Genomic DNA, 100,971 nt, shown 5'->3' on the forward strand with positions numbered 1-100,971 from the left:
TGTCGTGGCCTACATATTACTTTACATGTGTTAGGTGAGTGAGAAAGAAAATTTGAAGGTAAATGTAGATGTGATGATATAAAATTGTAGAGAAGGATTTACAGATGCCTTAATTTCTTAATGCTTCTGCTAAGAGGACTTTTGTGTTGGGACACACACACACAAACAAACAAACAAACACACACACACATGTTGTTTTTTGTGGTTTATGGGGACTCTCCATAGGCGTAATGGTTTTTATACTAAATGATGTTTTATTAACAAGGTTCGGGAGGAGCACGTCAGATACTTAGCCTAATTAACACAGGAGGTTCCCACTCCAGTTAATCAATGTCCGGCTATAAATACAGCTGACATACCTCTGTTCACTCGACGGATAATCAGCGGTTTGCACCTTTTACCACGACATCTCAGACTCAACGCGTCCCGTCCAAACAACGAGGCAGATACTGAGGATTTTTTCGGATCTTCGGGCCAATCTGCCGGCCCCATGATCGGTCTTTTTCCGCCAGACACGGCCGCCGAGCTTCAGTGCTTTGCCGCGGCCGCTGCTTTCTGCTCGACGCCGAGGCTACCTCACCTCCACTGGCGTCGCTTCCATCCTCTTGCAAATATCCGTGCCAACAATCCCTCCGATCGGAAAGTGGTTCGTATTTAAGCCTGTGGCAAACGCTGATTAATTCCGGCGCAACGTCTTCGCGAGAGTAAACAAATCGGATTTACAATATCTACTCTTCACCGCGCAAACCAGCCTCACTCCTAAATCCACTCCAGCCGACAAGGCGGCCAATAGATCGAGAAAAGTAATTCTCAGGTAAAATCGCTAAAGGCAAGTAATTTGTTGATCAAAGTGTTAAAAGACGTCGCGACATCATTGGATGTTAATGTCACTATGTAACTGTGACACCCTTGGGTATCGTGATTTTGTAAGAAAAGGTTTATTTTCCATATACTGTGTCGTATCTTACATATATTTTATGTCAAATGTATTGGGAAGCTGAAAACCGCTGTCTATTGTTGAGTGAGATTGGGACTTTTAATTTGAAAATGAGGACTCGTACAGGGCAGTAGCGTTGTGCTTGCGCCGGCGCTCTCACAATTTCTGGAGATGATGTGCGACACAGACGCACTTGCTTCGGTCTCCTCAATTTCTCCTGTTTCTACAGGACTTTCTGATCTGTCAACACGGCCTTCTGTGTGGGGTGCGTAACATAACCATGACACAAGTGCTCAGGATACAGACTGGAATTACTCAAACTTTCCTTATTTTTCACCAGCTTTTTTTTTACCTGTAATTAATTTACACATTGCATTTCAATAAATGGACATAAGATGGATAAGATTAATTTGTTTTATGGTTAAAACCAACAGTGGAAAAGAGAGAATTTCTCACAGTGGACCAACAGTAAATGATTAACAATCATAGGTACAAACCAAAAATTAAGGCAACAAGCACAACTGCATCTTAATTCATACGTGAAACGTGTACTGCTAGGCACCTCTCCCAAAGAGTAAGTTACCAGCCGATGTGCCACCTGGCTGGCTAGCGGTTCCAATATTTTTCCATGTGTGATTTAAAAAAAAAATAAAAATGCTTTACCAAATAATTTTTAAATCACATTTGTTGCTTGGTAAACAAGTTACTAGGCTAGTGCAACAAATGGCTAAATCGGCAACACTGCAGGCTACCTGGACATTCCAGCATGTCCAGCTAAAAGTCTCAAACCACTTTCGTGGCTGCTCCCGCAGGAGCCCTATCCGTGTTTCCCCACTGCCGCGACTGCTCCCACAGGAGCCTTTTCTATTTTCCTCCACTGCCGCAGCAGTGACTGCTCCCACAGGAGCCCTATCTGTATTTCCCCACTGCCGCTGCAGTGACTGCTCCCGCAGGAGCCCTATCTGTATTTCCCCACTGCCGCTGCAGTGACTGCTCCCGCAGGAGCCTTTTCTATTTTTCTCCACTGCCGCAGCAGTGACTGCTCCCGCAGGAGCCCTATCTGTATTTCCCCACTGCCGCTGCAGTGACTGCTCCCGCAGGAGCCCTATCTGTATTTCTCCACTGCCGCTGCAGTGACTGCTGCCGCAGGAGCCTTTTCTATATTTGTCCACTGCCGCTGCAGTGACCGCTCCCGCAGGAGCCTTTTCTATAGAAACTAACAACCCCCTTTTTATTTTGTTTTTTTCAGTGGCCTCCAGCTCACGAAGCAGACACTAGCGTGAGGCTACCTCCGCTAGCAGAGCAGGCTTCTCAAATTATTCAGGACTCTCTTCCCATGGCTTATAGCTATGGCCGGTGAAGCAAGCACCATATGACGCATGAGGCTGCCTCTAATGGAAATTTGGGCCCCCGCTTCTCTTCCTCTCAGCTCTTTATTTCATTTAAAGTCACAATATCCTCTTTTACAGCAACATCACTGCCCGTCCCACCAAATGCTGTTACCTCGGAGCCACCGCTAGTGGCTTACAACATCCGAGTACGGATCCAGGCAGGTGCGGCCATAGACCCCTCATCCAAGGCCATCACTAACAAGCAATTCGGTAACAGATGCATTGCAGGCCACAATAGGCCATAATCGTTTTGAATAAAGTATCAAAAGTAAGTAACTTATGGTTCCGTTGAACTAACTTAATAAAATATCAAACAATATCATCAAACATGCATACGCATTTCATCAAAGCCTACAGAGGACTCAAATAGCCCGACAATCGTCTAATTGTCACTGTGTGATCTAATCGTTCAGCTGTTTCACCGTTATAATCTGTTCAGCTTTTCCTCTATAGGCGGAGCAACTAAACAAGGGTTCATGATCAGCCTTTTCAATGATCACCTTCTCAGCATTAGCCCGTCGGTGTGGCTGCTAGGAAAATTTCCGGGGTAAGAAATGCATTCTAATCGATCTATCAGCTCTGCATAACTCTCCGTTTCAAGCATAAACGCCTCGATTTCCTCTCGACGATTCTCTCGCAATAGTAGGACATTGATCAGTTAATCCATTTGATAAAATCATGGGTCAGTGCCTGGCTGTCAAAAGTTGACATCACCTCTGCTTCCAAGCCATGCCTATCCATCCAAGGCATTTATTTGGGCTACGCTAGCACAGGAAGTCCTATTTTGTCATATGCTTAACTTCGAACGCAAGTAGCACCAAGATTTGACGTCATCAGAAGTAGCTTATTGGATTGTCTACATTTGCGCAAGTAATCCTCATAGCGTCTCCCCTTTTAGTCGACTCAAATTATCCTGAGTATCGAACTCACCGTCAGATGCTCCAAGAGCGCTCCCGTTGGAGCATATACGTTTCTGTCAACTACCGGCAAGGCTCACCTCCAACGCTTTGATTATTGAATTCCTACCAAATGCCAGCGAGAGCCTCCCGGCCGAGCGCTTAGCCGTCCAATGCTGTGAGTATTGATCTCCCATCGAACGTGGCCAGAACCTTCCGAATATGTTTGTCTTTTAACAACCGGCGACGCCTACCCGCTCGTGCCATGAGTATTGAACTCCCGTCAAACGCTACAACAGCCTCTCGGTCAAGCAACCCGTGCCCTTTAGTCGGTCTACCGGCGAGGCTCAACCATCCGACGCAGTGAGTATTGATCTCCCGTCGGATGCCGTAAGAACCTCCCGGCCAGACAACCCTAACCTTTTCCATCCCACGGTCGGCGAGGCTTACCCGTCCGACGCCGCGAGTCTTGTTCTCTAGTCGGACGTCAGCGAGAGCCTCCCGACCACACAACTTTACCCTTCCGTCCTACGTTTTGGCGAGGCTTGCCCATCCAACGCCGTGAGTATTGATATGCCGGCGAGAGCCTCCCGGTCGAGCAACCTTGCTTCTCCGGCCGACTACCAGCTAATCTTATCCATCCGATGCCGCGAGTATTGAACTCCTGTCGAATGCATCAAGAACGTTCCGAAGATGGTTTTCTTTCAACTAACGGTGAGGCTTACCTATCCGGTGCCGCGAGTATCGAACACCCATCAAACGCTTCAACAGCCGTCCAGTCAAGCAGTCTTGGCTTTTCAGTCAGCCTACGAGCGAGGCTTAACCATCCGATGCAGCGAGTATTGATCTCCCATCTGATGCCGCGAGAGCCTCCCGACCACATAAACTTTGCCCTTCGCTCGGCGACGTATTCCCGACCGACGCCGCGAGTCTTGATCTCCCGTCAAATACGACAAGAGCTTTCAGAATAAGTTTCTCTTTCAATACCGGTGACGTTTTGCCTACTTGCGCCGTGAGTATCGAACCACCGTCAAAACGCTAAAGCAGCTTTCCGGCCAAGCAATCTTGGCTTTCAGTCTGCCACCGGCGAGGCCTAACCATCCGATGCAGTGAGTATTGATCTCCCATCGGATGCCACGAGAGCCTCCCGGTCAGACAACCCTAACTTTTTCCATTTTTACGTTCGGCGAGACTTACCCGTCCGACGCAGCGAGTATTGACCTCCAATCGGACGTCGGCGAGAGCCTCCCGATCATATAACTTCGCCCTCCTGACCTTCGCTCGGCAAATCTTTCCCGACTGACACCGTGAGTCTTGATCTCCCGTCGGACGTCGGCAACAGCCTCCCGGCCACTCATCTTTACCTTTCTGTCTTACCTATCCGATGCCGTGAGTCTTGATCTCCCATCAGACGCCGGCGAGAGCCTCCCGGCGAGACAACCTTACCTTTTCAAGTCCCACGCTCGGCGAAGCTTTCCCGTCCGACACAGCGAGTCTTGATCTCCCGTCGGACGACGGCGAGAGCTTCCCAGCTAGACTAAACTACTCTATCCTTTGACGGTTGGCGAGACTTACCCGTCTGACACAGCGAGTCTTGATCTCCCGTCGGATGTCGGCAAGAGCCTCCCGACCACATAAACTTTGCCCTTCGCTCGGCGACGTATTCCCGACCGACGCCGCGAGTCTTGATCTCCCGTCAAATACGACAAGAGCTTTCAGAATAAGTTTCTCTTTCAATACCGGTGACGTTTTGCCTACTTGCGCCGTGAGTATCGAACCACCGTCAAAACGCTAAAGCAGCTTTCCGGCCAAGCAATCTTGGCTTTCAGTCTGCCACCGGCGAGGCCTAACCATCCGATGCAGTGAGTATTGATCTCCCATCGGATGCCACGAGAGCCTCCCGGTCAGACAACCCTAACTTTTTCCATTTTTACGTTCGGCGAGACTTACCCGTCCGACGCAGCGAGTATTGACCTCCAATCGGACGTCGGCGAGAGCCTCCCGATCATATAACTTCGCCCTCCCGACCTTCGCTCGGCAAATCTTTCCCGACTGACACCGTGAGTCTTGATCTCCCGTCGGACGTCGGCAACAGCCTCCCGGCCACTCATCTTTACCTTTCTGTCTTACCTATCCGATGCCGTGAGTCTTGATCTCCCATCAGACGCCGGCGAGAGCCTCCCGGCGAGACAACCTTACCTTTTCAAGTCCCACGCTCGGCGAAGCTTTCCCGTCCGACACAGCGAGTCTTGATCTCCCGTCGGACGACGGCGAGAGCTTCCCAGCTAGACTAAACTACTCTATCCTTTGACGGTCGGCGAGACTTACCCGTCTGACACAGCGAGTCTTGATCTCCCGTCGGATGTCGGCAAGAGTCTCCCGACCACATAACTCTGCCCTCCCGTCCTTCGCGCGGCGACGCATTTCCGACTGACGCCGCGTGTCTCGATCTCCCATCAAACGCAACAAGAGCCTTCAGAATATGTTTCTCTTTCAACTACTTGTGACGTTTGCCTTTCGTGCCGCGAGTATCGAACCATGTCGAACGCTAAAACATCCTCCGGCCAGGCAATCTTGGCTTTCAATCTGCCACCGGCGAGGCTTAACCATTCCGATGCAGCGAGTATTGATCTCCCATCGGATGACATAGAGCCTCCCGGCCAGACAACCTTACATTTTCCATCCTATGGCCGGCGAGGCTTACCCGTCCAATAAACAGCGAGTCTTGATCTCCCGTCGGACGTCAGTAAGAGCCTCCCGACCACTCATCTTTACCTTTCTGTCTTACCTGTCCGATGCGTGAGTCTTGATCTCCCGTCAGACGCCGGCGAGAGCCTCCCGGCCAGACAACCTTACCTTTTCAAGTCCCACGCTCGGCGAAGCTTACCCGTCCGACACAGCGAGTCTTGATCTCCCGTCAGACGACGGCGAGAGCTTCCCAGCTAGACTAAACTACTCTATCCTTTGACGGTCGGCGAGACTTACCCGTTTGACACAGCGAGTCTTGATCTCCCGTCGGACGTCGGCGAGAGTCTCCCGGCCGCCCTACTTAACCTTCCGTCTGACGGTCAGCGAGGCCCAGCCGTTTGATGCCAAGGGTCTCGTCCCGCCTGCCGAACGCTGTCCGAACCTCTCAGCCAAAAACCCACACCTTTTACCCCGCCTGGCGAGGATTACCCGTTCGATGTCTCGAGTCTTGATCTCCCCATCGGATGCTGCGAGAGCCCTCCCAGTACCGGTTTTCCTTTTCTCCCTACCTGCCCGGCGAGACTTACCCATCTGACACAGCGAGTCTTGATCTCACGTCAGACGTCGGCGAGAGTTCTCCCGGCTGGGCTCCTATACTCGACGCCCGCAAGCGAGGCTCATCCATCCGATGCCGTGAGTCTTGATCTCCCGTCGGATGTCGTGAGAGCGTCCTTGCCGGGCGTCCCAAACTCTTTTTATCTTGTCAGGCCGATAGGACCCACTCGTCTGACATCCGGAGTCTTGATCTCCAGTCGGAGGCTTCATGGGCTCTCTCGGTCAGCTACCTGCCCTCTGTCCTCTGATTAGCAGGGGCTAACGGCCAGCAGGGCCCACAATGACGCTGCTCCTCCTCCTCCATCGGCCAGTAGGGCTCACCCGTTCCAACTCAGTGAGCACACTGTCAAGCATTGGTTCGAGTCCTCCCGACCGAGCACCAACCACGCAATCCACCAGCGGCCGGTCGAGCCTACCCATCCTATGCCAAACCGCTCCCACGGAGCACGCAAATTTGGCCTATCATACAAGCGATTCTCAAAACTATCTCCCGCCAGACCTCAGTGCGTATTTGGGGGGTTCTTAGTCTGGCGGCTGTCTATTACAATTGCTTTTTGGGGGGTACTCTGGGTTCGGGCCATTCCTGAGCCCGGAGCCCTTCCCCAGGACAGCACGCCAACTACGCATTACTATACACTCCAAATACTCATTACCTTACTCGTGCTAAATATATGTAAGTGTGAACTCGTGAAATTATGTTTTATTAACAAGGTTCGGGAGGAGCATGTCAGATACTTAGCCTAATTAACACAGGAGGTTCCCACTCCAGTTAATCAATGTCCGGCTATAAATACAGCTGACATACCTCTGTTCACTCGACGGATAATCAGCATCCCTCCTCCACCCCTTCTCCACTCAAAGAAGGTATCACTAGAGTTCTCACCACACTATGGGGGGGTACTCTGGGTTCGGGCCATTCCTGAGCCCGGAGCCCTTCCCCAGGACAGCACGCCAACTACGCATTACTATACACGCCAAATACGCATTACCTTACTCGTGCTAAATATATGTAAGTGTGAACTCGTGAAACAAACTGTGTGTGCTATTGCCCTACACCAACCCTACACCTAGGCTTAGCCCTCACAGGAGACTTTGTGCATTTTTAGATTTTCAAAAAAAACACCATTTAGTATGTTTTTTAAGACTTTTGAATTACGGGGACATAGGCAGTGTCCTCATAAACCACCTTCATATTGTAATTACCTCTGTCATGCCCATGTCATTATACAAATTTGTGTCCACATAAACATGCACACACACACACACACAAACCTTGAAAATGGAGTCCAAGTTCTTCTTTCCTATATATGATTCTGATATCTCCTGTTTTTGTCTAAATTAAATGTACATATTTATAAATGCATTAAATACACATTAGTAAATTAATATCATATATATTTATTATACTGTAAACTAAACAACACCTCAGATCAGCAAATGAGTCTTGCAAACTGAATTCAATGGGGAGTTTCTTTGACCAGTCACTCTTCATGGACACACAGCTGGGTTCAGGAGATTCATTCTGCCATAGACTGAAACACAACAGCAATATAAACAGTGTCTGATAATCTCACTCTGCTCTGAGAGAAAAACACATTTTTACTGTTACTGTTTAAACCTCTTTTAAAATCTCTTTCACTAGAGGAATCTTTTTTCTTTTTCTTTTTTTTTGACACACAGGTCAGAATCGGAGGATAATATGAACAAGAGCACAAGTGATTATGTGTTTTGGAAAATGAATCATGGTAGTGGGAGACAAAGAGGAATAGGAGGAGAACAGAAAAATGAAGGGGATTAGGTCAAAGGTCATTTGTCCCCGATGAAGTACAAAACACTATGGTTGACCACATACTCAATGAGTAGGTACTTAATTTCAGTAAGTACTTACTTAACGAGCCCTAAAAGAGTTCGTACTCTACAGCCAAATCTTGTTAAGTATGAATGCGATGTTGTCATGTGACCTATTATGTTATAACAAGCGCAACAACTTAAAAGATAGAAGTGACAGGTTTAATTCAGGTTTAAATCTGTAAATATGTTGATGTTTCTTGTTGAATTTAAGTCACGTTTCATCCCTCAGGCTTATAAATAACAAAAACAACACCACCAAAAATGATGTATTATGATCAAATGAATATTAAGATTATTCAAAGATATTTAACCTTGTCATTGTGCTTTTTTTCCTGTGTATGTAATCTCAAACTTTGATGCACGCAAACCCATTATATTTATGTATTCCTTTTTGTCATTATGATTGTTTATTGTTAAAGATACAACCATCTTTCCCTGATCTCGTATGCAATTATAAGTCGTGCAATAAAACTTCCTCCCTCGTATCATCAGTTCATATCATATGTTAACCTCATATCATCAGTAACTCGACAACCCTACCTAGTACTGTTTTCCTCAGCCTTTGCAGTGTCAGAAATGTCTGCGTAAAGGAGATGTAGTGCAGCTGCTCGAAGATCTCGCCTTTGGAGAATACTGTATATGTTATACTGGACAAATGTAAGTATTACTACTTAAAAAAGATGATTACCCCAGAATGCATTAGTAACTATTACCAACACTACAATAATAATGATAAATGCTGATCTCAATTAATGCATAAGTTAATGAAATAATTATTTACTGACAACAACAGAAAACATGAATAAATGAGTAAAAGAATAAATAAAGGTAACAATCACAATAAACACATACATATACAAGTTAACAACACATAAAACAAAGCTTCATTCAAACGTATTGTTCTAACAATTATGTATTTACAGGCGAACCCATATAAAGTAAAGTCGTGACGTATTGTCAAGTATGGTGACCCATACTCGAAATTGGTGCTCTGCGTTTAACCCATCCAAGTGCACACACACAGCAGTGAGTAGTGAACAAATGCACACACACACACACACACACACACACACCGTGAACACACACACACACACAGCAGTGAACACACACCCGGAGCAGTGGGCAGCCATGCTGCAGCGCCCGGGGAGCAGTTGGGGGTTCGGTGCCTTGCTCAAGGGCACCTCAGTCGTGGTATTGAGGGTGGAGAGAGCGCTGGACATTCACTCCCCCCACCTACAATCCCTGCCGGCCGGGGACTCGAACCCTCAACCTTTCGATGACGAGTCCGACTCTCTAACCATTAGGCCACGAATCCATACTCAGGATTCAAACATACTCTTTTGCTCGCTTCCTGTCTTTTGCCTACTATATAGTATGGAAGTATGCGGTTTCGACGCACCCATTGTGTTTAGAGTTGTGAGAAAATAGTGAATTGTTTCATGAATTGTGTGTTAACAATCGAGAAAAACTGTAATTGCAAAATGTTTACTACATACAGTAAACTTTCTTTTGTAACTACATGCACTGGACACTGTTCTCCATTTTTTTATGTAGTGTCTAATGAATGATCTGTAGTGTGTATATTATTGACTAATGTGTGTTTGATTTGAAAGCTTTGTTTGATATTGAGTACAGATGAAATGGTTTTGAAGCGATTGTTTGATTTTGCCAGAAGAGTCAGGGGTTCTGTGAATTTAGTTTGAAGATTTGGATTTGTGTTTAAGGTTTTGAGAAAATGAGTGATGGTTTTGAGAAATGTGTTTTAGCAGTTCAGAAAAACTGTAAAAGAGTGAAGTATTCTCTTTCTGTAAATAAAAGGAATCTGCCCTTTCTGCCTTTTCATTCAAGCAATATACAATAAAAACACATAGATACAGATTAACACAGAAACATCCAGCAGCAACAGGGACTCCTTGTGATAATGTTTATAATGCACCACACCAACAGAATATATGACACTAATAATATCTCACCTGGGCTCAACAGAAAAGTCTTCCTTTCTGCAGAGATCTGAAAGTTCATTTTGTTGGTTTCTCTTCACAGACAAATTGCTTTGTTCAGGTAAATCTGGTTCAAAATGTTGAATCAGACTAAAAATGAAAATACCATATTTATTTTCATATTTAATTAATTGATATTCATTATTGTTTCTGAATGTTAAATATGTAAAACAAGTCCTCTAACCTTTTTACTGTCTTTATCTTAGTGTCCTGTTCTTCAGAGACATTCATTCTGAAGGCCATGGTTTCATCTGAAAGCAGATGCTGATGCTGATACACAGAATGAGTTATGAATAATCTCAGAATTCCTCTGTCAAATCTACCTCTGTCTCAACAGTCAGTCCACATTCATGACCTGCACGCATAAAAGTCAATGTCATATCAATATTTCCACATAATCAAAACATTCACATATTTCTCTCTCTTTCTCTCGATGTGATTTAAACTCTTTCAAAATATGTATTTATGTTGTACTTTGCTTTAAACCAGTCTGAAATGTTATTGGCTAATACTGTGAAATCATGATACTATGTTTTTAATCTTTTCTTAATATGTGAAGGGGGAGGTGTTGCTACAATTTATAGCAATATTTTAAGTATTTCAGTATTTCTCAGAGGGCAGGCTTCAATTATATCTCTTTTGAAGTAATGTGCTTCATATAACATTATCCAGAGAAACAAGTGTTAGTGATAAATCCCCTGTGATGTTTGTACTGGCTACTGTATACAGGCCACCAGGGCACCATACAGACTTTATTAAAGAATTTGCTGATTTTCTATCTGAGTTAGTACTGGCTGCAGATAAAGTCTTAATTATTGGTGATTTTAATATCCATATCGATAATGAAAAAGATGCATTAGGATCAGTATTCATAGACCTTCTGGACTCTATTGGGTTTAGACAACACATGTAAGAACCAACTCATTGTTGAAATCATACTCTAGATTTAATACTTGCACATGGAATTGATGTTAGTGGTGTTGAAATTCTGCAGCAAAGCGATGATATCTCAGATCATTATCTAGTCTTGTGTAAACTCCATTTAGCTAAAACTGTAAATTCTACTCCTTGTTACAAATATGGTAGAACCATCACTTCTACCACAAAAACTGCTTTGTAAGTTTAGTCATTTAGTTGTTTAGTCACTGCTTTGTAAGTAAGTAATCTTCCTGATTTATCTCAATTCCTCAGCATAACCAACAGCGCAGAAAAACTCGATGATGTAACAGAAACTATGGACTCTCTCTTTTCTAGCATTTTAGATATGGTTGCTCCTTTACGCAAGAGTTCTTACTAGAACCAGGAAGGAACATATTAGCCCAGTTCTGTCAACACTGCACTGGCTCCCACTGGCTCGTACAGATTTTAAAATCTTGCTAATTACTTATAAAGCCCTGAATGGTTTAGCACTTGAGCGAGCTCATATTGCATTATAGTCCTCCATGTCTGATGTGTGCTCAAAACTCTGGCAATTTGATAATACCTAGAATATCAAAATCAACTGCGGGCAGCAGATGCTTTTCCTATTTAGCGCCCAAACACTGGAACAATCTACCTAACACTGTTCAGGAGGCAGACACTCAGAGACACTCAAGAGTTTAAATCTTGATTAAAGACCCATCTCTTTAACCTGGCTTACACATAACACACTTATACATTTCTAATATTCAAATCCATTAAAGGATTGTTAGGCTGCATTAATTAGGTCATCCGGAACCGGAAACACTTCTGTAATTCAATGATGGACTGCCTTTAACTGAAAACTGAGTGTGTACTATTGTCCTTTTGCATTATTGACACACTATTTTCCTATTTGAAATTGCAAAGATGCTTTGACACAATCTGTGTTGTTAAAAGCTCTATATAAATAAAGGTGACTTGACTTAATATTACATTTTGTTCTTTATTTATCTCCCAGACAGCTCTCTGTAACATGTTAAACTCTGTAATCTGCCTCAACACTTGATCCCCCTGCAGGGTATGGGTGGAAGATTCAAACCAATCACCAAAAACAAGTTTATTTATACCGCAACACAAATTGTAAAACTCTCACCAGTCATATTATTGTATTAGTTTTCACTACATTTTTTTTTTTTACTTGTAATCTTTTGTTCACAACACAAAGTAACCATAGTGACTATATATTCCTGGGTAAAATGTTTGGAGCACACCTCAAATTGTCTATAAACTAATGAGAAATTCAGTTAGCTAACATGCTTTTGAGAGATGTCATCTTTTACATTTTGAGTAGCCTATTTGTTCTAAACTGAAGCCTAGGAGTTTAAATTTTAGAGTTTGCTAACTAACATAATTCTGCTTACCTGAAAATGATGACTACAGGGCTGGCTTGATTTCCTGATAAACTGGACTATGGACCTCACAGTAACAGACTTCATGCAAGTTTAGCCAAAATGCCAAAATGTTACTTATTGCCTATAGACCACAGACAGTGTATCTTGTGAATCCATTGTACTTTTCCCTTTCATGTTTGCTATCATTATACATGTTAAGTCAATTAACATTTATTTATGTTGAACAATACAAATTGTAAAGCAGCTTCACGGTGATAAACAGGAAAATAAAAGTGTTGTAGAAGGGATAGAAAGTTATTAAAAGTTATAATTGCTTTACACAAAATGGAACAAAGCTATTCCATCTACTCAACAAATCCTTCTTGCAAATCCTTCCTGCTCAGAAAAGACTAAAATGTTTTCTCTGAGACAAAAGATAACTCAGAACAAAAGCAAAGAAAAGCAGACAAAAGGAAACAAGTAAGATCTGCATGAAGTGCATTCCAGGGAGTTTGGAAACAGGAAGAGGAACAACAACCATAAGCTTATACCCCCCAATTAATCACTTGTCATTTACCTTCAAGGCTCTTTGCGTCCAGACAAGAATCTTCTCTGTCCTCTAGGAGTTCTGGGACCATATTAGCAAAAACATTTTAAGGCTAAAAGTTGCTTCTAATGCTGAAATTTAGGAACAACTCTTAATTGTAAGATTTAAAAGAATAAATCACATCATTTTAATACTGAAAGAGGCTCTTAAATATAAGACTGTTTAAATGTCCTACTGAGGACTTCTAATTCCGTAAGAGACACTAGACACACAATCTGAAGTACACTGTAAAAAAAAAATTATGCATTGTACCAAATGTTAACCATTAATGCAAATAATGGTTAAAGATTGTTTAAAAAACAAAAAACAAACAGTCAATGACTGACAGAAGTTGATGCCAAAAAAACTGTAAAATTAAGGTAAAATATATTCATATATATACTAAATATTCTAAAATATACTCAAAATACACAGATTATTATTGTGAAACACTGTCTGTAAAATGTAAATCACTTGCAGTTATCCATTAGCTAATAACAGCACACATGTATGAACTAATGTAACCACTGCCTTTAAATAACGCAACATGTGGCATATCAATGTTTCTTAGTCTTTTCCTGGACTAAAGCACAGACTCTACTCTTCAGCACAATGGTCACACACAAAACTCAGACAACAGTAACCCTTTAAATCCCAACAGAACCTTAAAACATTAACATATCTCTCTAGATCTCAGCATCTTCACTTATTGCAAACCAGTCTGACTTTATTTATTAGATATTGATGTTTTATTGAAAATAATAAGGTTTGAAGTTGTGGAGATAAGCATTTCCTTTAGTTGGGCCCTTGACCCTTGATTTTTTAACATTATTTTTTCTCTGGCTGCTGTAACAGTTTCTAAAGTACAGCTTGTACAGTTACAGCATGAATTGCAAAAGAAAATCTGATCAGGTGAAGTAGATTATTTACTGATGAGTCAAGCATCATGTGGTCTAATTCACTGATCTCATAAAGAATCTAATCTGTGTGTGGATTATTTATAGGTATCACAATAATATAGATCTCGAATACTACTGGAAAAATATCTTCTCCTGCTTTGATGTTTTCAACATACTTTTTAAACACAAGATTAACAAAAAAAGACAGAAGAATTAAACATATGCATATCAGATTTATGCTACACAGCATACGAAACCATAATCCTATGCATACATCTCAGTGCATAGAATTAAAAAAAAGCCCACACACAACATAACAATGTCTCATTTTTCAAATGATGTCCATTGTTCAGGAAATTCAAACAATAAATGCTGTTTTGTCACTCTTTGATGTGGCATGACAGATCGCTATAGTTCAAACAGCAGCACAGAGCGTGATCATCCCTTCCCTGTTTACTGCAAATTTTAAGTATAAACATGAATGCAAATCTCATGTAATCACTTAGTTGGCGCCAGTGTTGGCTTGCCGTCTGCTGTGCTCTCTGCCTCTGGCATTTGTTGTTCTTTTATTTATTTAGTTTTTAATTACAAACTGTAATTCTACCCTGGTTTATGGCCGCATAACACTGCTTAAAATCCGCAGTGCGGTTGCTGATTTTACCAAGAGTGATGTTCGTGGACCCAGCCTATTGTCTCCGCCATTCATGATCTACCTCCCTGCACACCTGCGTAGACATCCTATGGATCTACCCAGAAGAAAGCGCCCCAGGCTTGGCAAACGGAGAGGCCTCGTTGCTCGACTGAAATCTGGATTGGCACATGAGAACGGTACACAGCATTCATCACTCTCGTGGGGAAATCAGCTCCATGGATTCGGCGTAGGAATGGGCTTTCCTGAGTCTTAGTTTCAGCGGCCACGCGTTGTCACCACTTCCTCTTCTTCGCATCGTTGTGGGTTGTATCATTGTGACCACCGTGATGGAGTGAATCTTTGTAATCTCCGACCGCTGTGCCGTGCAACACAGCCGGAAAGTGACTCATCCTTACTGAAGATGGCTCTCATCAATGCACGCTCCTTGGTAAATAAAACCTTCATATTAAACGACTTTTTCACTGCTCAAGCTTTGGATTTCCTTTGTGTTACAGAGACATGGATTAAGCCTGGCGAATTATGTTCGCTTGCTGAACTGCTACCGCAGGGCTGTAGTTTTTTAAACACTCCGTGTTTGTCTGGTCGTGGTGGGGGCCTCATGACTGTTTTTAAGAATGCATTTCCCTGTCGAGCTCTCTCTACTGCTCTGAACAGCAGTTTTGAGCTGCAACTATTTCAAATACTGCTACCAAACCCAGTCACTATTGTGTTGGTATATCGTCCTCCCAAACAAAACATGTAATTTCTTAATGACTTTGCTGCATTTGTGGGGGATCTCGTTACTGCTCATGAAAGAATTCTGCTGTTGGGGGATTTTAATATTCATGTATGTTGTGCTTCCAAAACATTATCCATGGAGTTTTTAAATCTAATTGAGTAATTTGACTTTGTTTAGTGGGTATCTGGCCCAACGCATTCACAGGGCCATACACTGGACTTGATTTTAACTCGTGGACTTTCTGTATTGGACATTACAATTAGCAATGCAACCTTCTCTGATCACATGCCTGTATCTTTTTCTGTGCCATACCTTGGTCAAACTCCTAGAAATCAGCCCATGGAGCGTATTTCTCGTATTTTCACCACACGCTCCAGTGAAAAGTTCATTGCAGTATATCATGAGGTATGGAATTGCTCAGAAATGGAATCTGTATTGCACAATTTGGATGCCAATGAACATCTCAGTTACTTGAGCTCTACTTGTGCCTCTATCTTGAACAGTATTGCACCATTGAAGCTTAGATGTCATAAGTCGGCACAAGTGTTCTGGCATAATGAAACAACGCGTTCTCTCAGACAGGCTTGTAGACAAGCTGAGCGCAAATGGAAAAAGGATAAATTGCAGGTTTCATATGAGATCATGAGAAATTCTCTTACTATGTTCCAAAGGGCAGCTAAGGCTGCTAAGTGCAATTACTTTCTGATCTGATCACTAAAAACCGGCATAAATCTTGTGTCCTTTTTTCCACCATTGACTCTGCTTTAAATCCCCCTGTCAAACTCTTCCCTGTTTTCCTTTGTGAGAGCTTTGTAAAGTTTTTCACAAACAAGGTTATGGCTATTATATCTCAGATGTCTCATACTGATTATACTTTGCTCAATGCTCCTTTATACTCCTTTACATGGTCTGTGTTTGAGCCACTCAACTTGCACTCCTGTAAGGAAATTGTGGATCATCTCAAGCTTACATCATGTCCACAAGATATAATTCCTCCGTTTTTTCTTAAACAAATTATGAATGCAGTTGGCCCAAGTCTGTTATCAGTAATTAATAAATGCTTACAAATTGGTACTGTACCAGTCTGCCTTTAGAAGGCTACTGTAACACCATATCTTTAAAAACCTCGATCCTACATCTCTTTCCAATTTTCGGCTCGTCTCAAATCTTCCTTTTATTTAAAAGATTATGGAGAAAGTTGTACTGGCTCAACTACAGTCTTTCTTGGCAGAAAACTCCATTAATGAAGTCTTTCAATCAGGTTTTAAAGCTCTACATAGCACTGAATCGGCTCTGCTAAGAGTTTTTAATGACATATTTCTCATGACAGATTCAGGGAAACCCATGGCTCTTGTCCTCTTGGACTTAAGCGCTGCATTTGACTTAGTCGACCACAACATTCTTCTGTCACGTCTGGAGTCTTGTGTAGGACTTTGTGGTATGGTTTTACAGTGGTTTTGTTTTTATTTGTCAAATAGGTATTTTACTGTTCAAATAGGGCACTGCGTTTCAACTGACATTCCTCTTGGTTGTGGTGTTCCGCAAGGTTCGATCCTTGAGCCTGTGTTGTTTTCAATATATTTGCTCCCCTTGGCCTCCATTTTTAAAAAAATATATGATATGATATATATGATACTCAGCTTTATCTTCCCCTGCAGCGTAATAATAAGTATTCTCTTCAACCATTGTTAGATTGCCTAAATGAACTTAAGCTATGGCTTTCAAGCCATTTTATACACCTGAACGAAAACAAATCAGAAATGATTTTGTTTGGTCCTAGGGAAAATGCTGATTTATTTGACTTGTTTTTATCAACTTCGCCTTCTCAGTAAAGTTAAGCCCTTCCTATCTAGGAAAAATCTTGAAATAGCTATCCATGCCTTTATAACATCTCGGCTTGATTATTGTAACTCTTTGTATTCTGGTTTTTCTCATTCTTCAATTTCTCATCTTCAGTTAGTTCAGAATGCAGCTGCTAGATTGCTTGAAGGGAAGTGAACATATTACGCCTATTTTAATGTCCCTACACTGGCTTCCTGTCAAGTATAAGATTGATTTTAAAATTGTATTATTTGTTTACAAAGCCCTCAATAATCTGGCTCCTTAATACTTAGTCAATACTCAATACTACTGATTTGTTGCTTCCGTATACCAGGTCTAGACCCTTGAGATTGTGTGACCTTGGCCTAATCATAGTCCCTAGAGTTAAACTTAAAAATCGTGGTGATCGCGCCTTCGCTACTGCGGGACCGAAGCTTTGAAATAGCCTTCCTCCCTTTATCAGATGTGCCCCATCTATTAGTATTTTAAAATCCTATTTAAAGACATATTTTTTCACCTTGGCTTATAACATTCCTTAGTATGTTTCCTGTTTTTTTTTTACTGTACTCTGTTGATTTTATTTGTCTGTTGATGTTCTTGTTTCTCTTATTTTATTTGTGTTTTATTCTTTGTAAAGCACTTTGGTCAACCTTGGTTGTGTTTAAATGTGCTCTATAAATAAACGTTGTTGTTGTTGTTATTTCAACTACAGAAAGACATCAATAAAACGTAGTGGAAACAAAATGTGACGTAGCATTTAATTTACCTCAGGCAAGTCATCACCCCTCTAGAAATGTTATGTTCCCAGAACATTTTCAGAACATCCCCGCTGGTGTCAAGGATGTTCCCAAAACGTTCTGAGATGGTCATGATGTGGAGTTCTTTAAAGAGTTGGGGGACATTATTTGGAGGACCTTCAACACTGCTCAGAGTGTGTTTGGTCCCACTCTATAGACTGTTAAATTAACACTGAAGCAGGGTTGAAGTTAATGAGAGAATTAAGTGATTAATTAAGAAACAGAAAAAAAAAGAGGCCAACACCACAACTACACAGCAAAATTCCCGGTGTCAAATTAACACTGCTGGGTGTCTATATGTTTGCCTCATTTATAAAATGTTGAGCAGAAACCATCCTAAATTTTATCTAAAAATCATCTCCAAAATATGCGTAGGTGTGATTCATAGAATGAACGTACTCACAGAAAACACACGTATGCCTTTATTTCAGATGTGACTTTTTTTGTGTCTTGTTTTTAGAGCTGCTTTACAGCAGAATCTGTATTGTACAAAGTGCTATATAAATAAAAGTGACTTGACTTTATAATTGTAAAAGGTATATAAAGTATCAGTATCATTTCAATTTATGTAGCATTGTGTGATTTACAACCACAACTATTGATGTCTGGTACTTGGTGCTTTTGTATGTGATATTAATATTAAAATTGTGGAATCTTTAATGCCTTGCACCCTTATCCCACATAGCAATTGACATCTGGCCCAGCTCTGGGCCAAACAAGCAGTTACACTTGGCCCACATGCAGCAAAGAATTACGGCCCTTGTTTGGCCCAGATCTGGACTACAGACATGAGCTACATGAGCCATAACTGGCCCAAATCTCAGCCAAATTGTAACTTATAACCAGCCCTTAACTGGACCAGAACAAGTTTTAATAGTGCTACCCAATCTCAGCCTTTAGTCAACCACATAGAGACCAGTCTTTAACCACACTGTTAAGACCTTTCCACACTGAGCGCGATGCAAAAAAGCGAGGCGAATTGCCGATGAATAGTGCTTTCACACCGAGTACGAAACGATTGCTAACTTTCTGCTAATTCACGCCTGCACGATAGGTGGCGCCCACTAGCAATGCATTTTTCCTCAGAAATGTATCTCGTATATGATTTAACATCTAAATTAAGATAAACAATATTTGCTTCTACACCAGAAACACAAACTATACATCATGCTTACAAGAATAGGCTATGTCGTAAAATATAATTAGAAGTACAATTAGCATCCAGCTACACTTGAAAATTTATGTAATTATTAATGTAATTGCTTACCCACTTTAAACCATCATCGAGTGCTTGTAATAACTTCCGATTGTGATTTATAGTTGATTTTGATTCTATAATAAGCAGACACTCTTTGTAAGTTTAATAACGCTACACTGCTAATATCTGTCATAAACATCCTTTATTGCTATAAATAATACCATGAGCTGCATACAAAAAAACATAAAGAAAATATATTGTCATAATCATATGTCTATTTGCTTTCATATTTAATGTGTAGAAAAATATTTCACTTGATTTTTTTAAATACGGAAGATCTAGACTAGAGAGTGAATGCACTCTGACTCATCACGCGCACATAGAAGAACAGACGGTGCTCTATAGATCACATGATTCAGTGGAGAATTATTTGAAATGTTTCTGTACATGTGATAATAATTCTGTTCTCCAGTAACAACGATAACAAGAACTCAGCATCCACTCTCTTATCTGGGAGACTCTTCTTTTGTGTTTGTTTTCACTGGTTTTTGAAACAGCGCCACCATTTTCACCCTTTTGTGCAACAGGAAAAACACCCCAGCAACAAAAGCACATAATCATAATCATTCTCTGCACTGGTCACAGACCCGCTTGTCAAACTGACGGTACAAAGCGGCGAAGATGAGGGATCGGGGGTGTGGAGGTGAATGCATATCTGTATATACGTGCAAATGTGTGTGTGTATGTATGTAGAGTTCGGGAATTTGTAGGCCTGGAGAGCCGCCCCGCTGGTATTCAAATCAAGTTGGTCTCAGTCCGCAGAATGTGATAGCAACACAGCAAGTTGCCATGGCGACAGCCTTGATCAGGACCCAGACAGAGTCAACAATCAGCAGGTGTCTGTGGAAAGGGGGAGGAAAACAAGAGTGTCTCACTGCAGTGCTCTTCCCAGGGTTGTTTTTCCAACAGCGACCTTGACCGAGGCAGTGCTGGTTGAGGGGAGCCGAAAGAAGATAAGATTGCGATTGTTTGGTCTTGGGGCGAGTAGCCGCATTCCAATTTTCACGGCTACTCTCTTTGTCCATTCTGGTCTCCAAATCCATCAATTTTTCTTTGCAAAGCCGTAAGCTTCTCCGTGATTTTATCCATATTGCGGTTAATAGTCTCAGTCTCAGTGTTGACCGATCTGCCCACTGCTTCATTCATGACGGGCAGCCTTGTGAGGCTTTTGACAGCTGTTCCCGTTTCCTGAATTTTTCGATAACCCAGGACAAAGCCTAATCCAATCAGCAGAAGACCTGTTATCATGGTTCCGAATAGGTAGATATCTTCAATGTCCTCCATGGAAAGAGCCGCCAGACACACGACCCGCCACCTTTCCCATGCGTCCATCGTGTAGCCAGCTGCAAAAGTTCCGGCAGGGCAATCAGGTTCCCCCGAACCCAAACTTCTCGTCGAGAAGATGGTGTCAATTGCGTTGAGAGACCAGTTGATCAAATCCATGATTTATCAGTTTGGAGAGCAGTGCAGAGAGAGTCTCTCAAGTAGAGACAATAAACGAGACGAGATGAGAGAGCAAAGCAGGGAGGTGAGGGGTGGAGAGGGAGAGAAAAATGCGACCGCCTTCGTTGAGAGCCAAATAAGAAACACCAGCGATGAACACCAGCTTAATAAAAAAGAGACGAGCAGAGAAACAACAACTACTATTGACTTCCAGCCACAGCCGGCAAAACAACTGCAAATAAAAGACATTAAATCTCTCAAGATCTCAGCAGAGGAGGATTAAACAACTCCACAAACGAGAGAGAGAGAAGTTGTGTATATGTGCGCATCTGTACTGTTTTTGAAGTAAACGCGCTCATTGTAAAGAGAGATGTACGTACCTCTCTCTTTACAATGAGTGCGTTTACTTCAACAACAGTGATTTTATCCTCTCGTTGCTGGAAAATATGGAAATGTATGGAGCAAATTTTGTGACAATATTCATCAAATAAATCCAGTGTATTGCAAATAAACCAAATCTGCTTTGTAAAGAAAAACTCGACTTTCAAAGAAACACAAAGTGATTTGCAAATACAAAACTCTACTTGAGAGAATGCAGAGGTATGGACAAATATATGTATTGTGTGTTACAGCTTGATTTTCTCACAAATGCATGCTGGAAGATTTTATCACAAATGTGTGCTGGCAGATTTTCTCACAAATGCAATTAAGCAACTTCCTTTTCCAAAAACAGCAGATGGCGCTGTTGGTCAATTTACACTAGTCTGGACAGGAAACACCCGTTTACCTTTTCAGGGAATACAGCAAACCAACATGAGTGGGGGACAGGTGAGTTTCTGTCTTACTAAATCTATAACTAACCATTTAGAAGTTTTCACAAAGGGATCCTACTACAATGTCAGTGAAATTCAAAGTAAGTGCTGTAAAGTTGTTAACATGATTTATTAGTTCAAAAATCAGTAGTGACATGGCTAAACATTTAACTAGGCAGTCTTTCCCTATAAAAACCAATCCATTCTCCGTACCTCTTATCCACCGTTGGATCACGGTATTTAAAATAGGCTACATATGTTGATACAATTGTTCAACATTCAAAACAATGCAGGGGTATAACAATATATTGTGTCACAATATATTGTTATACTAAGATGCAAATGTATTGTGGAGAGCGACAACTGTGTAAAAAAATGAAAGCGTTTTGAATTGTATTTTTACATTTAGACAAGTAAGATTTATTGTCATTCTGCTATAAATAACCTACTGAAAGGAGTAGGCTAATCGAATACAAATAGGCTACTATAATCAAACTACTGTAGTTTAAGTTCAGGTGAGCTTTATTGTGATTCAGCTATATAACTGTACCGAAATATAATCTAAACGTTAAAATTCCCTTACGAAAATTAACCATTGTTTTACTAAATAAATACCATGGTATTTGTATTAAAGCTGCCGTTATAGAAATGGTAACCTGCAAAAACACATGGTTACCATACTTTAACTATAGTAAAACCAACTTTAATTTTCATAAGGGATAGGATATCATAGTTTATGATCATATTTATGTTTATATAGCATAGTTTATATACACACGTTGTAAAAAATTTAAAATTAAATGTGGCCTGTAAGGATATATTTCATATTTCAACAATATTTTACACAGAATACCGGCAGATTTTAGTCTGACAATAGCCTGTTTGGAAAAATCAGTCTAAAAATATATAGCTTTTTATATATAGCCGAGCAACATTTTAACTCATGAAGTTAAGAATAAAAGGCTACTGTCAGGAATTATATTAGTCGCTCTTAAAAATGCAAACGTCCATCATCTGAGTCACTCCAAGATGGTCCTCGCTGTCCAGAGTGTGTCTTCACCCGTGTATCGTGCCATCATCCAATGCGCAGAAAAAGAAAGTAGGCTAAATTATATGATGAAGCTTGATATTTTGCTCAACAGAAGAGAAATATTCATCATTTTGCTTAGCTAAAAAAAACACAATTATTTTAGACACAAATGATTGCAGTGTTACAACATTTTAAAAAAGTTTTAGATATTGTAATTGTACTAAATAATGTGATTTGTTTTCAATTGTTTTTTATTTATAATTAATGACCTTTTGGGTGATATTATTATATCTGATACTAAATTAAATTGTCTAAGCTTTCATTTTTGGTACACAATATTTTCACTATCCATAATACATTTTGTATTTTAGTATTACAATATATTGCGGCACAATACATTTTTATACCCCTGCATTGTTTTGAATGTTGAACAATTATATCAACATATGTAGCCTATATATTCTATATCCCCAATTGGATAAGAGGTACAGAGAATGGAATGGTTTTTACAGAGAAAGACTGCCTAGTTAAATATTTAGCCGTGTCACTACTGATTTTTGAACTAATCAATCAGGTTCACAACTTTATAGCACTTATTGTGAATTTCACTGACACTGTAGATGTTATGGGGAGAACAAGACGTGAGGCTTGCGGATCCATGTGCAAGTTTTTATTTATAAACAGTCAATACACAGGCAGGGTCAAAAAACGACAAACAGACATGGCACGGGCAAGACACACGAGTGATCTTAGGGCAAGCGTGGGTCGACGATCGGCGAACAATATCCAATAGGGTAAGGCAGAGAGATAATCCAGGTACACAAGCAATAATCCAAACGAGGTGCAAACGGAGTCCGAACGGTAAGGTAAAGGGTTAATCCAGGAAACACGGGCAGATATCAAAACACAAGAAAACAGGCAAGGCAAGACTAGAACAACTGAGTGGGCTCTGTAGAGTAGCTATCACTAGGATATGCGCTATACAATACTCGGCCATGACAGAGAGGAAGTCCAAGGCTTATAAAGCGTGTGTGATTTTGTGATCAGTGAAATCAGCTGTGTGTGTCATCAGTGCAGTGGATCATGGGAACTGTAGTCCAATGGCAATATGCGCACGTGTGATTCACAGAATGAACATACAAACAGAAAAATCTGATTGTTGTCTTATGTATCTTGTTTCTAGTCTAGAAACTACAGTATGTAGGTACCTCACTCTCTTTTACAGTTTTGAAAATTACTCATTTACATACTGGTGTTTGTCGTCTGGTGTTTCTCTCACTGAGGATTACTCTCATTGAGGATTATTATGGTTATCTCACTGACTGTTTGTTTTGATTCATATTTTAATGAATGAATGACGATGGACAAACAGCTGGCATTACATTTGGATGGACTATATTAATGGATCAGTCTACAGTATTAAACAACATAAAAAAAACTTCATTGTACTCATTCTATATACTCCAAGTACCTAGTCTTTGGAATAAATCTAGAATATGTTAATACTGTTCTGTTCTTTTAAACTGCTGGATCAGTATCAGCATTTGTCCAGGTGACAGTCTTGTTCAGAGCATGTTGTTTTGATTCACTTGTTCAGAGTTTGTGGAGTTTCCTCTGTCAAAAACTGTACAATACAGAAAAACATAAAATACACAAAAATCCGCTTTAATACAAGATATGATATGAAAGCTAGATATGAAAGAATTGACTCAAAAACTTACTATAGTTTCTCTGGTTTACGGTGTGGATCTTCCAGTAGAGCAGAGAGAAGCTTCACTCCTGAGTCTCCTGGTTTATTATTGCTCAGATTCAGTTCTGTCAGGTGTGAGGGGTTTGATATCAGAACTGAAATCAGAGCAGCACAGCCTTCCTCTCCAATACTGCAGCGCCACAACCTGCAGAGAGTGAAGAACATGATCTCTGTGTTTAAGCTTTAGGCTGAGAGTCTGTTTGTGTGTTTGTATGAGCACTATTTCTATACAGCAGGATTGGTGCTATAGACATTTTAACTTGCCAGCACAACACGTTTCCTGATTGTGATACTTAAAAAAAATTCTAGATGGGAAACAAATTATGTTCTGGGAATGTTTTCAGCGGCATGTTTTATTTTTGCTCGCAGAATGTTCTGCTAAAAGGTAGGATAACATTCTCTAAAAACATAATTTTTTTTATTGGTAACATTATTAGAAAATTATCCCCTAACTATAAAGGTATTTTTGGTTCAAAACAACTAAGCGTCGGTGACAGCGGAATTTGTAGTTGTGTAATGTGTAATAGTCAATTTGAAGTCACTTTTTTTCTCTCTCCCACAAACACAACACAACAGTTACACCTTCTCGAATCCTTCATTGCAGGTGCACAAATCCTATTCTATGAATGACAAATAAAGAAACTTGTATGCTCACATGTTTTGCTACGATTGCTGCTCAATATCTCACAGCAACCAGCCGATTCATTGCTGAATGATTGCATGTTTTGAATGAATCTGTTGAGTCAAAGTTTCTTTATTCCATGCATAATCATCTGATGAATCAACTGTTTGAACGAATCGTTTGAATGAACGACTCAATGACTCACTTATTAACCCTTTAACGTGCATTGTAACCGCAAGGTTGACCTTTTTTTGCGATCAAATTACTGTAATTAAAACTCGCCAAACCCCATTTTTGGTGGTTTGTCCATATACCCCTCATTGAATAGAGTTTGTTACTGCAATTATATCCACTGGGTGGCACTGCAGCAAAAATATATTGTTATAAAAAATATATAAAAGCCGCGACAAAACCGGGAATCTATTGATGTGATGCCTCCCTTCTAACACTAGCTGCAAATGACGTTAAAAGTTGAGATTTAATTTTTTTTTTATCGGATTTCATGTTCTAGACCTCCTAACGGTATATTTTGTTAAATGTGGTGATAAAATGTATCTCTGTTTTTACTTCAGAAAAAGTGCTCAACTGCTCAGTTGAGTTGCCCAATCAGGGTAAAATGAACTGACCGCTAGCTATACTCAGCAACGCGATCATAACTCGGTATAGCACTGCACAAGATCATAGATGAAGTTCTTCCTTTGTTTGAACAAAAACCAATGCTTTGTTACATATCACACCATATTATTTTAATAATTTATTCTATTATATTTCTGTTATATTGACTATACATATATCTATATATATACATATATATATATATATATATATATATATATATATATATATATATATATACACGCACACACACACACACACATATCTATATATATTGACTATATGCCTTTTTACCTTACATTTTATCCAGATTGTCACTAATCTATTATTTATTATTTGTAATGTAATTTAATAATTATTTTATTATGTTTATTGTTCTTTTTTTTTTTTTTGAAGTATTTGTTTATTTACTTTAAATTATTAGATTTCTATTACATTTAATGTTGAAATTTTTTTTTTTCAGTGGATTGTATTATAATAAGAACAGGGTTTTTTAATATATATAATCATGGGTATTAACATATTCTACTGTCTGTAATGTTTTTATACACAAAAACCTTAAACTTCAGTTGCACAAACGAAAAATTCCATTAATGCATTATACTTTTTAGTTCATGCCGAGAATTACCCTAAATGGCCAAGTCAACCGGCTGATTGACTTGTGTATCCGCTTAGTGAATAGGTCATCTATAAAAACAAAACTGAAAAGTTGCTCAATGTGGTGTCAGGAACACAATTTTAACAATAAATAATTTTTAGCAAATGTATTTCTTAGTGTGACTGTTGAAGGGTTAAATGATCACTACTGGCACCTAGTGGCATTTTAATTTACTTTAAAACAGGGGTCTCAAACCCATTGCTCGCGAGCTACCAGTAACTCGTGGCCTGATTGGAGGTAGCTCGCCGAGACATGACATATCGGCAGCCATGAAGTTATTTTAATTATCCCGTTTCATATTTTAACCCTCTAAGCGCCAAAGTCGCAAAATTGCGACAAGACGTCATACTTCATGAAACAGACTGTAGTTCCTAATATGGTGTAATATCTCATTTGTATTCCCTTCCACTAGATGGCAGACATGTAGTACTTCGATTCTAGACCAAAATTGTTTGAGGAAATAGCAGAGCAAGTGAGCTATGGTGTCATTGATGCAGAAGCAATTCAGTTCATAGCGTGTGAGAAAATTGTGAGATTTGTGAGAGAAAATCGCCAAATGGCTAATAAAAAGTTGTACTGTGAGGATGTGTTGCAAATGTCATTCGCCGATTCTGACTCTGAAGGGGAATATTTGCCTTTTGGAAATGACGATTGGTCGTCTAATGATCGCGCTTCTCCCGGTACATCTTTTCCGCGCAATGGTGCCGCTGCGCAAGGCGCGATCGTTCACAAAGCACAAACAAGTGATCATTTCAACACTTTGCCCAACGGGGATGGGGGTGGCAGGGGTGGACGTGGTCTTAGTGTCCATAGGTCGGCCAGATTGATGATCGGCCAGATTGCGTCGTTTGTTATGATCGCGCGCGCTCCAATGGCAGCCGGCAGACAGTACAGGTGCAGTCAGTTTGGGGTAGGTCTGTGCGCTGTGCCATGCAATGAGAGGTACCATACTCTCAAGAACTATAAACTGTGTCACATAGATACCTGATTGGGCAGATAGCTGGTCAACTGATCAAAAAATAGGCACATGTATTTTACTATGGCACAGTAATATAGTAATAATTTACTACTTTCTCCTGTTTTACTGTTGATTTCCTCTTTTCCTGATCATTTGGAATGAGGATAAAAAGACAAAAAATAACAACAAGATGCAAATAAGTTCAAACATCCATTCAATATCTATTATTTCCTAAATATTACTGATGAACTTATCAAAAAGTAGGCTACTGTTCACATGCGTTTTACTACTATATAGTATAGTAATATAGTAATAATGTATTACTTTCTCCTGTTTTATTGTTGGTTTCCTCTTTTCTGATTATTTGGAATGAGGAGAAAAAGACAAATAAAACAAACATCAATTCAATATCTACTATTTCCTAAATATTATGAATGACGTCATAATATGCAAATTAGATGAGTATATTTAGACCCCACATAAACTTTCGGTCATGCCCAACATTTTTCTAATTTACAGTAGATCTCTATCTTTAAGCCCTTTCAAGCCACAAGCTTTTGAAACCTTGATGTCAAAATCCAGCATTTTTCCCAAAAAACCCTGGCGCCTAAAAGGTTTTAATTATCATTATTTTAAATAATTTAGACCCGTATTTGATTATCTCGATTTGAAAAAACTCACAGTAAATACTGCTCAGCTTTAATCAAAGTTAAGAGTCTCACGCAGACGCATCACACAGAGTATAGTTTTGTTTTGTGTAAAAACATGACTGAAGGCAGACTGCTGAGGGAAATTATATGAATGAATGTACTGTACGATTGAATTATTTGTATGAAGGTATAATAGGAAATCGACTTTCTTCATAAAGTTTCATGGCATTTGCTTTCCATCTTCCCTCTGTGTAATCCGTGATAAAGCCGTGTTTAGGTAGCACAGCTTTGTTTACACAGGTTACCGTGGAAACAGCACTGTTCTGCAGTTCATAAGAGCCACCTGCTGTCAAACTGTTGTTACACCTGGCTCAAAGATGTAACATAAAGGGAGACGACACGGCGGAATCAATTTCAAACATAATATTTATTACAACAAAACATAATGACACAAAATTGGATCACGGCTCTGGCAAACTGCTTGAGCAACAAAGGAGCAGCCGCCCCAACGAATTCTCGCACCAGGTTTAAATAACAGCCAAAACGAGCATCAGGTGTGCTCCAATCACGCCTCAATCACAGAACCTGCCAATGAAAAGAGAAAACAAAACACCCAAACCAACACAATCCTAACACACCCCCCTTAAAAAAAATATCCCACAACAAAAACAATCTCACTCCACCACAGGGGCACGTGACAGAGTATCCGCCAAAGCATTCTCAACTCCCTTAATGTGTTTAATCGTCAAATTATAAGGCTGTAAGAACAGTATCCACCTCATTAAGTGTTGACTCGGACTCTGCAATGAGTGAAGAAATGTCAAAGGATTGTGATCCGAATAAATGACAACTTGGGACCCTCCCCCCACATACACATCAAATTGTTGTAGCGCCCAAATCAGTGCCAGCATTTCCTTCTCAATAACAGAATAATTGAATTGATATGAATTAAACTTGCGTGAGAAGTAACTAATTGGATGACTGATACCACCATGATGAGTCTGGAGAAGAACCGCTCCTGCTCCCACTTGACTTCCGTTTGATATTCAGGTAGATGCAAGACCAATTTGAGGCACTGCCAAGACAGGGGCAGCAGTCAACAGCAACTTCACATTCTCAAATGCCCTTTGACAATGTGAAGTCCACTCAAATTTAGCAGAATTCTTTAAAAGATTAGTCAATGGACAAATGACTGATGAAAAATTGGGGCAAAAACTGCAATAGTAACGGGCCATCCCAATAAACCTCATAAGCTCTTTTTTTAGTACATGGAATAGGGAAATTTTCTATCGCGCTCACCTTAGTGCGCAACGGGCGCACCAAACCTTGGCCCACCTCTTTTCCCAAATAAGAAACCGTTGCTCGTGCAAAATCACATTTAGCTAAATTCACGATCAAATTAGCCTCCTTCAGACGACAAATCTTGTACCCGTGTCACATGCTGATCCCAGCTATCGCTGTAAACTATAACATCATCTAAATAAACCGTGCAGCCTTCTAAACCAAAGACTACCCGATTCATTAATCTTTGAAATGTTGCAGGAGCATTGCGTAACCCGAAACTCATAACAGAATAAGAGTACAACCCCGAAGAAGTTATAAAAGCAGTGATTTCCTGTGCTCGAGGTGTCAAAGGCACCTGCCAGTACCCTTTAACCTGTTAACCTTCGCCCACATTTGGGGCCTCGCAGGTGAAAATAACCTACCTAAATTAAAATGGTAACAGTTAGTGACAAAGTGTGCTACACAAACAAATTAGGTATCTTTGGAAAGAAGACACTCTGGGCTTTACTATCTATCATCCGGAGTTGATAATGCTCAAAAAGATAAAAAGTTATAGGCACTGACGTGCCTTGAAAAATATTTTTCCACACTGAATGTTTTTTTATTTCATATACAAATACATGAAATAAGTCCTGGAGCAATCCAGAAAAGTAATGGATCGAAAGCCACATGTCTCATGAGTTCATATTTCAAATTTGAAGAAGATACCATGAAAAATGAGATTCCTGCAATATTTTTTCTGAAACTACTTATAGTCCCCCCACCCCCCTGTTTGAGGAAAAATAACCACCAAATGGATTGCAGAATTATACAAGCTATTTTAGTCATTATACATGTTCCTGCATAGTTTCTCAACTATAAATTAATAGACATATTTATTTGAGCACAAAAAAATACAAAAATAATTATTTGAGTAATAAAAAATAGAAAAAAATGCTTTGTATATAGTATGTATACTGAAGTATTCTGATTGCCAGACATGAAGTGATATTGCCAGACATGGTCATAGAGTCAGTAATCACACGCTGATGTGCTTCCATTCAGATGATAATCAAACAGATGGGCCATATAATCAATAATAGCTGATCAATGAATCACAATGATAGCCATCATAGAGTCGGTAATAAACACGCTGATGTCCGTCCATACATATTATAATCATGCAGATACGGCCACATTCCCCACACAATACACACACACACATATAAAAAATGTAGAAGAAAAAAAAAAGTTTTTTTATGTAAAAAGCAGATCGCTAAGTTACGCCCCGCTCAGATGACAGCAGCGTCATAGCCTGCGTCACACGCTGGCAGGAGGGAGCGCCAAATTCAAATAATCTATATTCCGCTTTTCTGAGACTTTTTTTTCCGTGGACGGTCTCATTCTGTTTGTAAAACTGTATGCTACAACACCGTGTTGTTTTTTTTACCACCAAGACGCTGTTTTTGAGCGTAATTTATTCCATAACGGACGCGAACAATAACTCTCTGAAGAAATGAAATGTAAACAAAGGAATATTCATCCTTATTACAACGTTATTGTTTCGCTGGACTAAAAGTGCTCGCTGGGATGTTGTTCTGTGGACCCTTACCTCTCTAACTAAACTGGGATTTCAGCAGTGGACGCGTTTGTGACTAGTTATTACAATGATAAAGGTACGTACGGCTTTTTTATTCTGCCTGTTTTGATGTGTACTGCTTACACAAATGTAGCAAATACATTCCTTATAAGCTTTCCATCGAAAAACAGCGATCTGTCGTCGATGCTTGAGGCTTAGACCTTCAGAATGATATATAGTTTGTCAAGATTAACGATATTCTTTCACGTTAAATTCATTCATAAACATTAAACTAGTGGGGAAAAAAACGCTTCAGTGCGCTGTCGCTCTGGTTAAGTTAACAGGTTAAGTAAATCAAATTTACTGACATATCTCGCTGAGCCCACTTGATCAACGCAATCCTCCATCCTCGGGAGTGGAAAAGCGTCAGGTTTGGTGATTTTATTAATTTTTCTATAGTCCGTACAAAACCTAAACGTTCCATCTGGTTTTCTAACCAGCAAACACGGCGAAGCCCAACGAAGCCCAAGAAGATGGTTTTGCAATATTATTCTTCAACATATACTGAATCTCTGACTCCAACTTCAAACGTTTTTCAAAAGGGACACGATAAAAGCGCTGGCATATGGGTGAAGCATTACCCACATCCACGTCGTGCTCTATTAAATGAGTTTTTGATGGAACATCCCCAAATACTGATGGAAACTCACATATTAACTGTGACAGCTCTTCTCGCTGCAAAACAGATAAATGAGACAAACTCTTAAAATCTTATAGTCTCAGAATTTTTTAATCGAGGGTGCATTACAGCATTATCTAGAATCGTAACCTCTTCCTTCTCTCCCCCCAAAAACTGACCCTGCTCATCAGTCACAGGACTGACCACCGCGGATGATTTAACATCAGTTTCTTGACAATCGCGGGAGAAAAAAGGCTTCAATAAATTTACGACAAACTTGGGTTATTTTCTTCCTGTCTGGGGTTGCAATTTCATAATTAAGATCGGACAATGCACGCATAACAGTGTATGGTCCCACAAATTTTGCGCAAATCGGAGAGCCCACTAAAGGCAACAATGCCAAAACCTGATCCCCAGAATTAAAGACACGCTGTTCAGACTGACGATCAAAGAACTTTTTCATCTTTATCTGCGCTTTTTCCAAATTTTTCCGTATTGCCTGACCAACCAAAAACAAACGTCTTCTAAAACCATTTACATATTCAAGCAAACTTTTTGGTGGCTGTTTACCTTTTAACTGATCACCCACAACGGCAAGCGGACCGCGCACCTTATGCCCAAAAACTAAATCGTTGGGACTAAAACCCAAACTAGATTGCGTGACCTCCCTTGCAGCTAACAAAAGCCAGGGAAGTCCTTCCTCCCAGTCTCGATTTAATTCAACGCAATACGCACGTAAAAGAGACTTAAGCGTTTGGTGAAACCGTTCCAGCGCTCCCTGACTTTGAGGATGGTATGCGCTGGAACGGTGATGTTGAACTCCCAACTGTTTTAAAATTTCCGCAAACATCTTAGATGTAAAATTAGTTCCCTGGTCACTTTGAATGACCTTAGGGATACCGAAGATTGAAATAAACTGAGACAGGGCTTTTATAATGGACCGAGTAGTAATATTACGCATCGCATAAGCCGCTGGGTAGCGAGTACTTTGACACATTATAGTCAAGAAAAATGTACTTCCTGACTTCGAGGGAGGTAACGGACCAACACAATCTATTAACAGATGTTCAAAAGGTTGCTCTACTGAAGGTATTGGATACAATGGAGCCGGTTTCAATGGCTGATTAGGTTTTCCGGTCACTTGGCATGTATGACATGTTTTAATAAATCGCGAGACATTTTTCTTCAACAATGGCCAATAAAAATTCTGCAAAACTCTGTCATATGTCATACACCTAAGTGCCCAGCTATATCACCATGAGCCAATTGGAGTACAACATCTCTGAATTTCTCAGGTACAACAACTTGAACCTGTGACTCACCACCACAATCTTCACTCTGGGCAAGCCATTTGCGCAACAGCACCTCATCGTGTATAAAATATCCAGTTGTGGCCACATCTTCTGGTCGGAGAACAGCAGCAAACAAACCCTTCAACCCAGGATCCTCCCTCTGGGCGACGACAATTTCTGCACGAGAAAGTTTAGATGAGAGACAATCCAGGAGCAACCGGTACGCTGGTATCATACAAGTTATCATCGTTCAGTTTTTGATCTTAGACCGCGTCACAACACAAGACGCATTCTCCACCTCCCGACACCCCTGATCAGGTAAGGACATCGGAGTGACAATCGGTGAAGGGGACAGCACCGGCCACACACTCTCACCAGCCAAGTTGTTGCCCAAAATGATATCAACTCCCTCCACAGGCAAAGAGGGACGCACTCCCATAGTCACTTCCCCGTCGACTAACTGGGACTGCAAAATAAATTTATTTAAAGGAACAGACAATATATGAAGTGTAATCCCCCGAATTAAAACATTTTTATCAATATATGAACTGGATGAAAATGGCAGTACAGATTCCAAAATAAAAGACTCTGAAGATCCAGTGTCCCGCAAGACTCTTACCGGTACTCTCTCATGTCCGTCTACAAGAGAAACAAACCCTTTCGACATAAATGGTGCATACCCTGTATTGGGTTTAATTTCAGAACAACTCCTTTTTGACACAGACAAATTTTCCGTACAGCGTACACCAGGCACATGCGGCAGACAACTCGTTAAAAGCACAGACGCAGAATTTTTATTCTTGCCCCGTCCCTGTTTGCTTTTAAGTATAGGACATTCATTCTTCCAATGTCCTACTTCCAAACAGTAGCAACACATAGAATCGGATATCACCCTCCGAGAAGGTGAACCTTGATCACATTGTTGTGACAGTTTAAGATAAGAATGTCCATTACCACAACTCCCATAATTAAATCGATTCTTATGAGTCAGAACAAAATCATCTGCTAATGATGCAGCCTCAGTGGCAATACAAGGTTTATTTTCATTAATATATACTGCAATTTGATCAGGAACTATGTTTTTCAACTGTTCAATAATCATCATTTCCCGTAACTCACCAAATGTCTGTACCTTAGATGTCATACACCAGCGATCAAAATGATTACTTAACGCTCGTGTAACCTCCACATGTGTTTGCCTCTCACTTTTCCTCCAAGTACGAAAACGTTGGCGATAAGCTTCTGGGACTAACTCAAAAGCTTTTAACACAGCAGATTTTACACTTTCATACTTCATTCTTTCCTCTACTGAAAGAGCAGTATACGCTTCCTGAGCTTTGCCCACTAAAACAGATTGAAGCATAACTGTATGGTTATAACTGTATTCGTCTGCTATGCTTTCAAATAATGAAAATAAAACATCCGGATCTCTCTCATTAAAGGCAGGCAACAATTTCAGACTACGAATTAAATCAAAAGAATAGTCTGCGTGATCACCAGAAGAGCTCCCCTCACCTCGAAGTCTCAAGCTCTCAAACTTTAATTGAAACTCTTGATTCTGTCGCTCTACTGCTAATTTTTGCTCATTTCTCATTTTTTCAAATTCCATTTCTCGCTGTTTCATCACATCATCCAATTTACATTTTTCCAATTCTATCTCACAATCGCGCATCTCCTTTTCATGCAATTGTTGCATTTTAATAAGCTCTTTCTGCTGCTCAAACGATAACCCAACAAATTAAATTGATTTCTGAGCTGCAGGATTAACCCCAGCCATAACTTGAGACATAATTGGTAAAATCTGAAGATCGCTCAATTTCAATTTTTTTTTATCATTTTTCGAACCTCGTCTTTTCTCAATCGCTTATCAACACCACTTAATTCATCGTTCCACAATTTCCCACAGCTGTTTTTTCGAACACAGATTTAACAACTCTTCTGAAGGAGCTTTACAAAATTCTTCAATTGATGTCATAATGCAACAATACAAAAGCACTATTACACAATCCAAAAAAATAATTCAACCTACCTATATTTCTAATACCAATTCAGCTCAGGTAATTCTTACGGTCAAAATCTGTGCACCCATTCTCCACCTCCCCACCTAATCCTAACACAACCCTCTAACTAACTACTCCTAATCTTCATGCGCTCCCAAGAGTCAAGCCCTTTGAAGCACCCAAATACCGCTGGCGCAGAACCGAACAAACAGTTCGGAACCAATACCACGGCAGTGCACTCGACCCAGGAGACATACAAAAATAATAAACAACAAGACAAATGTCGCTACAACCTAACTGGGGAGTATAAAGAAACACACCATTTTTAAACCGCAAAAACTTACCTTTTCAGAGCTGACCAAAATATGAACCAATGTTCCAAACCAATTTTTCCGCCTCAGTCTCTCCAACCCAATTAACTAAACAAATAAAACTAAACAACAACTTATTAACCAAAACAATTTTAAATTGGACGAGCCCCCATATGTTACACCTGGCTCAAAGATGTAACATAAAGGGAGACGACACGGCGGAATCAATTTCAAACATAATATAATGACACAAAATTGGATCACGGCTCTGGCAAACTGCTCGAGCAACAAAGGAGCAGCCGCCCCAACGAACTCTCGCACCAGGTTTAAATAACAGCCAAGACGAGCATCAGGTGTGCTCCAATCATGCCTCAATCACAGAACCTGCCAATGAAAAGAGAAAACAAAACACCCAAACCAACACAATCCTAATGATTTTAAGAAATTAAGAAAACAACTTCATCAATTTGACAACACACACGCTGCAAATACTCACAGCACAACCAAACAAAGAAACACGCTGCAAATAAAATTATTTTTGTTGTGAGCATTTGCAGTGCGTTTCTTTATTTGTTTGCGTTGTGAGCATTTGCAGCACCTGCTGTCAAACTGATGAAGATGTTTCATTGATTTACTGGTGCTTTTTCTATTTGCATGTGTTTTCTGAAGTTGCAGCGCGTTGAGCACTCTCGGCCACCGTACTGTCTGCTATAGTTTTGTTCAGACCAAATTTTTATTGTAAATCTTAACCGGTCAGAGGAAAATAAGCTATCGTAATTGTTATCAGAAGATTTTTAGAAGGCACATTAGCTCATGTAGAAATGTTTATGGGGCAGATCAAATTTAACTTATCATTCTGACTCATCCTTTTTATTAAAAAAAGAAAAGAAAAGATAGATGTTAAGGCTGAAATGTTATAATACTATTTTTAGAAAATGGTCAAAACTTTATTTGAAAATGTAGTACATGTCAGTAGATACCATGTTATGAATATTTTTTGTTAGTTTAAAATCCGGTCATCATTTTTTTATGTTTTTATTTAGCTATTTATGCAAACAAAAAGTGCACAGTGCTGCTAATTTTTGTTGGCTTTTGTCATAAAACTTGGTAAAATTATTTCAGTATATATCAGTACTTTTTTAATATTTCCAGCACATTTGAACAATACAGTGAATAACAGTTTGGACTGATACATTATTTAAGAGATTTAAGTATTGTGTAATTGTCAGTCCTGTCTTCTTGTGTCTTGTGTTTTCCCTCCTCTCCATATTTGGTTTGTTCCTGTTCCTGTCCCCGTTTAGGTTATCAGTTTATTAGTCTCCAGCCGTGTGTCATTAATTATCTAGTTTCCCCAGCGTTTATAAGTCCTCTGCTTCCCTGCCTCTGGGTCCGGTCCTAATAGTCATTCTGAGTTTGTCTTTCCGTGTCTCCAGCGTTCCCTGTGTTTGAATTAATAAAGTCAATGTTTTGAAGAGTTCCTCACCTCCTCGTTCCCTGGCTCCTATGAACTGTGACAGAAGACCGGACCGACACCGACACTGCTATGGAAGTGATGAGCCGCAAAGTATAATTTAGTTTTGTCTGTGTATGTTTTTTTTTTACTCTCAAAGCCATGGGTCCCATTGTCTGCCATTATATGACTGACAGACTGCAACGGTTTTAGTTAAAAATCTTTGTTTGTGTTCTACTGAAGAAACAAAGTCACCTACATCTTGGATGCACTGGGGGTAAGCAGATAAACATTACATTTTCATTTTTGGGTGAACTATCCCTTCAAGTAATAAGATATTTTCTTCAGCAGACTTTCAAACTAATGTTTTATTGTGAATATGAGATTGAGCTGAAGAATGAATGCTGCATCAGATGCAGGTTATCACACTCAGTCAACGTTCCTTCATTAATAATTCTAAAGTGCCATTTTCAAATTAGTAACTGTAACGGGGCGAACGAGACGAGAGACGTGCAGATCCATTTGCAAGCTTTATTCTACAGACGTGGTCAAAACACAGGCAGGGTCAAAACACCAGCAAACAGGTATGGTACAGACGAGAAACAGGAATAATCCAAACCAGGCGCGAGTCAGTCAACAGTGAATGCTATCCAGTGGGCTTGACAAGAGGGGCAATCCAGAAACATGAGCAATAGTCCAAGTGAAGCACAAACAGAGTCAAAATGGCGAAACAACGGCAAATCCAGGAAACAAGTCACCTTTATTTATATAGCGCTTTAAACAATACAGATTGGGACAAAACACAGACTACAAAATCAGAAACAGGTTCCGTATAGCAGCTATAACTAGGAGAGTAATAAACGCAGAACAATACTGGAACTAAACAGAAACACAGATTGGCTCAGTAAGGCAGCTAACACTAGGAGAGAGCTATACGCAGAACAATACTCGGATTAAACAGAAACACAGAATGGCTCGGTAAGGTAGCTAACACTAGGAGGGTGCTATACGCAGAACAATACTCGGCAATCTGTGAAAGGAAGTCCATGGTCTATGTAGGGTGTGTGATTGTGTGATAGTTCTCAGGTGTGAGCGTGTGATTAGTGAAATGGCTGCTGGGAAATGTAGTCCAGGGTAAATGTAAAACAGGAATGTGCAATGTGAGAGTCAATGTGATGGAGGAGTGATCTCTGGTGGCGAGTGAATGGAATCCCACGGACTTGATTCATGACAGAAACAGAGGCTCAGCTGTTAAACTGTCAAACTGAGATTTGAATCTCTGGCAGAAGAAAGTAGTTCTGCTCAAAGTTTTTAAAGACACTGTTGTTGTTTCTCATGCATTTACACAATTGTGCCATCAAACTTTTGTATAAAAGCAATATCAGATTTGTACCCATGCAATATGGCTGTATATTGTCACTGTGATTATCTATGGCCCTATATATAAAAGGGTTTAAAATTGAGGGTGAGAGGACTGCTACAGAAAACACATTTTTGTATAATTTTACTTTTTACTCAAAAACTTATTATTACTGACATGTTATGAGACTTACTGTAATTTCTCCAGTTTACAGTGTGGATCCTCCAGTAGAGCAGTGAGCTGCTTCACTCCTGGGTTTCCTGGTTTATTAAAGTTCAGATTCAGTTCTTTCAGGTGTGAGGGGTTTGATCTCAGAGCTGAAATCAGAGCTGCACAGCCTTCCTCTCTAATACTGCAGTCCCACAGCCTGCAGAGAGTGAAGAACATGAATGATCTTTAAGATTGTGCTTAAGCTTTATGGTGAGAGTATGTTTATGTAACATGTAGAAAAAAGAAACACCTCCTTGTGTGTGTTTGTATGAGCACTACTTTTCTCTCTCACACAGGATCGGTGCTAAAAACTCAAAATGTGTGCATGTAGTGGAAATAAAGAGGAATGCAAATGCAAGTCTACGCAGAAACCAAAGGATAAACAAGACACTGCAGTGCCAAGTTGTGGAAAAAACAGTCTTTATATTGCCTGCCTTTCTTCCTTCCTTCTAGGAAAGATCGGATGAACTTTATTTTTAATGACGCTCCAAACCGCGTCATTAAGTATTCAGTCTTTTGTTCAATTCTTTTTATTGCATATTAATTTGAAAACAAAGCACAATTAGACACAGGATTTTCAAAAAGATTGAAATTAAAAGACAATGTTGTGCCGACAGTAACATCAAACTGCACAAGTATGAGTAAGTATTTTTATTATGAGGTCAATCATTTGTTTCGAAACAGTGGTTCAGAGCGTGTATCAAACTGCCACGCAATTTCGTAAAAAGTCACGTAATTTCAGTAAATGAGGCTTCGTTACGTCATAACTGTTTCAAAATGTTTAAAAAATTTCAATAGTTTGCTAATAGTCTCTTACTGGCCTGTTTAGACAAGCTCTCCATAAAACAAACTAAACAAGCCCTACAGATTAATAATAATTTTTTTTTTTTTTTAAATCACATATATATAGACACATCACATTTAATCGTATTTTATTTTGATCACACTTTATATTAGGTGGCCTTAACTACTATGTGCTTACATCAAAAAATAAGTACAATGTACTTATTGTGTTCATATTGCTATTGAGGTGGGATACGGGTAAGGTTAGGGACAGGTTTGGTGGTATGGGTAGGTTTAAGGGTGGGTTAAGGTGTAAGGTATGGGGCAACAGTGTAATTATAAATGTAATTACAGAAATTAAGTACAATGTAAAAACATGTAATAAGTGCATTGTACCAAAGGATTAATTTAAATGTAAGTACATAGGAGGCCTTAACTACTAATATAAAGTGGGACCTTTATTTTTTGCATGTTTTAGCCCAGGGGTGGCGAACGTCGGTCCTGGAGAGCCGCAGCCCTGCAGAGTTTTGCTTCAACCCTAATCAAACAGACCTGAACAAGCTAATCAAGGTCTAAAGGGTTACAAGGAAGCTACAGGCAGGTGAGTTTTTTTTTTCTTAACAACTGTTTATTGAGTTTTACTTTGTGGAACAGTCGTACAAATTTAAAACCCACCCCATCCCACCCCTTGGTAGACTTAAAAAAAATATAATAAAATAAATAAAATAACATATATTAATAATAAACATATTAATTAATAGATAAACAAATAACAATAAAATAATTTTTACAAAGTTTTTAGAAAAGAAGACAACATTAAAAGCTGAATGCCATGAATTTACAGTTTTCACGTTAGATCCATGTATACGAGAAGTAGAGAGTTCCACTGAGATAATGTCCAACAAACTGCGGCTCTCCAGGACCGGAGTTCGCCACCCCTGTTTTAGCCTGAGTTTTGTTGCATTTACACACTTTTGACCAGCAGGCGTCACCAGCGTTTGGTGTTTCGAGTGCTTCAAAACAGTGAATCATTTTGCGAAGCAATTGATTCAATTGATTTGAAGCTTTGAAAAGGTTTGTTTCTCCCATCACTAGTCCAATCCACTGTTTCAAAACAAATGATTCACAAAAGTTTCAAAGCTTCGAAAGCACCCATCACTACCAATTATGTCTTTATTGAAATATACATACATGCAAAGGCAACAGCTCAGTAAGTACTCAGATTCAAACAGAGTTCCAATTGATTACACCTGTCAGCAATCAAAGTCAAAGTCAATCATGTGAACAGCTATAGTATGTCACAATTAAAAGAAGACAACCACACTGAGGGAAAAATTTAAATACAAACACAATATCAAAAAATCCCCAAACCATCAAAAGACAATCAACTGTAGGCGGGAGATCGTTTTCCTATTTAGCGCCCAAACTCTGGAACAATCTACCTAACACTGTTTGGGAAGCAGACACACTCTGCCAGTTTAAATCTAGATTAAAGACCAATCTCTTTAACCTGGCTTACACATGATACACTATCGCATTTCTATAATTCAAATCCGTTAAAATAACTTTACTACTGATAACAGAACTGTGCTTCACTGAAAGACAGGCACGACAATCGCAGCTTTTGCCTAATCGCGATTGCGATTTCATTTCGATTAATCGAGCAGCCCTAGATCAAATGTCCATGTGGATTAGCATATATAGGAAAGACATAACGTGCTTTAAAAACTAGGATTGTCGAAGCATTGAAGCAGTATACACACAAACGATTAAAAAAACCCGGTAGCAGTACATTTTAATTCTAAAAGGCATAACCTTTCCACACTCAGGTATATTGGAATTGAACATATTAAATTACCCAGGAGAGGTGGTGATGTCAACAGTATTTTACTAAAAAGAGAAGCTTATTATATTCATACACTAAATACTTTTTCACCTAAGGGTTTGAATTTAGAACTTGAATTTAACTCATGTTTCTAATTGATATTTATTGTATTGAAAGGTGAATGTTGTTGATACAGTCTCGTTTGTACCTAAGTATATGTGTGAATTATAAAAAAGGACGTGGGACTGTTTGGGTGTTGTCTTATGATGGTTTGGGGATTTTTTGATATTGTTTTTGTATTTCAATTTTTGCCTCAATGTGGTTGTCTTGTTTTAATTGTAACATACTATAGCTGTTCACATGATTGACTTTGATTGCTACCAAGTGTAATCAATTTGAACTCTGTTTGAATCTGAGTACTTATTGAGCTGTTGCCTTTGCATGTATGTGTGTTTGCCTGACAAAGCCAAAACGTTGCCACTTAACAGTGAATAACAGTGTGCAGATATTTTTTCTATTATTTAAAGTATATAAATGGCCAATACATTTTTGTATGTACGTATTTTGACACTTTCTTTATTGAAATATAACCATCACACTTGATTGCCATAACAAACATGTCTAATAAACTCACATTTACAACAATAAAATAAATAATAATGTTTTAAAGTTAAGGGTCAAGAGCCCGACTAAAGCAAACACTGACCTCGATTGTGGTAACTCAAACTAAACTAAAACATCAACACCAAAAATCAATCCTGTTAGTAGTGCGTGAAGCTGGTAATGTTGTTTGTGGAGTTGTTTAATCAACCTCTGCCAAGATCTTGAGAGATTTAATGTCTTCTTTTATCTTGCGTTGATTTATTCTATGGCTGTGGCTGAAGTCAGTTGTAGTTCTTGTATTTCTGCTTGTCTCGTCTCTTTTTTCTATTCAGTTTGTTAACAGCAGGTGTTCCTCATTAATGCTCAATCATTCTTCAGTTAATCAACTAATTATCACATTAACTTTAACACTGCTTCAGTGTTACTTTTTAACACTGAGTGAGAGTTATATAAACACTGGGAGTGTTAGTTTAACACTGGAGGTTTTACTGTGTAAATTATGTGAAATATATATATATATATATATATATTGAGCTAAGCATTATCACATATTATACTGCACCCTATAAGCACAATCAAGCCTAGGAAAAAAATAGTTTACCACTCCTTTAAAGGAATAGTTCACCTAAATATAAAAATGGTCATGATGTATTTCTGTGCATGTCGTTCCTAACCTGTATGACCTTCTTTCCTCTGTAAAATACAATAGATGACATTCTGAATATTGCTGGCAACCAAAGTGTGGTACCATTGCCTTCTACTTGTGTAAAAAAACTCAAAATATCTTCTTTTATGTTCCACACAAGAAAGTCATGCTGTTTTCCAATTACTTGAAGATAAGTAAAGTGACAACCGAATTTTAGTATTTTCACACAGTTTTTCTGGTTTATAATATAACACCACTCACAGTAGTTTCTCCAATTTACAGTGTGGATCCTCCAGTAGAGCAGAGAGCAGCTTCACTCCTGAGTCTCCTGGTTCATTGCGACTAAGATTCAGTTCTGTCAGGTGTGAGGGGTTTGATCTCAGAGCTGAAATCAGAGCAGCACATCCTTCCTCTCTAATACTGCAGTCCCACAGTCTGCAGAGAAAAAAAACAAGTACAAGTCAACAAGTCAATCATTAATAGTCATGTGTTATAAAGGTTTGTAATTGAAACAATGTAACATTATTAATCTCCATCTCGTCAGTAAAAGTATGTCAGATTTGAAAATGTTACATTAACATTTATTTATTTAGCAGACACCTCCAAAACTACAGAGAAAAAAAACAAGTACAAGTCAACAAGTCAATCATTAATAGTCATGTGTTATAAAGGTTTGTAATTGAAACAATGTAACATTATTAATCTCCATCTCGTCAGTAAAAGTATGTCAGATTTGAAAATGTTACATTAACATTTATTTATTTAGCAGACACCTCCAAAACTACTTACAATTGATAAATACAACAAGCTATTCATCATAAGAGACAAATAAAAACAGAAAGCTCATAATAAAAAGTTTCACACATTATTCAAATTAGAACAAGCTAGAGAGGGAAAGTGATGGATATTCTTTTTAATGATTTGTCAATCAAATATTGCGTGCATCTCTAATGAATACTCACACAAATCTCATGATTCTTAATTGTGATACTGAACTAGTTTATCATTTTCATTCTTCAAACGTTTGTAGTACCATATATGCCAGGGGTCAGCAATCTATGGCACGCAAAGGGATAATCACTGGCATGCGAGCAATAAGGATATACTGCATACCGACATACATATTGAGGTAATCATTCCTCTAAGTTGGCTCAGTGCACAAGATGGCACCAGTGAGTTTCGGTGACGCGAGTGTGTGCATACTTACTTCTGGTCTTGCGATGTTCGCATTTATTGTAAGATAAATTTACATACGAAACTTGGCTAGATAGATATAGTCGTAGTAGTATATATAAAAGACATGAGAAAACATCCTCCCTGCATTATTGCATAACTCTGTGAGGAAATTCATCAAGATAAAACAGGGAGATTCATTCTTTCTTCTGCTGATTATGCAGTTCAGAGTCATTGATTAGTCAGTCTACGGGGATCTCTTTAGCCAAACAGAAATGTGCAATACTGTACATTCAATACTGTACATTCAATTCAAATGTGCAATACTGTACATTTTCGGAGAGCTGATTTTGTTCTGACTGTTATCAATAAGATCATAAGGTTTCCGACTGTCAAACGAGAGGCTCAGAGATTTCTGCATGTATGTTCTATTAACTTTATTATATAGCATTTAATTTATAACTGTACAATTTAACGTAATGTAATTATGGTAGGTTTGCATTAATTAAAAGATCGGTGTTTGCATTTCCCCCTCCCACATTTATCTGTTTTGTGAAAGATCTGTTGCATAAATCATTATGTCTATAAGCAGTGCATGTATATTTGTACAATTTCTTTTGCATTAATTATCAGATTAAACTAATCTTTAAATTAGTAATGTATTAGTTGCATCCTTTTACAGCCTGTTTTTTTCATTTAAAAAATGTGTTTGATGCAAAGTTAACTGTGTAAAATATTAAAATATGTTGTGAAAATTATGATCGAAAAACGTCTTAGGTTACGTATGTAACCCCAGTTCCTCAAGGGAACGAGACACTGCGTCTGGAGACGCTTTGGGGAATGCCTTCAGCGTAACCGGCTCTGAATACGAGTCAAATCTGTCCAAAGGTTGGGCGAGACGCCACGGGCGAGGTGACGTAATGACCAGCTGGTATAAAAGCACGTGCGGTGAAACCGGCGTCAGCTTCTAGAATGAAGCAAGCGCTGGCAAGGATGCCGGAAATGTGGCCTCGAGACGCAGCGTCTCGTTCCCTCGAGTAACTGGGGTTACATATGTAACCTAAGACATTCCTCTTCAGGAACTCTAGCTGCGTCTGGAGATGCTTTGGGGAACAAGATATCCACACTGCCAGACTTACCAATCCCTGCCCAGTGTGTATCCCTGCGGAGCACATCTAGGGCAAGAGGACGGAAGAGCCTGGAGTGGCCCGCGTGTCCAGGCCGTAGAACCTGACAAAGGTCAGGGGCATAGACCATTCCGCAGCGTTGGAGATGTCCTGTATTGGGACACCTGCGAGGAAGGCCTTGGAGGTCGCCACACTCCTAGTGGAATGAGCCTTGACTCCCATCAGCGAGGGGAGGTCAGAGGACTCGTAGGCAATGTGAATGGCATCGACAATCCGACTGAGGGTCTGCTTTGAAGCAGGAAGACCTCTCTTAGGGGGACCATAGCAAATCAGCAGTTGGTCCGCTCTTCTCCACAGGGCAGCTCTGTGGACGTATGCATCCAGTGCTTGCACTGGACACATACATTTAAGCCTTTGCTGGTCAGGCTCCTGAAAGGGAGGAGGACTGAAGGCCTGCATTACAACAGGCTGTGGCGTGATGGAAGGAACTTTGGGAATATACCCTGCACGAGGGTACAAAAAGGCTTTGGCCATGCTGGGCGCAATGTTCAAGTGAGTAGGGGCCACTGACAGGGCCTGCAGATCCCCAACTCTCTTTAGAGAAGAAATCGCCAGAAGAAACACAGTCTTCAGGGTGAGATGGCGATCCGAGATCTCCTCAATAGGCTCGAAGGGAGGCCTACAGAGAGCATCCAACACCACAGCCAGGTCCCAAGGAGGAATCCGGGACCGTACTGGAGGCCTTAGCCTCAGTGCACCACGGAGGAAACGTGTAACTAGGAGGTGTCTACCCACTGACTGTCCACCAAGAGAGGCGTGGTAGGCCGAAATCGCCGCCACAAAGACCTCCATCTTGAAGGTCTGCGGACAGTCGAGCCTGCAGGAACTCCAGCACTGTACCAACTGGGCAGTTAACTGGGTCAAGCTGGCGATCTCCGCACCATGAAGTGAAGAGTCTCCACTTCAGGGCGTACAGTTTCCTCGTTGAAGGAGCTCTGGATTGGAGGATGGTCTCAACAACCTCGGTTGAGAGACCGGAAGCTATGAGCCATGCCCCCTCAGGGGCCACACCCACAGCCTCCATAACTCCGGGCGGGGGTGCACAATGGTGCCTCCTGCCTATGAGAGGAGATCCCTCCTGACGGGAATCTCCCATGGAGAGCCGTCGAGGAGGGAAATCAGGTTCGAGAACCACACTCGGCCCGGCCAGAACGGGGCTACTAGCAGCAGCCAGACCCTGTCCTGGCACACTCTCTCCAGAACTCCGGGGAGCAGAGCAATCGGGGAGAAGGCGTACAGACGAGCCTCTGCCACGTCTGTACCATGGCATTCAGCCCCAGTGGAGCTGGATGAACTAGAGAATACCAGAGGGGACATTGCGCTGTCTCCTGAGTAGCGAAGAGGTCCACCTGAGCCTGGCAAAACCCTCTCCAGATCTGCTTCACCACCTCGGTGTGAAGCATCCATTACCTGGGCCATGGCCCCTGTCTCGACAGGATGTCTGCTCCCATATTGAGATGCCCAGGGATGTAAACTGCTCTTAATGAGGGAAGTTTGCCCTGGGACCACACAAGGATCTGGTACGCCAGCCTGTACAGGGGCGCGACCGCAGACCTCCTTGGTGGTTGATATAAGAGACCACCGCTGTGTTGTCGGTGCGCACCAACACATGGTGATCTCTTAGGTCTGGGAGAAAGTGTTTCAGAGCCTGAAACACGGCCAGCATCTCCAGCTGGTTGATGTGCCAAGTGAGACGGTGACCCCTCCACAGACCGCGGGCAGGGTGGCCACTCATGACCGCTCCCCAACCGGTGAGGGACACGTCTGTCGCTAGCGTTACACAGCGTGTAACAACCAATTGTCTCCACATGTCTAAGGCACGTAGGCACCGCCGTGTGACCTTGATCATGAGAAGCGGGTTTCCCCTCGGGGAGAACCCCTTGGTCTTGAGCCACCACTGTAGGGGTCTCATGTACAGCAGGCCAATAGGTATCACGTTGGACGCAGCTGCCATCAGACCCAGCAGTCTCTGATACTGCTTGACAGTGAGTGACTGGCCTTCTTTCACTCTCCTGACCTCCATGAGGATCGACTCGATCCGAGCAGGGGACATACGTGCCTGCATCGTGGTCGAATCCCACACCACACCAAGATAAGTGGTTCTCTGTAATGGAGAAAGAACACTCTTCTTGGCGTTCAGTCTTAACCCCAACACTATCGTGTGAGCGAGAACAACATCTGCCAACATTTTGAGCCGCCATCCGCTCTAATTGAGCGAGAATCAACCAATCATCGATGTAATTGAGTATGCGGACGCCCTGCATCCGCAGCGGAGCTAACGCGGCATCCACACACTTCGTGAAAGTGCGGGGTGAGAGTGCGAGAACTTCCTGTGAGTGGGAAGGATGTAGACATGGAAACATGCATCTTTTAGATCGATCGCGACAAACCAGTCCACGGACCTGATTTGAGACATGACTTGCTTGAGTGTAAGCATCTTGAACTTCAGTCTGCTGACTGAGCGGTTCAACTGACGCAGATCTAAAATGGGATGCAACCCTCCAACCTTCCTCCAAGAGAGTATCTACCTCTTGTTCCATTACCAGAGCCTGCTCGGGGACCACCAGAGTGGAATTCACCCCGTTGAATTGAGGTGGAAGAGAACCGAACTGGATTCTGTAGCCTCTCTCTACAGTGCGCAGGACCCACTGAGACACATTTGGCAGTAGTTTCCAAATAGTCTACTAAGGGAACCATTCTCTCGAGACTGGCCTCTGGTGTAATCAGAGTGGCTCCAGAGCTCCTCCAGAGACCCCTGAAGTGGTGGCGAGCATCTCAGCTCCGCTACTTTTCCGGGCGGAAAAAACTGAGATGTGTGCTCGCTAGAGATCGCTGCGCCCTGGAACACCATATGTGGCAGGGTTGGCAGACCGATCTCCTGAGGGCACTGAGGAGAGACGGGCACCGAGTACCGTGGTGTACACCGTTCTTCCCCAGAGGGGCCAGCCCTCAGAAATCCTGGGCCATAGGCGGCAGGATGTTTTAGCCGAAGACTATCCAGCAAGAATGACAGTCTGCAGATCCAACTTCTGCTAGAAAGCTATGGCCCAGGAGCGCCACTCTGACTCCAACAATCTGGGGATTACGAGAATTGACGCCCCCTAAATGAGGAGCTGGAACATTGGTTGCTCCAGCAGCCCCTGCTGACCTCAGAGGTAAGAGAGGTAAAGCAAGAGGCTTCTATACACATATATATGTATCTTTTACATAATTGAATTCTTCAAAATTAAATGCAGAAAAACAACCAGATGAGTAAACACAGTCTGATATGAAAATGATTGACGTAATGCCTTTGTTGCCTCTGCAACGCACGCTGCACGTTCACAATAAGCCCTCTCTCTCTGGGGGGAAGAAACCGCGGTGCGGGCTTCCGACCCCAGAGAGCGGGTGCTGGATCTGATGGAAAGGAAGAAGATAGGTGATCGCCCGTCTTCATTCCCTCCACCTGATTCATCTGCGATCCCCACGAGCGCAGCCGCCGCCCCGCCCTTTTCGGCGAAAGCGGGGCCGGTACCACGAGGAACGCTGGTGAAAGCTCCCTCCTCAAAGAGCCCTCTGAGAGCAAGCATACGCAGTGACAAACTCTCACAAAGCGGGCAGTCAGCTCCCTCAAGAACTGATTCTGCATGCTCTGCTCTCAAGCAGACCACACACGGACTGTGTGCATCCCCAGCAGTGAAGAACACACAGCCTGTAATGCGATCTGCTCTTGCGCAAGTGCTAGTTCCCTGCACTTAAAGAGATTGTGGAGCTTATTTCAAGTGACTTTAAAACAAACAACACTAAATAAGACTTACCTCATAGATCGACAGACACACACAGAGTAGCGGTTACTGAATGGCAAAAGCTGACGCCGGTTTCACCGCACATGCTTTTATACCAGCTGGTCATTACGTCACCTCGCCCGTGGCGTCTCGCCCATCCTTTGGACAGATTTCACTTGTATTCAGAGCCGGTAACACTGAAGGCGTTCCCCAAAGCGTCTCCAGATGTAGCTCGACTTCCTGAAGAGGAAACTGATGTACGTATGTGCACAATTGAGAAATGGATATTTATGAAGATCAATCGCAGCCCATGTCTCACAAGGTAAATATTTCATTTAAAAAAAAATATATATCTATATATATATATATATATATATCAATGTAATTCAAACATTTTTGAGAAATAAATAATTTGTACAATTACATAATTTGTAAAGGGAAAATACATTGTGTAGCTGTGTGTACACACCATGAGTTCAACTTCCATTTCGTGAACAGTAGGGATTAGTGTATTTCATTCATTCACCAGACCCAAACATACTTAAGTTTCAAATGCACTGGCTCAGTTAATATTTATAGTATAGTAATAATAGCAGTGTAGATCTTATTTGCATTTGAAGTGATATTATAAATCCTGTAAACATGTATAGAAGGTAATATTTGGATTTCTCCAGTTCTCTGCACTGGTGTTTAACACAACCAGAAGAATCTATGCACACACTCGCTAGACCGGAAATCCAAGATGGATATGCAACTAGCCTGTTGCACAGCATGTTAGGATCTATAAATACTATTAAAGTGTTAGAATTAAACCTGCACTAGTCTACAGATGCACCTGGTTCCAGATGTTGTAACAAATAATGCTACCTATCAGATTATGCTACCAACTGTATTTTTAATATTGTAAGGTTAGGTTTAGGTTTGGGGTAGGTGTTAATAAAGCCTCAAACCACATTAATAACGTGCCAGAAGCACAATCTGACATGTAGCATTTTTCGCTGTTGAATTATGCTCCCTGTTGTTTTAATGGGAGGTGGCAAAACCTGACAGGATAGCAAAAATCATCAGAATTGTTGTGCCCAGTTTTGACCCCCCGCAAAATTATTACCCCCCTTGTTGAAGTCGCTACCTGATTGTCTAATACTAACCCACCCCTAATCCTAATCCCTCCCCACACCTACTCCTAAACCTGTCAATACTAGGGGGGGGGTAATAATTTGGCGGTGGTCAGAATTTGCCACAGCACCTGCAAACCATTTGCACAATCGCTGCGCATACAAGGGCTTTCAGATCAATGCTGCAGCTGTCTAATAGCGCTTGTCAATATCAAAATGACTGAGATGGCCAATCAAGTTGGCTGTGTATACCGTTCACAGAAGCAGAGCGCGATTTCCAGTGTGAAGCATCAGTTTAACATTGAAAGAGAATGTGATAAGATGGAAGTTGCAAATCATTTAAAATTAGTCAACTGTTGTTAATATGAAATGTTTGTGTTTGGCAGTTTTTTTCACACAGTTTGTGTGTGTGTGTGTGTGTTAATTAACCCTGTGGAGTCTGAGGGTGTTTTGGGGCCCTGGAGAAGTTTTGACATGCATTTCAGTATCTTAAAAAAATATTAATGGCTAAAGTCTGATAACACTGTGTTCAGCACAAACTGGGCTACAATAATATGTAGCCCAAACATGAATGTAAATGTTTGGGTTTTTGAGAAAACAACGTTTATGCATGATTCGTGAAAAAATAAATGTTTAAGTCACTGAAATAAGGCCATAAAACACATATAGAACATTTGTTCACAAGACTTTTGAGAACTGGATGTAGTAGACTAGAGTTTTTGCTACAAAATGAAGTGAAAATTATCCTGTTCACTCCTTCACCGAAAACAATATTTTGATTTAACCTTTGTAAAACACTGTGATAGAATGCCTGTATGCGAGGGAGTGACAATGGCCATGATTCACACCTGAGAGACAAGGGCCTCCCATAATGGGCCATCGATATGAAAGTGAATGAGGCAGGTAAGAAAGAGTGTGAGGAGAGAAAAAATATGTTTTTTGATTATTTGTATTTGTATTTTATTTACAACACAGTATAATAAAAATATACACAGTGAAGGTCAAGTCAGAGTCATTGAGAAAATACAACACAGACCGCATCGGTGTGGGCTTCGACCCCAGAGGGTCAAGATAACACTTACGGTAGTTTCTCTAGTTTACAGTGTGGATCCTCCAGTAGAGCAGAGAGCAGCTTCACTCCTGAGTCTCCTGGTTTATTAAAGCTCAGATCCAGTTCTCTTAGGTGTGAGGGGTTCGATCTCAGAGCAGAAATCAGAGCGGCACAGCCGTCTTCTCCAATATTGCAGTCCCACAACCTGCAGAGAGAAAGAGAAAAACTAAAAAAAATTAATAGTCATAGAAAGAGAAAAAATAATTAATAGTCATGTTTTAAAGGTTTGTTATTGAAACAATGTAACATTACTCTCCATCTCTTCAAAAAAAAAATGTCAGATTTGAAAACTGTTTGTAAATCTTTATAAAATGATGAATATTCTACACTGCAAAAAAGTATTATGACATTAATGACAAATTACAGTAATTCACATTATGTAGAAAAATTACAGTATTTTTATACAGTACCTTTTCTATTTCCTTAAAATTACTAAATGTGTGCAAAATTACAAAAATAGTCTCTAATTATTACAATAACAAACCGTTAACCTTTGGCAACAGCTGCCAAAAAAACAACAACATAAAATCAAAGTATAATCTCCTTTAAATGAGCTTACAGCACAGTGCATTTCCTGTGTAATTACGACCAAACACACCCACACACACAAAAAAACATTAAAGTGAAGTGACATTCAGCCAGGTATGGTGACCCATACTCGGAATTTGTGCTCTGCATTTAACCCATCCAACGTGCACACACACAGCAGTGAACACACACACACCGTGAACATACACCCGGAGCAGTGGGCAGCCATTTTATGCTGCAGCGCCCGGGGAGCAGTTGGGGGTTCGGTGCCTTGCTCAAGGGCACCTCAGTCGTGGCATTGAGGGTGGAGAGAGCGCTGGACATTCACTCCCCCCACCTACAATCCCTGCCGGCCCGAGACTCGAACCCGCAACCTTTGAATTACAAGTCCGACTCTCTAACCATTAGGCCACGACTTCCCATAAACACAGTTTATGTATATATGATGATTGAACCATCATCAATAAGTGACCAATTTCATGAAATTATGTTTTCCCTCGACTTTTTGCTATAACAAATCTACTTTAGAAAAGCATAGTTAGAGCAGTCTGAGAAAAAATAGTGTTAAAAAGTCAAGGGTCAAGAGTGCAAATATATTTATCCACAATAAGAAATTTTGTATAAAATAAATATTGTCAGACTATTTGTAATAAGTGAAGATTAAGAGATCTACAGGTAGAGAGATCAGTTAGTGTTTAATGGTCTGCTGGGATTTAAAGGGTTTCTGTTGTCTGAGTTTTGTGGTTTACCATTGTGCTAAAGAGTAGAGTCTTGTGCTTTAGAAGACCAAGAAACATTGACGTTATGCTGAATGTTGCTTTATTTAAAGAATGTAATTGTGTAGTTGCTGACGCAGTGATAGTTACATTAGCTCATGCATGTGTGCTGTTGCTAGTTAATGGTTAACTGCAATTGATTTACATTTTACAGAAAATGTTTCACCATTTTTTATGTTTATTTATTTATTTATTTTTACAGTGTATTACATGATCTCTAATGAATACTCCTGAATACTAATGAAACCTCACTGACATTGTATTCATCCTCACATCCATGACTGCAGTTAACATGGCACTTGATTCTGTTTTTTTGTGTTCTAGGACTCTTATGTTGATATTATCATGACCCCTTAATTTGAGTTTCCATTTCCTGTGTTTATTTCCTGTTTCACTCCTGAGTCTCCAGCTAACTCTGCTGCTGCCAGTCCCAAGTCTGGGTTAGAAAGGAGGAGAGTTGGGTGTGGGGCTGGCATCCCCACCCTGTAAAAGTATTCTCTAGTCACAGAAACAACGAACGAGAAACAGTATATTCAGTGTTCTGCCCATGGTGAAAACAGGCGAAAAAAATTGACGGCAGTGGAGGAAAGCCACTTACGGGCTAGAACTAGAACATGGAACGTGTGGACGCTATACCAGTTGGGGAAATTAGAGCAACACTTGTGAAACTGACACATAATGAATGGATGTCCTTGGTATTTGCAAAGTACGATGGAAAGGAAGCGGTTAACTGTTAGTGATGGTAAGAACATTATCTACTCTGGACATGACAATGACCTTGCACATGGAGTTGGAATTGTGCTATCGAAGTGAGCGGTGATGGTGTTAAATGGGTGGAATCCAGTGTCGGATTGAATTTTTTACGCACTCCTACAAATTCGTCATACTAAGACGCAGATGATGCTGCTAAAGATACTTTTTACAGTCAGTTACAAAATGAGATTGATAGCATACCCCTTCATGACCTCTTACTGATCAGGGATTTTAACACCCAGATTAGCGGCGCGTGTGAAGGACTCAACCAAATTCTCTGCCCGCACGGATCGGCGATGCAAACAAACGACAATGGCAAAAGAACTTTTGTGCAGCCAATAACATTTCCATCGGCAACACATTCTATTAACAAAAAACATTCATAAAAAGACCTGGCTGTTGACTATTTTTGCATGTCGAAGAGGTGGCAATGACACTGTGTGATGTTAAAGCATGACGAGGGGCCTCCGTCTCCAGCATCTCCCCACACCACCGAAATGACAACGTACATTCAATGTGACTAGGTTTGAAGAACCCGCTGTCACCAATGCCTTCCAGATAGAGCATCAGAAGCAGTTTCAGGCGCTTGAAGAACTAACCAGCCTTGAAGATCAGTGGACACTGTTTCAGGAAATGGAAGTAGAAAGTGCCGAGATGGTGCATTGTAGACAATGAGGCTTTTATAAAGAGTGGTGGATTAGTAAAACGTCCTAGAACCTGATCAACAAATGCTGACATGCTAAGCAACGCTGTGAGCAAGCACCAACCTGAGAGGCCCAGGAGTATACTGTTGACCAGTATCACACTCTAGATTGCCAAGTCAAACGGAGCTTTTGGCAGGACAAGCATGCATGAGTTGAGAAACAAGGCAAAGAAGCGCAATGAGCAGTGGATCGTAATGATGCAAAGACACTCTACCACATCGTGAGTTGTCTGGAATATCCAGCAGGGGAAACTGCTGCTGACCAAAGAAGCACAAGAGCAAAGGTACATTGTAACATCGTAGTAGTGCTAAATGCATGTGCTTTTCTCAAGGTGCATGTGTGTCCTGCGTCAACAGCACCACCAACATGTCGTGATACTTTTGGGTGTCGTGATGGTGATGGGGGGAGAAGAATTGTTGAATAAAGTTGTTACTTTTGTTTTCTGTGTGCACAAAAAGTATTCTTGTAACTTCATAAAATTACGGTTGAACCACTGATGTTAGATGGACTATTTTAACAATGTCCTTACTGTGCTGCTGGGCCTGGGAACATTTCAGTTACATTGCTGTCTATGTAGAGTCAGAAAGTGCTTGGATTTCAACACATACGTTAATTTGTGTTCCGAAGATGAATAAAGGTCTTACGGGTTTGGAACAACATGAGGGTGAATAATTGATGACAATTTTCATATTTGGGTGAACAATCCCTTTAAGAAAACAGATAAATACTGTATAAAAATACAGCATTTTTCTGTATAATTTGTCATAATACTTAAAATAACAGCCGAATAGTTAATTTAAAGATAATTTTACAATTTTGACTTCAATTTAAAGAAAACAACCTGAAAAAAAAAATCGGTTATTTTTTGTAAAATTAGGATTTTTTTTTTTTTTTTTTTTTTTTTACAGTGCATTAGTGTAATTCTACTTCTTACTCAAAACCTTATAATTACTAAGATTTGATGACACTCACTGTAGTTTCTCCAGTTTACAGTGTGGATCCTCCAGTAGAGCAGCGAGAAGCTTCACTCCTGAGTCTCCTGGTTTATTACAGTTCAGATTCAGTTCAGTCAGGTGTGAGGGGTTTGATCTCAGAGCTGAAATCAGAGCAGAACAACCTTCCTCTCCAATACTGCAGTCCCACAGCCTGCAGAGAGTGAAGAACATGAATGATCTCTGAGATTGTGTTTAAGCTTTGGGGTTAAGAGTACACAGTAAAATCCCCAGAGTAAAATCACCTCTATTCAAAGAACATTTGGTCCCACTCTAAATAGAGTTAAATTAACACTGAAGCAGAGTTAAAGTTAATGAGATAATTAAATGACTAATTAAATTATGATTGAGCATTAGTGATGAACACCTGCTGTTAACAAGCAGAATCACTGAATAAAAGAGAAGCACAAGAACTACAACTGATTTCAGCCACAGCCGTAGATAAAATCAACTGAAATAAAAGACATTAAATCTCTCAAGATCTCAGCAGAGGTGGATTAAATAACTCCACAAACAGCATTACCAGCTTAACATTACTAACTAGATTTACTTTATTTTATGTATACAGAAGCTCTTAGAATCTGAGAATTAACAGAGGTTTAAATGTTGATGTTTTATTGGTCAAGAAAATAAAAAAAGTCACCATAATTGTTTGCTTTAGTTGGGCTTTTGACCCTTTTAGTATTTGAGAATAGCTTGGTATGGAACAATTGCAATAGAGTTTCACAGCAAACATTTGTGCATTGCTGAATCAAAATCTCGAAATAATAGATCAGTTTACACTTTCTGCTTATTACTCATTTGAATGAACATCATGAAGTGGTCTCTTTCTTTGGGTTATTGACTGGCATTCAACGCTTACAGCACTGCAAAAAAAAAATATATATATATATTAAACAAATGGCACCATGCTTCAATATTGAAAATAAAGAGTTGTTTTAGCTCAGGCTTTTATACATGGACACATCATACGCTCCTCAACAGTGGTGACAATAATTATTCATACTGCAGAGCATGATGGGTGTTTTTACTATGGTGTTACCCAGCATGCATTGCAGTATGAAGCGTTTTGTTGATTGTCACCATTGTTGAGATTCATATGCTGGTTCTTGATGTCTGTGTCTGTCTAAATAATGCAGGAATTCAAAAATATTTATACATTACATGGATTTACAATCATTCACGATAACTATTAGAGCATCACTTTGTTCTCAGGCTGTAGTTTCACAGGGTTGGTTATGCAAAACCTAAACTTATAAATGGAGGGAAAGTTTTTTTTTTTTACTTTTGGATGTAATCAGGCTATTTCATGATAACTATCCCATCATATGAAAACCGCTAACAGCCTTAATAAAATAATCGCACTGCTTTGCAACACCACATGCATTGTTGCAGAGAAAGAGCTAGTCAAGGGTTAAGACCCCAACTAAAGCAAACGCTGATCTCCATGATGGTGGCATCATTTTAACCAATACAATATCAACATCTAAACCTCTGTTAATTCTCAATAAGAGCTTTTGAAGACATCTGACAGAAATAAAGTCAGTCTGGCTAGTAATGCAAAGGTGTTAATGCTGTTTGTGGACCTCCTCTGCTGAGATCTTTAGAGATTTAATGTTGTCTTTTATTTTTGTTTATTTCATCTACACAGCAAAAACCCCAGTGTCAAATTAACTCTCTTTAGAGTTTATTTGAGTCCACACTCAAGAGTGTTAAGATTAACACTGAATGAATGAATGTATGATGAATGAATCCAAGGGCGTAGGTTTGCTTTTGAAATTTGTGGGGACGAGTAGAGTGGTGATCCAGGATGCTGTTTCAAATTCTGTCACAGCACAGAGCATCACTCATATAGTTTACTATAAGATTACATTATATTTGTCCCAAATTATTGTTAATGTAGCCAACATAATGACTTCGTCCTCACTGTCCGTATATATGCTTTATACAGAGAGCTAATAGCCATAGACCACGCGTTTTGTCAAAAACTCTATTTTAAATTAATTGACTTCATTAATATGTATATGATGTATTTACTTTTAACTTCTTAGGTAATATCAATGGTATGACATATTTCAGATGCGTCCAAAAATACAAACACACACACACACTGTTAGGATTATGGACTTTAGTTTTGTCTTTTTCTATTTCGTCTGCCTTTTCCTGTGTTGCCTTATTTGGTTTTGTTCCTGTTTGATTTAGCTCATTAATTCATCTGCTCGTTAGGTCATTATTAGTTAAACCCCTTCACCTGTGTTTTGCCTAAGTTGCTGCCTACTTAAAGTCTCCGTTCAGTTCAGTTTTTACATGTTCTTAAATTCGCTGTCATTAAAGTCTGTTATTTTGGCTATTCGTGCCTGTTCTTGTCTGCCTCCCTGGAGTACAACGTAACACACACACACATATATAATTGTTTGATCAAAATTATTGCTAGGGACAATTTGGTAGTCTCTGGATATTGGTAGGGATGTGTCCCTGGTGCCTCCCCCCCAATTCTATGCCCATGAATGAATGAATGAATGAATAAATCAATCAATCACAGCAAAAACCCAGGTAATGTAAGCCGCTTAGTGTACCTATGAGTCTCACCCACATGTGTTAAAAAATGAGGCAGTGAACACAGAAGCAGTGCAGTGTTGTAAAAAAACAAATTCAGTATAAACCTTGTTTATGTTGCAAACTATAACCACTGTATTTGATCATTTACATTTTGATTCTTGAAGGAATAGTTCACCCTAAAAGAAAAATTTGACCTCTGCTGGCAAAATCAGTCACAATGAGCAAATTTTCAAAAATGAGTTATTTTGATTTTCACATTCTCCATTAAAGACCTTCAAAATAATATATGATTTGTTGGAATCGGATGAAAAATTACTGAGCTACACCCACTTGAAGTTGACGAAGTCAGCAAGGTCAGTTCTGAGAACTCAAGTTTTCTGAAGTTTCCAAAGCAAAATCACCTAGCAATGTTGCATTGTTTCCTCCACTTCCTTTCTTAATGTTAATTACTATATTAATAATCACAATATATACATTTTTATTTTATCTTTGCTATTAAAAATAAGAACAGATGCAAACAACAATAACAACAGTAGAACAAATACAAGAAAGAAACAAATAGGCCTAGTTCATAACTTTTTTCATTTTACATCTAAACAAAAGCATTCAAGAAAGAAAAACAAATAATCAAATGTAAAAATCACTTCAGTGTGTACATTACAAATACATTGATTATTTAAACTACAAAAGCAGTTAAATTAAGAGCAGTGATATTTTCTTTTATCGTTTGATTAACATTAATGAGACAGACAGCCTATTTAGTAAGTCCTATTCTACTGCACATATCTACTATAATGTTACACATCAGATGTTTTTCACAAACAGTTCCCCAAATGTTCACTTAAGACATAACAGATTATGTTTGCGTGAATGGCCTACTTAAATACTGTAATTCTGTGTATACAGTATGTGTATGTATCAGAATTGTGCGCTTCCTGTTCCTGTCTGCCATGCTGCTCTGTGGTTTGGTTTCTGGTCCTCTCCCTGCTTACCGGGGTGATGACATACATAGCAGACTGTCGTCACTCAGTGGCTGGATGTCTAAGTGGTGCCCGCAAAATAACATAGGTTTCATAGACAATTGGAAAGATTTTTGGGGCAGATCTGACCTTTTGAAAAGAGTTGGTCTTCATCCCTCTGGGGGTGGTGCCTCTCTTCTCTCTAGAAATATGGCACATAGTCTTAGAGTTCGTACTTGACTAACTGGGGCCCAGGTCAGGAAGCAGACAGACTGGCTAAACCGACCATCTGCTAGCCTCATGTCACAGAAATCAGTTAATTCTCAGCACATAGAGACTCTTTCACCTAGATATCACACTACAGAGACTGTGTCTATTCCCCGAACTAGAAAATACAAAAAAACGTCCAAACCAATTTAAGACTAACAATTTAATTGATGTTCCACAAATAAAAAACAGATATAATACGGATAAACAAATGATAAAGTTTGGCTTATTGAATATTAGATCCCTTTCTACGAAAGTGCTTTTTGTAAATGATATGATCACTGATCATAACCTACACTGTAAAAAATTGTGCCGTTAAATAACAGTAATGTACCGGCAGCAGAGTTGCCAGTAATGTACTGTTAATTTACAGCCCTCTACCGTTAATTTACAGCTCTTCATTTTTACAGCATGTTACTGTTATACCTACTACCATGGAAATTAACTCTGCTCCAATAGCTTCAAACTGTTCGAGTTTATAATATTAGTACTCATGTGGTGTTAGTAATGTGAACTTACATCATTTGAGTTCACTGAGAAAAAATATTTAGTATAAAACTGCAAACACTAATAACTAAAAGCATGTCTTTAACTAAAATTGTTTCAGTTCATTATCAGCACATGCTGGAGTATTTAATGAAAAGAACATCACTGCTTAAGCAACTGCACAGTTACTGTCTTTAAATAAAGCAACAGAACATCAGAGTTTGTGGCTCATCATTGACTGAAGCATAGGCTCTACTCTCCAGCACAATGGTGACCCACAAAACTACATTAAACTAACAGATCTCTCTTGTACAAAAACACATTAATACAGTTTAGTTTAATATTGACTCTCTTTATCAGCTCATGACTTTACATTACTGTTTTCTGTTGACCCTCACTAATATTTCAGTAAAAATAACTTTTTTCATTTGGTTAATCTGACTGTTACGTTTTACAGTAAATTGCTGTTTTTCCTTGAATTAACGGTAATCTGCTGGCAGCACGGTTGCCAGTAAGCACCTGTTTTTCTACAGTCTGTTGCTGTAAATTAATTACAGTTTATTGCTGTTAAATTACACTTCATGCTGTTTTTTTTCATCTTACATCTTTAACCCTTTAAACCCCGCAACAAAATCCTCAGTTATAAATGAACACTTATAATGTGTGCACACTACAGAGTGTTAGAGTAACACTGAATCAGTGATGTTAATGAGATAATTCTGTGATTAATTAAGTGATGATTGAGCATTAGTGATGATGGACAGATGCTGTTAACAAGCAGAATCACTGAAAGAGAAAAACAAGAAATAAAACTGACTTCAGCCACAGACTTAGATGAAATCAGCTGAAATAAAGAAGACATTAAATCTCTCAACATCTGATTAAACAACTCCTAAAACAGCATTACTTCACACATTACTAACCAGACTGGTGTTATTTCTGTCAGATGGTCACAGGCATGCTAGTTTTTGTTTTTGTTTTTTTTAACTACCATGAGGGAGATCAGTGCTAGCTTTAGTTGGACTCTTGAACCTTGACTTTTCAACCTTAACTTTTCTTTGGTTGTTGAAAACATGTGTTATAAAACACATCTGTTATTACAAAAAGAACCAAAGCAAAGTCTGTAATTTATTTAGTTATGTATTGTTAATGACATAACCCTCGTTAAACACCATATTCACTGATTTTATTTAGTTTTTCTACAGGGTCTCTGCTGGTAACACAAAGTGATGTAATAACAGCGTGCTCATTCTTTTGCTTGTGTGCAAGATTGCTAATATTACTAACAATTAAAAAGAGTCAAAGTGCTATGAAACACACACCTCAGGAATCAGCGTATGCATCTCTACAATGGTGACTATCAACCAAAAATACATAAACAGATCAACTCTGAACATCACAAAACATGCTACTAAAACTCAACACAAAAATAACAGCAGTTATAAAAGCAAATAGAAAGAATTACAGAAAAGAGGTGGACAATTCAGTGGTATAATTTATTCATGCTGCAATGCATGCTGGGAGTCATGGGTGAGTTTTGAACTAGTACCCAGCATGCATTGCAGCATTAAGCTTTGGACTCACCATTATTGAGATTCATACACTGATTCTTGATCTCTGAATGTGTCTAAGTGATGCCGTAGTGCTTTAAGGTTTTGAACATAAGATGTTTTATAATGCTACATAATAGATGGTTATTTTTGCAGTATCATACGGCATTTATTGTAAATAACACACCACTTCAGAAGCAGGTAGCTTCATGATGATTACAATCCAAAAACACTTACTTAAAATTTGGCTTTTACTGCTATAACAAACATATTTTACAAACACTGTTATAACAACCAAATAAAAACCTATCATAAAAAGCCAAGGGTCAAGAGCACTACTAAAGCAAACGCTGATCGCCATAATGGTGAGGTCAAACGAAACATTTTCAATAAAGCATCTAAATGTCTATTAATTCTCACGGATTGTAGATATATGACAGAAATAAAGTCAGACTGTGAAGTGTGAAGCTGGTGATGCTGTTTGTGGAGTTGTTTAATCATCCTCTGCTGTTTTATTTCAGTTGATTTCATCTAAGGCTGTGGCTGAAGTCAGTTGTAGTTTCATTTCTTGCTCTTTTCTTCAGTGATTCTGCTGTTTAGCAGCAGCTGTTCATCATTGGCTGAATTCACTCATTAGTTTTCATTCTCTCTGTCAGGTGGGCTATATTACTAAGCATTAGTACATGAGTAGGGAATAGTGAATGAGGATGTAGGGTATGATTTGAAACACAGTCTCTGAGTGTCGACTCTGAGCGCTGTTACTTCACAGGACTGCAGAAGGATACTTTCTCGAAAACAACAAATATTAACCAGAATTCATTGTTTTTTTTTACACGATTTTACTGTTGTAATGAAAAAACAGAATGTTACTGTCAGAATATGGCCGTTTTTTAACAGCAATTTTTTACAGTGTAGATGTGCTCTGTTTGACAGAAACCTGGCTAAAGCCAGATGAATACATTACTTCAAATGAGTCTACCCCTCAAGATTACTGTTATAGAGGGTTTCATCGGGCCGCGCGCCTGGCCCGAAGTTAACTTCCAGTCCGTGTCTGTTTATCGGTCTGGCTAGTGGCGCCAACTACAAACGCAGTTAAAGTTAAAGTGATGAGTAATGAAGTTGGGGTTCTTGTGCTGTGGTATGTGTTTCCCATAAATTTATTTATTTGCAGTGACCTGCCACGATATCAAAACTGACTGAATTTCCAAAAGTCTTCGTTGAATAATCATGAGCACGTACTGCACGTTTAATAATCAAAACGAGGCGCAGGTATTTTTATATCACTATATTTCTGAAGGAAGACTCTCTTTAGAAAATGTTCCACGTGGCTAGATCACGTGACCCACCGATGGCAATGGCAGTGTAGTTCGACTGCTCTCTGACTCAGTACCCTTAATCTGTTTTTTTTCTCAGTAAAACTATCAGTATTCGGTTAGCTTTTGACTGTTTTCTAAAGGAGCTACGAATGAAGATGGCAAAACGTCAATTGACACTGGCTTCGCCAGAGACAAAGCGAGTTAAAGATCCTAATTATGTTCCTGAAGGGAAACTTCGCTCCATTGTTGCCGACGAGTTAAAGATGCACCTTAGTCTCGTCAGGGAACTGCTTAAGGAAGAATTCACTCCAATTGCGGATAGACTTGGAGTTCTGGAAGAAGATGTTCGTCTGATAAGAAAAAACTTTGACAACATGCAAATAGCTCTTCGTCACGCAAAAAAGACACCGTGGAGGTCAAGCTAGCAGTGGACTCTCTTCAGGAAAAGTTGGCGAGAATCGAAGATAAAAGTCGCCAGTCCAATCCGTCTAGTAGGACTGAAAGAAGGAGTAGAAGGAGATGACCCTCTGGGATTTATACAGAATCATATTCCTAAATTGATTCCCTCTCTTGCTGGCAAAGAAATGGAGATTGAAAGAGCCAACCGTATTTACAGCGGCGAACGTTCCCTTTTTAATATATGGCTATAAATATTTTGTCATGGAACGTCAATGGGTTAAACAGCCCTGTTAAGCGAACCAAATGCTTAGAAGCAAAAAGGTCTCTATTACTCTTATACAAGAGTCACATTTGAAAACAGTGGACGTGCATCGCTTTCAAAATAGATATTTTAAAGTGATATCTGCCCCTTCGGCTGTTAACAAAACTAAAGGGATGCTGATAGTTATTAAACGTAATAGCATTTTTTCAATTATAAGAACCGGTGGAGATACAGAAGGCCAAATCACTTATGCTGTTGTTTCCTTAAATAATACTAATTATGCTTTTATGTCTATAAATGCACCCACCGAGGGTGATAACTAATTTTTTCAAGAATTACTACGTTTAGTTGTGAGTTTAGAGGACTGTCTTGTGGTGTTAGGGGGCGATTTTAATGCGGTGTTGGATCCCCAGTTGGATAGATCTCATGTCTCTAAGTCTGATTCATTGATCTCTGGATGTTTTAATTCCTTTTTGCGACACTCTAATATATGCGACGTTTGGCGTTTACAAAATGATGGGGCTAGGGATTATACATTCTTTTCAGCTCGTCATAAGAGTTATTCAAGGATTGATTATCTACTTATGTCCCCTTCACTGATTCCCTATATTAGTAAAGTTAATATTCTACCGATTCTTTTATCTGATCATTCTCCGATAATTACATCTTTAACCCCCGCATCATTGGGCACTAAACGCAACCGATGGAGATTTAATACCTCCTTGTTACAGGACTGTACATTTGTGTCTGAGTTACGCAGCTCTTTGATGGAGTTTTTACAGATTAACAGAGATTCAGCCTCTGACCCCCAAGTATTATGGGAAACCACAATGGCCTGGTTTCACAGACAGGACTTAGACTAAGCCAGGATTAGGTCATAGTTCAATTAGGAAATTTAAGTATTTTTAATAAACATGCTTAGAAAAAAACATTACTGGGGTGCATCTTGAGACAAAACAAAGGCACTGATATATTTTAAGATCAATCAGTGCAAGTTTCTTTCAGTTGAAACAGCTAAGACTTACATTTTAGTCTAGGACTAGGCTTAAGCCTCGTCTGTGAAACTGGGGGTAAATGTTTTATTAGAGGTAAATGTATAAGTTTTTCATCCTTTAATAAAAAGCGTAGGGAGAGCCGTAAATTAGAATTAGAAAAACAAATTGATCTACTACAAAAGGAATTAAAAAATTACTTTTGTGAGACCAAAACCAAAATAGTAAATGTCCTTAAAATCCATATATTTACATAGAGCTGAATTCATCATACATCGTACTAGACAATCATATTATTTCCATGGAGAACGGTCATCCAAGCTGTTGGCTTTGAGGTTGAAAGATAATGAATCTAAGACTAGTATATCAGCTATTAGACATGAGGGCTCAGTATACACTCAACCTAAGGATGTAAATAGGGTATTTGGAAACTACTACCAATTTTTGTACACTTCAGAATCCAACTCTGACCCAACAAACTTTGATTTATTCCTTAAACAGTTAAATCTACCCAAATTAAATGACTCTCAGCACAACATATTGGATAGCCCTTTGACAATCGAGGAATTAAAATCCAGAGTTACTGAAGATATTATGGGACATAATAGCGCCTTTTATTCTTAATTCTCTTAACTTTGCGTTAGAAAAAGGGGCTTTACATAGGGACCAAACTACAGCTTTAATAACTTTGCTACTGAAGAAAGGTAAGGATCCACTTGAATGCTCTAGTTGCAGGCCAATTAGCCGTCTATCCACAGATTCAAAGCTGTTGGAAAAGGTCCTGGCCTTAAGATTGGATCGATGTATAGGAGATTTGATTACCTATGATCAATCAGGTTTTCTAAGGGGGAGATTTGCTGCAGACAATATACGTAGGCTTCTGCATATTATTCAACAAGCAGACTCATAAACAGCTTCCTCTGCAATCATTTCTCTAGATGCAGAGAAAGCATTCGACAGAATTGAGTGGAGCTTTTTGTGGTCTGTCTTAGAATATTTTGAGTTTGGCTCCTTTTTTCTACAAGCAGTCAAAACTATTTATTCTAAATTAATCACTGGTTCTTCTATCACTCCTTCCTTTTATCTTGGCAGGGGCACTCGTCAAGGCTGTCCCTTGTCACCCTTGCTTTTTAATGTGTCATTAGAGCCTTTGGCCCAAGCAATCAGACAATGTTTTGCAATAGTTCCAATAAGTTGTATGAATACATCCCATAAAATATCACTCTACGCTGATGACGTTTTGTTGTATATATCAAACATCACAGACTCGGTTAAGGAATGATTAAAATTATTTGATACATTCGGTAAATTGTCTGGTTAGAAGATTAATTGGAACAAATCCATACTTATGCCCCTTAATTTAGCTGCTAAATCAGAGATTCAGAATTTACCCACTACAATTCCTGTCAGCGACCAGTTTAATTATCTTGGAATCAGAGTTTTTCCTTCATTATCTCGCATTTCCAAGTGGAACTATCAGTCTCGTCTGGATAAGATTAAGAGCGATCTTCTGTGTTGGTCTCCACTCTGTCTGGCTCTTCATGGAAGGATAGCCACCGTCAAGATGAATATACTTCCGAGGCTAAGCTTTTTATTTTCAGTGTTACCTCTGACACCACCTACTGGCTATTTTAATGAGATCAATACAGTAGTATCCAAATTCTTGTGGAATAATAAAAGGCCTAGAATTCGTTTTGAATCGATGCACCGGCTAAAACCTCATGGTGGCTTATCCCTACCAGATTTTTGGTCTTATTATTTATCATACCAGATGAGACCACTTAGGACGTGGCTAGATGTTGACTCCCCTGTCCCATGGCGGGCTTTAGAAACGAATATTATTTACCCATTGCGTCTACAGGATTTACCCTTTAAGGGAATATTTAAGAAAGTTTTGGAAAAGTTTGGTCCAATTATATGCCATTCTATCAAAACCTGGAAAGCAGCAGAGAAGATTATGGGAGCTTCAGATTCTTACAGTGACTCTACCCCCATTTTGCATAATAATAATCTTTGTACTGGCAACAAACCGTTCGTTTCCAAATGCTGGGCTGAATGTGGTATCTACACTTTAAAAGACTTGTACAACGATTATGGGCTTAAGTCCTTTCAGATCCTAAAGGATGAGTTCTCGCTCCCAGGATTTTCCTTTTTTCTGTACTTAAGATTAAGATCTGCACTGAAAGCTTACGGAGTACCCTGGTCTATTAAAATATCTCCTCATCCTATGGTAAATTGGATAGATTCTAGTATGGCTTCTAGAGGTATTGTGAATATAATTTATACATCACTTGTAGTATGACAGTATTCAAACATTCCGATTGAGGGTTTCTGGGCAAGAGAACTTGACACTGTGATTGATTGGGACAACGTCTGTGGAAATTGTTTTGCTACCTCTAAAAACCCAGCTCACCAAATGATCCATTATAAATGAATCTATAAGGCATATGCCACTCCTTGTTTATTATATAAAATGAAAAGAAAGTCTGACCCCTTCTGTCACCTGTGTAATAGCTCTAGTCAAGGTACATATATACATATGTTCTGGGACTGTCCCCGAATTGCTTCGCTCTGGTCCTTGGTTCAGGACTTATTGTCGGATCTTCTGAAGACTCAGATCCAAAAGGACCCACTGCTTTTTCTTTTGCTGGATGATTCATCACTATCGTTGTCTGTCAATCAAAAAAGGATTCTGTCTGCTGCTCTTACTGCTGCTAAAAATTTTATTTTAAAACTGTGGCTGGATCCATCTATCCCAGTTAGATTGACGTGGATGTCATACTTGCTGGACATTGCCCGTTTGGAGTGTACCACAGCCAAAATACATGGTGCCACCAGAAAGACAATACAATTTTGGTTAGACCTTATTGACAATTTATCAGACCTCTAGAAATCCTGAGATTACATATATTTATGTAATAAATTACATAAATATATAAATAAATTTATTTATCACTTTTTTTATTTTTATATGGGCAGATCTAGGGCGCTGCTGTAAAAAGTTGTAAATCAAAAATCTGTAATAAATAATCAAAAAAAAAGAAGAAGAAAATGTTCCACGTCATTTTCATTTCGTCTTACGTTATATGCCTGATAAAGCAGCGTTTGTAAGCTCAGCGCTGCTTTGTGTACAGCCATTACCGGGGAAACCTCTATTTCTATTTCTATTGCTTTAAAGCACCCCCTGCTAGCAGAGAATGAATTTGCATTTTCAATAAGTCTGTCTGATCTGTCAAACATATTTTGCTTGTTATCAAAATTAATCTACTCAAGAGGGACTTAGCTGTTGTTATTGATTCTATTTGGAAGTCTACCGGAAGTTAGGGCCACAAAAGCACGCATATGCAGTAAAGTTTTTTTTTTTTATGTTTTTGCCGCTGAAACCGCCTATGAACATAAGCCGCATCTAAAAGGTAAAGGGGGAGCTGTTGCTACAGTTTATAGCAATATCTTCAGTATTTCTCAGAGGTTGGGTTTTAAGTATAATTCGTTTGAAGTAATGGTGCTTCATATAACGTTATGAACGAGAAACAAGTGTAGAACCTTATTGAACCAAGACCAAAAAACAATTATAGAATCTTGCATACCAAAGAGGAAACTTAGACATTCCCTTCCCTTGAGCCCAAAAGGGACCAAGCCTACTGACGCCTCCCTGTCTAAGACGATAACCATCGTCTTATCTCCTGAGACCCATAAAAACAGGAGATATTTGAGAAGAACATCTGGATGTTTTTAAAGAACAGAACCTTCAGTGTTCGTGACCGGTTTACCATAAATAAAGTCGAACAGTACAAAGCCCATTGCATCTGGAAAGGATCCGGCACAGACCTGCTCTAATAACTCCTGATCGTGTAACGCAGTTATTCAATGATCGTATCAACCAGGAGAGACGGTTTTACAACCGACATCCGAGCTAAGGAAACTTCTCATGACCTCGAACAATTTACCTAATCAATTCTGTATTACTGTGGCCACAGAATAATCTGAATTGTTAAAATAACATAGTGATTTTAATGCTTGCTGGAGAAGTCGTTAATGAGGTATCGTTAACAAGGTATAAGTGGGACGTTTTGATTAATATCGATTAATAATGTAAATATCAATATTGAATCTTAAGAATAGATTCCCCAAAAAGCTAAATTAAAATAAGAGCTAATCCTTTACACAAGTGTTAATAATAAATACCTTGTACTGGCTAATGTATACAGGCCACCAGGGCACCATACAGACTTTATTAAAGAATTTGCTGATTTCTATCTGAGTTAGTGCTGGCTGCAGATAAAATCTTAATTTTTCGTGATTTTAATATTCATGTTGATAATGAACAAGATGCATTGGGATCAGCATGTATAGACATTCTGAACTAATTTGGTGATTTAATACTGTCACATGGAATTTATGTTAATGGTGTTGAAATTCTGCAGCAGAGTGATGACATCTCTGATTGTTATCTAGTCTCGTGTATGCTCCATATAGCTAAAGCTGCAAATTCAACTCCTTGTTACAAATATGGTAGAACCATCACTTCTACCACAAAAGACTGCACAAAATGACATTTTTCACTTTTTTTTTTCTGTAGCTCAAAATTAGCCTGTGCGCATTCTGACTAATTTTTCAAGCATGGGACACAAATGGTCATAATTCACTTCCCTGCTTGTCATTCCTAACCTGTATGACCTTCATTCTTCTGTGAAACTCAATAGATGATAGTTTTAATATTGTTGGCAACCAAAGTTTGGATTGCATTGCATTTTACTGTGTGGACAAAAAAAAAATTCTCAAAATATTTTCTTTTATTTTTTACAGAAGAAAGTCATGCTGTTTTGAAATTACTTGAAGATAACTAAAGTAACGACATAATTTTCCTTTTGGGTGAACTATCCCTTTAACATGAAATGTTTTTGTTTGACAATATTTTCAGTCAGTTTTTTTGTGTTCAATAATAGTAGTAGTAGCAGTAGTAGTAGCCCTTTATTGGCACTAGTCACAAGTACCAGCGAAATTAGCCATCAACCTGTCCATACATACACAACATACATATGACAAGGGGGTAGACAGGACAGGAAGACAGGGAATTGAGGGAGAAATACAGCATAACATGAGGAAGGGGGGGAGAAAAAAATAACCCCCAGACTATGCTCCTTTGGGAGTACAGTGCTTTTGTTGCTGGGGTGAGAACAGGAAAAACACCCCAGCAACAAAAGCACATAATCAATACAGCATAGACACACGACTTTGCAACAGGTGAGGTAATCCAGCTCCGGCAAGCAGCCATCCGGTCCTGCAGCCATTCTCGGCGCTGGTCACAGACCCGCTTGTCAGACTGGCGGTACAAAGCGGCGAAGGCAAGGGATCGGGGGTGGGGAGGTGAATGCATATCTGTATATATGAGCGTATGTGTGCGTGTATGTAGGCCTGGAGAGCCGCCACGCTGGCATTCAAATCAAGATGTCTCAGTCCGCAGAATGTGATAACGACACAGCAAGTTGCCATGGAGACAGCCTTGATCAGGACCCAGACAGAGTCAACAATCGGCAGGTGTCTGTGGAAGGAAGGAGGAACGCAAGAGTGTCTCACTGCAGTGCTCTTCCCGGGGTTGTTTTTCCAACAGCGGCCTTGACCGAGGCCAGTGCTGGTGTAGGGGAGCTGAAAGAAGATAAGATTGCGATTGTTTGGTCTTGGGGCGAGTAGCCGTATTCCAATTTTCACGGCTACTCTCTTTGTCCATTCTGGTCTCCAAATCCATAAATTTTCCGTTTCCTGAATTCTTCGATATCCCAGGGCAAAGCCTAATCCAAACAGCAGAAGACCTGTTCTCTTGGTTCCGAATAGGTAGATATCTTCAGTGTCCTCCACGGAAAGAGCCGTCAGACAGCTGCAAACGTTCCGGCAGGGCAGTCAGGTTCCCCCGAACCCAAGCTTCTCGTCGAGAAGATGGAGTCAATTGCGTTGAGAGACCAGTTGATCAAATCCAGGATTTTTTCAGTTTGGAGAGCAGTGCAGAGAGAGTCTCTCCAGTGTTAGACAATAGATGAGACGAGACGAGAGAGCAAAGCAGGGAAGGTAAGGGGGAGGAGAGGGAGAGAAAAATGTGTCCGGCTTCGTTGAGAGCCAAAGAAGATATCAATATAACAATACTCACTGTAATTTCTCCAGTTTACAGTGTGGATCCTCCAGTAGAGCAGAGAGCAGCTTCACTCCTGAGTCTCCTGGTTTATTACAGTTCAGATCCAGTTCTCTCAGGTGTGAGGGGTTTGATCTTAGAGCTGAAATCAGAGCAGCACATCCTTCCTCTCTAAAACTGCAGGAACTCAGCCTCAGAAAAAAAACAGGTAAAATCAATAATTAATAGTCATGTGTTATAAATGTTTCTTATTGAAATGTAAGACCCGAAATGATAACTCTCACAAAACAGATGCCATGCAACAAAACAATAACTTCCCCCCAATCAAAGTTTCTTCTGATTTATTGTCATAACAAATGTGCTTCAGAAACACAGAGCAAAGCATCATCCAAGTGGATTCTGCACACTGGTGGTGGTTGAGGAGAGACCCCCTCATGATTGTAAAGCGCTTTGGGTGTACAGAAATACACAATAAAGCACTATATAAATGCCTCATTCATTCATTCAAAGCAGCAAAAGATAAAACTTATAATATGAATTCAAGGGTCAAGAACTCAACTAAAGCAAACACTAATCTTCATCATGGTAACATCAAACTTTATCATTTTCAGTAAAATATAATATATAAACCTGTAAATTCTCAATAATAACTTTTGTATGAAAGAAATCAGGTTAATCTAGTCAGTAACGAGTGAAGCTGCTTCAGTGTTATGTTTTTAACACGTGGAGTGTGGATTATATAAACCCTGGGAGTGTTATTTTAACACTATGGGTTTACTGTGTAATATTCCCTTTTAATTTTAAAATTGACTGAAATGCATTGTTAAAGCTCTGTAATTGTCTTGACTGGTGACATGATCAGGGATTGCCAGCTCTTCCTCACCCCCTTCCCTGTTCACTTCATCTTCCAAATTTTCCAGTAGGTCACTGCATTCCACTGCTGCTCAGATCGATGGGTTTTAAGTTCTTGTGAAGTTGTGGTATCAACAAGAATGGGTCTGAGATCACTTCAGTGCTGAAAAGGACCAAGAATATAACCAGGTTCTTTTTTGAGTCCACTATATCATGAACACCAAAAGGACTGAGGTCACTTTTGTCTGGTTCCCTTTCTGGTTTACTTTAAGGGTGTTCACCCTTGAGTCCTCTTTAAAAGAACTGAACCCAGAACCCTTTAAGTGGACCAAGAGATGGGCCAAGTGAAAAAGGACCCAGTTTTCTTTGTGTTCACACTATCACAGTTCCTGAAAGAGGACTCAGATGCTTTTTTGGTCCACTTAAGCAGAAATGGTGTCTCAGACCTCTTTGTGTTCAGACCTTTGCTTATGGATCTAGTCCAGTTCAGTGTTTGACATTATGGCATCCAAAACTGGAATATTTTTATCTTTTGCACAAAAATATTAGTTTCGTTCACCTTTGTAATATTTATTTAGAATTGTTTTTCTTGTTTATGTAATCATGTTTATTTTATAGCACACAGGGGTTCTGCAGGATTTTTAAGCTCAAGTTTAAAACTTTTTAAGACTGCTTTAAAAAAAAAAAAATAATAAAATGAAAAAAAAAAATCAAATTTCAGACTTTCAAAATTCAAACAATTTTTAAGAAAAGAGTCAACAATCAAATGTATCAATTATATTAATGGTTTAATGGCTGGTTTAATATCAATTACTATTTTAAACCGGCAGAAGGGCTGTTAAAAAAATGCTAATTCATTCTCTGCCAGCAGGTGGTGCTTTCAGAACTGCATAAAGATAGACTTTGAAACATGCAACTCTCTTATTTATCCAATAAAATCATAGCCTTTTTCATTTTAATCATCACAGTAAGCTTTATGGCAATTGTCTTTTCGTCCCCATTGTACTTTTTATGGCCTTAAATTTGATACAATCAATTTTAGGACTTTTTAACCTGTTAACGCTCACCAGAGCGACATCGCACTGAAGCGTTTTTTCCCCACTTAATGTTTATGAATGAATTTAACGTGAAAGAATATCGTTAATCTTGACAAACTATATATCATTCTGAAGGTCTAAGCCTCAAGCATTGACGACAGATCGTTGTTTTTCGATGGAAAGCTTATAAGGAATGTATTTGCTACATTTGTGTAAGCAGTACACATCAAAACAGGCAGAATAAAAAAGCCGTACGTACCTTTATCATTGTAATAACGAGCCACAAACGCGTCCACTGCTGAAATCCCAGTTTAGTTAGAGAGGTAAGGGTCCACAGAACAACATCCCAGCGAGCACTTTTAGTCCAGCGAAACAATAACGTTGTAATAAGGATATATTCGCGATAATAAACAAAATAAAGTGAGTTCGGGCTGATTTGTGTTCACAATGCACATTTTTAACGAACCGTACCTTTAGCCAAAAGCAAACTGTACTCAGACTACCTCCCGAGATGGTCTCGGTTCGGTTCGCTTCTGAGGGGTCTGAGATCGTTTGGAGTGTTCACATATGGGCCAAAAATCCTGCGAAGACCCCTGAAAAGGACCAAGTGTGAAAACACCCTATGTGAACTGGGTTTGGTTCTTTTAAAACAAATTAAATGTGAAAACACCATCAGATGCAGCATCAGGTCTCTGATGAATGAATAATTTAAAGTATCTTATTAAAAGTATTATTACTTAATTTTAAGTAATAATCAAATATCTAAATTAATACATAACTGATATTTGTGATCAGTTTTTAATTAGAAATACAGCCTAAATTTAATGATAATTTGAAACTGGAGTCAGATTAAACACAGAACTACACTAAAATTTAAACTGAATCCTGATAATTTAAGTGAACTTTGCAGAAGTGGTAGTAAAAGACCTACACGCATTATACTTTCACCCACGCCATTTGGGTTCCTTTGTTGGGGCAATTGGGTGGTTTTTACAGGAACAATGTAACACTACTCCTCTCCATCTCTTCAATAAAAATGTCAGATTTGAAAAAGTTTCTTTTTATAAAGTGATGGCTATTCTCTTTAATAATTTATTAGTCAAATACTGTGGTCATCTCTAATAAATACTCACACAAACCTCAGTGACTGATAAAATTTGAATTTGAATTTGAATTTGACATCACATCCATCCTGACATTTACAACTGCAGTTAACATGTCACATGATTATGTTCTTTTGTATCCCATGACTCTTATTTTGATATTATTATGGACACTTAGTTTGAGTTTCCATTTCCTGTGTTTATTTCAGTGTCCTTGGCTACTCATCATGCTTGCCTAATTTTCACGTGCTATATATGCTGTTTCTTTCATTCAATCTTCTTCATGTTGTTTTCATTCTCTCATAGATTATGAAAACACATCTGTGAAATTTTACTTTTATTCGAAACCTCATAGTTACTGAGATGTGATGACACTCACTGTAGTTTCTCCAGTTTATAGTGTGGATCCTCCAGTAGAGCAGAAAGCAGCTTAACTCCTGAGTCTCCTGGCTTATTAAAGTTCAGATTCAGTTCTGTCAGGTGTGAGGGGTTTGATCTCAGAGCTGAAATCAGAGCTGCACAGCCTTCCTCTCCAATACTGCAGCCCCACAGCCTGCAGAGTGTGAAGAAAATGAATGGTCTGTGAGATTTTAGGGTGAGAGTTTATTTCCGTGATATGAAAGAAAAAAAAACTCTCCATGTGTGTTTGTATGACCACTACATTTCTCTTTCAGAGAGTGCTTTAGAAATTGTAATTTGCCACCCAAGCACAAGCTAAGCAATTAATTTATTGGACTCTTTGCAGTTTGAAAGTGGGGCATTTATTTGAGTCCACGCTAAAAAGTGTTAAAATTAACACTGAAGCAGAGTAAAGTTAATGAGATAATTAAGGGATTAATTGAATGATGATTGATTACTAGTGAAAACACCTGAAGTTAGCAAACATAATCACTGAATGTTGTGAACAATCACTGATCTTGTTAAAAACCTAATATCTGTTTTAATCTTACTGATAACAGCAGCCCTGTGATTCTACAGGACAGGATCAATATAATCAGAGGTATTTCTAAGAGATATTTTAATAAGCACATGTTGATTATGTTGTCAAAACATAACCAGCATCTGCAGACATTTTCTCTGTGTTTTCTTTTCCATAACAAATGTGTCTTATAAACACACAGTTAAAGCAATCCAAAAACTTTAAAGGTCTCATATTGTCAAAACTGAAATTTCCATTTTTTTTCATGATAACTGAGGTCTAGGGGCTATGTAACTACCATATAAGTTTCAAAACAGTCAATCGACAGTAAAATGCACACAGCCTGCATAAAGTAGCTGTGCCATTTCACTTGCCGTTGTGACTTCCGTAAAAATGTGACGTCTGAAATACTCAGTCACAGCCTTCAGTCACCACCCTGAGCACCGCCCACCATCCCACCCTCCTTTTGCCAAACCCCCAGACAACATCGCATCCATGTCATTGCTGAGCAACAACAACACGGAAACATGTTGAAAAGGTTAACTTTAACGGACGAAACCAGATCGGCCAGCACGTAACGTTACACTCTAACTCAAAGGATGGACGATCTGACAGGAATGTTACTATGAGGAGGATCACATCTAACGTGTACACTAAAGACAAACTTACCGTGTTTATCTAGTCATGATGATGTATATACATTTCAATTTCAGCAGGCAACTATTTTTACAGCTACATTATTATTCCAGCCACAATTAATCACAACAATGCATATACAATTACAAATAATTATATAAAAATTGTCAGTTTGTTGTTTTACACACATGCACACAGACATTATTTCATACACAACATAGTCATGAGATGCAAGAAATGTTTAGACGCGCCCATAACAACAAAAGACAATACTACTGTATATTGTACCTTTTCTGATTAGAAGTGTGCGCTTCAAACGCGAGCATTTTTGACGATAGTTTCTGTCCTGTCCGCTCGTTTTATCGCGTTTAACCACAGCTGTCATCGGTTTTTAGTCTGGCAGTGGCAGCAGGTCTGTGATCAGATTTCTAATTTGAGGCTGTATTACGTTGATTTTGGCACCGAACATCACAACAAGATTATATTTTAAGCTCCTTAGGTAGCCAGAAATCTTGCTGATTGATAGGGGATCAAATACCTATTTCACTCATTAAAATGCAAATCAATTTATAACTTTTTTGAAATGCACTTTTCTGGATTTTTTTTGTTGTCATTCTGTCTCTCACTGTTCAAATAAACCTACAATTAAAATTATAGACTGATCATTTCTTTGTCAGTGGGCAAATGTACAAAATCAACAGGGGATCAAATAATTCCCCCCTCCCCCCCACTGGATACCGCAAATATATATTCTTAAGGACATTCAAACCTAAAATAAAACTCCAGAAAAGTGTACAATATGTGACCTTTAAAAAAAAAAAAAAAAAAAAAGATAAATTAATTCAAAAAAATTAAATTAAAAAACATTCAATTTAAAAAGTCAAGGGTCAAGAGCCCAACTAAAGTAAACGTTGACCACAAACATTAACTCTGATTAGAGTTAATTTAACACTGGTGGTTTTGCTGTGTTCATACTCAATTTCTCCTTTACTATTAATGTACAGTTTAAGGAGTTAAAAGTTTCAAATCAATATTTCTCATTACAGGTAAAAACTATTCAATAAAGCATGACTGCACTCACTGTAGTTTCTCCAGTTTACAGTGTGGATCCTCCACTAAAGCAGAGAGCAGCTTCACACCTGAGTCTCCTGGATTATTATTGTTCATATCCAGTTCTCTCAGGTGTGAGGGGTTTGATCTCAGAGCTGAAATCAGAGCAGCACATCCTTCCTGTGTAATATGACAGCTGGAAAGACTGCAGAGAATATACAGAAAAATTAAAGAGTTAATAGTGCTTGACTCATGTGTCTGATGTAATTGTTTTCTTATACAATTTTAGCTGAAAAACACACATTATACATAATCAATTATCAAACCAGGCACTGAGAGTGACTCAGACTCAAGTCCCATAATAGACTTGAGACTCAACCTGAAATGACTTCAGATTTTACTCATCAAATAGGACTCATAAATATTCCCAAAACTTGAGTCTTAACCTTACTTATTGAAGAAGATCTTGTATTTTAATATGTATTCAGCATGCTTATAGTGGAGTGGTACAGGCCATGTACATTGTATTCATTTTTTCCCCCTGATTTAATATTGAAAGCAGAAAAATGAGTAAACAGCACATTTTTTATTTTATTAAAAACAGAATTTAGCTTGATTTGTCAATTTATTTTTGGATAGAAAATGGATAATATTTGATGAGTAAAATGAGACATGAAACACACCTTTCCGATGATTGGACAACCAAAGATCAACCTGTGCTGTACAAACACTTATATATAACTGTTACAGGTCCATAAAGGTAGTCAGATTACAACTGATGCCCCAACTGGAGTCCTTGCCAACAACTGCGAGTGCTGTACAGTTTTTTATTTGGGGGGGGGGGGGGGGGGGGGGGGGTTCATCAGATAGTTTGTGGACTTTCCATTTAGGCTGAGTCTAATTGACCAGATAATGCTTTGCTTATTTAAGTTAGCAGAAAGCCAATTTTTAATTTCAGATAAACAGCTGAACAAAGATGGTGGAGGAAAAGAATCAGTGGGTTTGGTAGACAGGTAAAGTTGGGTGTCATCCACATAACAATGAAAATGAATACCATGTTTCCTCAAAATATAACCAAGAGGGAGTATATAAATAATGAAAAGAACAGGCCCAAAACAGAACACTGGGGAACACCAGAGGTGACTGTAGATGTTCTAGATCTGAAACTTTTTAATTGAATACGATGAGTTAAAGATGAGTCAAAGATATGACCTAAACCAAGATAGAGGAGTAGCAGTAATCGCAATAGAAGCTAACCTGTCTAGGAATATCTTATGTGAGACAGTATCAAAGGCAGCACTCAAGTCAAGAAGGACAAATATGGTTAAAAGCCCAGAGTCAACTGTCAGCAACATTGGCTATTCTGACAAGAACAGTCTCAGTGCTGTGGTGGGGACAAAAACCAGATTGAAATTGTTAATACAAATTATTATTACAGAGATGTTCATGAATTTGAATTGCAATACACTTTTCCATTTTTGACGATAGTTTCTGTCCTGTCCGCTCGTTTTATCGCGTTTAACCACAGCTGTCATCGGTTTTTAGTCTGGCAGTGGCAGCAGGTCTGTGATCAGATTTCTAATTTGAGGCTGTATTACGTTGATTTTGGCACCGAACATCACAACAAGAATATATTTTAAGCTCCTTAGGTAGCCAGAAATGTTGCTGATTGATAGGGGATCAAATACCTATTTCACTCATTAAAATGCAAATCAATTTATAACTTTTTTGAAATGCACTTTTCTGGATTTTTTGTTGTTGTCAGTCTGTCTCTCACTGTTCAAATAAACCTACCATTAAAATTATTGACTGATCGTTTCCTTGTCAGTGGGCAAATGTACAAAATCAACAGGGGATCAAATAAACCCCCCCCCCCCCCCCCCCCCACTGGATACCGCAAATATATATTCTTAAGGACATTCAAACCTAAAATAAAACTCCAGAAAAGTGTACAATATGTGACCTTAAAAACAATATATATAAATTAATAAAAAAATTAAAAAACATTAAATGTAAAAAGTCAAGGGTCAAGGGTCAAGAGCCCAACTAAAGTAAACGTTGACCACAAACTTTAACTCTGATTAGAGTTAATTTAACACTGGTGGTTTTGCTGTGTTCATACTCAATTTCTCCTTTACTATCAATGTACAGTTTAAGGAGTTAAGAGTTTCAAATCAATATTTCTCATTACAGGTAAAAACTATTCAATAAAGCATGACTGCACTCACTGTAGTTTCTCCAGTTTACAGTGTGGATCCTCCACTAAAGCAGAGAGCAGCTTCACACCTGAGTCTCCTGGATTATTATTGTTCATATCCAGTTCTCTCAGGTGTGAGGGGTTTGATCTCAGAGCTGAAATCAGAGCAGCACATCCTTCCTGTGTAATATGACAGCTGGAAAGACTGCAGAGAATATACAGAAAAATTAAAGAGTTAATAGTGCTTGACTCATGTGTCTGATGTAATTGTTTTCTTATACAATTTTAGCTGAAAAACACACATTATACATAATCAATTATCAAACCAGGCACTGAGAGTGACTCAGACTCAAGTCCCATAATAGACTTGAGACTCAACCTGAAATGACTTCAGATTTTACTCATCAAATAGGACTCATAAATATTCCCAAAACTTGAGTCTTAACCTTACTTATTGAAGAAGATCTTGTATTTTAATATGTATTCAGCATGCTTATAGTGGAGTGGTACAGGCCGTGTACATTGTATTCATTTTTCCCCATATTTAATATTGAAAGCAGAAAAATGAGAAAACAGCACATTTTTTATTTTATTAAAAACAGAATTTAGCTTGATTTGTCAATTTATATATTTTTGGATAGAAAATGGATAATATTTGATTTCCACATGTAGGAAGACATGAAACACACCTTTCCGATGATTGGACAACCAAAGATCAACCTGTGCTGTACAAACACTTATATATAACTGTTACAGGTCCATAAAGGTAGTCAGATTACAACTGATGCCCCAACTGGAGTCCTTGCCAACAACTGCGAGTGCTGTACAGGTTGTTTTTTTTGGGGGGGGGGGTTCATCAGATAGTTTGTGGACTTTCCATTTAGGCTGAGTCTAATTGACATGCAGATACGGCCACATTCCCCACACATTACACACACACACATATAAAAAATGTAGAAGAAAAAAAAACTGTTTTTTATGGATAAAGCAGATCGCTAAGTTACGCCCCGCTCAGATGACAATGTCATAGCCTGCGTTACGGCTGGCAGGAGAGAGCGCCAAATTCAAATAATCTATATTCCGACAAGTTGCTCAAGTTTAGGAATAGGAATGTTGTCCCATTCTTGTCTAATACAGGCTTCTAGTTGTTCAACTGTCTTAGGTCTTCTTTGTCGCATTTTCCTCTTTATGATGCGCCAAATGTTTTCTACGGGTGAAAGATCTGGACTGCAGGCTGGCCATTTCAGTACCCGGATCCTCCTTCTACGCAGCCATGATGTTGTAATTGATGCAGTATGTGGTCTGGCATTGTCATGTTGGAAAATGCAAGGTCTTCCCTGAAAGAGACAACGTCTGGATGGGAGCATATGTTGTTCTAGAACTTGGATATACCTTTCAGCATTGATGGTGCATTTCCAGATGTGTAAGCTGCCCATGCCACACGTACTCATGCAACCCCATACCATCAGAGATGCAGGCTTCTGAACTGAGCGCTGATAACAACTTGGGTTGTCCTTGTCCTCTTTAGTCCGGATGACATGGCGTCCCAATTTTCCAAAATGAACTTCAAATTTTGATTCGTCTGACCACAGAACAGTTTTCCACTTTGCCACAGTCCATTTTAAATAAGCCTTGGCCCAGAGAAAACGCCTGCGCTTCTGGATCATGTTTAGATATGGCTTCTTTTTTGACCTATTGAGTTTTAGCCGGCAACGGCGAATGGCACGGTGGATTGTGTTCACCGACAATGTTTTCTGGAAGTATTCCTGAGCCCATGTTGTGATTTCCATTACAGTAACATTCCTGTATGTGATGCAGTGCCGTCTAAGGGCCCGAAGATCACGGGCATCCAGTATGGTTTTCCGGCCTTGACCCTTACGCACAGAGATTGTTCCAGATTCTCTGAATCTTTGGATGATATTATGCACTGTAGATGATGATAACTTCAAACTCTTTGCAATTTGTCTCTGAGAAACTCCTTTCTGATATTGCTCCACTATTTTTCGCCGCAGCATTGGGGGAATTGGTGATCCTCTTGCCATCTTGACTTCTGAGAGACACTGCCACTCTGTTGCCAATTGACCTAATAAGTTGCAAATTGGTCCTCCAGCTGTTCCTTATATGCACATTTAACTTTTCCGGCCTCTTATTGCTACCTGTCCCAACTTTTTTGGAATGTGTAGCTCTCATGAAATCCAAAATGAGTCAATATTTGGCATGACATTTCAAAATGTCTCACTTTCAACATTTGATATGTTATCTATATTCTATTGTGAATAAAATATAAGTTTATGAGATTTGTAAATTATTGCATTCCTTTTTTATTCGTAATTTGTACAGTGTCCCAACTTTTTTGGAATCGGGTTTGTACTAATAAGTAATTGCTGATGTACATTTTTAACCTTAGACTCAAAAAAGTCATAAAAAGTCAGTGGAATACATATCAGATGGCAAATAATCAGGAGGTCGCAGAATATTGTTTACCACAGAGAAAAGAAACCTGGAATTCCCATTGCTGATTCCAATTATGTTGGAATAATAATCAGATTTAGTTTTTGACAGTGCAGTTTCGTAGTTTTGAATATGTTCAGCATACATTTCTTTATGAAAATGAAACAAATGTTAGATTTAAAGCCCTGTTAACTCTCAATAAGAATTTCTGTAGACGTCTGATAGAAAGTCAGTCAGGTTAGTAATAAGTGAAGCTGATAATGCTGTTCGTGGAGTTATTTAATCCTCCTCTGATGAGATCTGTAGAGATTTAATGTCTTTTATCTTTAGCTTTTATCTTCAACACTATGTTACTATCTGGGGAGTGGCACTGACTAAAACCTTTTACCTCTTCCACAGTTTTACTAAGAAACATTTGATCTAATAGTTTAATTTAATGGAACGGAACTATTATACTTAAGGATTATTAGATTCAATTTGAATGATTTTCATTTAATATATTTCAACAAACCTGAATGTAACTTTTTAGTGAATAATCTAATATTTGTAATATCAGAGTATTTACAACCCTGTTCTTGGAAGCTCCTCAGATTTGCACAGTTTAGATGTATCCCTCTTATCAAACAGGCTTGATTCAACACATCTGTTCATTAGCAGAGCACTCTGATGTTATCTGAGTCTGTCAAATAAGAAAGGCCTCAAAATATAAAAAAAAAAACAGTGTAGAGAAACATAGGCCTACTGTATACAATAAGGTCAATAAAACAAAGACACTGTAAATTACTCACTCAGTCTTTCTAGATGCTTTGATTACTGGCAGCAGCCTCAGGAGACATTCTTCTGATGTATCATATTTACTCAGTTTAAACTCATCCAGCTCTTCTTCTGAGTTCAGCAGCATAAACACCAGAGCCGACCATTGAGCAGGAGAGAGTCTGACTCCAGAGAGTCGACGGGCACCTGCTCTGCTCAGGTATGTTTGTACCTCCTGCTCCAGTGAACGATCATTCAGTTCATTCAGACAGTGGAACAGATTGATGGATTTCTCTGGAGAGGGATTCTCCCTGATCTTCTGTTTGATGTATTTAGCTGTTTCCTGATTGATCTGAGAGCTGCTTACTGTTTTTCTCAGGAGGCCTTGTAAGAGAGTCTGATTAGACTCTAGTGAGAGACCTAGAAGGAACCGGAGGAAAAGGTCCCAGTGTCCGTTCTCATTCTGTAAGGCCTTGTCCACTTCTCTCTTCAGTAAACTGGTCATTGTTGATCTGAACTCATTCCTCAGTCCTGTGTTTTGTTCAGAAAAGGACAGCAGCTTGAATAAAGCAGCAAGAAACTCCTGAATACTCAGATGAACAAAGCTGTACACCTTCCCCAGCTGCAGTCCAAACTCCTCTCTGAAGATCTGGGTACAAACTCCTGAGTACACTGACACTTCTCTGACATCAATGCCGCTCTCTTTCAGGTCCTCCTCATAGAAGATCAGGTTCCCTTTTTCCAGCTGTTCAAAAGCCAGTTTTCCTAGAGACAGAATAGTCTTTCTAGCCTGACGAGGATTAAGTTCATATTTACCATAATACTTCTGTGTCTTCAGTTTGGTCTGAAAGATCAGGAAGTGTGTGAACATTTGTGTGAGAGTCTTGGGAATCTCTGCACTCTCTGCTTTACCCATCATCCTCTCCAGAACAGCGGCTGAAATCCAGCAGAAGACTGGGATGTGACACATGATGAACAGACTTCTTGATGATCGGATGTGTGTGACGATCCTATCAGCCAGACTCTGATCATTTATTCTCTTCTTGAAATATTCCTCCTTCTGAGGGTCGTTGAATCCTCGTACCTCTGTGACATGGTTGACACACTCAGTAGGGATCTGATTGGCTGCTGCTGGTCGAGAGGTGATCCAGAGGAGAGCAGAAGGAAGGAAATTCCTCTTGATGAGGTTGGTCAGCAGCACATCCACTGAGGCTGATTCTGTTACATCAGACAAGCTCCGATTGTTTTGGAAATCTAGAGGAAGTCGACACTCATCCAGACCATCAAATATGAACATGACTTTGTAGTCATCATAATCTGTTGATTTAATTTCTTTGGTTTCTGTGTGAAGGTGGTTTAGAAGATCCACAAGACTGAGATTTTTCTGTATCAAATTCAGCTCCCTGAAAGGAAGTGGAAATATGAAATGAACATCCTGATTTGCTTTTCCTTCAGCCCAGTCCAGAATGAACTTCTGCACAGAGACTGTTTTTCCAATTCCAGCGACTCCTTTAGTCAGCACAGTTCTGATGGGTTTGTCTTGTCCAGGTGAGGGTTTAAATATGTCATTGCAGTTGATTGGTGTGCCCTGTGTCTCTGGTCTCCTGGACACTCTCTCAATCTGTCTCACCTCATGTTCATTATTGACCTCTCCACTACCTCCCTCTGTGATGTAGAGCTCTGTGTAGATCTCATTCAGATGTGTTGAGTCTCCATGATTGGACATTCCTTCATTGATTCTCTGATATTTATCCTGTAGTCTGGATTTGAGTTTTTGTTGATACACAGGCATCAGTTCTGAGTAAAGGAAATAATTGTTATTTACTAATAACAAATGAATTGAACAATAGTGAATAAAACAAAAAAATAGTTAACATATGTTTAATTAAATATTTTTCAGATTATATGCATAGGATGACATGCAATGTTTTAGAAATGTATTTTTATGTTTGATATGTTTCATGTTACGCATTGTTTAAGGTTCTTGGCAGGCTATAATCAGCTAATCCAGAGCTCTTACTGGTCTGTAGTGTGTTAGCGAGGTCTGTCTGCTTCATCTTCCTCAGGATGAACAGTGTGATCTTCAGAAGCCCCTCTCTGACTCTGTTATGACCCTCATCATTATAATGGTCTCTTTCAGAGCATTCTGGGTAATCTGGACTCAACAGTCTTCTAAAACTTTCCAGCTCGGTCTTCATTACAGAGATGATCTTCTGCTCAAGCTCCTGAAATAATGAATATTCAAACAATGAACAAACATTCAGTTACTTGAAGGGTGAACCAAAGGATCAATACACAAGAGTCAAGACTGAATTTATTTGTAAAATAGACATCAATTAATTATATCACAACTGTTGCTAACTTCCAGTGAATCCTCAGACATTGCGTCTAAAGAGATACTGAGGTTAAAAGAGGGAGTTGGACTGACTGGCTGCATTGCTAGAATGATGTTCATATTTGTTCAGCAGTCAGGTTACATATGGATTCAGCTTTTCTATTTTAGTGGACATTGATCAGCTTCGTATTGGTCTACATATTACTTTATATGTATAAGATGGTTTGGAAATTAAAGTGAGGGTGAGTAGGTGTGATGATGCACAATTGTTGGATTTCACAGATTTTTTTTTTCCATTTCTTTCTTAGGGGACCTATTATGCAAAAATCACTTTTATACGGTGTTTGAACACAATTGTGTGGCCGCAGTGTGTGAAAACAACCAGCCTATAATGTTAAAAATCCACCAACTAATATTTTTATAAAACCAATAAATCGAGCCGTTTCAGATTCTCCCTGTGTTCACATCACCGAGGGGGAAAAGTCCCACCCATTTGTGACGCTCTCTGCCCTGAGAGCGTCACTAAACACAGCCCTGAGTGAGAAGCTGCGGTCTGCCATTACTGGAGATACATACAATGTCAACGCCAAAGAGGCTTTACAAATATTGTGTTTTGGGATGCACTAATGAACATAGGATTCGCCATAACCTCCCCTCATCTGAGCCGAGGACACTGTGGTTAAATTTAATTTTCGAAAGAAATATCCTGGAAAAAACCGGTAACATCCCCTAAATGTTTAGGAATCAATATCAATGCTTCGTGCTCGAACGTCAGCTCTAGACAAAGTAAGTATAACACGTTTGTTTTCCAAAATGCCTTTCTGAAAGAGCTTCTTGGCACACTGTAAGGCTTATTGCTAAAGCTATCATTGTCTCTGCCTGTTTTCACTGCTGCTGCCTTCAAGTGTTGCCAGAATGATTGTGAATAGGAATGTGGTAGTTAAAAGTTGCATATGAAAACAATGTAAGTCGATCACTTGACGTTGTCAAGCTCATGATCAGAAGTGGGACTTATAAAGTTTGTGATAGCATGAGACCAGCTATGTCATTATTTTTATCCCCCCGTATTTTTATCAGATGACTGACTTTGAGACAAAGTACATTTTCTGTAAAGATAACAGGCTTGTATTAATAATGGAATGTTTATTTGCAAAGGCTAGCACACCTAATGCAGGAGCTGGAGCTCTTGAAGCTCCACCCTCATCTCCAAGTACAACAGCTCATTTGCATTTAAAGCAACATACTCAAATTTAACGTTTTTTGGCTCATACCCTAAAAGTGGCAATTTTAACCAGCTATAAAAATTTAACTGTGGGGTATATTGAGCTAAAACTTCACATATACGCTCTGGAGACATCAGAGACTTATTTAACATCTTGTAAAAAGAGGCATAATAGGTCGCCTTTAATACCTCTCAGAGGACTGTTATGTTGGGACACACACACACACATTGTTTTTTCATGTTTTATTGGGACATCCCATGGACATCTTTTTAAAACAAATACTGTACAAACTGTATATTGCATTCCCTAACCCTAACCCTAAACCAAGCCCCTGCAAAAACAATCTGATTTATTACATTTTCAAAAAAACAACAACAACAACAACACAACTTTATTATGATTAATAAGATGCTTTCCTCCTGTTCCATAAGTTCCAAAATAGGGTATAACAATTCTTGTGGAGACATTCTCTCTCTCTCTCTCTCTCCCCCTCTCTCTCTCTCTCTCTCTCTCTCTCTCTCACACACACACACACACACACTCACACAAAACTAACCTTGAAAATGGAGTCCATGTTCTTCTTTGCTGTAGATGGTTCTGATTCTTTAGGTTTTTGACTGTCAATCAAATATTGCAAAATACTGTTTTGACAAATATTGCATATTTTTGTAAATATGTATTTTTGCATTTAATACATATCAGTAAACAGTGTTGGGGAAAGTTACTTTTAAAAGTAATGCATTACCATATTGCGTTACTCCCTAAAAAAGTAACTAATTACATTACTTAGCTACTTTTTATGGAAAATAATGCGTTACGTTACTTTTGCGTTACTTTTTAAATATGAGCAGGGCTTGATTGTTTTTAATACAAGAAGTTCTAATTATAGCAAATGTAAAAGCCCTTTCACATCAAAAAGTGTAATGAATAAACCTCAGGCTGAAGGAAAAGTAAATTCACGTCTGTAAAGTAGAACGCAGGAGAAGGTGGTTCAACACTCTTCAGCAATAAAAAACAATGAAGCACAATTGTTAGTTTATCTAAAGTCATTTTTGCTTATTAGTATGGTTGAACTGGATCATCAAAGGTCAACAGCAAAGACATTGGTTAATAAAATGGGATTAGATACATTTGTGATATTTAACATATTTAATTATTGAAGGTTAGCATCATAGTCTGAGTTTGCATTTCACTGTTTTAATTAATTTTGATGAATACTAAATGTGTTTTTTTTGTGAGTGTGATGAATTAATGCGCATTCACATTTATTATAGGACTACAGTAACAGCATGTTCACACAGCACACTGTCAGTCAATAAATGGGAAAAAAGTAACTGGCATTACTTTTTTGAAAACGTAACTCAGAAATGTTCTTGTAAATTACAAAAGTAATGCGTTACTTTACTAGTTACTTGAAAAATGTAATATTATTACGTAACTTGCCGTACTTGTAATGCGTTACCCCCAACACTGTCAGTAAATGAATAAATAACATATATTTTTTATAATGTAAGCTGAACAACACCTCAGATCACCAGATGATTCTCCCGAGCTGAAATTAATTGGACGATCCATTGACCAGTCACTCTTCATGGACACACAGCTGGGTTCAGGAGAGTCATTCTCCCACAGACTGAAACACAACAGCAATACAAACGGTTTCTGAAAATCTCACACTGCTCAGACTGAACGTCTCAGGTTACGTATGTAACCATGGTTCCCTGAGAGGGAACGAGACACTGCGTCCTCTAGAGGTCACTATGGGGAACTCCATCTACGTGACCCGTGTCTGAAGCATATATACAAAAACACCAAATTTTGGCCGGCGACAGCCTATGACGTCACTCCCGGTGCGACCATAGTATAAGAGGGCGCCGGGAGAAAGCATCATCCACTTCTTCGTCTGAAGCGGCATCCGAAGCATGGCCTGAAGTCTAGAGGACGCAGTGTCTCGTTCCCTCTCAGGGAACCATGGTTACATACGTAACCTGAGACGTTCCCTTTCAAGGGAACTCGAACTGCGTCCTCTAGAGGTCGCTATGGGGAACGATATACCCACACCGCCATGCTGAGGGGAGTGCATGCCATTACAAAGGCGAGCACTAAGCATCAACTCTACCAAAAAGAATAAGGGAGTTGTCCCTGGGATGAATTGACGGCTGTCAGTGACATTATCCCCTTAGGCCAAAGGCCTGAGTTGCATACCCCGGAACTCACATGATAGAGCTCCTGGACCCAGGGTAGAGCTCAAGGCTTGGAATCAGAAAAGGGATTCCTTTAAGGGGACACGACCAAGCGCTTAGGATAGTAACTAAGCCTGGTCTGTCACCCAGGGGCTACTGCTTGCTCCTACAAGAGCTAGCTGAAGGAACTGTATCAACAGATCCTTAGTAGTAGCCCCTGTTCAAGTAGTATCACTGGGGATACACAGGTAGAGTAGGCCCAGGTGAAATGGGCCTAACCGACTCAAAGAATGGGTACGAAGCCGCAGAGCGTAACCCATACCATACAGGATTTTAGAAAAGACCGCAAAACACTCGGTATGCGATCTTACCACAGCGTGGCTTTCAGAAAGTGCACAGGGACTAGCGTGCGCACTTACCATAACCTGGATTTCAATAACGTTTCTCTGTATCAGATGCTCTCTGGAGGGAGCAGCATGCTCATAGGTGATCCTCTATCGAGAGAGGAGTAATGCCAGCTCGACCAACAGGGAGAGCTCGTAAGGGAGCAGCATGCTCATAGGTGACCCTCCATAGCGAGGGGAGCAATGCTAGCTCTACCAAGAAAGAGCTCTGGAGAGCAGAGAACGTAACTCTCAGCATGAGAGGGAACTCAGACGCTCATAAGGGAGCGGCATGCTCAGAGTAACTCTCTAAGAGAGGGGAGCAATGCTATCTCGACCAGCAGAGAGAGAGCTCCTGAGGGAGCAGCATGCTCATAGATGACCCTCTAAAAAGAGGGGAGCAACGCTAGCTCTACCATCAAATATGGATTTTGGAAACCGTACTGTCAGATGCTCTCTGGAGGGAGCAGCACGTTCATAGATGACCCTCTAAAAAGAGGGGAGCAATGCTAGCTCTACCAAGAAAGAGCTCTGGAGAGCGGAGAGCTTAACTCTCAACATGAGAGGGAACTCAGACGCTCAGAAGGGAGCGACACGCTCATAAGCGACCCTCTAAAGTAAGGAGAGCAATGCTAGCTCGACCAACTATGAGAACAACCTGACAAGGAGGCCTAAAGACGGGCTTGAGGTTTCTGAATAATGGAGCTCTGGGAGCGGAGGCTCAACTCTGATAAGAGGAAACTCAAACGCTCAACAGAGCAATTCCAGCTCGACCAACAGGGTAGAGCTCGGAGGGGTACAGCAGCCATGAGGAGCAGGTTGTTTAAGTAACCAGTTCTGGGCAAAAAACCTACAACAAAGAAGTCAAGGACTCCAGGTGACCCTCAACAGTGAGAGGAGCAAAAACTAGCTCTACCATGGTGAGGCTCAGATTTACTCATGAGGGAGCGGCATGCTCAAAATAACCCTACACATTCTAAGCGAGGGGAGCAACGCTAGCTCGACCTACAAACAGAAGAACCTAACAACCCGAACAAGCTGCTGGAACTAGTATCAGGATAATAGGTAACTGAACAACAGGCAACAAGGGCTCAGGGAAACTGCTCTTAAGACCCTAATAAGGGTGGCAGTTCTAAGCTACACCTAACATGGCCTCGTTTGAACAGCAAAAGGGCCAGTGTAGAAAAATGCTGCTCCTCAGAGCCAAGCATTGTAATAAAGTAGCTCAGTACCACTTTTTGGATAAAAATTGGATCGTTTTTCCAAAGACCCCGCGCATAAGAACAGACCAGAGGCGAAGTAGCCTTAGGTCCAGACCATCAGTAAGGTAGGTTCTAAAAACATAGAACCTAACCAAAACATCATAGGTCCGGTTTGATGTTATGAAAAATGTGAGCGCAGGAGGTGCTCACCTAACCTCAGTTAGGTGGATTGAACGGAGGTTGCAGGGGAATTAGAGAGGGAAATGAGGGCAGATGTACAGGCCCCCTGAAGGAGAGAGAGATGTCTCAACTCTGACCCTGGCCCGGTTGAGAGTGTTGAGAACGCCTCATCCGGACCACGTCCCTCAGGTTCTGCCTACCTCTCTTCGACCTGCGCTTCCCTGAGGCCCTACCCGGAGGCAGGGGAGGGGCGCGAGTCGCGACACTAGCCTTCTGCACCCATCTTTGATCCTTAGATCTAGATGGGCCAGGACCCCCGCGTTGTTTGGGTTCAGACCTGGACCTTCTAGGGATGAAGGTTTTAAAAGCCGCTGAGCGAGCCTTCGCCTCCCTAAACTTTTCAACCACCGCCTCGACGGAGGTACCAAAAAGTTTGGAAGGCGAAACCGGAGCATCGAGAAGAAAGCCCCTCTCTTTCTTCCCAACGTCTGCCAGGTTCAGTCACAGCTGTCTCTCAGTTACCATCATGGCCGCCATGGACCTGCCCATAGCAGAGGCGGCCTGCTTAGTGGCTCGGAGAGCCAGATCAGTGGTGCGGCGCAACTCAGCCACCTCGTCAGGTGAAAGACCCTGACCTTTATCCAGGTCTTTCAGCAGATCAGCCTGACACGCCTGAAGCACTGCCATAGTGTGCAACGAGGCGACAGCCTGACCTGCTGCTGCGTACGCCTTACCATTTAAGCGAGACGTAGTCTGAAGGGGCTTAGATGGCAAGGAAGGAACCTGAAGAGAGGATGTCTTGCCCTCAGAGAGATAGCTAGCTAGCGTCTCTTCTATGGGGGGCATCTGCTCATAGCCGTTCTCACGCATCCCCTCGATGTTAGCATAACTGGTATGCTGGAATCTTTAAATACGAGCGGAAAACGGCTTTTTCCATTCCTTCTCAACCGCCGCATGAAGATCAGGAAGGAAGGGAAGGCTCACTTGAGCTGGGGGGTTATGGCCAGAAAGATAGCGCTCATCGAGACGACCTCGTGGCGCCACTACCTTGGCCCGCTTCCACGGCAAGTCAAGCCTCGCCGAGGCGCGTTCCATAACCTCCAACAACTCATCATACGCAGGGCAGGAGGATTGAGAGAGCTCAGTCTCAATTTCTTCACCCTCAGACATCTCCTGCTCTTCCTGGGCAGAGCCCAGCAGAGCACTAGCCGCTGGATCAGATGACGTCAGCGAAATCGCGTCATCGTCATCCAGCAGCTCGCCCTCGCCCGCGACTGATGAGCGCGAGAAAGAAAGCCCCTTCTCTAACTCACAGGCGAGACTCACCTGCGAGCCCCACGAGCTCATTTTCCTCCGTGCCTCAGCAGCAGAGGGTCCTGAGCCGTGGGAAGCAGATGGCTGTCCCTCTTTCCTCGAAAAGAGAGACAAACGAGAGCAGAGCTTTTTCATAGAAAAACGCTCACAGTGCACGCAAACTGCTCCCTCGAGAACGTCGCGTGCGTGCTCTTCACCCAAACAAAAGACGCAAAGATTATGCGAGTCATCAGGTGTCAGATAACGCGGACACGGATGCACACATCTTTTAAACGCCTTGCTAGTGCTCGCCATAATACGTTTTAAAGAAAACCGTTCTTACCTCGTAAATGCACGCTTCAAACAAACCAGTCATTGAAGACGAAGAATAGGATGATGCTTTCTCCCGGCGCCCTCTTATACTATGGTCGCACCGGGAGTGACGTCATAGGCTGTCGCCGGCCAAAATTTGGTGTTTTTGTATATATGCTTCAGACACGGGTCACGTAGATGGAGTTCCCCATAGCGACCTCTAGAGGACGCAGTTCGAGTTCCCTTGAAAGGGAAACACCTTTACTGTTTCAACCTCCCTTTAAGTAATTATTTGTCAGGTAATTCTGAATTACTGAAATGAAAAGATTAAAGAGTTGTCTTTCTGTAAACAAAAGGAATCTGGCCCATGTGCACTTTTCAGTTAAGCATTATAGAATAAAATGGACCAATACACATATATACAGGTCCTTTTCAAAAAATTAGCATATTGTGATAAAGTTCATTATTTTCTGTAATGTACTGATAAACATTAGACTTTCATATATTTTAGATTCATTACAACACAACTGAAGTAGTTCAAGCCTTTTTTCTTTCTGTGTCTTACCCTCTTGCTTGAGGGTGTCAATGATGGCCTTCTGGACAGCAGTCAGGTCGGCAGTCTTACCCATGATTGCGGTTTTGAGTAATGAACCAGGCTGGGAGTTTTTAAAAGCCTCAGGAATCTTTTGCAGGTGTTTAGAGTTAATTAGTTGATTCAGATGATTAGGTTAATAGCTCGTTTAGAGAACCTTTTCATGATATGCTAATTTTTTGAGATAGGAATTTTGGGTTTTCATGAGCTGTATGCCAAAATCATCAATATTAAAACAATAAAAGGCTTGAACTACTTCAGTTGTGTTGTAATGAATCTAAAATATATGAAAGTCTAATGTTTATCAGTACATTACAGAAAATAATGAACTTTATCACAATATGCTAATTTTTTGAAAAGGACCCTGTAGATACAGACTGACACAGAAATGTCCAGCAGCAACAAGGACACCAGGGGGCTGTTTCATAAAACAAGTTTACCAAATAAACCAGGCTTATTTAAGTTAGTCTGACTTGTTGTCACTTAATTTGGTTTCATAAAGCAAATTTAACATAGCTCAAACTCAGTCACTCTGGTAACTTATGCTGGGAAACGAACCTGGGGCCTGTTCCATAAAACAAGTTTACCAAATAAGCCAGGCTTATTTCAGTAATTATGACTTATTTTCACTTGATTTGGTTTCTGAAAGCAAAATTACCATAGCTCAAGCTAAGTCACTGTGGCAACTTATACTGGCAAACTAACCTGGTCAAGAGCAGGCTAACTGTCAGGCTAAGCTGAGCTCCTCTAACACTGACCAATAGCAACGCATCAATATTACCACTGACTCTCTCACATACAATCAGTTGAATTTATTAGTAGTAGTAGCCCTTTATTGTCACTATTCACAAGTACCAGCGAAATTAGCCATCAACCTGTCCATACATAACATACATACAATATGACAACGGGGTAGACAGGACAGGAAGACAGGGTAATTGAGGAAGAAATACAGCATAACATGAGGAAGGGGGGAGAAAAAAATGACCCCCAAACTATGCTCCCTTGGGAGTACAGTGTGAGAACAGGAAAAACACCCCAGCAACAAAAGCACATACTCAGTACAGCATAGACACATAACTTGCAACAGGGGAGATAATCCATCTCTGGCAAGCAGCCATCCGGTCCTGCAGCCATTCTCGGCGCTGGTCACAGACCCGCTTGTCAGACTGGCGGTACAAAGCGGCGAAGGCGATGGATCGGGGGTGGGGAGGTGAGTGCATATCTGTATATATGTGCGTATGAGTTTATGTATGTGTGTAAGAGTTCGTGCATTTTGAAGGCCTGGAGAGCCTCCCCCGCTGGCATTCAAAACAAGTTGTCTCAGTCCGCAGATTGTGATAGCGACACAGCATGTTGCCATGGAGGCAGCCTTGGTCAGGACCCAGACAGAGTCAACAATCACCAGGTGTCTGTGGAAGGGGGGGGGGGACGCGAGAGCGTCACACTGCAGTGCTCTTCCCGGGATTGTTTCCAACAACAGCCTTGTCCGAGGTCAATGTTGGATGAGGGAAGCCGAAAGAAGATAAGATTGCGATTGTTTGGTCTTGGGGCGAGTAGCTGCATTCCGATTTTCACAGCTACTCTCTTTGTTCATTCTGGTCTCCAAATCCATAAATTTTTCAATCATGATGGGCAGCCTTGTGAGGCTTTTGATGGCTGTTCCTGTTTCCCGAATTCTTCGATAACCCAGGGCAAAGCCTAATCCAATCAGCAGAAATCCTGTTATCGTGGTTCCGAATAGGTAGATATCTTCAATGTCCTCCATGGAAAGAGCCACCAGACACACGACACGCCACCTTTCCCATGCGTCCATCGTGTAGCCAGCTGCAAACGTTCCGGCAGGACAGCCAGGTCCCCCGAACCCAAATGGTGTCAATTGCGTTGAGAGACCAGTTGATCAAATCCATGATTTTTCAGTTTGGAGAGAGAGAGTCTCTCAAGACAGTAGACGAGACAAGAGAGCAAAGCAGGCAGGGTAAGGGGAGGAGAGGGAATAAAAATGCGTCCTCCTTCGTTGAGAGCCAAAGTAGAAGAGATTATCGGTCCAAAAATAAAAGTATACAGAAAATACACCTTAAATAATCAAATAAATAAAAAAATAGGCTATAACCAACTGTATTTAATGTATTGTGCCCAAAATGTAGGCTAATGACATTTTAACATTGTGGCTACTAGTGCATTCAGTTGATCAGAAGTTTCTAGCCATGCAGCCTTTCTCTCTGAATTTATGACAGCTGTACCTATGGTTATTAGAACATTAAAACATTACAATCTAAAATGGCTCTTTAAAGCATTAAAGCATAAAAACACAATCAAAAGTGAAAATCACTGAATTAAAAAATTAAATAAACAATAGAAATCAGAGTACATTTTAACTGATAAGAGGAACACACATTTAACTCATTTGAGCTATTGCTGTATTAGCCAGCTTACATTTGATTAACAGTTACTGCTATCATAAAAATACACTTAAATGTAGGATTAAAATTCTATGTGCCACATTTAATGTCCAACAACAAATATTTTTAGCAAAATGTATATTTTATTCAGAATTCTTGCACTATTATTCTATCCTGCTCCGTCAGTGTAGTGCGCATCGTTCACTCGCGTAAACCTCGCCCACTCCTGAGAGCTAAATGGATATATTTGCATGACTTTCTGACATTTACAGAGGAAAAATATACCTGTGACGTGTCAGTTATGCACTGAGGAAAACACAATGTTTCAAATGCGTTAAACAGCACAAATATTCGCTGTTTGCGAAGGTGGATCGAATTGATCCATGATCGACATTAAGGGCTGCTTCAGAATAAGCGCGTTCGTCACATTATCCTGACTCATTGAACCTGGATCGAATTAGTCAGATTGCGTTAACTTGAATTGTCCTTTATGAAACCGCTTTAGTCCCGATTGATTTGTTAGGTTATTTCAAGTCAGGTTTTGGACTTTAATCCCTGCTTTTCTTAGCGTCTTTTATGAAATAGCCCCCAGGTGACAATGTCCATAATGCACCACACCTACAGTATATATGTAACTCATGATATCTCACCTGGAGTCAACAGAAGAGTCTTCCTCTCTGCAGAGATCTGAAAGATTTTTCCTCACAGACACATCGATGTGTTCAGGTAAATCTGATTCACCCCCCTGAATCAGACTATAAATAAAAATGCTATTGTAGTATGCATTTATTGTTTCTGAACATTAAATGTGTGAAACATTTACCCCCAGTTTCACAGACAAGGCTTAAGCCTAGTCCCAGACTAAAATGTAAGTCTGAGCTGTTTTAACTGAAAGAAACTTGCACTATCTGATCTTAAAATATATCAGTGCCTTTGTTTTGTATCGAGATGCACACCAGTAATGTTTTTCTAAGGCATGTTAATAAAAATTACTGAAATTTCCTAGTTTAGTCTAAGCCCTGTTTGTGAAACCGGGCCTTAAAGTTTTCTCACCTCTTGACTGTCTTTAAGTTTATTTCATATTCTTCAGATAGATCCATTCTGAAGGCTTTGGTTTCATCTAAAAGCAGATGCAGATATTGGTCCACAGAGTGAGTTATGAATCAACTCAGCGATTAATTTTCTCAAATCCTCCACTGACGCAAAACATTTGGTCCACAGTAATGACCTGCACAGATGAAAAACAATTTTATCCAGAAATTATTTACACAGAACCAAATTTTTCACAAACAGCATAACAAATTAAGACAAGCACTGTGTTAAATGAAAGTAAAGTTGGAATCTGATGATTTACAGATTTTGTTTTAATCTCTTTATGTTGTTTACAGTTTTTGCTAACACGCATTGTTCAATACTGAAGCCACATTTTCTAAACTGTTCACACAGTCTGCATTACCAACATGAATCTTGACCAAACAGTTAATCTCACTTCCAAAACTCACTCAGACCAACAAAAGACTTAATGCATGTCACAGAGTAAGTTTGTTCCACCATCCCAGCTAACAGGGAACGTTCTCAAAACTTGGCTAACATTCTTTCAAGGTTCTGTCAAGGTTATAAACAAACATTCCTCCAGTAATATTAATATAACGTTTGTTCAAAGTTAATTGGTTTTTAATAATGTTCTTAAATGGTTAGACAAAAATGTTATTTACACGTGGTTTGTAGAAGGTTTTTTAAACGTTCTCATAATAATGGGTGAAACCAGTGTTGTATCCGAGTCCAGTGTCGAGTCCTAGTTTTTAATCAATTGAGCGGAGGTGGGACTTTCAAAGAGTTAAAGTTAATGAGATAAATAAGTGACTAATTAAATGATGATTGTGCATTAGTGATGAACACCTGCTGTTATTGAGAATCACAGAGGATCTGATGTTGATGTTTTATTGGTTAAAATGATGCCACCATCATGGAGATCAGTGTTTGCTTTAATTGGGCTCTTGACCCTTGACTCCTGTGTGAACTCTCTCTCTGTAACAACGCATGTGGTGTAGTAAAGCAGATAGATCAGTGCTCTACAGTGATCAGCTGCTAGCTGTTTTCATATGATGAGATGGCCTGATTACAATCAAAATAGCTTTGCTTTTTTATATATGTATGTTTAGGTTTTTCACAATCAACCCTGTGAAACTACAGCATGCAAACAAAGTATTGCACTAATCGTTATAGTGAATGAGTTTTAAATCCATGTAATGCATATAAACATTTTAGCTCCAATTCTATTTAGACACACGCAGACATCATGAACCAGAATATGAATCTCAACAATGGTGAAAATCAACAAAATGCATGCTGGGTAACACCATAGTAAAAACTCCCATCATGCACTGCAGTATGAAAAATTATTGTCACCACTGTTGAGGATCATATGATAAGTGTTCATATCTAAAACCCTGAGCTGATACAGGTATTTTTTTCCTCAATGTTGAAGTATTATGGTAGCATTTTTTCAATAAGACTTTTATTTCTCGGTAGTTCAGTAATAGCTGAATGTCAATCAGTAAACCAAAGAGAGACATCTTCACGATGTTCATTCATCATGAGTTACAAGCAGAAAGTGTAAGCTCATCTGCTACCTCAAGGCTTGATTCAGCAATGCACGAATGCTTGCTGTGAAACAACACTTCTATTGCTTAGAATTATTAAAAGGGTCAAGAGCCCAACTAAAACAAACACTGATCTCCATGATGGTGGCATCATTTTAACCAATAAAACATCAACATCTGATCCTCTGTGATTCAGCAGGTGTTCATCACTAATGTACAATCATCATTTAATTAGTCACTTAATTATCTCATTAACTTTCTTTAAGTCACACTTCTGCTCAATTGATTAATTACTAGGACTCAACACTGGACTTGGATACAATGCCTAGAATGCGGAGTAATTATAATAGTATAATAGTAATTATTGAAAATTAAGTTGAAAGAATGTTTCAGGAACAACTATACTAACCTTAAAAAAACTTTCCACTAACATTAAGAAAACTGGACATATAGAATATTCCAATAACCAAAAAAAAGTTTTTAAAACATTCTTAGAACTCAAAATTGTTAGCTGACATTTCATTCATAACCCACTGACCTTAAAATCACAAACAATATGGAGCATTGCATAAATTTTGAACTTTTACTGTATAGTTGAAGTTTGAATTATTTTTCACAAGTATTTCGTTATACAATTAGAATGACATCTTTTTATTTTACTGACTGCATTACAGCACAAAGAATGAATGAGAAAAACTGCATTTTTCTCCTTATATATTTACATACCAAAAGATATAGGGAAAAAGCTCAGATAACTGAAGCACTAAAAGAAACAAAAAAGGCAATAAAAAGAACAAAACATCAACATTTACTAAATTTATTCATGAAAATACAAAATAAATCAATTAAAAGTGGAGACTGTAAGTGTGTGTGTGTGTGTGTGTTTGTCATCCCCGTGATAGACTCTCCATCTGTCCAGGGTGTTTTCCTGCCTATGACCCAGGAAAGCATCCAGCCTCCCCATGACCCTACAGAGGACAAGTACTTTGGAAAATGCATGAAAGAAATGGATGGATGGATGTACTGCGAGGGTTCTTTCTTTGCCACTCTTTTTTTCCCCACCAATGTGTCTTCCTTGATCTATGTTTCCAAATAAAATCATTCTGAAGCCATTCTGATTTATCAAAAAACAAACAAAGAAAGAAAAAAGACTGAAAATAGGACACCTGGGTTGGCTTTCAGTTGAAATTATAGGTAGCTATGTTTGGAATAATTATTATTTAATTTCATAGTAAATATCCTGCTAAAATTGTATATTTCAATATAATTCCTGCAGAAATGGACAGAATTTGCCATTTGCCAAAAGCATTTCAATATGCTTTTATCAGTTTTGAAAGCATTTGAAACGTGCTACACATATTGTTCAGCAGGTGGTGAAGTATGAATGACAAAAAGTGCTCATGGAGTTTTGAAAATGTGGTCAGTGAATGCATTTTGTGTGAAAGCAGTGAAAAATAATTCAGTTTGGTCCGCATATACTTCTGTTTCGGTGAATGTTATGAAAATGTGGCTTTAGCATTGAACAGTGCTTGTTAGCAATTGTAAAAAAAAAACCTGTAAACATCTCTGATACAGCTTATAGTTATACTTCACTTTAAACCAGTCTGGACTGATTTTGACTGTCCAAAACGACACTGAAATAGTGATACTCACTGTTTTTCTTGATTACTTCCTCATGACAAAATGGATCCTTCTATGATAGTTTCTCTTTCATGTGTCACCCGACCGACAAGGAGGATCTTAAGTTTTCAAACCAAAAAAAAACCTTTCAAAAACCTTTCAGGAAATGTTCACGAGCTGGGACTCACCCACTAGGCTGTTGGCACAGACACCATGACAGCTGTTAAGATGAATATATAAAGGCAGCACTCTATAACACATCAAACTCATGACTCTGTCAGTGTCGACTTCCTCACCACTTTCTCCCCCTACAGGATAGAAATGGAATATTGTGTCTAGTACGTAATTATTTTCTTTAGTAATGTCAGAATCAAAGAAAGCAATGGGCCTAATAATGTGGATGTAAGTTTAAATTTAAAAAATAAAACAAATCAATTCAATTATATAAAAACAAAAAGCAAAAAACCCCCAGTGTTAAATTAATTATCCTTTAATGAAGTCTTAAAATGAACACTGAAGCATAGTCTAAGTTAATGAAATAATTAAGTGGTTATTTTAATGATGACTGACCATTAGTGAAAACAGCTAATGTTAACAAGCAGGATCACTGAAGGAAAGAGTCATATTTTTTAAGTCACCACTATGGCAAAACTATGGTTGCTAGTCGATGCCTGCTGGTCAAAAGTGTGTAAATGCAACAAAAAATCAGGCTAAATCATGCATAAAAACAGCTTTTAAAAGCCCATTGCAAATGCTATATTGAAAGTAGAATACATTAAATGCAATAAAAATAATAAAATACCATTACATATGAAGTGTCTGTATAAAAGTTGTTTTTTTAAATATTTAATATTATTTGCGGGGCTTGCTTTGTTTGGTTTGTGGACAGCTTCTATATAGAAGCCAGTAAGAGATTATGAACTACTTCTCATTCTTTGAATTATAACACAAAATATAAGTGACGGAGCCACTGAGAAATGTGATGAAAGTGCCCTAGTTATTGGCGATTCTATTGATTCTATTCTCTTGAACAGCCACCATAGCAGTGTTTAGGAGCCAGAGCCCCTGACATCTTGGCAAATGTAAAAATGCTGGCTAATGCTAAACATAAATTCAGTAAGATACAGTAAGATATGCTGGTTCTTGATGTCTTTGGGTGTCTATTTTTTTCCCCCCACAATGCGTTTAAAATATCTGATCTGTGGCATGAAGGCTCTGTTGGTGAAAATAACTTAACGAACAACCACTTTTAGTTAGTTATGGCACTTGACCTCTTCTTGATGGTGTAAACCTTATCACCTGATCACTCTTGTTTATGGTTTCCTTTGTAACAAATTATGTTTTCATAAACACTGTTATAAAGACAACAAAAGAGCCAAGAGTCAAACTGCCCAACGAAATAACCAAACATTTGCAACATCTAAATCTGTTAATTCTCAGAGCTGTAGACTAATGAGAGAAATCAGAAGTCAGTCTGCTTTGTAATAAGAGAGAGTTCAAGTATTTTCAGTGGATTTCATCTAAGGCTATGGTCAGGTGTAGTTCTTGTGTTTCTCTTTCATTCTGCTTGTTATCATCAGGTGTCTTCAATAATCAAACAATCGTCACTTAATTAACCACTTAAGGACCTAATTAACTCTAACACTGCTTCAGTGTAACTTTTAACACCCTGTTGGTGGTTCCCATATGAACACCGAGCAGGGTTAATTTACCACCGGGGAATTTACTGTGATTGTTATTAAATAAAGGCTATTATGTGTATAATGTGTGTGTTTTTACCGATTGATAGTTAACGATTTTCTTAAACTCAGTATAAATGCAATAAATAGTTCCACAGCAATTTCTTATGATGCCCAAATAATAAATCATAGTTAAGGTAACATGAAACACATGGAGTCAATCTTTAAATATTAATCGACATAATTTGCTGTAGTTTTCTAAATGTTCAACCAATCAAAACTTTTTAGTTGAACAGACTATACAACTAGTTCAGTAAAGGTTGAGCCAACTAAAAAAATAACAATTCAGCCACAGTTGTGACTCGGATAAGGTCCAGTGTGGTTTATTTCTTTGCTCTTGGCTGACGTGGCGTTGCTATGGCATGCTTTCTGCTTTTCAAACACCTGAGAAGAGATGATACCAACCCCTCAGAGGACTTCAGATGATGCCAACCCTCATACAAAAGTTTAATCGCAACATATAATCATTGCAATTCACCATCTGTTTGATTACATGATGCTCTGATTTTCTTTCAGATTGCTGTAACAGTATAATTTCCTCATCTTCTTGTCTTCTTCTTCTTCTTCTTATTTTGATTTCGGACAACAGTCTCTATTGGAAGGCAATAGATGTGCATCGGTATGTTCTTATAGTAGCTTGTCACCCAGGGCCTATAGCAAGAAACACAGAAATCATCAGAAATCTTCTGGTTTCAGGTCTCGTGGATAAAAGCATGTATGTGCGTCGTGTAAATTGATGCACATAATGTCACGGCCACATGAATTTATCACAGAGACAGGAGTGTGAAGTGTTTTGCTCAAAGGCATAATAGTGATGATTTATGATACTTTGGAGTAGAAAACATTTACACCACAGCACCCCAAACCAAGGCAGACTATTCATTAGCTCATTTATTATTATTATTATAGTTTATATTTGACATGTGAAAGCTTATAAAGATGTTTTATATTTTTTGAGAGAATAGTTCAGGCGAAGGTTCATACTTCGCTGTCCGTTGGTTGAGACTGAGGAACAACAGACTTCTCCAGCGGATCCGATTCTCTTCTCTTCTCACTTGGTCCAGCTCCTGTTGTCTCTTCTCCTCTCGCTGAATGGTTTCCTTCAGGTCCTGTTCTATGCGGGCCAGCTGTACAACACAGATTATTTAACATTGTCTAAACGTCCAGAGTTTAGAAACACCAATCATGCAAAAGAAAATTTCTCAGCTAGTGCAAAATAAATCAATAATTGTTGCCCATCTGTCATCTGACTTTCTAGTAAAATGATACTTTCTTTTCTTTATTAAACCAACATTTAATGTTTTTCAAAAACTGATCAAAATGTATTACCTCTTCCAGCAAACATCTTTGATCTTCTATGTTTCTTTGCTGATCATTCAGTGTAACTGAAGCTGGTTCTTCTCGTTTCTGAACTAAATGAGAGCTCAGCGGTGGAAATAAACATGACCTGTAAACAAATTAAGATCTACAGTATCTGTATAGCACAAATCCAGACATCATTCAAACTATGTCATGACAAACTCAAGTTAAATTAATAAATAAATACAATACATAAAAATATAAATAATAAATAGATATTAAGAAATATTTGGGCTTAAGCAGTAATACTGGAAATATTGTACAATACAAGAAACAAACAACACACATGGTAACATGATTTTAGAGTACAATTCTTTTTTTGTTTTACTGATCTGTTCTGTTGCCATGACAACATAACAGCTACACTCTAAAAATGCTGGGTTGTTTCAATGTAACTTTGGGTCAAATATGGACTAACCCAGCTGTTGGTTTAAATTTTTCCATTCAATTTTTAACCCAAAAGGTAGGTTAGTCCACATTGAAACAACCCAGCATTTTTAGAGTGTAAAGCTAAAAAACAAAAACTGAAAAATGAACGTAAATGCTTTTATAAAATTCTAAGCCTCACATTTCTACTTTAAAATCATCCACAAATGGTCCCTATTCATATTCAGTGTAAATCTTGAATGGTAACAACTAGAAACAAAAAGCCTGTCAACAGTCCTGGAAAACATAACCAAAGAAAAATGATTTCAGTTAAAATAAATGCTCATCACTTTACATACCTCTGTTCTGTTCGTTCCATCTGCTCATCTGTTTCCATGTTCTTGTCTATAATGCTCTAACAAGCAAAATGAAATTGAGATGTAGCATTGATTTAAATGCATATTGTCTCAATGAGTATTATTGCTGCAATTATAAAATGCTTTGAAAAAACAAAAGCATGAGTGGATTTAGTCTGTAAACAATGTCAAACGTACTGAAGCCTGTCGTGAGGGAAACTGACACCAGTGTAACTCCACCTGACTGCAGGTTATTTACCACGTTCTCCTCTCATGTGCACATTCACAACACATTACCTGTGGGATCTGGAGGATTGTAATGTTTGATCATCTCTGATTGACAGGTATCGTGTCAGTGTTTGCTTCATGAAATAACATCAGTAAAATCATTATGGAATTATTTGATCTTTTTAGAGACCTGAACATTACTATTTATTCTTGTGTCGAATACATACATAAGCAGGTATAAAGCACTTAGCTGAATGACATGTACACAAATGGATTTCTAAAACTGTGACATTTATTTGATCAGGTGTATTTGTAAAAGACCCTCACCTGATTTTGAGTGTCCATTCTGCTCCTCTGTGACCTGCTTTGTCTTCTTCTCACTCGCTCTGCACCTTTATCTTCAGCATTGTTCTTCAATAATGCAACACTTCTATGGTTTCTCCTTCCTTCCATGACTTCAGGTTTCCTTTATTGTGATCGTACTCCTCCCATCTGTCCTCACATCTAATTAGATTCTTTAAGTGCTGCTGTCTTTACGCTTGAATAAGTCATAAGAACTAGCAAATTAATGTGCACATTGTGCAAATCCTGAGTGTTATTTAACATACTGCTTTTGTTATATGCTCATTGTTTTGTTAATG

At 39.4% G+C, this 100,971-nt stretch overlaps 1 protein-coding gene across 2 annotated transcripts; it reads right to left on the minus strand.

Annotated features, from left to right (window-relative positions):
* Positions 1-23,339: 23,339 nt before the first annotated feature.
* On the minus strand, positions 23,340-96,588 carry LOC306874640 (NACHT, LRR and PYD domains-containing protein 3-like). Of its 2 annotated transcripts, none has more exons than XM_079424787.1 (17): positions 96,316-96,588; positions 93,113-93,287; positions 92,710-92,814; positions 85,038-85,145; positions 84,069-84,129; positions 81,975-82,179; positions 79,990-81,751; positions 76,782-76,955; positions 74,585-74,758; positions 72,328-72,501; positions 68,975-69,148; positions 54,023-54,196; positions 50,261-50,434; positions 42,201-42,374; positions 38,066-38,239; positions 24,407-24,580; positions 23,340-24,309 (listed from the first exon to the last, which is right to left on the minus strand). In XM_079424787.1, exons 2-17 carry the CDS (start codon positions 93,157-93,159, stop codon positions 24,303-24,305), a joined length of 3,861 nt encoding a protein of 1,286 aa, XP_079280913.1. In that variant the 5' UTR covers positions 93,160-93,287; positions 96,316-96,588; the 3' UTR covers positions 23,340-24,302. The 2 variants fall into 2 exon arrangements, with proteins under 2 accessions (XP_079280913.1, XP_079280912.1); XM_079424786.1 differs by having other exon boundaries at positions 23,341-24,309; positions 50,261-50,455.
* Between the last annotated feature and the right edge of the window lie 4,383 nt (positions 96,589-100,971).

This window comes from Barbus barbus (genome assembly GCF_936440315.1).
Source record: "Barbus barbus genome assembly, chromosome: 9".
Lineage (NCBI taxonomy): Eukaryota > Metazoa > Chordata > Actinopteri > Cypriniformes > Cyprinidae > Barbus > Barbus barbus.

Bases quoted from the DNA above. Each gene is read 5' to 3' on its own strand.
- LOC306874640 (XM_079424786.1), bottom strand. From the start codon at position 93,159: ATGGATCTATCTGAAGAATATGAAATAAACTTAAAGACAGTCAAGAG. The intron at 50,456-54,022 runs GTGAGTGTCATC...AATTTTTTTTAG, and splicing joins TGTAAACTGGAGAAACTACA to TTTTTCTCTTTCTCTCTGCA. The intron at 42,375-50,260 runs GTAAGTGTTATC...TTTTCTCTGCAG, and splicing joins TGTAAACTAGAGAAACTACC to ACTGTGGGACTGCAGTATTA.